General features: G+C 38.9%; 4 protein-coding genes across 14 annotated transcripts; 3 read left to right on the top strand and 1 right to left on the bottom strand.

Moving 5' to 3' along the window:
- The first annotated feature begins 8,051 nt into the window (after nt 1-8,051).
- ORC2 (origin recognition complex subunit 2) lies at nt 8,052-53,532 on the top strand. Its single transcript, XM_041737502.1, has 18 exons — nt 8,052-8,435; nt 11,830-11,910; nt 13,246-13,349; nt 13,803-13,946; nt 22,859-22,948; nt 28,099-28,188; nt 28,829-28,860; nt 31,614-31,665; nt 34,533-34,726; nt 35,561-35,659; nt 39,174-39,283; nt 41,301-41,433; nt 42,242-42,338; nt 45,804-45,950; nt 46,546-46,717; nt 50,028-50,089; nt 50,902-51,020; nt 53,289-53,532. The coding sequence occupies exons 3-18, from the start codon at nt 13,253-13,255 to the stop codon at nt 53,373-53,375; spliced, it is 1,725 nt and encodes a 574-aa protein (XP_041593436.1). The 5' UTR covers nt 8,052-8,435; nt 11,830-11,910; nt 13,246-13,252; the 3' UTR covers nt 53,376-53,532.
- Nucleotides 51,046-95,049, bottom strand: NIF3L1 (NGG1 interacting factor 3 like 1). 11 transcript variants are annotated; one of them, XR_005985056.1, is made up of 8 exons: nt 77,517-77,734; nt 75,522-75,982; nt 74,520-74,682; nt 72,885-73,011; nt 70,763-70,901; nt 60,623-60,706; nt 55,488-55,624; nt 51,046-51,172 (listed from the first exon to the last, which is right to left on the bottom strand). XR_005985056.1 is itself a non-coding variant. In XM_041737508.1 (8 exons), exons 3-8 carry the CDS (start codon nt 75,955-75,957, stop codon nt 58,504-58,506), a joined length of 1,134 nt encoding a protein of 377 aa, XP_041593442.1. In that variant the 5' UTR covers nt 75,958-75,982; nt 83,509-83,578; nt 94,810-95,049; the 3' UTR covers nt 56,444-58,503. The 11 variants fall into 11 exon arrangements, 10 of the variants coding, with proteins under 10 accessions (XP_041593448.1, XP_041593442.1, XP_041593447.1 ...); XM_041737508.1 differs by lacking the exons at nt 51,046-51,172; nt 55,488-55,624; nt 77,517-77,734 and adding exons at nt 56,444-58,688; nt 83,509-83,578; nt 94,810-95,049; XM_041737514.1 differs by lacking the exon at nt 51,046-51,172 and having other exon boundaries at nt 54,608-55,624.
- Nucleotides 77,900-91,881, top strand: PPIL3 (peptidylprolyl isomerase like 3). Its single transcript, XM_041737515.1, has 7 exons — nt 77,900-78,019; nt 78,752-78,833; nt 80,833-80,907; nt 81,537-81,630; nt 83,262-83,329; nt 87,297-87,415; nt 90,345-91,881. The coding sequence occupies exons 2-7, from the start codon at nt 78,831-78,833 to the stop codon at nt 90,469-90,471; spliced, it is 486 nt and encodes a 161-aa protein (XP_041593449.1). The 5' UTR covers nt 77,900-78,019; nt 78,752-78,830; the 3' UTR covers nt 90,472-91,881.
- A 154-nt stretch (nt 95,050-95,203) lies between the features above and the next one.
- CLK1 (CDC like kinase 1) lies at nt 95,204-106,354 on the top strand. Its single transcript, XM_041737503.1, has 13 exons — nt 95,204-95,335; nt 97,335-97,495; nt 97,811-98,039; nt 99,034-99,124; nt 99,524-99,590; nt 101,908-102,024; nt 102,113-102,279; nt 103,283-103,377; nt 103,473-103,602; nt 104,934-105,016; nt 105,430-105,509; nt 105,781-105,871; nt 105,988-106,354. Exons 2-13 carry the CDS (start codon nt 97,335-97,337, stop codon nt 106,129-106,131), a joined length of 1,455 nt encoding a protein of 484 aa, XP_041593437.1. The 5' UTR covers nt 95,204-95,335; the 3' UTR covers nt 106,132-106,354.
- Nucleotides 106,355-106,620: the final 266 nt, after the last annotated feature.

Raw genomic sequence — 106,620 nt, 5'->3', positions numbered from 1 at the left:
ACAATTTTTCTCATAATAGGCTCTCCTGAGCTACAATTTCTGAAGGGTTTTTATTATAGCATTATAAAGTCTGATCTCTGTCACAATGTACGGGTAAACAGGAGATATCCCACTTTCATATGTTTGCTTCATAAAAGGGTATGGAATGTATAGATAAGCTCTTGGTTTGGTTTGGTTTTGCTTTGTTTTGCTTTTGTTTTGTTTTGTTTTTAAACCAGCTTCCAAACTGCAGCTTGGTATAAATTTCACAAGTATTCAGAGAATCATGCTGGTTAAAATTTTAATAGGGTAGGCATGAAGAAAATACGATTTCTATTGACTGATGTCCTTTCAACGTAGGACTAGTGAAAACTTTTCATTTTTTCAGAGCTGAAGAAAAAAAACGCACATTTAAGATCATATTTATTGGTGCATGTAAGCCATTATCTTAACTGTCTTACTGAATTGGTTAATGCTGTTGATTGTTGAAATGTGAAACATAGTCACTGTTGACCTTGTAAATATCTGCCAGAGATGAAAAACTATTTTAATTTATTGTAAATAAAGATGTATAAAATTATCAATCTGCAATGCAGAAACATATCTAAGATGTTAAATATTGTGTTTCTTGAGAGATGTGTAATTTTCCCCTAGATGTATCTAGTAACATTAAGAATGTAAATTTTCTTTTGTACAGTATAAAAATACAGCTTTATTTGGCTTTTGACCGGATTCCCTGAGTTAATTTTATATCTTACCTAAATTTGATACCTTAAAATGGTCCTTCATTGTATTTTTTTTCCCAAAGCATGCCATTTTATTTATGTCTGAGATTTTTGTTTATAGGACACCCTATTAAGGCAGTTTATAGAACTAATTAAGGCAATCTATGAAACAGCTATAATTAATTATAGAACTAATTACGGCAATATATAAAATAACATGAAGGCAGAAAAGTGAAGTTAATACATAAAATGTGTGCCATCCATTTCTGTATGTTATTGTTGAGATACAAATTTATCTCTGAATTTTATTTTATTTTTAAAAGATTTTATTTATTTATTCATGGAAGACACAGAGAAAGAGAGAGACACAAGCAGAGGGAGAAGCAGGCTCCGTGCAGAGAGCCTGATGTGGGACTCTATCCCAGGTCTCCAGGATCAGGCCCTGGGGCTGAAGGTGGCGCTAAACCGCTGAGCCACCCAGGCTGCCGGATCTCTGAACTTTAAAGCAGCCAAATGTAATGAGATTACAAGACTTTCAGAATCCTTAATATAAAACAAATCAGTTTCTCAGATGAAGCACAACTGTTTCTAGAACTGAGATGTTAGAACTGATTTTCTCTCCTAAGGTCCTTATAAAGAGGAGTCAACATCATGACAGTCATTTACACTGTCTTCAGCATTGTATGAAAGTGCCTGTTGCCCATACTCTTAACATGGTTTTCTAGTCAGTCAACTTTTTGGTCTTTCCCACATTGTGTTTTTTTTTTTTTAATTTTTTTTTAAATTTTTATTTATTTATGATAGTCACACAGAGAGAGAGAGAGAGAGAGGCAGAGATACAGGCAGAGGGAGAAGCAGGCTCCATGCACCAGGAGCCTGACGTGGGATTCGATCCCGGGTCTCCAGGATCCTGCCCTGAGCCAAAGGCAGGCGCCAAACCGCTGCGCCACCCAGGGATCCCTCCACATTGTGTTTTAAAAAGATCCACTTTAGCCTTCTCTTGGAACATAGGTTGAAAGAAGAGCTCAGCCCCAGGCCCTCTTTTACTTTCTTTACATCTACTTTCTAGAAAAATCTCAGGCCTTCTTTTTTTTTTCCCCCCCTCATAGCTATTATTTCTTACTTAGGGACCAAGACTTTATTCTCCCTTTTATTTCAGATCCAAACATATAAAACATTTTTAAAGTATCCTGTTTATTATGCCTTAATCCAAAATTGTTGATAAAGATGAACAGTTCCAGAAGAGAATGGCGTAAGGCAACTCACAAAGCCTGACTTAATTTGTTTTTGCCTTGATTCAGGATCTGTGCCAGATAGGGAAGATTGGATTCACTAGTTTGACAGTTTCCATTTTTTTTCCTTTTATTAAAAACATATTTGCCCATTTTGAAAACCTTAGAAAATACATGGGACACCTCGGTGGCTCAGCGGCTAAGTGTCTGCCTTTGGCTCAGGGTGTGATCTTGGAGTCTTGGGATCATGTCCCACATTCATGGAGCCTGCTTCTGTTTCTGCCTATGTCTCTGCCACTGTCTCTGTGTCTCTCATGAATAAGTAAATAAAATCTTTAAAAAAAGAAAAAAGGCACAAAAGGAAAAGCCACTTTAAGGTACTGTAATGAAATAGTGATAGTAGAGACCCTGTCCTGCTAACACATAATACGTCTATGGTCCAGATCACAATTTATGGTCCAGAGATTCTTCCCACATGAATTAATAACCTTGGATTTTAGGACATCCCAAGCACCATTCTAACCATTTTTAAGGAAAATACGAAAAAATCCATACAATAGTATACGAAAAGTACTATCACTCTCCTTTTATAAGAAAAGAAAGGTTCAGGGCACCTGGGTGGCACAGTTAATCGAGGCCCACATTGCACTCTGCTTGACCGGGAGCCTGCTTCTCCTCTCTCTGCGTGCCGCTCCCCATGCTTGTGCTCCCTCTCTCACTCTGTCAAATAAATAAAATCTTAAAAAAAAAAGTTTCATCTGTCTAAGGTCATAGAGCTAATAGGTAGTACAGCTGGAATTGAACCAGACACACTCAGGCTCATGGACTTGTGCACCTAACCATCGTAAAATGCTGCTTCATACAGATGCTGCTTTATACAGTTGATTATTCTCAACTACTAGTATACTTGTCCTATCCCCACAAGGCCAAGGCCCTTGTAGGAGATGGGAAGGACGGGGAGATTCGATCTCAGTAGAACTAAATTACTAAAAGTAAACGAAACCCATGGAAGATTCAAGCCCTAATAACCCAGGAATGCACAGTTAGAAATTTACTTATATCCTATGTATGGTTCCAATTGTATACTACCCTTAATTGTATACCATTCTCAAGAGGAGAAAAATAGATTTTCTGTGGTTTGTATGAGGAACCTTTATTATGCTTTGAACCAGCTCCTCTGGTCTCTTTAAGGATGGGCCTTAGCCCCATCCTTCCCCTGCAAAAACAAATGTCGCCAAATTGCTTGGGAGGAAATCAGAATTTTGTTGGACTTACTTATAATTACTTTATGATTTAGTTTTTTTAAAGATTTTATTTATTCATGAGAGACACAGAGAGAGACAGAGACATAGGCAGAGGGAGAAGCAGGCTCCTCACAGGGAGCCTGATGTGGGACTCCATCCCCAAACTGGGATCACGCCCTGAGCCAAAGGAAGATGCTCAACTGCTGAGCATCCCAGATTTAATATTGTTTTGAACAACAAAGGAGAGGGTACAAATATAGTCTTTTGTGTTTGGGTTTCTAAAGGTCTAAATCTGGCCCTGGATCCTAATCCAAATAGGATGGATATAGTCTGTATTAACAGCCCTAGTTTTCTTGAAGATGTTACATCAAAAGGGGTGGGACTCCCTTCTAAAACTCACTTGAAGGACCAATCCACTTTTGGCACTTTAACAATGTTTAATACACATTAGGAATGAAAAAAAATTTTTTTAAATTTTTTTTGCAGCTCCCCCCCTGCCCCCAGGCCGGCCAGCCCCAGGAATGAAACATTTTTTTATGGCCAGGTCATACTGACCAATGCAAAGTTAAATTCTGAATCATTGTATAATTTAACTAAAAAACTCAAAAATACTTTTTTATTCTCTTCAACATTCAGTAGGAAATATCCCCATTTCCTCAAAAATAATCAGAATTTTAAGAAATCTAGATATTTACTAACAACTTATAAGTAATGGCTTTATGTACACTAGAAAACTTTCTGTATTGAAGATTATATTCTAAAGCTTATTTCCCAGAGTGTGATTTATTATTATGTGTATATTTTTTAGGGATTAATATGCCAAATCTGTCATTACTAGTTTGTGCCTTATGAGGGCTTCATCATCCCTGGTGTGAGAAAATCCTTGAGATAAAGTAGGATTTCATCACTGTATTCTCTTATTCCTAAATGTTGAGATAGAAGTAATCACTTTATCCTGAACAGGATTGAAATCAAATTGGTATCTTAGAAACTCTGAGTAGAAATCATTTGCTGAAGCATCTGTGACTGCCATTTTAGACCTGCCATACCCTTAGCAGGTATGTGTTTAATGCATAGTATGTAGGTAATTTCACATTTGATAAAAAAAATTTCATTGTCCCTAGCTCAGTGGTTCTTAACCCTTGCCACACATTAACATCATCTGGGAAATTTTTTCTTAAATTCTGATGGCTGGACCACATTTTCAGACTCTGGGATTGGGATCTAGCATTAGTAGTTTTAACACCTCCCTAGGTAATTGTCATATGCAGTCAGCACTGAAAACTCTTCCTAATCCTATAATAGTCTTTGGCTTTCATAGCTAAGCTTTTCTTCTTCCACCTAGAACCACTGACTCAATTTCTTTTCCCTAGAGAAATACATAAAACAATAAATGCCAAAATGAGAAAGAGATTAGTCCAGTGTGTGTGTATATATAACTTGTTCTTGTCAGTGCTACACTCTGCCTTTTGTATCCCCTTACTTCACTGAACACTATAGGCATCAATACAACTTCACTGGCCTCAACCTTAAACCCCCAACACTTTGAGGTCCTTCTACTTTTTGGCCTGCTTGCTTTCTTACTCCTTTCAGTTTCTGTTCCAAAGCTTCATCATTTGATGTACCACTTTATCAGGAGCCTCAACTTTTACTTCATCAAATGGAGGTCATAATGCTAGAAGGTTTTAATTTCCTGTTTTCTCCCATCACTTCAAAGGACAAACTATAACTGTAGCTATCTTCATCTACTTAACTGCCTATCTCAGAAGATGAGGTACCTCACTTAATTTTTCTTTCTTTTCTTTCTTTCTTTCTTTCTTTCTTTCTTTCTTTCTTTCTTTCTTTCTTTCTTCTTTCTTTCTCTTTCTCTTTTCTTTTTCTTTTTTCTTTCATTTGACAGCACAAGCAGGGGGAGCAGGAGGGAGAGGGAGAAGTAGGCTCCCTGATGAGCAAGGAGCCTGATCATGATCTGAGCCAAAGACAGGCACTTAACCAACTGAGCCACCCAGGCACCCCACCTCACTTCATTTCTTATTTTAGTCATCATCGTAAGGCAATTCTTTTATTCTCCCTTTGACTTTATACACTGATGATCCCTAGATCTCTTTCTCTTGATCTCTTGGATGAATTTCAAACTCTTATAGCCACTGTTTGCAAGATAATTTGATCTCTTTTTCAAAGGGATTTCAAAGTCAAGATGCCTCAAGCTAAACTCTTTCCCTCTATCTGTAATTTTTTATAGCACACTGAGGAACTGATACCCAGACAACCATGCCAGAAAGCTGGGACTTACAACTTCTTCCTTACCTCTGTATCCAGTTTCCAAATCCTGCTGACTTGGCCTATATTTTAAATTTCAAATTCCTTTCTTTCCAGTTTTATTACTATAGCTCAAACTCCTGTCTTTATCTTCATATCCAGACTGCTTTGATAGTCTCCTAATTAGACCCCTGCCCCTCTAAAACTTACCTTCATTAGTGATTAATATAAAACACCTACCAGTCCCTGGTTATAATTATTCAATGGTTCCATCATAGAGGATAAATTCTGTCCTTTAGCCTGAGACTTCTCCCATTCCAACAGCTATCATTTTTAGCTTTTACTTAAGGTTTAAATTAACACCAAACTGCTTTGTATTACCACACTCAGTTTGTAATACCATACTCTCTTCCTGAAATCCCTTTTCCACCGTTATTCTCTATCATCTGTAGTTGGCTTTCTGTGTGCTGCCTTTTCTCTGCTTAGTAAGCTGAACTAAGTGGTAGCAGTCCTAGTAGATCTCAGCAAATTCTATCCTTGCACTTAAACCTTATTGTGTTCAATTTACCTTTCTACCCAGCAAGAATCTAATTTCCTTAATGGTAAGGGACATATCTGGGCACTATATTCCTGATACAAGTAGGTGCTCAAAGTTATCTGAATAAACTGAACTATCCAAAGAAAAAGACAGAGAAATGGGACACCCAGCTCCTTCCCTCTATTTTCCACAAACATAAAAAACACCACTCAAACCAAGGCCTCTGAGTCCATAGATTTTGTGTAGATCTGAAGAGATGAGAGTTTACATCATAGAAACATACTAGTTAAAAATTCAGTAGGCCTGGATCTTCAGATTTTTAAGAAATTTTCAAGCACTTTATTGTTAACTGTTGACTATGTTCTTTCCTCTTCTTTCTTTTTTTAAAAGATTTTTATTTATTCATGAGAGACACAGAGAAAGAGGCAGAGACAAAGGCGGAGGGAGAAGCAGGCTCCCTTGGGTAGCCGCATGTGGGACTTGATCCCAGGACCCGGGGATCACACCTTGAGCTGAAGGCAGACACTCAACCACTGAACCACCCAGACATCCGTTCTTTCCTCTTCTTTGCTCATTCTTCCCCAGATTCTGTTTTTATTTCCAATGTAGAGAAAATTATCTTTATCCTTTGTTTTCTTAAATTCTGCTAACCAAAATGGAATATTGAGGGATCCAGGCTACCCTCATTTCTTTCTTTTTTTTTTTTTTTTTTTTTTTTTTTTAATTTTTATTTATTTATGATAGGCACACAGTGAGAGAGAGAGAGAGAGGCAGAGACACAGGCAGAGGGAGAAGCAGGCTCCATGCACCGGGAGCCTGATGTGGGATTCGATCCCGGGTCTCCAGGATCGCGCCCTGGGCCAAAGGCAGGCGCTAAACCACTGCGCCACCCAGGGATCCCCCCTCATTTCTTTCTCAAGTGGATTTCCTTTCTTTTTTTTAGAAAAAAAAATTTTTTTTTTCTTTTAAAGATTCTATCCGTTTATTCATGAGAGACACACACACACAGAGGCAGAGGAGAAGCAGGCTCCAGGCAGGGAGCCCAACGTTGAACTCGATCCCAGGTCTCCAGCACCACGCCCTGGGCAGAATGTGGCACCAAACCGATGAGCCACCCGGGCTGCCCTCCAGGGGATTTCCTAAACAGCCTCCAAAATGGTGGTTTCACCTCTTCCTTCCTTACGCTCCCACTTTTACCTCCTTTATTCGGTACAACTCTGACTAGTGCACTAAGGGCCAAACTAGTCCTCAAAACAACAGACTCCACTTTGGCACTTGCTTGTTGGCTCTTTATGCACCTGCCGTATTGATTTGGGCTTTCTACCTGGAAAATTTTACCCTTCCCCTTTGCCTGGCTTAAATCTACTCAACTCTCAGTTTAAACATTTCTTCCTCCAAGGAAATTGCTCCGAACTCCCGTCCTTTAGATAGATACTTGTGCCACGTGCTCAGTGAACGCTGAATTTCTCATGTGTAACATTTTTCCTAGTCTTGCCAGGTCAGTATCTTCCCCTGTAACATCTACCGTGACGGCAGAGATGGTGTTTCCCACTGAATGGTGCATCATTATCTGGTACGCAGGGGGTTCTGTAGTCTTGTTTGGAACAAATGAATCCAAATGAAATAGTATTGTTAGTGGATAATACCGTACCCTAGTAGGTTCCATCCCTTTCTTCTTCATCAGCTCTTTGTGCATCTACTCGTTCCATGTTCCCAGTCTCTCCATCCGCTTCGCAGTCTGGTCCCATCTCCCTATTCAGCGCCCGCGCTCCAATTATCTGGTCTTCCTTCTTCCCTGTTCCAAACCCTTGAGATGTACGGAATCCTAACCTTTCACCCCAAATGAAATACATTTTAGAGAACAAAACACAAACGCAGATTCATTCCCATTATCTTTTTCCTCAAAAGAAAGTGCCTCGAGAGACTTATGAAGACTTTTCAAGATGGACTCAAAACACACCTGCCACATCTCGGCCAATTTCCCCAGGTGTAACCAACACTTCCTTCCCCCTCCCCCGGAAACGGAAGGAGGACAGGAAAGGCCCGGCGCTCAGGGTCTAGAGACGCGTTTTCCTCAGGTTCCTTGGTGGGCGGGGCCGGTAGGCCGAAGCCGATTGGCGGGCAGAGATGTCGCTCTAGGATGACTTCGCTTCCTATTGGCTTCCCCGGACTCCGCCCCCTGAGCAGGGCGGGAGATTCGGTGTGCGGCAGGCAGGCCTCCCATCCCCCCGCCCGCGGCCGGACTCCCCCCACCGCCCCCCCGGACTCTGCGAGCCTGCGGCCGCCTCTGACTGCTTCCCGGGGATTTGGTCCTGTCTGCCGGGGACCGGGCCGCCTTCCCCGCGGCGCCCAGGAGCGGGGTGCGGGGAGCGGGGAGCGGCGCCCGGCGGAGACCCCTTTGCGCGGTGGGACGACGCGCCAGCCCGCTTCCCTCTCCCGCTTCGCTGGGGTTTGTGAGGTGAGTCCGGGGGCGCCCAGCCCCGGTGGCCGAGCTGCGGGCCGCGTCTCGGAGAGGGCTTCCCCTCGGCGCCGCCGGCTGGGTCGCGGCCGCCGGCCCCCGCGGGCCCTGGGACCCCCGGCTGGCGGAGCGCGGCGACCGGCGGGCGGCGCGAGGCCCCGGCCGGAGTCCGTAAGGGTTCTCGCTGGGGCGAGAGGCTCCTCGGGGAACGCCGTTGGTCAGCCTCCCCCTCCAGCCAGTGATGGGCCTTCTGGGCGAGCGACGCGTCACCAACGCCTGTTTCTCGGCGTGAGGAGCCTCGTGCTTGTGAAGAGAAAACTGGAAATCGGTAACCGGCGTGTGGAGTGACCTGAGAGGAGCGGCACGGGGAGGGCTGAGGAAGAGACTCCCCAGGAGCTAGCACGGGAGCGAGAATCATGATGCCATCCCGCTAAGCCAGCAGTCACCCTGGGACAGTGGTTGTGCCGCGTGGATGAACCGGGCTCCTCCGGTGGCGCTTTTCAAGTGGAGAGGCTGTGGATGCGTGACTTCTCGCCTTACAACTGAAATCCCGATAAAAACCATTATACTTCCCCTAGTTAAGTTGCGATCCGAAGAAAAACCGCGTGGCCCCTACCCCCCTGGGTGTTGGCGCTGCCCGTGAAATAGGTGTCCCTCATCCATCATTCACTGAGCACCTTGACTGTCACATGAGACGTAGAGATGTGAGGTCTGCGTGCTCAAGGTGAAGGTTGAGGAAGCTGATGATAGGAAACATGTAATTACCATTCTCAGATGCCAAGCACAGGATCTCACTGAATCATCACAGTTTTGTCCAGAGTCACACAGGAGTGTGGAATTCAGATTAGAACCCAGGTTTATCTGTTATTAAAATTGGTGCTTAACTTTTTTTTAAAAAAGGATTGTTTTTTTTTTTTTTTTTTTTAAGATTTATTTATTCATGAGAGACACACAGAGGCAGAGAGAGAGGCAGAGACACAGGCAGAGGGGGAAGCAGGCTCCATGCTGGGAGCCTGATGTGGGACTTGATCCCACAGACTGCAGGATCACTCCCTGGGCGGAAGGCAGGCGCTAAACCACTGAGCCATCCAGGGATCCCCAAGTATTATGTTTTTTAAAATTGTAGCAAATCCTTTATTTGCTCTCAAAGGAGGAGGGTATGTTGCTGTTAATACTCTTGGTGCTGCTGTATTACCTGCCTTGCTGACTCCTTGAATCCACTTAAAAGTAAGCACCCAGAAACAGTGCCTTGAAGAGTAAATGGTCACTTAAAAAAAGGTATATTTTTATTGTGTAGTTGTCAAGTAGTGTTTTTCTTGTGTCTGTTTTGTTTTCCGGAAATTGTTGGAGAAGAAGGAAGGAAAGGTTTCTTTCAGCTTTGTAGAAGTGTCTTCAGTTTGGTGATTCTGTACTGTGTAATAAGATGCCTTCAAATCTGGAAAAAGAAATTAGATATAAGTGCATTCGGCTACAAACAAGATTTAGTTAGGGTGCCAATGTCCAGGCAGTTCTTACGTAAAATACCATAGGAAAATTGCAAAGGGCAATATTCAGTTGTCTGGAATTTCTGTTTTTAAATTTTCTTGAAAAATCTCTTCCTGAAGGACCACCGAACTTCTGCTAAAGAGAATCATGTAACTGAACGTTACTCCTTTTTCGCTTTGATGGCCCAGAGAGAGAATTCTTTGTATGATGTATTTTGTTTTCTTTATATTTTCCTAGGTCCAGACTTCCTATTAGTATTATAGTTTGTTATTTGTTTTATTGCATTTGCTTATTGTCACTACTTCAAATCCTTTGTAGAACATAGCTGCTTGTATTTTAAAGTGATAGATTAGGGCAGCCTTCAGCCCAGGGCCTGATCCTGGGGCCCCGGGATCGAGTCTTATGTCGGGCTCCCTGCATGGAGCCTGCTTCTCCTTCTGCCTGTGTCTCTGCCTCTCTCTCTCTCTCTCTCTCAAATAAATAAATAAATAAATAAATAAATAAATAAATAAAATCTTAAAAAAAAAATAGACTGAATCTGGCCATGCTCTTAAAAGTATGCTTGTTAGAACAAGGCATGTTTAGCTTAATGAACTGGAAATGTAGAGAAACTGTAGAAGTCTTTGGATGTTTGAACTTACCAGGTGGGAAAATGATTAGATATATTAGGAATACGGGTGCCTGGTGGCTCAGTCAATTAAGTATCTGTCTTTGGTTCAGGTCACGATCCCAGGGTCCTGGGACCAAGCCCTACATCATCTTCTCCCTCTTCTTGCTATTCCCCCTACTTGTGCTTGCTCTGTCAAATAAATACATAATTAAAAAAAAAAAATAGATATAAACAGTATCCAGAAGTCCGAACAAGGGTTTAAGATAATGGATTTGGGGGCACCTGGGTGGCTCAGTAGGTTCAGGATGTGATCTTAGGATCATGGGATCCAGCCTCCATTCCAGGTTTGCGCTCAGCAGGAAGTCTGCTGGATAATATCTCTCCCTCCCCCTCTCCCTCCTTCCTCCTCTTTCTCCCTCCTCCTCTGTCTCCCTCTCCCTTCACCCCTCCCCTGCCTCCCTCCCTCTCCCTCTCCTGACACCTCCTGTCTTTTTCTGCCTCTTCCCTCAATTCTTTATCTCTTGCTCTCTAAAATAAATAAGTAAATTAAAAAAAATTACAAATTTGTATTTAATGGCAAGAAAAGTGTGTGACAGAGTGATTAGGGTCTTTAGAATCAGTCAGACTTCGGTTTTAGCCCTAACACACTTTCTAGTTGTATAAATTTGCATGAGTAATTTAATAGTTAACCTCAATTTACTCCTATATGTATTGGGGGAAATATATATATTTTACCTGCCTCAAAGAATATGAGGACTTAATGATTTGCTATGCATAAAAGTACCCAATAGAGTGCCTGACAAGCAGCCCCTCGGAAAAGCTTTTATTTATACAGATATAAAGAAATCATGTTTCTTTATTATATAAAAATACCACGTAGATACATTAATTTTTTTCTCTACTACATTTGAATTCCCCATAATAGAAAGCAGTATCATGACTAGAAAGATGGCCCAAAGGAGTATATATTCTGCTAGCAATGGTCTTATAAATTATAGATGAAATATTATATTTATACACAAAGCATAAGCCGAAGAGGATTGTTATGAAGGTTAAATGAAAATATGTATAGAATATTCAAAACTGTGTTTAGCATATAGTAAATACTCCCATGGCCTCCTCTCTCCAGCCACTTGCTTCTGCGATTGAATCTTCTCAGTCTCTAGTACTCCTGGCCAAAATACTGATGGGTGTTTTGCCCTTTACTATGCCATCATAGTAACTTTGCAAGAACTGCATTTATTGATTTATCTTGTTTATTAAAACTCAGGAACTTGTTTGGTTGTTTTCATTTCCTAGAAGCCGACCTTGACCAAGTTCTTTTTCCAATTGAAGGTGACTCTGAATTTTCCAGCTGCAGAATGTGTAGGGCCTTTAAAGGTAAATGAAAATTAAGACAAGTCATTTAAATGTGCTAGTTTCAGGGGCACCTGCCTGGCTTATTCCGAAGAGCGTAGGACTCTTAATTTCAGGGTTTTTCCTAACTCTGGGAAACAAACTAGAGGTGGTGGAAGGGGAGGTGGGCGGGGGGTGGGGGTGGGGGTGACTGGGTGATGGGCTCTGAGGGGAGCACCTGATGGGATGAGCACTCGGTGTTATTCTATATGTTGGCAAATTGAACACCAATAAAAAAAAAATTCAGGGTCTTGAGTTTGAGCCCTATGTTGGGTGTAGAGATTATTTAAATAAAACTTAAAAAAAAATGTCATTAAAAAAAATCAGTGGGGGTTGCCTGGCTGGCTCAATTGGTAGAACATACCGCTCTTGATCTCAGGGTCATGAGTTCGACCTCACGTTGGTTATAGAGATTATAAATAAATAAGCTTTTTATTTTTTTTAAAGTGTGCTGGTTACGAAGGAAAACTTGACATTTAGTAAGTTATCTGCATGTGAATAACTGACTTATGAGTGACATAGCCTGCAGTTCCCATTATTAGTAGAAAAAACAAAAATAGGATTTATAGTAGAAGAGAGAAAAAATTCATTTTTTTGAGTAAACTGATTAGCTGGGAGCCAGTTGGAATCATCATTATTTAGTTTCAGGCCATTAGTATTTTAAGTTCCAAAACAAAATTTTTCAAACTAGGCAGAGTTGATCAAGTTTTTGCTTGCCAGATTCTGAAATCTGTTCAGTGAAGAACTGACTATAAAGTACTGTTTAGTTACCAGGATACGCAGAAAGCCATATTCATAACTGTAAAGTTGTTGGTATGCATACAATAATAGTAAAGGGAGGTGCTTGAGGATTATTTGATCCAGGTTTGGTATACCAATGAAATGCATAGACTTCCCCCACTAGAAGTAAACTATTTGTTTTTAGTGAATAGATACTACGAAACCATTATTCTTTGCTTGTCTGCTCCTTCTCTAAATTCATGTATTAACCACTCCTTTCTGGTAATGTTATCATTCTGTAGATTGGTTAGGGCTTTCTTTACAGGAAGAATTGTTTTCCTATTATTATATTTTAGTTGCGTTGATTGAATTTTGCTTTTTCCAACTCTCAGACACCTCCTGTCTTTTCCATTTTTCAGATAAAGAGTTGATTTACCTATGTTCAGAAACATAATACTAATATAATAATGCATAATATGTGTTTTATACTTAAGACTTATTAAAATGTCATACAAATGCATGTATTTGTTATGTGAATGTTTATTTGGCTGTTGATATCAATTTTTCATCACTTTTGAGTGCTTTATTGTTTTTGTTTAGATTGGCAATGATGAGTAAACTGGAATTAAAGGAAGACAGGATGCTGGAGGTTCAGTTTGTGGGAGATGATGATGTCCTTAATCACATTCTTGATAGAGAAGCAGGTACTGATTATATAATTGTAGAGATGTTTATGTGATGGTTACAGATTACTTCACTTTTAAAATATTTTAAACTATTTTGAAAATATAGCACAAAATATTTCATCTACTAAGACTAAATAAAAACTACTTTTTTAAGTTTATTCCAGTCAAATTTTTGAAAATTAAAAATAATAAAGCCTTATTTGATATGAAATGCTTAATAATAGGGGTAAGTGATAACTACCCATTGTAATTAAAATGTGTCGCCCCCCAAAATAATAAACTTTCAAGATTTTGCTTCAAACTATATAAAGTGTGGTGAAAAGTGGTGCATGTTTTCATCAAAAACACTGAATTTTTCCCCAGATTTTAAATAATGACAATTTAAGTAGTACAGTTTATTTACTTATTTAACTGTAATGTTTAGAAAGAATTTATGCCTGTCACATTGTAATTCTTTGGATGTTCTTACAGGAGCTAAATTAAAAAAGGAGAGAACTCAGCTTTTGGTCAACACAAAAAAAATAATAAAGAAGCCAGAATATGATTTGGAAGAAGATGACCAAGAAGTCTTAAAAGATCAGAACTATGTAGAAGTTTTAGGACGAGATATTCAAGGTATTTTGGTGGTTGGAGTTGGGGAAACTACACTTAAATTTCTGCTAGTAGCTGAAATTGCTTTGCAGGATACATAACCATAGTCTGGTAGGTTAGGCAGTGGCGAGCTATATTATTATTTTTTAATTGTAAACTACATGTAATATAAACTTTACCATCTTTAACACATTAAGTGTATACTTCACAGTTGTATATATTCATGATTCTGTGCTACTATCCCCACCATCCATCTCCAGAGCTGTTTTCATCAGGCATACTACATTATTATGTTCCTCATCAGAAAAGCATTTGCTTCAGGGTTTTATGTACAATTGGAAAGGTTGGAAAGGTTGGAAGCACTGAGTTTCCAATACAGTTTTTTTCTTTAGTTTTATTTTTTTCCCACAAGCAACCAGTCCTACACTCAATTATTTTTAGATTCTACAAACCAATCTAAAGTTATGTTTAAGATATTTATATGTTTAATTTGAAATAATTTCATAAAGCAAGTCACTTTGTTATGACTGTAATCTTTACAAAATTAGTTAGAAAGGGGAACTTGGGTGGTTCAGTCGGATAGGCATCTGACTCTTGATTTCAGCGTGGGTCATTTTCCCAGGTTCCTGGGATTGGGTACCATACTGGGCATGGAGTCTACTTGCAGTTCTCTCGCTCCCTCTCCTTCTGCCCTTCTCCCCGCTGCTTTACATACACACACATACACACACACACTCTCTCGCTCTCTCTCTCTTTAAAAAAGAAAAAAAAGAATAAGAAGGAAAATTCCAAGAAGTAATGTTGTTTCAACATTCGCATGCTGGTGTTGTGGTTTTTTTACACCTAAGCCAGATTCCTGCCAGATTATATTTATTTAAAATTGAAGTTGGAAAAATAAATAAATAAATAAAATAAAATAAAATTTAAGTTGACTTAAAAAAATAAGGGACGCCTGGGTGGCTCAGCGGTTGAGTGTCTGCCTTTGTCTCAGGGCGTGATCCTGGAGTTCCTGGATTGAATCTCACATCGGGCTCTCTCCAGGGAGCCTGCTTCTCCCTCTGCCTATGTCTCTACCTCTCTCTCTGTGTCTCTCATGAATAAATAAATAAAACCCTTAAAAAAATAATAAAATAAAGACCAGGGGCACCTGGGTGGTTCAGTCAGTTGAGCATCTGCCTTCAGCTTAGGTCATGATCCCAGGGATATGGGATCAAGCTGTATCAGGCTCCCTGCTCAGCGGGGAGTCTACTTCTCCCTCTCCCTCTGCTTTTCCCCTCTCCCTTCTCCATAGGGCTTGATCCCAAGACCCTGAGATAATCACCTGAATCAAAGTCAGATACTTAACTGACTGACTCATCCAGGCACTCCAGAACTTTGCATTCTTGACTCCTATTACGGTAGACCTAAGATTGAAAACAACATATTTGTCTTTAAATTGTTTTTTTTTTTTTTTAATTTTTTTAAATTTATTTATGATAGAGAGAGAGAGAGAGAGAGGCAGAGACACAGGCAGAGGGAGAAGCAGGCTCCATGCACCGGGAGCCCGATGTGGGATTCGATCCTGGGTCTCCAGGATCGTGCCCTGGGCCAAAGGCAAGCGCCAAACCACTGTGCCACCCAGGGATCCCTAAATTGTTTTTTTTTTAAGACTTTTTGTTTTTCAAAGATTTTATTTATTTCTGAGAGACACAGAGAGGGAGAAGCAGGCTCCACGCAGGGAGCCCGATGTGGGACTCAATCCTAGGACTCTAGGATCACTCCCAGAGCAGAAGGCAGACGCCCAACCACTGAGCCACCCAGGCATTCCAAGACTTACTTTTTATTTGAGAGAGAGAGCATGAGCAGGAGGGGCAGAGAGAGAGAGGAAGAGAGAATCTCAGGCAGACTCCCTGCTGAGCTCGGAGACCAACTCAGGTGTCTATCCCACAATCCAGAACCAGGACCAAGTTGGTGGGTCAACTAACTGTGCCACCCAGGCACCCCTAAATTTTTTTTTAAAGATATTTATTTATTTGAGAGAGTATAAAGAGAGAGCACAAGTAGGGTATGTGGAGAGGGAGAAGCAGGCCCCCCACAAAGCAGGGAGCTTTCTGTGGGGCTCGATCCCAGGACTCTGGGGTCACAACTTGAGCTGAAGGCAGATGCTCAACCAACTGAGCCACCCAGGTGGCCCTAAAATTTTTTTTCTTTTTAAGATTTTATTTATTTACTTGAGAGAGACGGCAAAAGGAAGGATGAGTTGGGGGAGTAGGGTACCAGGGATTGGGAAGAGGGACAGAAGCAGGCTCTCTACTGATCAGGGAGCTTGATGCAGGGGTTAGTCCCGGGACCTGAAGATCATGACCTGAGTCAAAGGCAGACACCTAATTAACTGAGCCACCAAGGCTCCCCAAAATTATTTTTTTCCCCCAAAAATACATATCTGTGAGGCACATGGCTGGCACATTCAGTAGAGCATGTGACTCTTTGATCTTGGGGTTGTAAGGTCAAGATCCACGTTAGATGTAGAAATTACTTTAAAAATTTAATTAATTTTTTTTAAAGATTTTATTTATTTTTCATGAGAGACGTACCGAAAGAGGCAGAGATACAGGCTGAGAGAGAAGCAGGCTCTCTTTAGGGAGCCTGATGCAGGACTCAATCCTAGGACCCCGGGATCACAACCTAAGCCAAAGGTGGACACAACCACTGAGCCACACAGGTGCCCCTAATTAAATCTTTTTAAAAAAAAGGGTAATACATATTTGTAATAAAAACTCAGTGCTTCCAAGCTTTGTCACATAGTAGCATTCACAGCAAATTATATTTGGAAGCATGCTGGAATAAATGGAGGAGAATGCTCCAGACCAGGACAGATGCCCTAGGGCTACTGACCTGTGTTCCTGCCCCTTCTGGAAGCCTTGTCTGGCGTCCTCAAAAGCCTGAGAGGATTATTACTCAGCACACCTGTAACCTATGTCTTTAATTTTGCACACTTACTGGGAAACTTTGCCTTAGAGCAGCGTTCTACAACCTGTTTTTTACTCTCATCCCCTAAAGAGCCTTTTTTTAGACAGTTTCTCCTAATTGCCCCCACTCACAAAATTTTAATACCACACGTATGTATCTGTTTACGTATCTGTTGCCCTTGTGAAGACCACAGACCAGTTTATAATATCTAGGATGTTTTCACATTCTCCCTCCTCCCACACCAAGAGCTAATTTTTAACCCATTAAGAGCAATATATTCCTGTTAAGAATGCATGCTTTAGAGAACATGGAACTGTTAACAGTTGGGTGTTAAGCACACACATAAGCTTGTGTTGACAGTCTCTAAGTCGAGGAAATAGAGCTGTTCATTTGGCTACGGGTATGTACAACAAATGAGGTTAAAACTTGCAGTTGAGTCTCACAGACATGACTCTTTCTGTTTTGATTTGTTTTTTCCTGTTTGCCAAAATGTGGATAGGGATAAAGAATGCTGTTCCAGTTAAGATATAAGGAGTTTTTTCTCCGTGTTTTCTTCAGAGAGAAAATGTGACATTTATTATAGTCTTTTTTAGATATGAACAATAAGTTCTGCCCGATCTTTTATTATAACAAAAAGCATATATGCATTATTTTTAAGACACAGAGGACATTTGGTAAAGAATCTTTAGGAATAATTAGAAAGCAGCCTTTCAACAAGGACCTCTTAATACTTTATTGATTAATCCCTTTACTTACTATCAAAGTGTAAGCTTCTGCTTATAATCAACACACATCTTGACATAACTGGCATAATTCTCATAGTCTATTAATCCATCTAATCTGGAGAACAATTATTGCATGGAAATGCTAGGTGATCTCAGCCTTAAATAGAAGATTTTTCCCAAAGATCTCCCAAAGCAAGTAGATAGGTGTCCTCAAGAGCAATTTGTCTTATTGATACTTCTCTTGAGCAATTGGTGTGTTTTTTTAGTCTTATAAACAGTATAATTCTATACTTGATTCTTTATAAGTTGAATGCTGGAAAATTATGTGACAAATATGTGGTCTATTTATAGTTTATTTAAAGATTTTATTTATTTGAGAGAGAGCGCATGCACACAAGTGGGGGAAGGGAGAGGGAGAAGCAGACTCCCCATAAGTGCAGAGCCTGGTTTGGTGCTTCATCCCAGGACTCTGAGATCATGACCTGAGCCCATCAGCCACTTAACTTACTGAGCTACCCAGGGCCCCATTCATAGTATATTTAATGTTGCCTTATTCACAGTTCCATTTTTGAACTTAAGGATTATGTCAGGTTTTTAATTGTGGTTAAATAAAATCTCTTTTTAAAAATTATGAGAGGAGTGCCTTGGTGGCTCAGTCAGTTAAGTGTTTGACTCCTAGTTTTGATTTAGGTCACGATCTCAGGGTTGTAGGAATGAGCCTTGCTTTGGGCTCAGTGTAGAGTTTGTGGGATTCTCTCTCTTCCTCCCCCATTCTGTCGATTTCTCTCTCTAAAATAAATCTTTAAAAAATAATGTGATAAACAATAAATAAAAATTGTAGTAAAATAAATGTTACATAAAATTTCCCATCTTAAAGTGTATAGTTCAGTGTTAAGTACGTTCACATTGGGATCCCTGGGTGGTGCAGCGGTTTAGTGCCTGCCTTTGGCCCAGGGCACGATCCTGGAGACCCGAGATCGAATCCCATGTCGGGCTCCCAGTGCATGGAGCCTGCTTCTCCCTCTGCCTGTGTCTCTGCCTCTCTCTCTCTCTCTCTGTGTGACTATCATAAATAAATAAAAATTAAAAAAAAAAAAAGTACGTTCACATTGTTTTGCAGTCAATCTCCAGAACTCTTCATTTTACAAAACTGAAATTCTACTCATTAAAAAACTCCCTAGCCCTTCTCCCCACAGCCCAACAAACACCATTCTATTTTCTCTCTGAATTTGACTATTCCAGGTACCTCATATATGTGTGACTGGCTTATTTTACTTAGTGTAATGTCCTCAAGGACACGTGCCTCATACATGTTTTGGCACGTGTCAGAATTTTCTTCCTTTTTGAGGCTAGATATTAGTGCATTGTATGTATATACCACGTTTTGTTTATCCATTCATCTGTCAATGAGCATTTGGGTGGCTTCAACCTTTTGGCTACTGTGAATAATACTGCTGTGGACATGGGTGTATAAGTATCTTTTTGAGACTGATTTGAATTCTTTTGGGTATATTCCCAGAAATGGAATTGCTGGATCATATGTGATTCTATTTTTAATTTTTTGAAGAACTGCCATGTTTTCCACAGCAGCTACACCAAATTACATTGCCATCAACAGTGCACAAGCATTCCAGTTTCTCTGCATGCTCACCAACACTTTTTTTTTTTTAATAGCCATCCTAATGGTTGTGAAATGGTAGTGCTATTTCTGTAATATTGCATTCAGATTTATAAATAACATAGTTGGCCTCTATTAGACTTGGATTGTTTCTAAATTTTTATTGTAACCAATGTAGTAGTGATTATCCTTGGACATAAATCTTTGTTTAGAAATCTTATTTCTTCAAAAGAGACTTCTAGTAGCAGAATTACTGGTAAAAGTCTCCTAACTTTATAAAGCATACATATTGCCAAATTGTTTCTAGAAAGATTATATCAACTAGTATTAAGATCTCTCATTGGCATTAAACAGTTTTTTCTTACATTTATTTAGACTTTATTCCCATTTTAATTTCTTCCGTAGTTTGTATAGTCATAGTTTTTTGGTTTAGTGCTTTTCAAGTAATTTAAAACCTATTCAAAAGTCTTTTTTTTTCTATTTAAAAGTTTTATATGTATTATAGTAAAACCTTCTTAGCCTTTGTGATTAGAACCATTGTTAGTCAATCAAAATGTCAGAACCAGAAAATCACAAAAAAACTACTATGCTCTAAATATTTTGAGTTATTATATATAAGCATGCATTATGCTTATTTTTTTATTATGCTTATTATTATATATGTATACGCATTTCACTTAGTAATAGGCATTTAAGGTTCCTCCACTTATATATATATATAAGCATGCACACACACCAGAGTCTTTTCTTTCATTAGAAGTTGCCTAGAGGTCAGTTGGTTGAAGAACAGCATCACCTTTTGATTTTGATGTTGGACATTGTTAGCATATCCATAATGCATCACCTGGGATTTCAGGTATCATTTCTCTCCATTAGATTGCACGTTTAAACACACTTTAAATGGAGTCTTGGTATAGTTACTGTTTTTTCAAATTTTTTCTTGAAATCTTTTATGGTTTCTCATCTATACCTAATATGAAACCATTCGTTTTAGTTAATAACTTTTATCAGATACTTCTAAACCATTTAATTTAGTTTACATAGAAACCACTCAGTATCTTTAAATATTTTGTCTCTGTGCCAGACATTTAAGTTCTATAAATAGAGGTTTGCCATAAACAGATTCATGCATACATGAAAATCAGATATATGAGAGAGGTAGCATTGAATATTGCTCAACTAAGGTTCAGTAAACAGCATTGGGACAGTTGGGTATCCTTATGAAGAAGAGAAATTGGATCTCTACCTCTGGTCATAAACAAATTAATTACCTTAATTTAAGACTTACATATGAGCAAATGTAAATGCTTTTACAAGAAAATATGAGAATATGGTTTTGACTTAATTATAGAAGAATTTCTTTAATCAAAAGATTGACATATTTAACTAATTATAATTAACGCTTCTCAAGAAGACAAACCACAGATCAGAAGAAAATATTTGCAAAAGACATTTTTTAAAGAAATGTTACTCAAAATACACAAAGACCTCTTAAAACTCACCAGTGAGAAAATGAATAACCTGATTTAAAAAAGAACAGAGGAACTGGACATCTCACCAAAGAAGATATACAGATGGCAAGTAAGCACATCAAAATCTACTAGCAATATATGTCATTAGGAAATTGCAGATTAAACAATAAGATATTATTTAACACCTATTAGAATGGCCAAAATGCAAAACATTGACAGCACCAAATGCTGGCAAATCTGTGGAACAACAGGAATTCTCATTTACTGCTGAGATTGCAAAATGAATGGTATAGCTCTTTGACAGTTTTGCAGTTTCTTAGAAACTAAACATATTCCTACCATATGGTATAGCAATAGTCCTGATGGTACTCACAGGTGTTGAAAATTTATGTCCACTCAAAAACCTGCACAAAGATGTTTATAGAAGCTTTGTTTATAATTTCCATGGCTTAGCAGCAACCAAAAAGTTCATGAAGAATAAGTTAATTGATATATCCATACAATGGAATTATTCAGCACTTTTTTAAAAAAGCTATCAAGACATGAAAAGATGTGGAGGAACCTTAAATGCATATTACTAAGTGAAAGAAGCCAATCTGAAAAGGCTACTGGCTATGATTCCAACTATATGGCATTCTAGGAAAGGCAAAACTTTGGAGACAGTGAAGAGAGAAGTGGTTGCCAGGCATCGGGATGGGAGGTATGAATAAGTAGAGTATATAGGAAATCTCTGTATCCTCTATTCAAGTTAGCTCTGAACCTAAAACTGCTTTTAAAACAAAGTCTTTGAAAAACAATTCAGTACTTCTCTTCCTCAAATGTCATCATAAAAATGAGAGAAGACAAGTCACAGAATGGAGAAGATATTTCTTCCTTGGAAATAAAAAACATGTAAAAAGATGTTCAGCCTCATTAGTGGTTAGGGAAAGGGAAATTAAAACAACTCTCCCGGGATCCCTGGGTGGCTCAACGGTTTGGCGCCTGCCTTTGGCCCAGGGCGTGATCCTGGAGACCCGGGATCGAATCCCACATCAGGCTCCCGGTGCATGGAGCCTGCTTCTTCCTCAGCCTGTGTCTCTGCCTCTCTCTCTCTGTGACTATCATAAATAAATTAAAAAAAAAAAAAAAAAAAAAAACTCTCCCCATAAGATTCATTTTACACCCACTTGATTAGCAAAGATTAAGGAGTTTTGATAATTCCAGGTATTAGTGCATATATAATGGGGACTCTTAAACAGTAAGGATAGTGAACACTGATTCAGGGAAAGTCTGGTACTGTTTTGTAATAACAGTAATAAACCCATTACATATTAACATATATTACATATGTTTAGATGAAAACTATTTCCAAAGAGAAATTAGTGAAGAAGTCATTGTTTCACATTTTTACAAATCTCTTTCATGTCTGACTTAGTAGAAGATGAATTTTCATATCTGCTTCACATATTCCATTAATCCACAGGGCGGTGCTGTCATCACACATCATGTAGTCTCTGGAATAGCTCACTATCCACTCTTGATTGAGAAAAAGTCAATGTCTAAGTGTTATTATTAAATAGTTTTGGCTTTAGCCACACTTTGAGAATTGCTGTGCCAGAGAGTAGGCTACTAGCCATGGGTATCTAGTATGTTGTAGGTAGCAGTTGTTATTTAAAGGGATGATTTTGGGATCCCTGGGTGGCGCAGCGGTTTGGCGCCTGCCTTTGGCCCAGGGCGCGATCCTGGAGACCCGGGATCGAATCCCACGTCGGGCTCCCGGTGCATGGAGCCTGCTTCTCCCTCTGCCTGTGTCTCTGCCTCTCTCTCTATCTCTCTGTGACTATCATAAATAAATAAAAATTAAAAAAAAAAATAAAGGGATGATTTTAAAGAAGGGAAATGAAATCATCTTGATCGAGAATGAGAGCTTCCACTATGTAACAACTATTTAAATCTCAGCCTCAAATAGCTCAATTGTACTTTGCATGTTTGCTTCAAGAAGAAAACATAATAGAGTTCCTTCTGTTTTCCCTCCTCAGGGGCAACACTATCATGTATATTCCTCTAGTCTGAAGAGGCTTTGGGGGGGGCGGGGCTTTGTATGTGTGTTTTAAGTTTTTAGTTAAGATTTTATCTTTTTTTCTGTTGATTTTGCTTATTTTTCTAAAATAAGCATTGGATTTTCTCTTTCAGAATCCTTGAAAAATGGCTCTGCTGCAGATGGTGGGAATAAAGTTTATTCTTTTCAGAATAGAAAACACTCTGAAAAGATGGCTAAATTAGGTATGTTGCTTTTTCTAAGGTGTATTTAACCACATGCCCCACAATTATGTTATTACATTCCTGAAAAGAATGAGGAGATGTCATTTTATCATGTTTTCAAGCATACATAAAGTCAGTGTTTCATCCTCAGATGTGTCTTCTATTCCCAGCTAGGTTTTAAGCCTCTCATAAGAATCCTGTCTTTGTCTTCTTCTCACGTGTAGCCTAGGTTCTGAACAAATTTTTAAGTATATGGGTTACTTAAGTCACAGATACTCTGAATTTATTGAATAAGAATTTTATACTATATATAGAATAATGTTTGTGTTATAGAAAACTATATAAAATTGTTACTAATGGACTCTTGTAACATTTTCTTACTCAATTTACCACTTACACTAATTATACATGAATTACTAATTTTTAGAAAACTAAACTAAAATGAATTACATGTAGCATTAAGATTAAACCGTCAATCCAATTAAAATTAAAATTCAGATTGCACTTTATTTGGGTCCTGTGGGGTGTGAAGGGTCAGATTTAAAAGCTTTGAGGAAGGGAAATAATATGTAAAAGCAGTTTGAAAATTAAGGAAGTCTAAGTATATAAGGTTCGGGAACACCAAGATGTTAAGAGCAAGGGAATAATAATTAGCTACCTGGTAAAATGTAACAGTTGTTTAATAGGGTTTTAGTCTATAATTATGGAATACCAACATATATTTCTGAAGTGGTATATTTTTATGCAGTCATTCTGGTTAACCAGGTAAGCATTCAAGATCAAGTGAAAAACTTCGGTGTTGAAATTGATGAGGAACATAGAAGAGTAATTATAAGACCTAAGTTATAGAACATAATAATATTTAATCATTTGCAAAGTTCAGTTTTTCTGAAAGGTATAGTATGAAATTTATTAATTTTGAAATTAATATGGTACGTATAATAATTTACATTAACTGATCTGTTTCTTAGTGTTTATAATCTCCTTGAAAGCTTTTGTTCTGTAAAAATGACTGCATTCTGTGTAGGATCTCTGAGAAACCAGAGAAGAAATGCTAAAACGATTATTAGGGAAAGTAGGACAAAGAACATTGGAGAAAGAGAACTCATAGTGAAGAGATGAGCCCCAGAGGAGTAATCAAGTAGAAATTCTCCAAGTAGATAATCAACATGCATATAAAAACCGTGATGTATGTCTTATATTGTATGGGCTGCAAGAAACTTAAGTATTGTTAGGTTGTGCATTTGTCTGGAAGCAGGAGACCTAGGTTCTTGTCTCACAGAGTTGAAAAATAAATCTTGGAGACAAAAGAGAGTGAGTGGGATCCCTGGGTGGTGCGGCGGTTTAGCACCTGCCTTTGGCCCAGGGCGCGATCCTGGAGACCCGGGATCGAATCCCACGTCAGGCTCCCAGTGCATGGAGCCTGCTTCTCCCTCTGCCTATATCTCTGCCTCTCTCTCTCTCTGTATGACTATCATAAATAAAAAAACAAAAACAAAAACAAACAAAAAAAAAACAAAAAAAACCAACCAAACAAAAGAGAGTGAGTATAGTGATAGAGTTTTATTAAGCAAAAATGCAGACAAAGCTCTTAGGAGTGAGATAGGTCCCAACAGGGTTGCCACTGAGGGCTTTTAGGGTTGGTCTTTGATTGAAGGCTAACCAGGGAACTTAAAACTTATTCTCTACTGACAGCATCTTTATGTAAGCAATAATACTTAGTGATAACTTAGTAATACTAGTGATAACACCTTTATTGGCTTACTTCTTTGTATTTCCTGTTGACCATAGGTGACTGTCATAAAAAAGATACCCCCCCACCCCCCGAACACCTAGAGCAGAGTGGTCTGATGTGTTCACTTATCTCTGGTTTGCTTACACCTCTGCATTTTTTGGGATTTCTGTGAGCCTGATCACATAGCCACCTATCTATCCCTCCTACCCAGCCCTGCCTGTCCCTTACTCATTATCATCATAAATGAAAGAAATATACAGTCATGAAAAGATGGTTTTCTGGATAATTTGAGACTGATCATATTTTCTAAAATCTATGTTTAGTTAGGACTTCTGTTTAGTTGTGATGCTTTTTAAAGAGTTTCTTTGACTTACTAAGTATTGTTGCTAATTGTGTTTGCATCTAATTGTATCAATGAAGTAGAAGGCCTTAGTATATTTTTTAAAGGTCTTATTTGAGAGAGAGCACCAGTACCTGCACACATGAGTGTCGGAGGGGCGGAGGGAGAAGCAGACTCCTCACTGAGCACAGAGCCTAATATAGGGCTTGATCCTGGGTGGCTGAGATCATGACCTGAGCCAAAGTCAGACACTTAATGAACTGATCCATCCCAGCACCACAGCCTTCGTGTTTTTAAAATAACTCTAATATGCCATAAATCATATATTACTGTGTATAAATGATTAGATATAATTGGGCTGACAAAGACATAGGACTAGAAATACACTCGGAGTTAGATTGGGAGGCTTTTAAAAATACGTGTCTGAGATGAACAAATGAATGCAAACAAAAGAACAAAGGTAGCAGTACCAAATAGAGGACAGTAAGGAGTTCAACGAACTTGTAGAAAGGGATGACTTTAGGGAAATTAAAAATAGATGGGTTGATAGGATAAAAAATATCCTAATGAGAAGGCAAACAAGATTTTAAAATTTTATTTTAAAATTTCTGATATAGGGATCCCTGGGTGGCGCAGCAGATTGGCGCCTGCCTTTGGCCCAGGGCGCGATCCTGGAGACCCGGGATCGAATCCCACGTCGGGCTCCCGGTGCATGGAGCCTGCTTCTCCCTCTGCCTGTGTCTCTGCCTCTCTCTCTCTCTCTCTCTGTGACTATCATAAATAAAAAGAAAAAAAAAAAAAAGATTTAAAAAAAAAAATAAAATTTCTGATATATTGCAGACCAATGTGTAAAATATAATACAAATGAAAAGCCACAGAATATATGCCTCAATTTTTTATTAGTAGATTCAACAGCCATACATGGATAATGTCTCATGTTCTTTTTCCCCTTTAATTCTTCCTTTTCCTTTCTTTTTCCTTTTGAGGTTTGTAGTTTATTTAAAAACAGAATTTTTCCATGTTTCAACATATAGACAAAATGATCCCAGGTAAATTACTTTGTGTTTACATGACTTTTTGTTGATGTGAAGTTTTTTTCCTGTCCTTTGGATCAGTAGCCTTTAATCCAAAGGTACTATATTCTTCTGGTATAAAGAGAAATGGAAGGCCTGATCTTCATGAATACTTAGAATGTTGCAGAGGAGACAGCAGAGAAGAAATGGAATAACTACCAACAGTAGCTGGGGGCCAGAATAATGTCATAGAACAACCCAAATGGAGGAATAATTTCAAAGAAAGATGAAAAAAAAAAAAAAAAAAAACTCCCAGTGAATGATACAGAAGACCAAGGAGGTTAGTTAAGAAAAAAGAGGGCAGTACTTTCATGGAAGCTGTCAGGAGTATTTTAGATCGATTTCAAGTTTGGAAGATAAAACTGTGAAACGGGTTAGGAAGAGTCTGAGTCAGTAAACTGGCTTTAACTAACACAAATTCAGCTATACTTTCTCCTTTACAAAAGATGGGGGGTGAGGTGCCTGGGTGGCTCAGATGGTTGGGCTTCTCCCTTCAGTTCAGGTCTTGATCTCTAGGTCCTGGGGTTAAACCCTGCCCCGGGCTCCAGTTCAGCAAGGAGTCTGCGTCTCCCTCTGCCTCTCTCCCTGCTTGTGTTCTGTCTGTCTCTCTCTCTAATGAATAAATAAACTCTTTTAAAAGGGGAGGGGACGGGCAGCCCTGGGTGGCTCAGCGGTTTAGCGCCGCCTACAGCCCAGGGCCTGATCCTGGAGACCCTGGATCAAATCCCATGTCAGGCTCCCTGCATGGAGCCTGCTTCTCCCTCTGCCTGTGTCTCTGCCTCTCTCTCCTCTCTGTATTCTCATGAATAAATAAATAAAATCTTTTAAAGTGGGGGGGACATAATTTGAATAGCATATAACTTTTTTCTCCATGAACAGTGTGCCTTTGTGTGTTAACTTAGGAAATGCAAATCTATTCCTTAGTTAGGCGCCATTCCACAGGCTTCTCACACTGTTGAGAAAGTATCTTTAAAGGTAAAGATTATAGTTTTCATTTAAAATTGCCCCCTTGTGTTTAGAAGCCAACTATTTAATCTGATGTTTAGTTGAAGAAACAGCCCTCTGTTCAGTGCTATATATTACATATTGTTCACACATATTACAGAGTTTTAGACACAAAATATACCACAGGTGATGGGAGATTTAAGAGTTTTTAAAGCATAATTTTAAATATACATAGCTTCCATTTGATTTTAGACCCTGTTTTCTGGCCATTCTTTCTTACCCCTAGTAAAGATATGCCTCAAGTATACTTATGATAAAGAAATGCAAAGAGTGTAAAATTGTGATGGATAGGAGAGGGAGAGAGAATGACAATTATAGAAACCAGTAAGGTGGGGGATCCCTGGGTGGCTCAACGGTTTGGCACCTGCCTTCGGTCCAGGGTGTGATCCTGGAGTCCTGGGATCAAGTCCCACGTTGGGCTCCCTGCATGGAGCCTGCTTCTTCCTCTGCCTGTGTCTTTGCCTCTCTCTCTCAGTCCGTGTCTCTCATGAATAAATAAATAGAATATTAAAAAAGAAAGAAACCAGTAAGGTCAAAACTGTTTATTTGTATTTTCTTGAAACACCTGTAGATAGTGAAAGAAGACTTAAGATGATTGGAATACAGCAAATAAAGATAAAAGAGGCAGTAGTACTCTTAATATGGGTAGATTTATTATCTTCCTGGTAACAGAGTAGGCAGGTTTCTTGTTTTTCGCTCCCCTAAGAATTTATGTAATTGAGGGGCACCTGGGTGGCTCAGTTGGTTAAGCGATGAGTCTTTATCTCGGCTCAGGTCTCATGGGTTGTGGGATTGAGCCCTATTTTGGGCTCTGTGTTCAGTTCGGTCTGCTTGAAGATTCTTTCCCTCTACCCTTTACCGCCCCCCACTAGCGTGTGCTCTCTCTCTAAAATAAGTCAATGAATCTTTATTTAAAAAAAAAAAAAAAAAGAATTTAAGTGAAATAAAGCTATTTCCCCCCTTTATGTGCTGTCATCCATTAAAGATTGTTTTTTATACTACTTTTGTCTGTTTACAGCTTCAGAACTAGCAAAAACACCAAGAAAAAATGTTTCGTTGAGTTTGAAGAATGATCCTGAAATTATGAACATTCCTCAGTGTAGCAAGGGTAAGATTTTACCTCAGTTCTTTGAATAGAGTTCTCATAGTTGCTTCAAGTTATGCTTCTTTTCCTTGTCTAAATGCATTAGTATATAATTCTTTTCTGTTGTGAAAATTCATTCAACAAAACGCAGTTCATACCCAGTTTGTGCCTTAGTATACCCATATTTAGCTATTGATAAAAGGGAGAAATGTGGGCAGCACCGGTGGCTCAGCAGTTTAGCGCTGCCTTTAGCCCAGGGTGGATCCTAGAGACCTGAGATCGAGTCCCACGTCAGGCTCCCTGCATGGAGCCTGCTTCTCCCTCTGCCTGTGTCTCTGCCTCTCTGCCTCTCTCTCTCTGTGTCTCTCATAAATAAATAAATAAAATCTTTAAGAAAAAAGGGGGTGGGGGGAGAAATGTCTGTGCTGATTGAAGTTGTGCAAATCGACAGGGCCAACTAGAAACACTTAAACTGCTATTATCATTTGCTTAAGTTAGCCAAATGTTCGTGGAGGATTTGCTTTGCTACACTCTATTTGAAATAAGGCTTTGGGAGTTTGGAAGTCACAGTTTGTAGAGAATTGTGGAGCAGTTAAATGAAACTATACCATGATGAAAACTGAAGTACTTCTGGTAAGTAATGCCTCTTTATTTTATTCTTTAGGGCATTCTGCTTCAGACAACGTTCAGTTGAAGGTAAGCTATTCACTGAAAACAAGCAAAAACCTTAGTGCTACAAAGATATGATGAAAAATAGTCACTTCATCTCTTATATAGTGCTTTATAATTTACAGGTATTTGCCAATTAGACACCTTACATTAGATGAAGAATCTGAGGTTTAGAGAGGTGAAGTGACTTAAGTTCATCTCACTGGGAAGGACAAAAGGTGAAAAATGAAGCCAGGTCTTCTACACCCAACTGCTAAGCCCTCCCTCCCTCACTTCCTCCCTCCCCCACTTCTTTCCTTCCTTCCTTCCTTCCTTGAGAGATACAGAGAGAGGCAGAGACATAGAGGAAGAAGCAGGCTTCCTGCGGGAGTCTGATGTGGAATTAGATCCCAGTACCCTGGAATCACAACCTGAGCCAAAGGCAACACTGAACCACTGAGCCACCCAGACGCCCCTGCTATGCCAGATAGTTCTGTCAGAACTATCCTGGATATTTTCACCTCAGTAGTGCTGGCCTGGAAATTTTATGGGTTTTGTTTTGTTTTGCTTTTATATATAATATTTTATTGTTTCTTGAGAGAAATCCATTAATATATAGCCTTTCATAATTTACATTTGAAAACAGTTGGTTTTGGTAAGTTTCTTCTAGGGTAGCTGAGGAGAATTGACCATTTTTATCCTCTCCTTTGTGTTTTTGTGATTTTGTTTTCTCATTTATGCTTTGTCAAATGGCCCTATCTGGATATGAGCAAACCCAGAGGGGCATGGATGAATCCAGGACAATGAGTATGTGAGTGATGAGTGTGTCCAGGCCTGGTGGCATAAACTTAGACTTGCCTGGAATTGTTCATGGACTAAGTTTGGGGAACCCCTTATAAGAAAGTGAGTATAGACATTCAGGGCCATGGTTATGGCCTGTGTACAGATGTCCTATTTAGGCAAGTCTAGATGTGAGATTAGACATGTTAGATAGAGCCTCTTTTGTCTTTAATAATGTGTTTTTCCTGTATTATATCTTATATACTGTATCACTATGAAAGAATAAAACTCATTCCATAATCAAGTCAAGAATATAGATATATTAATGTACATTGTTTTTCAAGATGTGAATTATAACACATAAGTGGATTTTGTCAGTTCCCCCAAGAAACCATCAGAAAACCTACCACAATAAGAGGCAATATCAAAGTGGCAGTTTTAGTACACTGTCTTAGAAGGGAGAGTTCAGGAGAGGATATGTATAGGGCTTGGGGATCTGGACTCAAAAGGCTTAAATTAAGGCAGATGGAAAACTGATATATATGAGACAAAATTCATTACATGATACTTGAGGATTGGTGGACATAGTAAAAAGAGGGTCTTGAACAGAGTCCTGATGAATGAATTATTGTTTGCCCTGCTGAGTAATCTATTATTCTGATGGGAGAAAAGGTTGCCCAAATGAGCGAATTGTCTAGATAAGTTAGTTTGCAAAAATTTCTGTACCAAACCCTGAAGTTAATTATTTGTTTATAGCCTTACCTTTTTGAGCAAGAATTTTCTTAAATGGTTATTTTGATACAATTGTTCTTATACCTGATAATTAAGCTATATGAACACAGGCTGTTTTGATTTTCAGTCTTGAGATGAGTTTAGTAGGATATGATCTGCAGTTGTTTTTTTTAAAGATTTATTTACTCATGAGAGACACGGAGAGAGAGGCAGAGACATAGGCAGAGGGAGAAGCAGGCTCCTTGCAGGGAGCCCGATGTGGGACTCGATCCTGTGATCACACCCTGAGGTGAAGGCAGACACTCAACTGCCAAACCACCCAGGTGTCCTGATGATCTGCAGTTTTAAAAATCAGATAGAATAAAATTGAAAATGTCTGTTTCATATTATTTCATTATAATTTGTTTCAATTATATTTGTTTCAATTATATACTACATGCATATGTCGATCAAGATGTACATAATATAAAAACTTTTTAAGGATCTGGATCAAAAAAGTTTATATACTTTATAAACCTATTGGGCTCAGTTCATTTATTATAGTACTATTCTTAATATCCCAAATCAAAATGTATTAACATTTGAAACTAGCACCAACAACCTATCACAACAAATTTAAAATTTTTCATCATAATTTCACACTGCCAAAATCACAAAGGGTACTTTATCTTTTTATCAGTACTATTAAAAATAACATTGGGCATTTTAATGTGCTAGAAATGTATTGGTGTTAGATTATTATATTCTGTGAGGAAAAGAAAAAGATTTTATGCTTCTGTAAAGTGTTTAAAAATTTTAAAATAATGGAATAAAATTATGTAGATCTCATTCTCTCATCTTCACATAGGGTAATACATCAACGCCAGTAAATTTCAAGCACATTAAAGGGCCCACTGCCATATGCATAGGAGTGCCCATATCTTCCCTTACTCATTATCAATGGATATTATCAATTTTTAAAAAAGAAATATTCTAATCTGATGGGTGAAAGTCATCAGAATGTGAAAGGCACATTCATATACTTATGCTTTTTCTTTACATAATAAAAAATACTTTATAGATGTGTGGAATACTACTTCTAGAATCACTTTGGGAATGCTTTGAAATTTGTTGTATTGTTTTTGTTGCTTTCCACTATTTTTTCCTAAGGGCCATTGTCTTCTGATTCAAAATTAATCTAATGAAAACAAAATATTTTTCTTTCCTAGCCTCTTCACTCATCCATCATTAATTTCCATGTCATCGTTATTATTTAATTATTGAAACTGTATTGCTTTATTTTTAAACAGAACAATGATAAAAGTGCAACAGCACCTAGTGGTCTAAAGAAAAGATTAATAGGTATGTATTTCTTTTTAAACTGAATCTTTATAAAAAGCACCTAAACCACAGGCAGTAATGGTTAAGTGTGTAGGTTCTAGTCTTAGACTGTTTTTTTTTTTTTTTAAGATTTTATTTATTTATTCATGAGAGACACAGAGAGAGAGGCACAGGCAGAGGGAGAAGCAGGCTCCATGCAGGGAACCTGCCGTGGGACTCCATCCCAGGTCTCCAGGATCACACCCCAGGCTGAAGGCCACGCTAAACCACTGAGCCACCAGGGCTGCCCCTAGACTGCTTTTTTTTTTTACTCTTTGGCTTGCCACTTCCAGAGACTTGTCTGTGGCTCAGGTTTTTCATTTGCAAAATAGGGATAATAATGGTACTAGCCCTGGAATTGTTCTGAGACTAATGGAAATAAAAGATGTCAAAGTGCTTAGTGTAGTGCTTGACCTTGATATATTTCACAGGTGTTAGCTGTTATCTTTTATTATTTTTTTTTAAGATGTGTTCATTTTAGACAGAGTGTGCATTGGGGGGGGGGGGGGGGCGGTAGGAGAGGAAAAGAGGAAACGGACTTTGCTAAGCAGGGCTCGATCTCATGACCCTGAGGTCAAGACCTGAGCCAAAATCCAGAGTAAGTCAGCCGCCCAACCCACTGAGCCATTTAAGGTGCCCAAACCTTTTTTTTTTTTTTTTTTTTTTTTAAGTGAGCTCTAGGCCCAACATGTGGCTTAAACTCATGACCCTGAGATCAAGGAGTTGCATGCTCCACTGACTGAGCCAGACAGGTGGCCCCCTATTATTATCTTTTATTATTATCACTACTTCTTTTCATGAAAGAAAGGATAGCACTTTATCTTTTACATTATAGTAAGTGGGGGGATCCCTGGGTGGCGCAGCGGTTTAGCGCCTGCCTTTGGCCCAGGGTGCGATCCTGGAGACCTGGGATCAAATCCCACGTCGGGCTCCCGGTGCATGGAGCCTGCTTCTCCATCTGCCTATGTCTCTGCCTCTCTCTCTCTCTCTCTCTCTGTGACTATCATAAATAAATAAAAATTAAAAAAAAAATACATTATAGTAAGTGGGTACTGAAGTTAGTTAAAATGTCTGTCTAATAAAATAACATGCCTTTTAGGTTTTTCTTTCTGAGACAGTTTTGTAAGTGGTTCTGTTGATTTACTTAAAAATTTTATAATGAAACCATTTTAAATATTCACAGTTATACTGAATGATACCAAGCCAAGTAAATAGACATGGTCCATCCTGCCTTCTGGGAAATTAAAAATAGTTCTAGATTTTCAAATATATAACTCTAGAGCAAATGACTTGTTTACTTTTTATATTTCAGAAAGATGTCAACTCCTTTCTTGAGGTTGACCCTTGACAGTACTATAGCCAACATTGTTAAATCTATATGCAGTAGCCTTTTCTTTTCAAGGCATAGATTTCAGAGAGCATTTAATAATTACATTTTTAATGAACATAAAAATGTAATACTAAATGATTAGATATCTGAAGCAATAAAAGATGATATATGCAGTTTTATTATTTTGCATCACGTACAGTTATCCTGTTTTCCCTCCTTACCCCAAAGACTTATCCTTTTGTGAGAGAAGATGTAAACTTCCTTGTCCTTCTCAGTTACCACCATACAAGTAGGAAATATCCATGTAAATGAGGTAGAAGCATTTTCTGGTTCCTCCTGCATCTACCATGGGCAGCAGTCAGTGCAAATATGAATCTGCTAAGGTATATGTGCCCACAAAATCAGGCCCCTTTTTTTCTTCCTTTAGATCTACATTTATTATATGCTGACCCTAGATATCCTGAAATATATCTGTTGTTCAAAATTAATAACTGATTCATTAAAGTTATTTCACTCATATTGGAAGTTAACTTTTTATAATAGTTTTATACTTACTGTGTTGGGTGTAAAATTAGTTTTATCCTTTATGAGTATAAAACTAGCTTTAATATTTCTGGGGAGTAGTGGAGGTTGCTATGGTTTTTTTTTTTTTTTTTTTTTTTTTTTAAGTAAAAAATCAGCTATGGGATGGAATGTGCCTGTGTATTAGTAGTACTTACAATAGTAGCTACCATTTATTGAGTCAGTTATGAGGGTATTTTCTGTGCAGGCAGCAACAGAAAATTCTACAACAGTGGCTTAAGCTGTAGACATTTAGTTATCTCACATAATGAAAAGTCTAGGGATGCACAGTTCCATGGTTGAGGTGACTCAACAGGTCACCTATCTTCTTGGCTCTGCTACCAGCATTTTTCATCTTTAGGTTTGATGCTTCATATTGCAAAATGGCTTCTTTGCCTTTAAGCTCTTGGTATAAATAAGGGCCTTTCCTTCCGTAAGTGCAAGAAATCTTTCCCAGAAGCTTCTAGCAAATTTCCCCTCAAGTTTCATTGGTCAGAGGGTTACATAGCCAATCCTAGTTGCAAAAGAGGCTTGGAAACCAAGTATCAGGCAAACAAAAGAAAAGATAATTACTGTGATTATTTATCCCTTAGGTTGAGACACATTGCCACACTTTACAAAATTGGAGTACTGTTAGCAAGGAAGAGGGCAAGAAATGATACTAAGTATGATTGGCAGTTTCTGCCATGGTCCTCGGGTGTCAGGCATTGTCAGTTGCTTTATATACTTTCAGTGTGGTCTTCACAATGGTTCATTAAATTAGGCACTGTGATCCTCATGTGATAAATGAAGAAATTGATGCTCAGAAAACTTTAACTAGCTCTGGGGAAATCATCAGCAAGTAATGACAAAACCAGGAGTGAAAGGCTCTTATTTCAAAGTCTACTTTCTTTCCATTACCCTTCAGTGCCTCTCCTGTCAAACTGTCAGATTTTTCCCTATTGCTTTTCCCCCACAGTTCCGAGGTCTCATTCTGACAGTGAAAGTGAATATTCTACTTCCAACTCAGAAGATGATGATGGGGTTGCACAAGAAAATGAAGAGGACACTAATAAAGTCATATTGAGCCAAAAGATTCCATCACAGAATAGAGCTGTTTCAGCTCCTGTTTGCAAAGAAACACCTTCTAAGAAAATGAAAAGAGATAAAACAGTAAGTGGAGGCTTTAGCCTTAAAGAAAAATTGTATAATATCTTAAAGCTAAGCTACCCTAAGAGAAGAGATTCAAGTAGGGGAATCAACAATTTTTTTTCTTCTGTGTTTTCTCAGTCTTTCACATAAATGCCCATTTGTGTCTATATAGTTTCATTTTTGTAACATTGTTGATATATTCAAGTCAGTATAAGTAGTAAGTGAAGCGGCTGTGAATCCACATGGAGTTGTTTGGAAGAACCTTGTAAGACTATGGCCTGAGGAAAAGCTAATTATCTGGTGTTCTGTGTGTAAAGATTCAGAGTAGTCGAGGAACCCTACTGCTTGTAAGATTTTGCATCCCTTACTACCATGGAGAGTAGTCCTGCCTCAAGTCCGCAGAACAAGTAGTGAGCCATTTTACCGGACTAGTAGGCAAGTCTTTTACTTTGCTGTTGATGTCTTCCTCATTTTCAGCTTTTCTACTGTACTAATATTAAAGGATTTGTTAGAACTGTGTGAGGCAACATGAAGGTCCTGATAGGTAAAACTCCTTTTTTTTTTTTGAAGTCTAAATGGAACTTAGTTCCATTACTTAGTTGGAACTGAGTAATCGTTTTTGTAAACAGACTACTTCAGTCGAGTCATTTCTTTGATTTTCATGGTCTTAAGAGTTCCTTAGTTTTACTGCTAGAATTAAATATCCTTGGTGCTTAATCTGTATTGTTGCTTCAAAAGGAAAATACTGCCAAATAAGGAATTTCACATATCCTATTTTATGCTAATGTTACTGTCTAGTTTGATATAAAACAAATATTTGAAACTTAGAATTGGTTTTGCTCTGTTCACTTTCAGAGTGATTTGGTAGAAGAATATTTTGAAGCTCATAGCAGTTCAAAAGTTTTAACCTCTGACAGAACACTGCAGAAACTAAAGCGAGCTAAACTGGATCAGGTATGTTGCAAGGAATGTTACTTCTACTTTTTTTTTTACTGTGAGCTAGAAAACATACTTCATAAACAGATTTGAGTGAGTTTACACAAATAGAATTATTGTCCTGATAAAATAAAACACAAATTGATGTGACATAATAACTATTAAATATTTTATAAAATGGTAAGTGGTTCACTTGAATTGTTTGACATACTATAATTACATTTTTTTCTCTAATTACTTTATCATTTCTTCAGGATAATCATCAGGGCCATAGTTTCTTTGATATCCATGTAGCATTAATATCTGTTATTCTTTAACCCACATCTTCATTGAACTGTACCTTGGTCATAAAATGGACTGTGACCTTTTAGTTAGAAACCTTGCAAAGAGCAGAGGAAATCTTCTTGATATTATGGGAAACTGCTCAAGTGCCATAAGATAAGAAGGGTACTATATACTGTGGTTCTCGTATCTCATTTTATAAAAAGTACCTGTTATACTCAGGGTTTTGACTGATACCACCCTAAGCGGGAAGACAGACCTATTTGAGAAAATCTTCGAGTAGAAAGTGATATGATGGGATCCCTTGGTGGCTCAGCGGTTTAGTGCCGCCTTCAGCCCAGGGCATGATCCTGGAGACCTGGGATCGAGTCCCACACTGGGCTTCCTGCGTGGAGTCTGCTTCTCCCTCTGCCTGTGTCTCTGCTCTCTCTCTCTCTCTCTCTCTCTCTCTCTCTCTCTCTGTCTCTCATGAATAAATAAATAAAATCTTTAAAAATAAAAAAAGAAAGTGGAATGATCATCTGAGTCAGGAAAAAATTATTGGCTCGGAGAATATTGAGACTTACTCCTTGCAAACTAGAATTTTTGTAATTTTCCAAGGTACACGGGCTTTTTGCAGATACAGAAAAGAGGAGAGAATATAGGGTAAGCTGCTATGACCTGGAAGACATGATGCTATGTGGTTTTTGTTTTTGTCACTTGGCTTTTTGGTATTGAGACTCAGAGCAGAGATTGGCTGAAAACATGTCAAGAAGCCAAGTTATTCCAGGAAGGAGATGGCACTAACATCTGCTTAGTGCATATATTTCTATATAAGCAACATGGGAGAAAGGTAAATGGATCTAGGGTCAAAGCAGGACTCATAGGACTGAGATGCAGAAAGACCTCTAAAATGAAAGGAACACTTGTTACCAATAATGACAGAAGGGAAGGTCGTTCACTGATTTTGGACATAGCTAACCAGCACAATCTCAGTAGCACATGTCATTCAGCATTTATTTCTTGTGTCTACAGGTCAGTCGGGGGTTGGCTGATCAAAGATTTGCTCCGTATGTCTCCCTTCCTTTTGGACCAGCAGGCATGTTCTTATTGCAATGGCAGAGATGTAAAAAGTGGAAAAACATAAGACCTCTTACAGCCTGGGCTCAGAATTGGCCCAGTATCACTTCTACCTCATTCTAGTGGTCACAGCAAATCATGTGGCCAAAAACAAAGTCAAAGATCAGGGAACTAGACTCCACCTTTCTAGGAGGAGGCAAAGTCACAGGGCAGAGGATATGGATATGTCGAGTATTGAGGCTGATAGCACGATTCTCTGCAGACACGAAAGTTTAACATTAAAGTTTATAGATAACATCCCAGATCGAGTTCACACTCAAGTGGGAGTATGCTCTGATAATCTGAGATTAGATCTGAGTATAAATGATTACTGGAAATGATATTCATCTGCTTTTCCAGGTTCTAAACTTCAGAAGGAATAAGGGAAATGTGTACGTGTCCTGTTTCTCTTTAAGTGTGTGGATAAATGAAACCTATACAAGCCAGAATGCCTGGGATGTTGACTACAACTCTACCCTTTAGTATTAAAAAAAATATTTTTCTTAAGGGCCAGAATCATGGAAACATGGTAGCGCCAGGGCAAAATGCATATACAGCTTTTTTGCTAGAGTTTTCATTTCAAAAAGTGAGCTATGTTTGATTCACCAGCATGAATTTCCAAATTTTGGGTACAGGTACAATGTACCCTCATTAGTTTATTTACATTATTGTTTAAAAAATGTTGTCATGAGACGCCTGGGTGGCTCAACAGTTGAGCATCTGCCTTTGGCCCAGGGTGTGATCCTGGAGTCCCGGGATTGGGTCCCACACTGGGCTCCTTGCATGGAGCCTGCTTCTCCCTCTGCCTATGTCTCTGCCTCTCTTTCTCTGTGTCTCTCATGAATAAATAAAATCTTAAAAAAACAAACAAAAAAACACAAAACTTTGCCATACTGGGGCTCCTGGCTGGCTCAGTAGAGCATGTCACTCCTTGATCTTGGAGTTGTGAGTCTAAGCCCCATGTTAGGTGTAGAGATTACTTAAAAATAAAATTTTATTTTTATTTTAAGTATTTTCCATGCTCTTTCCACAACCCTAAGATCAAGACCTGAGCTGAGATCAAGAGTTAGATACTTACCCAACTGCACCACCCAGGCGCCCCTTAAAAATAATATCTTAAAGAAAAAAATCAAAAAACTTTGTTGCACTTATCAAAGATGGATTTGTCAGAAGTAGATTTTGGGGGCACCTAGCTGGCTCAGTTGGTAAGCATGTGACTCTTGATCTTAGGGTCATTAGTCCCATGCTAGGGGCGGAGAGCACTTAGTAAGCAAAAGTTTTTTTTAAAAAAATCAAAAGTTAATGGGTCATCTGGGTGGCCCAGTCAGTAGAATGTCCCAACTCTTGATCTCAGTTCTTGATCTCAGGGTTGTGAGTTCAAGCCCTATGTTGGCCGTGGAGCCTATTTAAAAAAAAAAAAAAAAAAAGGTAGCTTTTGGAAAAGGAGCAGTGATTCAAGTTTATTTTACTAGTGACTATGGTAAATTATAAAGAACCTTTAATATTTTCTGAGAATTCATATTTCACAGTTACCATCAGCTTTCACATTTCTTCAAATTCAATAGGTTTTTAAAAGTCTGTCTGGATTTGTTGTTAAAGCTGGGAGGGAGGTTTAATCTCTTTATGGTAATGATCTTTTTAGAAATTAAAGCCTTATTGAAATTTATAATCACAGAAATGGTTCTAGACAAAACCTGGGAAATTCTTTACTATTACATATTTGTACTAAAAATGATGTTTAAAAATTTTTAAGAAAACAAGGGTGCCAGGGTAACTTGGTGGGCTTCCAGCTCTTGGTTTTGGCTGGGGTTGTGATTTCAGGGTTGTGGGATCGAGCCCTGTGTCGGGCTCCACACTAGGCATGGAGCCTGCTTAGAATTTTCTCTCCCTTTTTCCCTGCACTCATGCACATGTACTCACTCGCTCTCTTATCACACTCTCAAAAAAAAAATTTTTTTAAGAAAACAAATATTTAAATCATACTTGAAATATTATGTGTATTCAGTTGATGCACTCATTACCAAACCTGATTAAAGTAATATTTCCACTAGTTTGCCTCTTCTAACCTCTACCTCTAATGAAATTTTTAGTTTGGATTGATTTTGATGTATGTGGTTTGAGAATGATTTTCTTTCTTTTTTTTTTTTAAAAGCAAACTTTGCGTAACTTGTTGAGCAAAGTTTCTCCTTCCTTTTCTGCTGAACTTAAACAACTAAGTCAACAATATGAACAATTATTTCATAAATGGATGTTGCAGTTACGGTACGTACTATTATTGCATACGGTTGTGAAATAACAACATGGATATGCCTGTGTTAAAATCAAAGCAATTTAATTTTCTTTTTGCAACCAACCAGATATATTTTTCATATATAAAAATTCGAAAAAAAAATCCTAATTATATGACTTGCATGTAGAAATGTCATACTGTAAGATTCATCTCAGAAATTTTAGTTTTCAAGAAATGTGTCTATATTTATCAGATGTGAAAGCCATTGGTAAAATAAATAGCCCATCTTAGAATTCCAAGTTATTACTTATTAAAGTATTTGGAAATCTGATTTGTCAAGATTGACAAGATATATCAATTATATTTGAGTCCAGTTTTCCGCAGCAAAGTTCCTAAAAAGAATATATATATTTATTTTAATCTCATTCTATTTTCATGTACTACAGATCTTCAAAATTTTGTGATGTCTGTCTGATAAACATTATTTTACCGTTTTAAAATTATTTCTTAGATTATATTTTCAATTTTACTGTTTTTCAGATAACTCAGATTAAAATTTAAATTCACATTAAAATAACTAAAAGAATAACTTTTTATTTTTACTATAATTACTTTTATACTTTTATTAAAAAGGATCTTAGTGCTTAAAAGCTATACTATCGTAAAAGTGTACTCAGTTAGTCACTGATAAATAAGAAGGCAGGTCTGCCAAGCAGTAAAAACAAATTGACACAATTTTCCCCATTGATGCTGGTTTTGCTTTGCCAATAATACATCAAAGGGGTTATGCTTATCTTCCCTGCTAGGAGCTCAGCTTCTCAATAACTATTTATAGATAGATCTGTTCATTATAAATTGGCAAAATAGCTCTTCACTCTGATCCTATCCTCTATAGTCCAGTTCTCCATCTGTCAACCCTGATAATTTGTTGGGCTTTGCTTCCCAGCCTAGACTTTAGTCAGCTACTTCAATAGAAATTGCCAACTCTCTGAATTCCCTTTTTTTCTGCTGCTGCCACCTTGCAGCAGAATGTGCTACGTGGGGGTTATTGCTTTTCTTTGATTTCTAGGCTCCCCTGAGCATCACGTAAATACTATTTCTGATTGACCTCTATAAACAATCATGGAATCGAGCTTTAGCTTTAGCCTTAGTGCTTTGGTGTTCTGGATCTTCTTAATCGCTTGGCTTTGGTTGCTTTTTGCATGTGAGTAACACCCATTGTATCTCTGGCCCACCCCAGATATCACTCCTCAGCAGCAGATACAGATATCTCAGTGTATATTTGAGGTTTCCATGTGGATGTCCTGTAAATAATTCAATATACATAAAATTTAACTCCTCTTAAACCCATCATTCCCACCTGCCCCCTGCAACCTGGCACAATGGATGTCCCATTTGTGTTGTTGCCTATGCCAAAAAAATGAGGTATTCTGAAATACTCCCTTTCCATCACCTTCCACATCTAACCACTCTCCAAATTGATCGGACATGTAAAGCTCTTGACAACTTGTTTTTCTACACAACACCTAATTCAGGGCCGTAGTCGTTGGTACTTCTCTCTCCTGTCTGTTCCCTCTGTTTAGCCAGGATAATCTTCCTGAAAATATCATGCTACTTTCCTACTTAAAACCTTTCAATTAACACCTGAGTAGTTAGTTTTAAATGGTCATTGTCCTTGAAATAAAATCTAATCAATGTCTTGGTTGCCTTAACAAAACCTTTGTGACCTGGCCTCTGCTTGCTTACCTTTCCTATTTAATCTCAAATCTGCCTGAGCCTGTGGAATCGCTAGTGCCTTGTCCCCGCTGTTCTCCTTTCCCTCCAGCCAGCCATCACTTGAAAGGTAATAAAGAGCTGGAGAGAAAGCTACTGAAGTCTGGTGTACAGATAATAAAATTGTGCTTCTACAGTGTATGAGCTGGAAATCAATGTAATTACTTAGTCATCCTAGTCCTTTCCATATTCTTTATCAACTTAAAGAAACTAGTTGATTATAATAAATTAGGAGGTGCCGAACTTTAATTTCATGAATGCTATCTTTCCTAACAGCCTGGGGTTCAACATTGTGCTTTATGGTTTGGGTTCTAAGAGAGATTTACTAGAAAGGTTTCGAACCACTGTGCTGCAAGATTCCATACATGTTGTCATCAATGGCTTCTTTCCTGGAATAAGTGTGAAATCAGTAAGTTTCAAAAATGTTAAAAGAAGCAACATTATATCTCCCCCCAATCCATACCCCATAATGAGGATGCTACTTCTCATTCTGGAACATTCAGGTTTTTTTAGCCTTTACACTAGTAGGATTACATATTACTTAAGATCGTGTTTGAACTCAGGGTTCTATCTCTGAGTCCTCATCTGAATTTCCTACTTTGTAACTGATAAATATATTAAATCTTAGAGAAATGTTAGTTTTGTTTACTATACCAAATACCAACAGTACTTCTCTGAAGGACAGGATTATGGAAGATTTTACTTTTATTATGCTCAGTGACACTTTGGTACTCTAAAAGTAGTAAGTTAATAGTTTGTAGTTTTAGAATACATTTATTATAGATCATTTTCAGTGCAAATACTCATGTTTCATCATTTGAAAACTAAACCTTTTGGTGCTGGCTATTAACCAATGCAGTATTCCTTTTTTTAAAGTGTCTTTAATGTTTGTATCCTATTTTCATTGGTAGATCTATAGTTTTCTAATGTTTTCCATAATCGGGGAGGTATATTTTTGCTACCCTCCTATCTATACATCTTTGCCGTTCTTCCATGTTTCATTTTAGATATAACTTATGCCAAAAAAATGAATTAGGTATACTTAAGTACCAGTAGAATTTTTTTTTTACCAGTAGAATTTTTTAAGTGGTTTTTCAGACTTGATGGGAAATCTAAATGCATTTTTAACTTATAAAAAAGGACTGATTGTAGTTGTATTTATCCTATATGACAGAATAAGTAGTAATTGATATATCTCTTGCACTTTTATGATACAGATCCTGAATTCTATAACAGAAGAAGTCCTCAATCATATGGGTACTTTCCGCAGTGTACTGGACCAGCTAGACTGGATAGTAAACAAATTTAAAGAAGGTAACATGAAATAGATGCTCTAGTTTTAGGGCGAAGCTAAGCATACACTTCTACTTATTCATATACAGATCAACGGTCCCCTTAAAATGGATTGACTTACCATTTTTTTTGACTTTATGATGGTGTAAAAGCAGTATTCATCCATTCACTAGAAACCATATTTCGAATTTTGATCTTCTCCTGGGCTAGTGATATGTGGTATATACTCTTCTCATGATGCTGGGCAGCAACAGTGAGTCAGCCACATGACCATGAAAGTAAATAACCGATAAATTTAAAACCATTCTGTTTTTCATTTTCAGTATTTTATTCAGTAAATGACATGGGATATTCAACACTTTATTATAAAATAGGCTTTGTGTTTTTGCTCTACTGTAGGCTAATGTAAGCTTCCTGTGTGTGTTTAGGTGGGCTAGGCTAAGCTATGATATTTGGTAGGTTGAGTGTATTGAATACATTTTCAAATTATATTTTCAAGGTAGAATGGCTTTATTGGGACATATCCCCATCTGAAACCAATGAAGATCTGTATTATTGTATACAAAAATCTGGATTATATCAGTAATAACACTTCTTTCAATGCTGATTTAGATTTCTCTGAAATAATTTGTCCTTTCTTTTAATAATTTTTATTTATTTATGATAGTCACACAGAGAGAGAGAGAGAGAGAGGCAGAGACATAGGCAGAGGGAGAAGCAGGCTCCATGCACCGGGAGCCCGACGTGGGATTCGATCCCGGGTCTCCAGGATCGTGCCCTGGGCCAAAGGCAAGCGCTAAACCTCTGCACCACCCAGGGATCCCTGTCCTTTCTTTTATCATGAAGTTTTTCTGTGAACTTGACTTATACCTAACAGGAATGATTTGCTCATACGCCTTGAATTTGTATAACCAAAAAAGCCTTTATTTCAGAATAGTTATCAGGTTTTACTTGGCCCATATGAAATGCCCCCAGTTGATAGGTGCATCTTTGGTATTGTTATAGTTGCATATTTTTATAACACATTTTATCTCTTTATTTGAAATAAATATCACTACATTTGAATAGTTTCATACATTAAAATCTGTGGAATGGAAAAAACCATTTTTTATTTTTGTGTGAATGTTTTGGCTATGTGAGCATTTCAAGAAATTAAAAATAAAATTATTTAGAATCAAACAATTGCCACTTAGTCACTAAAGAATTAAAAGGAGTGGGGTGCCTGGGTGGCTGTCAGTTAAATGTCCAACTCTTGGTATCAGCTCAGGTCTCCATCTCGGGTGGTGAGTTCAAGCTCTACACTGGGTTCTACACTGTGCATGGAACCTACTTTGAAAAAAAAAAAAAAAAAAAAAGGATGGGATCCCTGGGTGGCTCAGCGGTTGAGCACCTGGCTTCAGTCCAGGGCGTGATCATGGAGTCCCAGGATTGAGTCCCACATGTATGTCTCATGAATAAATAAATAAAACCTTCAAAAAAGATAAATAAAAGGTATAACTTAATTTGATCTGATGGAGAATTTTAATATTGTTTATATGCTCATGAGAGAATGCATGCCGAAGTCATTTTGTATGTATATATACATATATAATGCCTATTTTACATATTATTTATATAAAATATAGTTGTAATTATATAAATTGTAATTACATAAGTTATATAAAAGTATTTACAGGGGGGATCCCTGGGTGGCGCAGTGGTTTGGCGCTTGCCTTTGGCCCAGGGCGCGATCCTGGAGACCTGGGATCGAATCCCACATCAGGCTCCCGGTGCATGGAGCCTGCTTCTCCCTCTGCCTATGTCTCTGCCTCTCTCTCTCTCTCTCTGTGACTATCATAAATAAATACAAATTAAAAAAAAAAAATTAAAAAAAAAAGTATTTACATATGGGTATATAATTTGAATGTATATAATTACATCATTCATAATTAAATATATATTATGCATGTGATATAAATGTCAGTATATTAACATTTAAGTATAATTTAATTAATAGAAATATATGGGGACGCCTGGGTGGCTCAGCAGCAGAGTGTCTGCATTTGGCTCAGGGCCTGATCCCAGATTCTCAGGATCGAGTCCCACATCAGGCTCCTTGCATGGAGCCTGCTTCTCCTCCCTCTACCTATGTCTCTGCCTTTCTCCCTGTGTCTCTCATGAATAAATAAATTTTTTAAAAATCTTTAAAAAAAAAGTACAGGCATTAAAAAAAAAAAGAAATATATGTTTATATGCAATTTAAATACTGTTGATTATGGTGGCTTCTAGAATTTTAAGGAACCTTAGACTTTCAGAATGTTACCAGAATCTTTGTTATATTGTCTCTCTTGTCCCAGAGAGAGAGAAATTTACTCTAAAAAGCTCATCCTCCATTATAAATGCTGAATGTTCTGTTTCTTACAAACTCCTGAGAAACTTATCAATGACTTTTATTTATTTATTTATTTTTTAATTTTTATTTATTTATGATAGTCACAGAGAGAGAGAGAGAGAGAGAGAGAGGCAGAGACACAGGCAGAGGGAGAAGCAGGCTCCATGCACCAGGAGCCCGATGTGGGATTCGATCCCGGGTCTCCAGGATCGCGCCCTGGGCCAAAGGCAGGCGCCAAACCGCTTCGCCACCCAGGGATCCCTATCAATGACTTTTAAACATGTATAGGACTTCTTCCATTATAAGAAAAGGCTTACCTGATTCTACTGCCCTTCCACACTATTTTTCTTTCTTATTTCAATGATTTCAGAGTTTTTGAAGACATATTCTGCTTTCTACTTTTTACCTATTGGCTTAATTTCTTACTTCTGTGCTACCTTAACTATATGCTTGAAGATCACCTGTAATTTTCTTACTAAACCACAGTTGACCTTGGCCCATCCTTTTTCTGTATTTTTGCAGTATTTTAATGGTTTTGACAGCCCCATCCATAAATTCCTCCTTCATTGACTTTTATATATATTTTTTTACCTCTCTGACTTTCCTGATGTCTTGAGCAATATCCTAAATCCCCCTCCCCCCCGCCACTTTTTTTGTTTCCTTTGGCTTTTGTGTTAATCAGGGCATTCTATCTCTTAATGCCTAGTGAGACCTTTATATGTGTGTGTATGTGTGTGTGTGTGTGTGTGTCTCCTTGTCCCCTCTCCACTCCCACCTTACAATGCACATGCACGGATTTACCTCCAACCCAAAATGCATCTTGCCTTATTTCCTGTGCTGTATTGAAACTGCTTTATGATCCGATTCAGGTGCTAACCATTCCAGTTAAGTCTCTAATACCCAATCCCTACTGATTTTCAATGAATTTCCTTAAGACTTTAATAATATGTTGCCTCTTTTGAGACTGATATCTTCTTAAATAAATTACATATCTCTATGCAATATTTACTTTGTCTTATGCTACTTTGATACATCTTTTAATACACAAGCATTGTGTGTGGTAAGAACTTCACAAATACGCTTTGTAAATAATAATTGAATTGTCTTTCCTTTAGATTCTTCTTTAGAACTCTTCCTTCTCATCCACAACTTGGATAGCCAGATGTTGAGAGGAGACAAAAGCCAGCAAATTATTGGACAGTTGTCGTCTTTACGTAACATATACCTTATAGCATCTATCGATCACCTCAATGCTCCTCTCAGTATGTATTACCATTTTTCTTTCTTGGGATACTAGTCTTAAAAAATTTCTAAATATTGTAAATCACAACATTTTTATTGTTTTTCAGTACACTTTTTTTGTTTGCATACTTAAAAGACACAGCTTGCTAAAAATAAAAGTGTCCTCAATCTGATTCAGAATATAATTCTTGGAAATAAAAATTAAGATTCTATAGGTGGTGTTTTACACCTAAAGTTTCATGAAGAAGAGACCCAACTCTTATTTTGGTCTCTTTCTACTCTTTGTGGTATTGCAACATTTATTTTAATGCATTTAATTAAATTCAGAGATTTTGTGATAATCCTTATAGAACAAACTGTTAAATTATTAAATTGTTTTAAAAGAATGCTTTGGTAGCACTAATATATTTTAAATTATATTTAATACACAAAGCTTCATATGTTGATTGATAATGAAATTAGATTATGAGGTACTGATTTGGATGGGAAAATGTCAAAAATGAAAAATTTCAGGATTCATTTTTTAATACTTTCTGATTCTTTCCTAGAATAGAATCTAGTAACATGACATTATGATAATTAGTAACTCCTGTTTTCTTTAATCATATGTTACAGTGTGGGATCATGCAAAGCAGAGCCTTTATAACTGGCTCTGGTATGAAACTACTACATATAGTCCTTATACTGAAGAAACCTCCTATGAGAATTCACTTCTGGTTAAACAATCTGGATCATTACCACTTAGTTCCCTAATTCATGTCTTACGAAGCCTTACCCCTAATGCAAGGTAAGAATGAAAACTATAGTTTCTTTTTTTTAAAAAGCTCTACATTTTATGATACGCGTGAATAGCTTTTAATTTTTTTTTTAATTTTTTTTTTTTATTTTTATTTATGATAGTCACAGAGAGAGAGAGAGAGAGAGGCAGAGACACAGGCGGAGGGAGAAGCAGGCTCCATGCACCGGGAGCCTGATGTGGGATTCGATCCCGGGTCTCCAGGATCGCGCCCTGGGCCAAAGGCAGGCGCCAAACCGCTGCGCCACCCAGGGATCCCATGAATAGCTTTTAATGGCAATTTTAACGTCTCTAGTTTGCAGGATTAAGACAAATGGTTAAGAAAAAAAAAATGTTGGCAGTATTAAGGCAGACTCCTTAACAGTAGTGTTAGCATTTTTTTCTTTTTGTATTTCCAAATAAGAGCATCTCAAGATAGTGGTCACTGGAAGAAAAAGAATTTTCATGGATTTTACTTAAATCTGATGGTAATTTTTAACTTTATTGAACACAGTGGTGCAAACATGGGGGCCTTTACATGAAATAATTCCTTTGATCCTCACTACCATTCTAAGGTAGATAGCAACGGGCACAGAGATTTTGATCCAAATCTGCCTGGCTCCGAAGTTCTTGCTCTTAAACATTTCTGTGTAATACCTCCAGTGAAGCCCCTTCAGCAGCCTCCCTATGAGGCGTATCTGAAATAATAAAAGCGAAGAGAAGCTGGATACAGCATAAAATGGCAAAATATAAAGGGCATGATAATTAACCTGTTGAAAAAGGCTTTGAGTAGCAGATCCCCCCTCCTCCTGCAAAGCATAGAGTTCTAGAACAATTTTTAACAAGATGAAATATTTAAAAATAACAAGCCCTGTTGAGAATAAGTAAAGTTTGAAAAAAGATGAAAATACTATGTTCTTGGATGAGTGGACTGAGCATGTATTAGACCTATAAATTAATTCAAACATCAATGATTGTGTTTTAAATCTGACACAAAATGTAAAGTTTCTTAAAGAAGCAGATGTGACTAGCAAAATCTTTTTCTCCCAAGAGCAGTGGCACTTGTCAAGATGGTACAATACTTTTCACTCTTTAATTCATCGCCTTTTGTTCCAAACACACACCATAACAGATAAAATATAAAATGACCAAAAAACATAGATACAGCCTGGCTGAAAAATATGAACATCTCAATGAAACCATCATAAAGCAGTGAGAGAGCTGAAGGCAAAGCCCAGCTACGTTCTGGATCTAGCTAGTAGCATTGGCAGCTGAGTTTCACTTATGTAGGGTAACAGTGGTATGACAACACCACTTATTGTCCAGACCTCTAGATACTTTTGTTCAGGACAAATGCCAAACCAGACAGGATGGTAGATTAAAAAAAAAAAAAAAAAAAAAAAAAAAAAAACACGTAAAACAATACCATGTATATTATATAGTGCTCAAATTCATACGGCAGTATGGCTAACATTTTAAAGTGTGCATGGAAGTGAAAATAACCTGTTCAGGATGGCACTCACCCTATAAAAGAAGGGTGGATACTAGCTGGGGGGTGGGGTATGCAGGAACTTTTCAAATCTTTTTTTTTCTTCTGGCAATTTCTTTTGCATTGTTTGCTTTTTTCCTTCAAGATTTTGTTTATTTTAGAGCAAGGGAGAGCAAGAGAGCAGGGGAAGGGGCAAAGGCAGTGGGGTAGAGTCCCAAGCAGACTTTGTGCAGAGCCCGACACAGGGCTGATCTCACGACCCTAAGACCATAACCTGAGCCGAAACCGAGAGTTGGATGCTCGACCGACTGAGCCACCCAAGCCACCCTACATGTATTTGCTTTTTAAAAAACTTTGGGTTGGGTGGGGGGGGGGTGTCTTTTTCCTTTCTGTGTGTGTATGTCATTTATCTGACAATTCTCTGTCCTCCCCACTGGCCTTCCCCGTTCCCCCCATTTGTACGGTACAAGCAATAAAGACACTCATTGGAAAAAAAAAACAAAACAAAACTTTGGGTTATGAAGTAATTAGATTCACAAGAAGCTACACAGAAATGTACGGGGAAATCCTGAGCATCCCTTTCCCAACTACCTCCCATCACAGTGCAGTATTAAAACCAAGAAACAGACATCGGCACCATCCATAGAGCTTATTCATATTTACCTTTGATACGTGTAGCTACTTGCGTGTTTATAGCCCTGAGCAGTTTAGTCACATGCAGAGCCTTACAGAACTATTACCACCACAGTCAAGATATTCATCTGTGTCCTCACCAGAAGACTTCCTCATGCTAGCCTCATGCTAGTAATTTAATGAATTTTGTTACTCTGTAAAGCTGCACTGTACACCTGAAGGTTATCATTGCATTAATACTGAAATGTGCATTGGGTAGCTAATCTAAACTTCTATGTATCTGCAACAGAAAAAGTCTCACAAAGTCTCATTCAGTCTTACTATGCTTACTCTTAATGGACTAGCACAAGCTGCTGCATATAAAGTTAGGAATCCATGCAATAGAAGTACTCTCAACACTGCTCTAATGCAAGTAATTTTTAGTTCGGGGTACCCTCAACGTCTGTGCACTAGCCTTCGCTGCCTTTTTTTTTTATATATATATATACTATGAAATTTTTTTTTCATTCTGCAAACTCCAGTATCATTTAGTCTTTACCTGGTGTGAATATGATCAAAACCTTTGACCAACATTTAGCTGTGGAGTCACTAGCAAGGTCTACTTATAATGTGGCCACTCAGTCAGTCTAAATATGCTTATACTAATTATTTTCTAGGTAATCTTGAAAATGTAAAGGTTTAAAGTTTCTGCCATACCCAGGGAGTCCTGGAAATCTTAGTGTGTGTGCTTCCAGCCCCATAATTCCACTTTGTACACTTCTCCTGGAGAAATTGATATGAAAGAATCATGTATAATTTAATGTGGAGATTTTAATCATTAAAATGGCAAGTAATGTAAACGTCCAAAATGAGTAGGGCAATGGTAAGTTTGTGGTACATGATAGGACAGGCAAGCAGCCAGTAAAAATTTAGGAAGATTTTAATGACCTGTGAAAACCAAAGTGAAAAGATGAGATGTAAAATGATGTGTACTATATATAAATGCATGAATTCATGTGTCTTGACCTTGCTTCATTCCACAAAGACTTGAGAAGGCAGCACACAGGAATGTGATTTGCACATCAAATGTTAGTGACTATTATTTTAGGTTTATGGGATTAATATTTTCCTCTTTACACTGTATTATATAGTCCAGATTTACTGTTCTCATTTGATGTTAACGTTCTGGATTTGAATTCCTGTTTTGTTTTTTTCCCTTAGGGGGATTTTCAGGCTACTAATAAAGTATCAGCTGGAAAACCTGGATAACCCTTCTTACATTGGTATCCACTATTTATAATATTGTGTGTCTTTTGTTTCACCCCATAAATTCCTTTATGTTTCACAGGAGCAAATAAATGGTTTGCCCTGGGATCAGTTTGTCTGCCACGTGGCATATTTTCAAGAAGTCCCACAGATACACTGCTTGAACAGGCTGTTTGCCAAGGCACATTCAAAGACACGTCTGGCCTATTTTTAAATTTCCTATGGTAACTCTGGACATGTGTCTGCCAACTACATACATTTCACATGCTGGACATCTTATCAGATTTTCTTCCCCTGGGGTAAAAATAATGTGTTAATTTGGACAAATATTTTAATAGTTCAGCTCTTATGACTTACTAGTTCATTTTTTTTTTCCTTAAGATTTTTATTTATTTATTTGGCAGAGAGCACAAGCAGGGAGAAGTGGCAGGCAGAGAGAGAGAGGGAGAAGCAGCCTCCCCGCTGAGCAAGGAGCCCAATGCTGGGCTCGCTCCCAGGACCCTGGGATCATGGCCTGAGCTGAAGGCAGACACTTAACTGAGCCACCCAGGTGCCCCTAGTTCCTTCTTTAAAGGTCAACTTTATTCATAGTGTTTAAAGCTACCCACAAGATTTATGTTCTACTTGGTCATAGTTGACTACTTTTTAACCAGTCAGTTCTCTTTAATTTAAAATATAAGCCACAGTGTATAATACTCACCTTTATCAATACTTACTGCTTTGACATACGATGGCAACAGCACTTTGTGTTCCCTGGTATGGGTATCCATATATGGGGTCAGCTCTTAAATGATGACTTATGTTTCGTATCTCCTTCTGAATTCTCTAGGACTTTCTTTTCAAGACTTTTACCAACAGTGTCGAGAGGCATTCCTGGTCAATAGTGATCTGACACTTCGGGCCCAGTTAACTGAATTTAGGGACCACAAACTTATAAGAACAAAGAAGGTGAGACTTTTGCTATTACAGCATTATATACTAAGAATACTTTATCTCCTGTTTACTTAAGGACAAGTATGCCTCTGACTCAACCTCAGTGATAAAATGCAAGTTCCATGATGGGTCACAAGGATCCATTTAGGCAGTATGCCATCTGAGTTCTGTGGAAAGAGATAAAGTACAAGTACTCAGTTTCAGAGCAGAAAACGTAGGAGTTCTAGCCCAGAGTAATAGGCCATTAGAAATAGAAGTCAAATAATTCTATTCCCTTCTCCCTCTCTCCCTTCTACCACATTCAGTAATTGGATGTATATGGAGCATTAAGTATTGGGACACGGTATTAAGCAAAAACCTAATTCCTTTCTGATAGAGCTTAGTCTAATGGAGAAGATAGACATTTGTCAAATCACACATGTAAAGCGTTAACTGTAATAAGTCCTATGATCAGAAAGGTACATGGTTCTAAAAGACGTCAGATTCATATATTATGCTAATTATGGTTATCAGATCACTGAGCTGAGATCTAGAGGGAAACTAGGAGATAACTGGTCAGAGAGAATAAACCAAGGCCAGCATGGCTTAGGATGAGGTTTATAAGACAATGACCTAAGGGCTAGCCCACACACTACTTTTAGGCCAAGGATTTTAATCTTCATTTGAAAATAAAGGGAAGTCATTAAAAAAATTGTCCTCTGAATGTGGAGAGTGGGATGGGGATTGTTAAATGTCAGCACACAGAGACACCAGCTAGGAAGGTGTGTTAGTAGTCTGGGTGAGCTGATGGTAGGGAACTTGACTAGGAACTTGGAGAAAAGTGGTTGGAGTTCAGATACACTTGGGAGGTGAAACTGACAAGAACTGGTGATAGGTTGGGCATGAGTGCCAAGGAAAAGTGAGCAAGAATGATTTCTGGTGTCTGGCTTGCATAGCCAGAGAGGTGGTGAGATCACTGAATGAGAAACATTTTTGAGGAAGACAGATCATGAGTTTGTGATTGTAATATGTTTGGTCTTAACTATGTTTGAGGCTCTTTTGAGATTTCCAAATGGAGATGTCAACTAGGCAATTGGGTTTCCTGGGACAAGAAACCAGAGGAAAGATCTGGGCTAGAGACAGAAGATTAATCCCTGTGTATTAAGGTAGCAACAAACCAGGCATTGGTGGGACTATCTAGAAAGGGGACATACAGTGAGAAGGCCAGGAACTAAGCCTAGAAGTGTGACATTTAATGGCCAAGTAGAAGATAAACGTGTAGAGGCGGGAGAAATAGCCAGGAAGAAAACTAGAATATGATGTTATAGAAGCCAAGAGAATCATGTTTGTCTGTTTTTAAGATTTTATTTATTTATTCATGAGAGGCAGAGGGAAAATCAGGGACTCTAGGATCACGCCCTGGGCCGAAGGCAGGCACTAAACAGCTAAGCCACCCAGGGATCCCCCCGAGAATCATGTTTTTAGGAAGAATAGTCAGCAGTGTTGGGTTCTGCTGAGTGGCCAAAAAGATGAAAACTGAAAATTTGTATTGGATATATATGAATAAGGAATTCCTGGTATTCCCAGGAAAAGCTCTTTTAATGACATGATAAGGGTGGTAGAAGCTAGGTTGGACTGGGTTGAGTAAAAGATGAGGAAATGGAGACCACCAATTATTGACAGTTGATAGTAATGAGAGCCTAGCAAGAGTTTATTTTTTTTATTTTTATTTTTTAAGATTTTACTTATTTATGAGAGACACGGGGCAGGGGCAGAGTTACAGGCAGAGGGAGAAGCAGGCTCCATGCAGGGAGCCCGATGTGTGGGACTCAATCCCGGGTCTCCAGGATCACGCCCTGGGGTGATGGCGGCGCTAAACCACTGAGCCACCGGGCGGCCTACAAGTTATTTAAAAAGGGCAGCACCTGGCTGCCGCATTTAGTAGAGCGTGCCATTCTTGATCTCGGGGTCATGAATTCCAGTCCATACTGGGTATAGAGATTGCTTTTAAAAAAATGGGTGTGATGGGGTAGAGATACCTGGATAAAAGAACAGAAAAATCAACAGTGTAAGATGCTAGAAGGAACAGGAGGGTAAAGAGATCTATTCACCCTCTTTTCCACTATGAAGTGGTTTAACTATAAACTCAGTGTATTTAAATAGATATGTCTTTGTGCCTTTTGCCTTAATCTTTACATTTCTGTATTTCTATATTAAATCTATTGTTTTTGCCTGACCTACAACAGGATTCACATACATTGCTTTACAAATGACTAACATCCAGGTTATTGTCACTTCTTGTAGGGAACTGATGGAGTGGAATATTTATTAATTCCTGTGGACAATGGAACACTGAGTGATTTCCTGGAAAGGGAAGAAGAAGAGTCTTGAAGTTACCGCTTTCTCTTGAATCTTTTGTGGAAGGGTGTACCCCAGCTGCCACTCCTCTAGTCTAAAGTGTTTACATCTAACATTAGACTCTTTTCCAGTGTACAAGACTTAAAGTTGGGAGGGGGGAATGTTATCAATTAGAACCTTGATTAGCCTGGCTGGTGTATCATCTCTAGTACTATGCATTGGTCCTCGAGTTGGAGAAAACGTGCCTTTCATTCATTACCTCTCTGGAGACTTCGTGCTGGAATGAACCGCGTGCTCAGGGACTATTTGGAGCTGGATGTTTTTGAACTATTTTATACTAGAGAGGATATTATTCCTAATTTTTTGAGGGCCTTTTAAACACTCCCAGAGCTGTTTGCAGATATGTTTGTGCCAGAGTGTGGAAGTACAAAAACACTGGCATCACATAAACCTATTACTTTATTTGCTGTTGTCTGAGCTGATGAGGGCAGATCATCTTACTGTTTTTGGTGGGCTTAACAAAAGGGATGCGTATGAGTAGGTGATCTAGCTTTCTCCTTTTGGATTTAGACAATATCCTGGTAGGGTGGGGAGGAGAGGGCATGACCCTGTTCAGTGGAGATAGAGGGAGAGGGTGCATACCCACCTTAGAAAGCATGAACAATAATCATGATCCCTGGAACAGCTAACATCTGTGCCATCACCTTCATGACACAAGCCAGGCTACAGAAACACAGTCCTGAGTTACATTTTAGTTGTTGTTTTGAAGACAACAGAAAATAAAATTTTAATTCTTGTATTGACAGTTTTTCTTCAATAATGTGCGAATAGCATATTAATGGCTGATTTTAATCTTGATTTCTCTAGATTAAGTAGACCCAAAACTCACTGTAAGACATTTCAGGTTTTTTTTTTGTTAAAGTAACAGTTTCAAGCCCTCTACATTTTTTTTAAAGCCCTCTACATATTTACCAAGATTTTTTCCTGAAGAAAGAGAAAAAGGCTAACCTTGGGTACTGGTCAGCTTATAGTCTTCACATACTCTCTAAAATACTTCATACTTGGAAATGAAATTCATTAAAATATCACCAAAATAAGTGAGAGCTGCGGATGCAGTAAACTTTTATCTTGTAAACCCCTTTCATGAAACTTTCCCAAAAGGCTCCGAATTTAAGTCATTTCTCTTTGTGGCATATGATTAATTTGGTTAAGTCCATGTATGAGGGTTTGTTTAGTCTTACATATAATCAAAATATTTAAACTAGTACATAAATTTGATTCTAAAATTGTTACCAAAGGATATTCAATGAAAAGTGAGTTTCCTTCCCCTTCACCGATCCAGTCCCTTACACAACCAGTGATAGTTTATTCCTCCAGAGGTATTCTATGCACATGGAAGGGTGTGTCTATATCTCCTTTTAAAAAAACAAATGGTAGCATATGATACGTGCTCGTTCGCACCTTGCTTTTTTTGCTTCATATATCTAGTTTATAACTTATAACAAAGTATATAAAATCTTTAAATGACCTAATATGCAAATTTTGCATTCACCCTTAAATATCTACTGGTTTATTTTTATAATTTTTGTGTCCATACTATTTGCAAGCAGTATGTATCAACAGTCTTATTAATAAATAAAAAGCCAATTTGGATAGAATCACTTTTTTATAGTACTGGTTTTTTACTAAAAATATTTTTAAGTACTTCAAAAATTTTCTAAGTGCGTCTTACAAATCTGAATATCTTAGCAGAATTATCCTACACTTTAACTTGTTTCAGTATCAATGTTCCTTACACTCTATCAGTTAAGAAGTTGACTGCTAAGGCTCCAACTTACATCACTTGCTTCTGACAAGGGTCAACAGACCTCAAAACCTTGATTTTTCTGGCTGCTCTTAATAAAATGGCCAAATGAACAGGTCCAAAAACGGCATAGGGGATGCAGAACAGGCATTCTTACACTCTACAAGAGTTGATTAAACACCACTGAATTCCTGATGCAGAGTGCTAAATCTGTTCCTGTGATACTCTAGAAACTGATTTTCTTAGCATGTTTGTCATTTTAATAAATGAGCATTTCATATAAAAGATCAGTGAATTTAGGGAATAGATTTTGCTTATCTCTTTTTTTAAAAAAAACTTACTTTAGAAGTCTATTTCTTCTAATTCAAACGTGGAGCCGTAGCACTGTATTTTCCTACATTCTAGGAAGCGAGGAGACTCTTGCAGCTTAGTCCTGAGCCATCAGAGGGCCTGCATTATCAGAGTGTGGCTCCTAAAACTGATGGATAAAAATGGGTTACGCAAAGGACTTTATTCTCAGGCTTCCTGTAATTACTTCTCCCTTAGGAGGGTCTCCTATCTTTTGGTATTTCAAACTGCTGTTAAAACATTTTAATTCATGTTTATTGAACACTACGTAGAAGGCTCTATGCTAGATAGAGGAGTTGTAAGGAATATGAAGGAAGAAATATTATGGGGTTTTAATAGCTTTATTAAGTTACAGTATTCTTAATTTGCCGAAAATAAATTTGAAATAACTGATGCTATGGAAAATGTTATATTTTAAACTGAGTTTAATAGAAAGCTAATTACCATGTTTTCATAACCATTTTGGCATCTACCACACTTCGGCCTTGAGCCCTCCCATATTTAGGTCACCACCCTTATTTTGTTACCTAACATCCTGCAACAGCAGCATTCTCTCTCTGGAACTGAAGTGCTTGGGCCCCATTCAAGTATCTGAATCAGCATTTTAAGAATCTGCATTTTAAAACTCCATCTCCATACATTATTCTGCACATTAAAATTTGAAAAGCAGTGGGGCAGCCTGGGTGGCTCAGTGGTTTAGCACCGCCTTCAGCCCAGGGTGTGATCCTGGAGACGGAGGATCACATCGGGCTCCCTGCAAAGAGCCTGCTCCTCCCTCTGCCTGTGTCTCTGTGTCTCATGAATGAATAAATAAAATCTTAAAAAAAAAAAAAAAAAAAAGAAAAGCAATGATATATACAATTAACACCTTAAAGTTAACAGTTCAGAAAATCTGACAAGTGAAAATAATTCATCTTTGGTGATACTTAAAAACAAAACTACAGAGGGACATATTTGAGGATATTTTATTTAGAAACTTTTTTTACAGTCAGAGACCCAGGCAAAGGGAGAAGCAGGCTTCCCACAGAGAGCCCGATGTGGGATTTATCTGGGAATCCGGGAACATACCCTGAGCCCAAGGCAGATGCCCAACCACTGAGCCACCAGGCATCCCAAAACTAAAAATTGTAGTAACAATGGCATTCTTTAAAAAAAAAAAAAAATGGCAATAGAATGTCTAATCATCAAAATCTTTGATCCATTAGATCCTTTCTGAAACTCAGCAAAAGGCACTAATCTACAACCTTCAGCGTGAATAAATGTTCTAGGTGAGATCACGTCTTACCTTCAGTGCCATAAAGAAAAAAAAAAGGTTTAAGAATCCCTGTCCGCAAGCTATTTCCGAAGCATCATCTCTGACCATACCCTTCCTGCCTCCTGCTCTCTGCCCTGACAGTAGTAAGTGAATCGTGGGCTTTTTCAATGCATTGTGCTGCTTCTCCAGTGTTTGTTCAAGCTGTGCCTGATTGCATCCTACCCTTCCCCCAGGAAACCTCCTCTGTAGGCCCCCTGCGGATCTTCAGCATATATGTAATTACAATAGCCTCTCAGGCATCATCTCCAAGCCGTCTGCTCTCCCATTCCCTAGACCTTGACCTCGACCATCCCTCATCAAAGCTTTCTCCTTGGCTTCTGACCCTTTGCCTCCTCTAACCTTGGAATCAGGGTCATTTCTAAGGCTCAGTCCTATTGGTTATTTCTGTAGTGAATCAATATTACAGGTGAACCGCCGAGAATAATGTGTAAATTAGGATCCCAAGTCTTCCAGAAGATGATTGGTAGGAAAAGAATCCCACAAAAGAAATGCAGGTTGTGGAAGGGGAGGTGGGCGAGGTGGGGATGGGGTAACTGGGTGACAGCACTGAGGAGGGCACTTGATGGGATGAGCACTGGTATTACATGTTGGCAAATCGAACGTCAATAAAAACAAATGAAAAAAAAAAGAAATGTAAAATTCTTTCCTTTCTCATCTTAGTATTTTAAAAGATTTGCTTTTGTCATTCCAAAGGAAAAAGCTCTCTGCTGAGAAACTGGAAATATGCATAGAAGGATTCAAAAGAAAAGCCTCCCATACCATCCGAGAAAATCCTAGTTAAAATGGATTTCTTTTCCTTCAGAATTTCTTACATACCTCCTGTATCAGGTTTATTATCAATGTTCATTAAAAAGGAGTTAAGAACAGACTCTGGAACCAGACTACCTGAGTTTGTGTCCAAACTCCCATCATTTCCTAGCTATGTGGCCTTGGGCAGACTCCATAACCTGTTTGTTTACTCATCTGTAGAATGGAAATAATAATACCTGTATTCTTGTTTCTAAAGATTAAAAGTGTTTATAACATACCTGAGAGTGCCCAGCACAAAATTAGTATCGTATGGTAACTGGGAATATTTTGGAAGCTAACCATCTTTTTATAATACTAATAAAATTCCAGGTGAGTTACCTAAAAAGCACTAAAACAGTCATGAATAATGACCATGTATATTAAGAAAAAAACAAACAAAAAAATAAAACCTCATCCTGATTCTGAAATTCAGCTGAGAGATTAGTGATCTGGGAATGGGAACAGAGACAGACCATATAACCCTCTGCAGGTTACTATCTACAAATAAGTATTCCAATCTCAAGTTTTTTAAAGTACATTTTAAACTAGCCAAGGGCAGAGAGATCTAGAATGACACATCCCATCTATAATTAAGCAAAGGAGTTGCTCAAGCAACTTACCAGAATGCTAAGTAAACAGATTTTAGTGGATCTTTCCTGGAGTTTATAATGAATATATGCTTTACATTTATAATCTTAATTATCTTATAATGAATACATATTCTTGAATGGTAGTTATGGTTTTCACCATATGAGCTACAGAACATTTGGTGAACAGATTTACAAACCAGAAATAATATACATTTTAAGACATTCTTCCAGGAGGAGTCTAACTCTGATTTGTGTTATGCATTCAAGTTGGAGCCAACTGGTTTGTAGAATGTCATCCTGTCCTTTCTGTATGCTTTATACCACATGAAGAGGGTCCCTGTCTGTTTCTGACAGGATAATATTAATCTTATTCTCCAAGTGAGCACCCAGCATATCTCGAAGATCAGAAAGAAAGCCTCGTTCAGTGTTGCTATGTTCACAGAGGATGACATTTATTCCTTGGGATGCAGCATCCAGAACATCATGATGGGACATCTCACCTGCCAACAGAGGAAGGAGCAAATACTTAAATATTAAACACGGAGTCTGTAGAATGCTGAACCATAACTGCATAAATACCAAGTTCTCATTGTGTAAAAAGCAGAACTTTACACATAAATCTAGAAAGTTATATTCACGCTTCATTACATGTTCTCCAATTAGAAAGAGACAGACCATCCCACTGAGAATTCCCAATTCTCCTTGGCAGACTCAAGTCAAGTATCTAAACCCACATATACAACAGTATCTAATACTGCCAGAACTAGACCTATAAGAACACCCGTTCAAAATGTTTCCATTGGGGCGCCTGAGTGATGGTGATTCTTAATCACAGCTCAGCTCTTGATCTCAGGGTCATGAATTTGAGCCCTGCACTGGGCTCCATGCCTCGCATGGAGCCTACTTCAAAACAAACAAAAACCCCAAAATGCTTCCATTATAAAATTAAAAACTAAGTGAACTGGGGCTTTCAGAAATCTCTCCTATAAAAAAACAAACAAACAAAAAACTCCTATAAATATTAAAAGGTATAGAAAATCCTGGGTGTACTTCCCAAAGACTCCTTTTGGCTTTATGAACACCAAAATTTTCAGTATCAGCTCTAGTCTAATTCATAAGGATGAAATAAATTTAAGGTTATTTCTAAATTAAAGACAAGGTAAAAAATAAAAATAAAAACATGGCATTTATTTTCCTTTGACTTGGGCAAAATTTCTAGAAATTCTGAAGTACAAGAGGATCTCCCGTCTTTTGGAAAAAGATTTTAGGAAAACTCAAGTGTTTTGCATTTTTTAAAAAACCCCACTTGTGAATCTGATGACTTCTAATTTACCAGCAAAAATATACTGTACAATTTGGCTTATTCATATCAAGCATAATATTGAAATCTGTTTGGAGCTCTAATAAAAAAAATAAGGAAAAAAAGTTTTTTCCCCTGAAAAATTTTCAATCCCTTACATTTTTCCCATCTCCCCAGTACATGTCATTTCATATATGGGACAGTTTTTATTCAAGCATTTTTTAAAGTTGTGTGTGTGTGTGTATTTTAAGATTTTACTTATTTATTTTAGAGAGCACTTGGGTGGAGGGGCAGAGGGAGAGAATCTCAAGCAGACTTCCTGCTGAGCACAGAATCTGACCCTGGAACCCTGAGATCATGACCTGAGCTGAAACCAAGAGTTGGGATGCTTAACTAGTAGAGCCTCCCAGGAACCCCTAAAATATCTTAATCTATAACAGCAAAATATTTTAATCTATAATAGAAGGAAAGACCCTAATGGGCTCTGTTAGAAGCCATGCTTCAGGAAAGACAAGTCTGGTGGTGAACGATTCCACATGCTCATGGGGGAACCTGCAAAGACTCTACAATACTAGCTGAAGGCAGGGGCACCCGGGTAGCTCAGTCAGTTAAGTGTCTGCTTTCTGCTCCAGTCATGGTCTTGGGGTCCTGGGATCCAGCCCTGCATTGGGCTCCAAGCTAGGTGGAGAGCCTGCTTCTCCCTCTGCCTCTGCTGCTCCCCACCCCCACTTGTGCACTCTCTCTGTTGAATAAATCTTTTTTTTTTAAGATTTTTAAAAATTTATTCATGAGAGAGAGAGAGAGAGGCAGAGACACAGGCAGAGGGAGAAGCAGGCTCCATGCAGGGAGTCTGACGTGGGACTCGATCCTGGGTCTCCAGGATCAGGTCCTAGGCCAAAGGCGGCGCTAAACCGCTGAGCCACCCGGGCTGTCCGATTTTTCCCCCTCTACAAAGATTATGGTCTGTCTCAAATTTCATTGTAGTTCCTGTTTCGTTCAGTACTAACTACCGTTGTTAGATCCATTTATATAGTAAGTGCTATCCTAAATTCTATTTTTTATCTTGTAAAAAATAAACCAAGGTTGAGAAAACATACACACAAAAAAGAAAGGGAGACCCAAAGGCTGTCCTACCTGTGAGGTAAAGGTCGGCCTCTGCCCCTTGTAGCACCGTACTCCCAGAACCAGCACACAGGGCCACAACTTTGACTGGAGACTCTTCAAGATAAAACAAACAAGAGACCAATACTTTACAATTCCCTTTCATTTTAATATTACAATTTGTATCAAAAATACTTCATGTAATGCAGGTATCACTCCTGGTCTCATCAACAGTATATGAACTTTGCTTACTAAATTTTAAAAAATAACAAAACATGTCTTCATATAAACAAACTTCATATAAACAAGCAAATTATTCTTTGGTATTGCATAAGTAGTCCAGCACAGGGCTGTTATTTCTTCAGATGTATGTGGCTGCACAGCCCACACAAGGTACCACCAAAGAGTGCTAACAGTGCAGCTCTAGGCTTCCTCCCTGCTGCTCGGTAAAGTGACCTCTCCTGGGTTTCCAGGCAACATTGAGAGGTGGGCCAGGTACTATCTCTATTCTCAGGTGAGAAATAAAAAGAGCTAGTTAAAAGTATGTTACAAATTAATATAACACATATTTTTAAATATCATATTCAATTTAAAAGAACATCTGGGGGACACCTGGGTGGCTCCGTAGAGTGCCTCCCTTCAGCCCAGGGCGTGATCCTGGAGTCCCAGGATTGAGTCCTGTGACGGGCTCCCTGCATGGAGCCTGCTTCTCCCTCTGCCTGTGTCTCTGCCCCTCTCTGTGTTCTCATGAATAAATAAATAAAATCTTAAGAAAGAAAAGAAAGTAAGAAAGGAAAGAAAGAAAGGAAAGAAAAGAAAAGAAAGGAAAGAAAGAAAGACATGAATAAATAAATAGGGGACACCCAAGTGAGTATCTGCCTTTGGCTTGGGGTGTGATCCTGGAGTCCTGGGATCAAGTCCCACATCAGGCTTCCCGCATGGGGCCTGCTTCTCCATCTTCCTGTGTCTCTGCCTCTCTCAATCTGTGTGACTCTCTTGAATAAATACTAAATCTTAAAAAAAAAAAAAAAAAAAAAAAAAAAAAAGACCATCTGAAGAGTTGAAGAATAAAATAATAGAAACTCTGAAGCCCAAATCCAACAATTATTTAGCCCTTAAGGCTTCTAGAATGGGCACTTCATTAGTGACTACTCTGTTTGAAATATTTTAAAGATTTATTTGAGAGTGTGTGCATGTGTGAGCAGGATTAGGAGAAGAGGAAAGAGAGAGAATCCTCAAGCAGACTCTATACCAAGCACAGACCCTGACACAGGGCTTGATCCCAGGCCCCTGAGATCACGACCTGAGCTAAAATCAAGTCAGACTCTTAACCGACTGAGCCATCCAGGCACACCTGGGGGTATTTTAAAAGAGGCTGAGGGCACCCTCTGCACGGAGAGCCCTGGGACCCCCTGGCCTATACCCACCTTCAGCTATAGCTGTCCTGCCAGGGTGCTTTAGGGACCTCCCTAGCCCATGCCCCACCTCCATTCCAGCTGCCCCACTGAGGCACCCACTGCACAGAACACCCTGAGACACTTGGCTTACACTCACTTTAGCTTCAGTTGTCCTGCCACGGCATTCTCTGAGAGCTTTGGGACCATCCCAGTCAATACCCACTTTAGCTACTGCCATCCCACTAGGACAGCTCTAGTGCAGAGTGCCCTGAGACTCCTAGTCCATGCCAGACACTGCTGCTGCCAGCCAAAATCACACACAGTCTACTATACAGGAAGGCCCATACACAAGACCATTCCTTCAAGTTTAGGAGCAGTACCTGTTCTGCCTGATTCATAGAAATGAACATAGAAAGTCAAGCAAAACGAGGAGCCTGAGACATATATTCCAAATGAAAGAACAAGATGAAGCCTCAGAAAAGAACTAAATGCAACAGAAATAAACAATATTGCCAGGTAAAGAGTTTAAAATAATGGTCATACAGACGGTTACCGGACTAGAGAGAAGAGTAAAACAATTCAGTGAGAACTTCAACAAAGAGACACAAAATATAAAAAATATAAAAGACAGAACTCTCTATGAGAGTTGAAGAATATAACTTAAATGAAAAAAAGGTAGAGGAAATCAACAGATTAGTGCATGCAGAAGAACAGGTCAGCAATCTGAAAAACAGGGTAATGGAACACACTCAACCTGAAGAGCAAAAGAAAAAAAAAAATATTTTTAAAGATATTATTGATTTAGGGCAGCCCTGGTGGCGCAGCGGTTTAGCGCCGCCTGCAGCCCAGGACGTGATCCTGGAGGCCCTGGATCAAGTCCCACATCAGGCTCTCTGTATGATGCCTGCTTCTCCCTCTGCCTGTGTCTCTGCCTCTCTCTCTGTCTCTATGAATAAAACAGAATATTGATTTATTCATGAGAGATGCAGAGAGAAGTGGGCTCCATGCAGGAAACCTGATGCGTGACTCAATCCCAGGACTCCAGGATCACACCCTGAGCTGAAGGAAGACGCTCAACTGCTGAGCCACCAAGGTATCCCAGAAAAACATTTTTTAATGAGGACACGTGAAGGGATCTCTTCAACATCAAGCTAACAAACATTAGCATTATGTAGGTCCCAGAAGAAGAGAAAGAGAGAGGCAGAAAACTTATCTGAAAAAATAATAGCTGAAAACTTCCCTGACCTAGAGAAGGAAACAGACATCAAAGTTCAGAAAGCACAGAGAGTTCCAAAAAGATTAACCCAAGGAGGTCCATTCCATGACACATAATAATTGAAATGTCAAAGACTAAAAGAGAATTTTAAAAGAAGCAAGTGAAAAGCAAAAGCTATATATAAGGAAAACCCTATCATGCTATCAGCTGATTTTCAGGAGAAATCTTACAGGCCAAAAAGGAATGTTCATGATATATTTAAAGTGCTAAATGGAAAAAAGCCTACCATCAATAATAATCTTCCTGGCAAGATATTCATTCAGATTTGAAGGAGATATAAAATGAGTTTCCCAGACAAGCAAAAGTTTTTTTTTTTTTTTAATTTTTTTTTAAATTTTTTTTTATTTATTTATGATAGTCACAGAGAGAGAGAGAGAGAGGCAGAGACACAGGCGGAGGAAGAAGCAGGCTCCATGCACCGGGAGCCCGATGTGGGATTCGATCCCGGGTCTCCAGGATCGCGCCCTGGGCCAAAGGCAGGCGCCAAACCGCTGCGCCACCCAGGGATCCCCGACAAGCAAAAGTTAAAGGAGTTCATCACCACTAAACCAGACTTACAAAAAATATTAACTTCCTTAAGTGGAAAAGAAAAATCCGTAATTAGAAGAAAGTTACAAATAAAAAGATATAAAATAACATATACAAAAAATATGAAGGAGGGAGTAAAAAAGAAGTCCTTTTATTTTTTATTTATTTATTTTTTTAAATTAAGAAGTCCTTTTAAAATGTGGTCCAACTGGGGCACCTGGGTGTGTCAGTCAGCTGGGCAGCCAATTTTTTTTTTTTTAAGATTTATTTATTTATTCATGAGAGACACAGAGGCAGAGGCACAGGCAGAGGGAGAAGCAGGCTCTCCACAGAGAGCCCAATGTGGGACTTGATCCCAGATTCAGGGATGACGCCCTGAGCCAAAGGCAGATGCTCAACCACTGAGCCACCCAGGCATCCCCTGGCAGCCAATACTTGATTTTGGCTTGGGTCGTGATCTTGGGGTCCTCGGATCAAGCCCCACATGAGGCTCTGTGCTCAGTGGGGAGTCTGCTTTTATGATTCTCTGTCTCCCTCTGCCCCTCCCCTCATTTGCTTGCTTTCTGAAAATGAACAAATGAATCTTTTTTAAAAAAGTGTTCCAATTTAAGTGACCATCAAATTATTATAGATGACTGGGTGCCTGGGTGGCTTAGTCAGTTAAGCATCTGCCTTTGGCCCCAGTCATGATCCTAGGGTCCTGGGATTAAGCCTAGTATCAGGCTTCCTGCTGGGTAGGGAGCTTGCTTCTCCCTCTCCCTCTGCCTGCTGCTCCCCCTGCTTCTGTCAAATAAATAAATTTCATTTTAAAAACTTTTAAAAAAATTATAAATGGCTATATGCTTAAGATTCCATAAATAAACTTCCTGGTAATCACAAAACCTGTAACAGATACACAAAAAGAGAAAGAAAACCAAACCTTTAGTATAACACTAAAGGAAATCATCAATTGTAAGAAAAGGGAGCAAGAGAAGAAGAAAGGAAGAGAGAAGAACTACATAAACAACCAGGATGAACAAAATAACAGCAAATACATAACTACCAGTAATTACTTTAAATGTAAATGGTCTAAATCAAAAAACTTAGGGTGGTGGAACAGATAAAACACAAGACCCAACTATAGGCTGCCTTTAGACTCACTTCAGACCTAAAAACACATACAAACTGAAGGAGAAATAATAGAAAAAGATATTCCATGCAAATGGAAGCAAAAGATAAAAGAAAAAAAAAAAGCTGAAGCAGCAACACTTAGACAACACTTAGACAAAATACACTTTAAAACACTTTAAAACAAAGACTAACAAGAGACTAACAAGAAGTGCATTACATAACGATTAAAAAATCAATGCAAAAAGAGGATATAACAATTATAAATATCTACATCCAACATTGGAGCACCTAAATACATAGAGCAAATATTGACATAAAAGGAAAATCTGACAGTAATACCATTATAGTAGGGAACTTTAACACCCATTTACATCAATGGATAAAATCATCCAGGTGGAAAATCCATAATGAAACAGTGTCTTTGAACAACACATTAGTCCAGATGGACTTAACAGATACACATAGAACATTCTATCCAAAAAAAGTCCAGAATACACCTTTCCAATGGAAGGTGTACGGAAGATTCTCCAGGATAAAGCACATGAGAACATAAAACAAATCTTAATAAATTTAAGACTGAAATAAATAAATAAATAAATTAATTAATTAATTAATTAATTTAAGACTGAAATCGTATCATGGGTCTTTTCTGACCACACAACATGAAACTAGCAAGCAATCACAAGAAAAAAAAATTGGAAGAAACCACAAACACATGAAAGCTAAACAACCAATGGTTAACAAAGAAATCAAAGAAGAAATAAAAAGATACATATAGACAAATAAAAATGAAAACACAACAGTCCAAAATCTGAGACACAACAGAAGCAGTTCTAAAAAAAATTTAGTGATGAAGGCCTGCCTCAAGAAACAAGAAATACCTGAAGTAAACAATCTAACCTTACACTCGAACTAGAAAAAGGACAAAACCCAAGGTTAAGGTCAGCTGAAGGAAGGAAATAAAAGATAAGAGCAGAAATAAGTGAAAGAGATTAAAAAAAAAAAAAAAAGGAAAAGATCAATGAAACCAAGAGCCATTTCTTTGAAAAGATAAAATTGATAAACCTTTGGCCAGACTTATCAAGAACAAGGAGGACCCAAATTTAAAAAATCAGAAATGAAAGAGAAGTACAACTGTCACATCAGAAATACAAAGGATGAGAGAGTACTTTGAAAAATTACATGCCAACAAATTGAACAATCCAGAAGAAATGAATAAACTCCTGGAAATACACAATCTTCCAAAATTAAATCAGGAATAAATAGGAAATCTGAACAGACTGATTCCTAGTAAAGAAACTGAATTGGTAATCAAAAAACTCCCAAAAAATACAAGTCTAGATGAACTTACAGATGAATTCTAACAAAAACTTAAAGAGAGTTAGTATCTATTCTCCTCAAACTAGTCCAAAAAATAAAAGAGGAAGGAAAGCTTCTAAATACATTCTACAAGGCCAGCAATACCCTGATTCCAAAACCAGACACTCCAAAACTACAGGCCAATATTCTTGGTGAACATGGATGCAAAAATCCTCAACAAAATATTAGCCAACCACATTCAACAATACATTCACCATGATTAGGCAGCATTTATTCCAGGGATGCAAGGATGCTTTAATAGTCATAAAATCAATGTAATTTACCCCATTAACAAAGCAAAGGATAAAAATAATATGATCATCTTAAGAGACGCAGAAAAGGCACTGGACAAAATTCAACATCTGCTCAACAAAGCAGGTTTACAAGAAACATTCCTCAACATAATAAAGGCTATAATATGAAAAACCCATGGCTAACATCATATTCAATGATGAGAAACTGAGAGCTTCTCCTGTAAGATCAGGAGTAAGAATACCCACTCTTCCACCAGAAGTCCTAGTCATAGAAATTAAACAAAAAACAAAACATATCCAAACTGATAAGAAGGAAATAAAACTCTATTTGTAGATGACATAATGGTATACATAGAAAACCTGAAGGCTCCACCAAAAAATGATTAAAAGTAATAAATGAATTTAATAATGTTGCAAAATACAAAGTTAATATACAGAAATATGTTACATTTCTATACACTAACAATGAAGTAGCAAAACTATACACTAATAATGAAGTAGCAAAAAGGGAAATTAAGGAAACAAGTCCATTTACAATTGCACCAAAAAGAATAAAATTGGAATAAACTTAACCAAGGAGGTCAAAGTTCTCTATTCTGAAAACTATAACACACTGATAGAAAACATTGAATATAACACAAATGGAAAGAGATTCATAGATTTGAAGAATACTGTTAAAATGTCCATACTTACTGAAAGCAATCTACAGATTCAATGCAATCCCTAACAAAATACCAATATCATTTTTCACAAAACTAGAACAAATACTCAAAATTGTATGGAATCATAAAAGACCTTGAATAGATACCGCAATCTTGAAAAAGAACAACAAAGCTGGAGGCACCACACTTTCTGATTTCAAGATATACCAAAGGTTTAATAATCAAAACAGTACGGTACTGGTACAAAAACAGATACATAGATCAATGGAACAGAATAGAAGCCAGAAATAAACCCACATTTATATTTGGTCAATTAATCTTTGATAACGGAGACAAGAATATCCAATGGGAAAAAGTCTGTTCAACAAGTGATGCTGGGAAAACTGGACAGCTACACATAAAAGAATGAAACTGGACCACTTTCTTACACCATACACAAAAACAAACTCGAGACGATTTAAAAACCTAAGTGTGAGGGCAGCTGGGGTGGCTCAGCGGTTTAGCGCCACCTTCAGCCCAGGGCGTGATCCTGGGAGACCCAGGATCGAGTCCCACTTTAGGCTCCCTGCATTGAGCCTGCTTCTCCCTCTGCTTCTCTCTCTTTTTCTCTCTCTCTCTCTGGTGTTTCTCATGAATAAATAAATAAAATCTTAAAAAAAAAAAAAAAACTAAAACAAAAACCTAAATGTGAGACCTGAAACCATAAAACTCCTAGAAGAAATCATAAGCAGTAATTTCCCTGACATTAGCCTTAGCAATATTTTTCTAGATAGGTCTTCTCAGGCAAGGTAAACAAAAACAAAAATAAACTATTGGGACCACATCAAAATAAAAAAACTTTTGCACAGCAAAGAAAACCATCAACAAAATGAAAAAGGCAATCTACTGAATGGAAAAAGACATTTGCAATGATGAATCAATCCAATAACAGGTTAACATCCAAAATATATAAAAGAACTTACACAACTAGACTCTAAGAAAAAAAAAAAAACCCTCAAATAATCCGATTTAAAGATGGGCAGAAGACCTGAACTAACATTTTTCCAAAGACATAAAGATGGCCAACAGATATGTGAAGAGATGCTCAATATCACTCATCATCAGGGAAATGCAAATCAAAACCACAATAAAGTATCATTCACACCTATCAGAAAGGCTGAAGTAAAAAAGACTAGAAATAACAAGTGTTGCTGAGGAGGGGAGAAAAAGGAACCCTCATCCATTGTTGATAGGAATACAAACTGGTACAGCCACTGTGGAAAACAGTATGGAGATTCCTCAAAAAATTAAAAATAGGAATAACACATGACCTAATAATTCCACTACTAGATATTTATGCAAGGAAAGTAAAAACACTAACATGAAAAGACATATGTACTCCTATGTCTACTGCAGCATTATTTACAACAGCCAAGCTAAGGAAGCAACCTAAATGCTCATCAATAAATGAATGGACAAAGATGCAGTAAACAGACATAATGGAACATTTACTCTGCCACAAAAAAGCAGATCTTGCCATGGATGGACGAAGAGGGTTTTATGCTAAGTGAAATAAAAGTCAGAGAGAGAAAGACAAATACCATATGAGGAATTATATATGGAATCTAATAAAACAAAAAGCAGGAGACCCATAAATACAGAGAACAGACGGTTGCCAGAGCGGAGTCGGAGAATGGGCAAAATAGGTGAAGGGGAGTTAGGAGACACTTCCAGAATGAATAAGTCATGAGGACAAAAGGTACAGCATAGGGAGTATGGTTCATGGTATTTTAAGAGCATCGTATGGTGACAGATTGGTGGCCACACTTAGTGAGAATTTGCTGAATCATTATGTTGTACACCTGAAACTAATGAAACATTATATGTCAACTACACTTTAATTTAAAAAAATAATAAAACAGAAACGCCTGGGTGACACAGTTAAGCATCCGACTCTGAGTTTCAACTCAGATCTTGATCTTAGGGTCATGATCTCAGGGTCATGAGATCAAGCCTAACTCCCAGCTCCCTGTGGTACAGTCTGTTTAGGATTGTCTCTCTCTCCCTCTACCCGTCTCCACCCCTCTACACATGCCCATGCACTCTAAAATAAATAAATAAATCTTTAAAAATAATTAATCAAATAAAAATTTTAAGTCTGAAAGAAAATAATCAAAAAAGCAGTTTTGGAGTTGGATCATAAGTCAAATCTCTACCATCCATTTTCTTTGGAAACTAACTCCCATGAGTTGTTGTGGACTAAGTTACCTATATTTCTGAATGTCAATTTTTTCACCTGTAATATAATGGGAATAATAATCCTACCACACAGCTAACATGTACTATACTTAATGTGTGCCAGTCAATGTGCCCTGTCACATGGATTATACTACCTTGATGAGTCAGGTTTTATTATTACTGCAGTTTTTACAGATGAGACTACCATGACACAGGGGTGTTAAATAACTTGTCAAAGTCATGCAGCGAATAGGACAGATAAATTTGAACCCAAGTCATTCAGAATCTACACTCATAACAACTATGCTCCACTCACTGCCTCTGCAGTAGGAATTCACATACTTAGGACAGTCAGTATGTTGCTAGGCCCAACAAATGTTCTGTTCCTTTTTTTTTTTTTTTAAGATATTCATGATTCATGAGAGACACAGAGACACACACACACACAAAGAAAGAGAGAGAGAGAGAGAGAGAGAGGCAGAGACATAGGCAAAGGGAGAAGCAGGCTCCATGCAGGCAGCCCAACGTGGGACTTGATCCCGGGTCTCCAGGATCACGCCCCAAACTGAAGGTAGGCACTAAACCACTGAGCCACCCGGGCTGCCCTATTCTGTTCCTTTCTTCTGTTCCCCAAGATACTGGGAAAAGCCAAAAGATAAGACACTGGCTACAAGACTCAAACTGTAGTGGATCACTATTTATCACCTCACTATAAAATATCACCAGTATTGTAAAATATAATATTTGCATTATAATTAGAGCAATAATAATTAACAGCTCTTTTCGTGGCCCATGGTAGGACTACATTTCATGCCCTGACTTGTACTGGCAGTGTGATTAATTCTGAACAAGAGTTGAACAGAAAACATTCCAGGCTAGAATGTTTAACTGATGTGTTTAAGACCCTCTGAGGGGCAGCCCTGGTGGCGCAGCGGTTTAGCGCCGCCTGCAGCCCAGGGCGTGATCCTGGAGACCCTGGATCGAGTCCCACATCAGGCTCTCTGCATGGAGCCTGCTTCTCCCTCTGCCTGTGTCTCTGCCTCTCTCTCTGTGTCTCTATGAATAAATAAATAAAAATCTTAAAAAAAAAAAAAAAAAAGACCCTCCGAAATGCCTCCTCTGCAACACTGATCAGCCTATGGTGAGGAGACTTCTGCTGACTTGAAATGAACACCAAATATGAGAGACATAAATCTTGTTTGAGCCAATGAGATAACCGAGCCCACCCTGATTGATAAAATAAACCATCCATCTTCTGTGAACTAATGTTTCCTGTCACTTATATTAATATAACCAAGAGCTATTTGGCCCAAATACTACATAATACTACATTAGTAGGTACACTGGACAAATAAACAGTACATATTTACCTAAAGTCCTTCCTACCCCAAGAGCAAGGCGAACATGAGATAGTTTAAGGTGCCTTTTGATTCGATCAATCATGGTTGCCAAGGAAACAGATTCATCCAGTGTGCACAACCGTCCCATTCCAGTGTGTAGAAGCAGAGGCTGAAGAGAAACAGAAGTTAGAAAAACTGTCCATTTCAGTCCTAGAAAACAAACAGCAAATGCTGAGGACAATAAAATATGCACTGTGAGCTTACTATACCCAGTACAGGCTAAAGTTTGGTCATGCAAAAATGACAAAAACATTCTCTGATTTCTAGGAGCTCAGTGTTCTGTAAAGGCAAATGTTTAGTTAACTAACCAAAATAAAAGTGCTATTTTATGGGAGCCAAAGCAATGACAAAATAAATGAGCTGGGAGTTCAGGTGGGAGTACTTGGAGGAAGTGGAATCAAAGGCTTTACGGACTTGTGTTTCCCAGACCAGAAAAAAGTTTAAAAAAAAAAAAAAGAGGAGTGATGTCAGGTGCAGTGTGGTAGGAAAGGGATAGGTGAAATGTGTAAAGGCATGAGCTCAGACACTATAGCTGGCGTGCAGAGCAAGGGATGGGGACAGAAGCCATAGCTAGTCACAAAGGGCTTTGTACATTATGCTAAAAATCATGGGCTGTCTCTTGTAGGGGCTCACTAGCGAGACTACTCATGTCCCAGATGATGAAAGATCAGAATTTCAAGTACTATGGTGACAAAGCAAATAAAGAAGAGAAACAGTTCAGACTTGGGGACAAACTAAGCAGGGCTTGGATTTAGGAGAGGCAAAGCAGGTTGCAGAAACTTGGAAAATAAGGTAGATGATGATGCCATCAATGAAGTAGAAAAAATATGTAAAGGGTTGATGTAGGGGCACCTGAGTGGCTCAGTCAGTTAAGTGTCCAACAGTTGATTTTGGCTCAGGTAATAATCTCAGGGTGGAGCCTGCTGCAGATTCTTTCCCTCTCTCTGCCCCTCCTCCCAAACCCGGCTTTCACGGGTGCGCACGTTCTCTCTCAAAAATAAATAAACAAATAAATAAAATATATAGAGGACGAGGTCAATATTTGTTACGTGCTGAAGTACCTGTGGGATCCATTAAGTGGAAATGTCCAGAGAGTCCTTGGAAATATGGGTTTTCAAACTTTTTATCTTAAGAAAGCATTCTGAGCCAGAACATCAAGATACAGGAATCATCTTATGAATTGTAGTCAGGTAAAAGGAGCAAATAAAATGGTCCAGGCAGAGGGTATAAAAGGGACAGAACCTGTAACTGAGTCTCTAACCCTAAAAAGTACTGCTATGTAATACTGGGTATCAACTACACTTCAATAAAAAAACAGAATTTTTTAAATTATTTTTTAAGAGAGTGCACATGTGAGTGGGAGGTGGGTGGGAGAGAGAATTTTAAGCAGGCTCCATGCCCAGCATAGAACCCTACCTCATGACCCTGAGATCATGACCTGAGCCAATATCAAGTCAGAGACTTAATGTACTGAGCCACTCAGGTACCCCCAAAACCAGAACTTAAAAAAAAATACACACACACACACATATACTGCAGTGCTAGGACCTGAATGTGTCTGTCCACACAAATTCATATGCTGAAATCCTAACCCCCAAAGACGATGGTATTAGGAGGCAGAGACCTTGGGGGAGGGTACTTAAGTCATGAGAGGGGAGCTGAAATGACTGGGGTTTGCTTCTAAAATAGGCTCCAAGACAGATCCCAGTCCTTCCCATTATGTGAGGACACACAGAGAAGGCAATGCTGGTCAACCAGAAAGTGAGCCCTCACCAGATACCACTCCAAATCCGTTGATACCATGATCTTAGACTTCACAACCTCCAGAACTGTAAGAAATAAATTTCTGTTGTTCATAAGCTATTCATAAGCTGGGGTATTTTGTCCCAAATTGTTATAGCAGCCTGAATGAACTAAAACATCTACCAACACTTTCCCACTCCTGGCACGTCTTCCTTTCTCAATATATTCTCCAGGGTATTTTACCCCTCAACACCACCTTGTGCTTCTTTATGTAAAAGTCAATGGCCTGTCAATCTAACAATTGATAATGATCTATCAATAAAAATGCACAGTAATATATTTTTATTACCTTCTCCAGTGACAGAATTTCAGTCTTTTGATAGAATTGTCTGCTCTGGGAAAGAAATGCCACCACCTCTATCAAAGCCTCCTGACTACAATTCAGACTAATCCTTGTTTGTTCTTCATCATCAGTCCTATTAAAAAAAAAAAAATCACTTGCTGCTTTAGGATAAATGTAAATGAGATGTAGTTTTTGGTAAAGATTTTGTTTACTTGAGAGAAAAAGAGAGTGAGAGAGTGTGCTCACGGAAAATGGGATGGGTGTGGTGGTGAGAAAATCCCAGACTGACTTTGTGCTGAACTTGGGCCTCACTGCCACAAGGGCTCAATCTCGTAACCCTGAGACCTGAGCTGAATCCAAGACTCGAATGCTTAATCAGATGCTTAACCAACTGAGCCACCCAAGCACCCTGTGAAACATATTTTGAACGATCTATGGTTTACAACCTTCTATAAGAGAGATTAGATTACATGAAATTTAGGATTCAATCCCAAATCAAACTATTTTCTAGAATAATATTTTTCAAATTTCAGCATGCATCAAAATCTCCTTGTAGACTTTTTAAGATTTGAGACACGGAACACAAGTGAGAGGGGCACAGGGAAAGGGAGAGACAATCTCAAGCAGTCTCTGCATTCAGTGGGGAGCCTGACAACAAGGCTCAATCTCATGACTCTGAGATTATGACCTGATCGGAAACCAAGAGTTGGGATACTTAACTCACTGTGCACCCAGGCACCACAAAAATCTCCTTGTAGACTTATTAAAAACACAGATTGTTGAACTCTCCCCTCAGGGTTTCAGAACCAGTAGGTCTATTAGGGATCTGAGAGTTTAACTTTCTAACAGTTCCAGGTGATGCTGATGTTGCTGACCCAGAGACCTCACTTTGAAACCACTGTTATAGGGACGCCTTAATGGCTCAGCAGTTGAGCATCTGCTTTTGGCTCAGGGCATTATCCTAGAGTCCTGGTATCGAGTCACGCATCAGGCTCCCCTCAGGGAGGCTGCTTCTCCCTCTGCCTGTGTCTCTGCCTCTCTCTGTGTGTGTCTCATGAACAAATAAATAAGATATTAAAAAAAAAAAAAAAAGAGAGAGAGAGAGAGAGAGAGAGAGAGTAAACCTATGTAATGTGTTACCAGTAGGGTTTATCTAGGGATGCCTGGGTGGCTCAGTGGTTGAGCATCTGCCTTTGGCTCAGGGCGTGATCCTGGGGTCCTGGGATCAAGTCTCACATCAGGCTCCCTACAGGGAGCCTGTTTCTCTTTCTACCTATGTCTCTGCCTTTCTCTGTGTCTCTCATAAATAAATAAAATCTCAAAACAAAAATTGTTTTAAGGTAGGGTTTATCTATATCCTCTCAAGTAAAAACCACCACCTTTCAACGTTATCAGGAAAATTAGAAATATTGTAAGTAAAAGGTGTAGCATAGTCCCTCCCACATAGAAAACAGTGTTACTTGTCATTTTTATTGTTTTGAAAGGGTCCCATGGAGCACCCACATGCAAATGAGAAGTAGGCTGACTTAGAAACCCACCCTGGGGGAAAACAATTTGTTTCAGACCTAAATCCTGGGGTTATAGAATTTATAAGGAAGATTCATACAAATACACATAAAAAAGGAGGAAAATATATCATACCTAGTAGAAAAAGAAGTGACAGAAACATCTGCAATTCGTTTCACTGCAGAAATAACTTTGTCCAGGTCTTCAGTACCATTAACACTGAATTCTACTCTGTGTGTTCCCGTTGTAGGGTAGTTGGGAGCTCTGGAAGGATGTATGGGCCTGGAGGTGCAAACTCCTGGGGAAAAAATTGTGTGCTTTTTTTAATTAAAAAGAGAAACCATTATGGGCACAACTTTTAAAAAGTGAGTTTTTAAAGACTGATTCTCAGATACTTATATAATATATACACACACACACACACACATCTCTTACCTATACATCCAACAGCCCCCATATTCTAGGGATTTAGCACAGACATACAAAATCAAATTTACTTTCAAAATTATTTTCCAGAACTCTTAAATATCACAAAAACTTCACTCACGAATTCTTAGAGGATGTACAGAATTGTGACTGCTTCCTATACTTCTTCATGTAAATCATCATTCAGGTTGCAAATGCTCATAATCTACTTGACCACATTAATCCAGATATGTCATCACAAAAGCTTCAGCTCCAAATGAGTAAACTAAAATAACTTACTAAAAAATAAAGCTAAAACACTTAAGTTAAAGTCCTCCATTGCACGGAGCACGAGTAAGCAATAAAACTCTGATATCTTAAGAAAAAAAAAAAAAAACCTCTGATATCTATTTTACTGACAATATGAAGTAGATTCTGGAGACGTCTGAGCTTTTGACTCAATTTAACAAGCACTTCTCAAATTTCTGGGTGCTAGGCACGTTGCTCCATGAGTGAGGACTCACAGCAATGACGATTTCCTATGCTTTCCTTATTCATTAAGGATAAAAACTTATCAAATACAACTGCCAGATTTCACATTATTTTTAAACAGGTAAAAATAAAATAATGGTACCCACATACAAAGCAGTTAACATTCTATTCAAGACACTTTAAAATTTCAAAGCATTTGTAGGGAAAATATTAAACATGAAAAAATAAAAGGCTTCTCACCAAGCCCTTTAGCCAACCAGCTGTTGACTCCTTGGGGTGCAGCATCATAGGCTGTGTGAGGAGAGTAAATACCAACTCTGTTTTCCAGAGCCCGGATCACCAGGCGCTCCTTCCAGGTTTTCCAGGTTATGTGCTTTAAGGGTCGAAAAATAGGTGGATGGTAGGAGAGAATGAGGTCCGCCTTTTTTTGCAGCGCCTCCTCCATCACTTCCTCGGTCAAGTCGTTGGTAAGGAAGAGTGTGTTTACAGTGTGTGGTGGGCTTGGTTCCACCAGTAAGCCAACATTGTCCCAACTCTCAGCAAGGGAGAGGGATGCAAAGTCATTCAAGGAGCAAAGGAGCGCCTTTAAATCCATGGAGGAATGGCAAGAATTGTAGATGAGGGAATGAACAAGCCGGACTGTTCTGGGAATGAGGCGTACACGAGATGACAACATACAGAAATCAGGTAACACTGAGTATCTGAAGCCAAAACACAGAAAATGGTACAGGTACATACTTAGGACTGGACCTTTGAGGGAGCAAAGCACAGGAGCAAAAGAGCTGTAGTCACATACCCCTGGGTTCAAATGCAGAGTCGGCCACCTACCAGCACGTGGTATCTCAGTCATTTACCCTCTCTGAGGTTATGTTTTCATTTACAAAACGGGAGACGCTACAGCCTACAGCAGAGGCTACCCACAGGAGCAAATGAATATGTGTAAGTCACCTAACATGAGCTTGGTACATAATACACAAATGTTCATCCCCACTTTCTCCACCCCACACACACCTTGGTTCTTTTCTTCTCATCTTTGCTTTAATCATCCTCCTCCCTTCTCCAGTCCTCTAAATATTACCCTTCCTTCCAAGTCCTAAGTAAAGCTTTTCTTGACAAACATTTCCAGTGTCTAGGCCCTATACAAAACTAAGAGTCAACTCCAGTTAAGAATCCATGTACAGGGGATGCCTGGGTGGCTCAGCGGTTGAGCATCTGCCTTTGGCTCAGGGCGTGATCCTGGAGTCCCAGGATCAAGTCCCACGTCCGGCCCCCCGGCATGGAGCCTGCTTCTCCCTCTGCCTGAGTCTCTGCCACTCTCTCTGTGTCTCTCATAAAGTCTTAAAAAAAAAAAAAAAAAAAAAAAAAAAGAATCCAGGTACAGGGACGCCCGGGTGGCTCAGCGGTTTGGCGCCTGCCTTCGGTCCAGGGTGTGATACTGGAGACCCAGGTTCAAGTCCCTGCATGGAGCCTGCTTCTCTCTCTGCCTCTCTCTCTCTCATGAGTAAATAAATAAAATCTTAAAAAAAAAAAAGGGAATTCACCCACTGTCCTACAAATAAAGAGAAAATTTTAAAAATCCAGGAATATTTCTATTTTTGAAGAAAAGCATTCATAATATGCATAACTGACAAGGTATAGCACAGCCAATCGAAAATCTAATCAAATATTTTTTTTCTTCTTTTTTTCTAATCAAATATTAATGACCTAATTTCAAAAACAATTTTTTCAATAAAAATGCTCAACAAATTCGTTGAAAAAAAATTATGTTTTCAGCAAAAAAAAAAAAAAGTTTACTATGAGATGTGCGCACTTAATTCAGTGTCTGCTCTGAAGTGACGTGGGGCCTCCGAAACCCCCTGGAGCCTGGGGTCGCCTGAGAGCTCGAGGTCCTCATACCACTCTCCCTCTCCGGATTCCAAGCACCGACGCTGCGCTCTGCACTCACCCAGGCTGGCGGGCGGGAAACAGGCCCCGGGGGCCAACACAGTTTTGAGACTCACGGCTAAATTTGAGAGAACCCTTGAAAATACCACCACCCTCCCACTTCACGGATCCGGAAGCAGCGAAGCGGCGTGGCTTGACGCCGCCATGAACAACGGGGGGCGGCTTCGCCGGCGTGGGGGGGGGGGGCGCCCACTCGGCAGCCAGCCCCACTCGCAGGGCCGCGGCTGTGTAACCAGGTAACCGACCCCTGTCGCTTCGCCCTCTCAAGATTGAGAAGAGGGTCCCGCTTACGTTGTGCTCGCGAGGTTTCGCGGGACGGCGGGGAACGAGGCCTAGCGTGGCACGCCCCCGCCCTACAGCCTGCCAGCTGCACCCCGTTGCACTACGCAGGCTACCTCTCACTTCCGTCCCACTTCAGGCCGCTTCCAGGGCAAGGCAGAGGCCAGACGCGGCCGGAAGCTCCCAGTCAGCACTCCTGCCCTCCCCCCCGAGGGCCCTAGGCTCCCCAGCCACACACCACTTTCCGGTCCGCGTCTCCCCCCTCTGCCTCCTTTCCCAGAAACGCCCTCACAACCTCCACAGCGCGCAATGACGGCGGGGAGCCACGCGAGGCCCGCACTCGCCACTTCCGGTCCTGCGCAGGGCCTCCAGGCGTGGTCGGACGGGCTGAGGAGGAGCCGGGCGGAAGTGACCTCAAGCCGCTCGCCGGGGTTGCCCTCCTTAGTTCCGCTTTGCGTTTCGCGTGCTTGTAGGATTATTAAGCGAGCCCCCTCTCCCTGTCAAAAGCGTCCCAGGTGAGGGTAAATTCCACTGCTTTCGTAAGTTCTAGTCACTTTGGTTTGAAATAGGAAGCGGGAGGTAAAAGGCGAGCAGGTGAGGAGCGTTCTAACGGGCCCCGCGCTCGGCCTGCGGTCGCCCGAAGACCCTAATTTCTAAACGTGGGTAAATGCAAGGGCATCGTCTCGGTTGCCACAACAGGTGTGCTAACTGAAGCGGCCCGTCACATCCCTCATTCTCTCATTCACTTATCGAGACCCTTGCTAAGCTCTGTTGTGGTGTTTGGGCTGTTCCATCCAGTGAGCATCCTGGGCGGGAGGGTAGTATTGGAACAGACTTATTTAGAAAAATATATAGCGTATTATTGGTAAGTGCTATGGGAAAAGATAATCGGGCAGGTACTAAAGTGAAGGAGTTTTAAGGAGAGTTATAAGGCCAATAGGAACTGACTTCTGAGCAGAGACTTGGACTCGAGGAAAATAAGCGGCCAGACGTCTGGGTGTAAGGGCTCCAGACAGAGAGAGCACCCAGCGCCTGGACCCCAAGGCGGAAATATACGCGACTTGTTGGAGGACTTGCAGGGAGTGAAGAAGAAGTGAACAGGGGAAGTAGGAGATTGATAGGTTCTCATCATTTCCATCACTAGACTTTTATTACTTGGGGGGTGCTGTTCCAGACTTTTTCTTTTAAATATGGGGTAGTGTGAGTTAAGAGAGGAAAACGAACTTAATTTTCTCTTTTGGGGATAGAGACACGTTTTCTAACTTCTCTTGGTGAGATTGAGAAATTGAACAATAGTACTTCCTGAAACTCACATCAAGAAGGAAAATGGTAAGTTTGATTCAATTCTTGTTGTCTTTCATTATAGATAATTTTTAGAAATTCAGTCAAGGAAAATAAAACTGGTATGATGGCTAAACAAAACCTGAAGCAAAATTACTTTTAAATTCTTCAGTGGAAAAAAAAATTAAAAAAAATAAAAATAAAAAAAATAAATTCTTAAGTGGTCTCACTTCAAATGCACAGAATTTAACTTTTTTAAAGAAAAAGATTTATTACAGCATATAGATGGAAAGGAGTTGCAGAGTATACCCAGGTGTGATCCTTTTGATTGGATCCTTTTGTTCTGGATCTAAGGTAGGCAACTAGAGCTTGAAATAGAAGAAAAGCAATGAGAATACTACCCTGTTTCCTCCCACCCTACCCCAACTCACACACTCTTGCCCTTGTCAGCTTGACCATATTCCGACTGCTAGATTCTGATGTGGGAAACAGAGGCAGAAGACAAATTATTAAATTTCCTTACTACCTACAGCCCATTGACAAGTCCTTGAAACAGGCAGAGTGACGCTCCTCTAGGGACTTAACTGCCTCAATGTCAATACTTTGCTAAGGGCAAGAGGCAGTCTTACCCCAACTCCCATGATGCTGTAAATCTACTTTAACATATAAAAATTCCTTTAGGAATTTCCTTATCTCGGGGCACCCGGGTGGCTCAGACAGTTGAGTGTCTGCCTTCGGCCCAGGTCATGCTCTTAGGGTCCTGGGATTGAGCCCCCACATCAGTCTCCCTGCTCAGCGGGGAACCTGCTTCTTCCTCTAACTTTCCCCCTGCTTGTGCTTTCTCAAATAAATAAAATCTTAAAAAAAAGAAAAGAAAAGAAAAGAAAGAAATTCACTTATCTCCCCCAAGATACCTGTTGGCAATCATCCCCCAAGCATATGGCCCACTGATATATATCTGAAGGATCTTTGCCCAACAATAGCTATCACCCCCCCACCACCAAAGTCCTGGAAACCTTGCTTCCAGAATTCCTTAGAGATTTATGCTCTCCCCACACCCCTTCCAACTTGAGAGTATATAATGGGCCACTCGCCGTGACCCCAGTGCAGCTCTTTCTGCCCATGAGTCCTGTCCCCACGCTTTAATAAAATCACCTTTTTGCACCAAAGGCATTTCAAGAATTCTTTCTTGGCTGTCAGTTTGCAACCCTAACGTCTTTTCCTACATCAGATACTACTGGAAGAGGAGAAATGAAAAAGGAAGCCTCAGAATAACCCCTGACCCCACAATGGGATAACAAAAGGAATATGCAAGTTACTCGAACATCAGAGAAACAAAAAGCAAACAAGGAGTAATATAATTACCTCTGCACATTTAAGATTGTTGTCTTCAGTGAAGAATCGTTTTTAACACTCTCAAATTACATAGGGAAATAAATGGTGGAGACTCTGTTTTGAAAAGTCATTTTCTTACTATTTTTCAATATATATTAATGATGTTGGTGAATTGCCATTTAAATCAGTAATACTAATATAACCATTGTTTTCATTTTTATTGATGACAAATTCACACTTAAAATAAGTATTTCCATCACAGTATATTTACTGTTAAATTTTTTTTTTAAGATTTTATTTATTTATTTATGAGAGACACAAAAAGAGGCAGAGACACAGGCAGAGGGAGAAGCAGGCTCCATGCAGGGAGCCTGACGTGGGACTCGATCCCTGGTCTCCAGGATCACACCCTGGGCTGCAGGCGGCGCTAAACTGCTGCGCCACCGGGGCTGCCCTACTGTTAAATTTTTATGATATGTACCATTTTACATTAACATTTATATTTATTTTCTGGAGTTTTTTTCTACTGTTGAAATAAATTTTGAAGAAGTACACCTTACTCTCAGGTGTGTAGACATACCATCTCTGAAATGGTATTTCTTTCTGTGTTTTATTTAATTCAAGCTGTCATCTTTAATCTAGTTTGAGAATAATATAGCACATAAAGTCACAAAGAAATCTAATTTGTTCTATTTTTTTTTCTCTTTTTTAGTCAGTGACACTGCATACAGATGTAGGTGATATTAAAATCGAAGTATTCTGTGAGAGGACACCCAAAACTTGTGAGGTGAGTACCATTATGTCCATATAAAAAAAGAGTTAATGGGCAGCCCCGGTGGCTTGGTGGTTTGGCCCCGCCTTTAGCCCAGGACATGATCCTGGAGACCCAGGATCGAGTCCCACATCAGGCTCTCTGCATGACGCCTGCTTCTCCCTCTGCCTCTGTCTCTGCCTCTCATGAATAAATAAATAAAATCTTAAAAAAAAATGAGTTAATGCAGTAGGATAACCATTTTGGAATTAAATCATCTAACCTAAAAAAAATAATAAAAGTTTGTATATAAAACCATTGTCAGGAAAAACTAGCCATCATAATTTCTGGCCTAATTTCCACTTACCTTTGATATTAAAGGTGGATCAAGGAAAGAGCAGATAATTTTTCTCTAAACATAGAGGGGGTTGGGGGGTACCTGTGTGGCTCAGTGGTTGAGCACCTACCCTTGGCTCAGGTCATGATCTTGGGGTCCTGGGATAGAGTCCCTGGTCGGGCTCCCGATAGGGAGCCTGCTTCTCCCTCTGCCTAATGTCTCTGCCTGTCTCTGTGTCTCTCATGAATAAATAAAATCTTTAAAAATATATATATATGTATAAGTGTATTTTTGCTATATCATTTCCCAATCATTTCTCTCTTTTCAGAATTTCTTGGCTCTTTGTGCCAGTAATTACTACAATGGCTGTATATTTCATAGAAATATCAAGGGTTTCATGGTTCAAACAGGAGATCCGACAGGTAAGTTAATTCTATTAATATCTAGAGAATTGGGGGGATCCCTGGGTGGTGCAGCGGTTTGGCGCCTGCCTTTGGCCCAGGGCGCGATCCTGGAGACCTGGGATCGAATTCCACGTCAGGCTCCCGGTGCATGGAGCCTGCTTCTCCCTCTGCCTATGTCTCTGTGTCTCTGCCTCTCTCTCTCTCTCTCTGTGTGACTATCATAAATAAATAAAAATTAAAAAAAATATCTAGAGAATTGGGTATATAGTGTGAAAAAGAGGGTAGACAAAGAACAGAAAAATATAATGTAACATTGTATGTCAACTATACTCAAATTAAAAATATTTTTTGGAATACGTATGTGACTCAGTTTAAGCATCTGACTCTTGATTTCAGCCCAGGTCTTGATCTCAAGCTGGTGAGTTCAAGCACCACTGGGCCTAGAACCTACTTAGAAAAAATATATATATGTGAAAATTTAATTTTTAATAAATAAAATTAATTTTTATAAAATAAAGATATAAGCACATAGAGTTTTTATAACCTGGCTACTTTGCCACAACAATAAATTTTTAGGGCAGCCCAGGTGGCTCAGCAGTTTAGCGCCGCCTTCAGCTCAGGGCCTGATCCTGGAGACCCAGGATTGAGTCCCATGTCGGGCTCCCTGCATTGGAGCCTGCTTTTCCCTCTGACTGTGTCTCTGCTTCTCTCTGTGTGTGTCTCTCATGAATAAATAAATTAAATCTTTAAAAAAAAAAAAAAAAAGGGCAGCCCTGGTGGCACAGCAGTTTAACTCCGCCTGCAGCCCAGGGCGTGATCCTGGAGACCCTGGATTGAGTCCCACGTCAGGCTCTCTGTATGATGCCTGCTTCTTTCTCTGCCTCTATCTCTCTGTCTCTATGAATAAATAAATAAAATCTTAAAAAAAAAAAAAAAAGAAAAATTTTAAGTAGAAGTTACTGGCATCTAGTTTTATTTATTTATTTATTATTTATATCTAGCTTTTTTTTTAAATTTTTTTATTTATTTATGATAGTTACAGAGAGAGAGAGAGAGAGAGAGAGAGAGAGGCAGAGACACAGGCAGAGACACAGGCAGAGGGAGAAGCAGGCTCCATGCACCGGGAGCCTGACGTGGGATTCAATCCAGGGTCTCCCGGATCACGCCCTGGGCCAAAGGCAGGCGCCAAACCGCTGCGCCACCCAGGGATCCCTATATCTAGTTTTAAAATAAAATATGAACGGGGTGCCTAGCGGCTTAGTCAGTTGAGTGTTGGACTCTTGGTTTCAGCTTGAGTCATTATCTCAAGGTTGTGAGATTAAGCCCTGCATTGGACCTTAACGTTGAGCAGAGTCTGCATGGGGTTCTTTCTTTGTATTCCTCTCATTTCATGTGTTTGCACTCTCTTTAAAATAAATAAAACAAAATATGAACAATACTGATAGTGAGGGGATTTGTTTTTTTGTAGAGATACTTTATTTTTCTGCTCTATAAAGTGGAATTTTGAGAAGAGAGGACATTTCAAATTTAAAGAGTTATAAAATAGCCCTTATGTTTTAGAAAATGAAACTTTTTCAACATTAGATACTTCTCTTTTTTTTTTTTTTTTTAATTAGATACTTTTTTTATTTGTCTGTCTCATAATATAGGTACCGGAAGAGGAGGTAACAGTATCTGGGGCAAGAAATTTGAGGATGAATATAGTGAATATCTTAAGGTATATCTCGAGCGCTTCAAAATCTATCTTCTCATGCCTTGTTTACACTTGAAAACTTTAAAACATATGTTGTAGTAACACAAGGTAATGTCATTAGTATACAAACATGCTTTTTTTGTAGTTTTAGTACACTTGATAAATGTCAGGGAGAAAATATAAATATAAATGACATTTCTTACCTAAAATATATTCTGGAATCTTGCAATCACATGGATCTTGACATTAAGTGAGCTTTTCTTTGGGTCCAGCCTGAAATGTTTATTAATCAGTGATGTACCAAAAGGGCTTAATGTCTCACTATAAAATTTATGTTGAATGACATGAATCACTAGCCTTTTTTGAGGATAGGCAAGAAAGACCATGAGACCTCCTGATTGCAATACTGCACATGGTAAATATCCAATTTTTATTATTATCTGTTAGATGTTTGAATATTCCTGTGTTAACTTAATTTCTGTGGTAAATCCCAGCTAGGTTAAAGAGAAGTGCATAGCATAGTAAAACTAGAGATTTTTGTTTCCTTTTTTTTTTTTTTCATATTTTTTCTCTATTTTTCAAACTTTCTAAAGAACATTTTTTCAAATTTCCTATTTTTAAAAGATTTTATTTTTTTAAAAAACAAATAAAAATATATATTTTTTAAGATTTTATTTTTAAGTAATCTCTACACCTAAATGGGGCTCAAACTTACAATCTCAGAATCAAGAATTGCCTGCTCCGCCAACTGAGCCAAGCACTCCAAGAACCTTTGTTTTTAAATAAAAAACCAACACATGCCTATTTTAAAAAAATTTTTTATTAAAATTTAAAATTAAATCAGTTCTACTTCCCAGAGATGACATCTGCTGACAATTATCATGTGATCTTTTAAACTTTGTATCTGCAAAGAATGATAACTTTAGAAATTTTTTAAAAAGAGATAAATTCTCAACAAGAACATGTAATGTATTTTTTTTTTCTTTTTTTTAAGAGAGGGAGAGAGAGAGAGGCGAGTGCACAGCAAGGGGAGCTGCGGAGCAAGGAGAAGCAGGCTCCCCGCATGACCTGAGATGAGGGCAGACTCAACTAACTGAGCCACCTGGGTGCCCCTAAAATACGTGATTTAGTACATCGTATTTCAGTCACATTAAGGTATATCCAAGAGGGATACCTGGGTGACTCAGTGGTTGAGCATTTGCCTTTGGTTCAGGTCATCATCCCGGGGTCCTAGGATCAAGCTTTGCATCAGGCTCCCTACAGGGAGCCTCCTTCTGCCTCTGCCTTATATCTGTGTCTTTGTGTCTCTCATGAATAAATAAATAAAATCTTTTAAAAAAAATAAAATATATCCAAGAAAATTCTGAAAATTCATTGCAGTGTTTAAGTCTGGATGATGGGACTAGGAGTAATTTATTTTTTTCTTTTTGTTTTCCTTCATGAGGAAACATTACTTTTGTTATAGGAGTTGGGGCTGAGAGGTGATAAATTGTTTATAAGTCATCCTTTTCCTGAATTACAAACAAAGCAACTTTAAGCATTAATTAATAACTGCTTCAGTAACACTAATTCACCATCCTATACCAGTGATTTTCAACACTGGCTATTATAGACTCACCTGTGGAGTTTTAAAAATAGGAAATATTAAGGCCTTATACCCCTTAATATAGGAAAAAAGAATAAAACTGATTAGGACCTAGATTATATTTTAAGGTTCTCTAGTGATTCCCTTTTTTTTTTTTTTTTTTTTAAGATTTTTTATTTATTTATTCATGAGAATACACAGAGAGGAGAGAGAGAGAGAGGCAGAGACACAGGCAGAGGGAGAAGCAGGCTCCACACACCGGGAGCCCGATGTGGGACTCGATCCCGGGTCTCCAGGATCGGGCCCTGGGCCAAAGGCAGGCGCCAAACCGCTGTGCCACCCAGGGATCCTCTCTAGTGATTCCTAAAGTCTTAAGAACTACCATCTTTATATACCAGAGTTGGGTGTGTATTGAATATTCACATACTCTGACCCAGCAATTCCATTCCCAAATGTTTACCTTATAGAAACTCTTGTACATATGCATTAGGAATCAGTACAGGAGTGTTCCTAGAGTGCTATTTTAATAGCAAAATCTAAAAACAACCAAAATATCCATTGATCATAAAATGGACAAATAGAGTATACTCAGTGGTTGAATATTATCCAGCAATAAAAAAAATCATAACTGGACCCCTGGGTGGCTCAGCGGTTGAGCACCTCCCTTCAGCCCAGGGTGTGATCCCGGAATCCCAGGATCAAGTCCCACATGGGGCTCTCTGCATGGAGCCTGCTTCTCCCTCTGCCTACGTCTCTACCTCTCTGTGTGTCTCCATGAATAAATAAATAAAATCTTTAAAAAAAAAATCACAATTACTGCTACACATTTATGTGTAATAAGTCTTAGAAACATAATGATGGTATAAAAAGCATTTGCCAGAAGACTACAAATAGTATGATACTATTTTAGAGAGCTCAGAAACCGGAAGAGAACAATCTATTGTTTAGGCATGTATAAAGATAGTAGAATGGTGGGGTTTTTTTCTTGGGAGAGGTTGAGGTAAGAGATGACGAGTACATAGGCATATGCAATAGTTTGGTAAGTTGGAATTCTTTTTTTTTTTTTTTTTTAAGATTTTATTTATTCATGAGAGACAGAGCAAGAGGCAGAGACACAGGCAGAGGGAGAAGCAGGCTCCATGCAGGGAGCCTGATGCGGGACTCAATCCCGGGACTCCAGAATCACGTCCTGGGCCAAAGGCAGACGCTAAACTGCTGAGCCACCCAGAGATCCCAAGTAAGTTGGAATTCTTAAATCTTAGAAATAGGTTAATAAGTATTTTATTAAGTTATAAGTTAAATGTAACGTTTGAGTCACCTTTTGAGAAGAAAATAAAGCTTTAGTATCTTGATGTAGCTAGATTTCTATTGCTTTCTCATTAGTGTCTGCTGATGAATAGCTTAAGAGAGAGTAATCACTAGTTATTTATGATATATTTTATATTGCGGCGCCTCCTTATAGCAGTTTTGTCATGTCTTCAATCTTCTCAGTAATGTCCTTATAATTCTTATATACAGTCCCTTGTATAACAAATAGTATCATGAGTATTAGAGCAATAGGAGACCTTCCCTTAGATCACCTGGTCCTGGGTTATGAGCTGCCTGCCCTTGGGTGGAAGATCCACAGATACATTCTCTGTGGCCGTGGTCTAAAAAAATGTTTTAGTACTATTTAGGCAAGAGATATACCATTCCTTTTGCCAGACTCCATCACTCCTACATTCTGTCCAAATAACCCATTTATTATCTGCTGACCCAGGTGAGCATTTGAATTATGGATAAAACCCCTGAACTAGTCCAACCTCCTTCCCTTGTTTTACAGATAAAGCAACTAGCCAGAGGCCAGTGTATGTGTGAAGAGATTATGGGGATTTTGGTTTTGTTCTCTTCCTGATTGTTTCATGCCAGCACACTGTTCCCTAATATGATGTAAAGACTTCTCTTATGCCTTGGTTTTGCTAAAAATGTCTGTGGCTGTACTCCTGAAAAGTACAAATGAAAATGCAATTAACTGGGGCATATGATTTGATATGTACACAATTCACATACAAGTGTTAGAAATACAGATCATACAGAAACTGAACATTTGGATTAGCCTTAATAGAAGCTAATTAAATGTTTTCTTGGTCCCTTAAAAAGTACAGATCTTGTCTCATTCCTATATTTGGAATACTTACATAAAAACACAATTCAGGGCAGCCCGGGTGGCTCAGCAGTTTAGCACCACCTTCAGCCCAGGGCGTGATCCTGGAGACCCCGGATCGAGTCCCACGTCAGACTCCCTGCATGGAGCCTGCTTCTCCCTCTGCCTGTGTCTCTGCCTCTCTCTCTGTGTCTCTCATGAATAAATAAATAAAATTTTTTTAAAAAACCACACAATTAAATATTTTGGCCTGTCTTTCACAGCACAATGTTAGGGGTGTTGTATCAATGGCTAATAATGGCCCAAACACCAATGGATCTCAGTTCTTCATCACCTATGGCAAGCAGCCACATTTGGACATGAAATATACGGTATTTGGAAAGTGAGTATTTTGGTTATAGTTTTCTTTGGAATTTCAATGCAAGGGCTGCATATGAGAGACTATGATAGCATAATATTGAAAGAGCAGTATGAAAGCTAAATACACCTGGTAAGCCCACCACTTACCAGCACTGTGACCTTGGGAACGTATAACCTCTTTGAGCCTTAATTTCTTTATTTCGTAAAATAGGAGCAAATACATTTTTCCCTTTCTTTGGACTGTTATGCAAATTAACAGTAATGTATTTTTTATGAATAACATTTTGCAGAAATGAACAGATCTGAAAAATAGGGGCCTTAACAAGATGGGCTAAGATGGGCTTCTGTCACCAGTATTCTAGGCGCCTCTTTCTCCTCAACCACCTTTCTCTTCCATCCTCATGCTCGCCTCATGGTCATAATATGGGCAGCATAGCTCCAGTCAGAACATGTGTTCCAGGCAGAAAGAAGGAGGAAGGGCAAAAGGGGCTTGCCAGCTGAGTCAGTCCCTTTTTTTTAAGTTTTACTTTATTTATATGCTTTTGTGTGTTTTTTAAGATTTTATTTATTCATGAGAGAGACAGAGAGAGAGAGGCAGAGACACAGGCAGAGGGAAAAGCAGGTTCCATGCAAGGAGCCCGATGAGGGACTCGATCCCTGGACTCCAGGATCATGCCCTGAGCCGAAGGCAGCCGCTCAATCGCTGAGCCACCCAGGCGTCCCTATTTATATGTATTTTTTTCTTTTTTTAAGTAAGCTCCACAAGTCGGCCCCTTAAATAGCTTTCCTAGAAGACCCAAAACTTAACATTGTGGACTTCATTACCTACAAGGGAGGGTAGGAAATGTTTTTCAGAAACACATTGCCAGTCTCAATAAAATCAAGATTCTATGACGAAGAAGAAGCGGGGAGACTGGATTCTAGGTAGTTGTTCAGCAGACTGTGCCAGAATATCCACTATTAGCACCATGCCTGGGAATTGCTTTTATAAATCGGCAAAATGTCAACCTGTCAAATGTTCATTCAACAAACATTTACTGTGCTCAATAAACCAAGGCACAGTTGTAGGGTTTCTTTTAACAGTTTGGATGTCAAGTTAGATAAACTAGAAAACTCAGGGTGCCTGGTTGGCTCAGCTGGTTGGGCGTCTGCCTTTGACCCGGGTTGTGGTCCCATGGACCTGGGATTAAGCCCTGAGTCAGGCTCCCTGCTCAACAAGGAGTCTGTTTCTCCACTGCCCTTCGCTTCACTCATGCTCCCTCTCTCTCTCTCTCTCAAATAAGTAAAATCTTTTTTAAAAATGGATATAAATGGGCCTGTTTAAAATTTTTTTAAAAATCGAAGACTCAACAACTCTTAGTTTTCATTCTATATAAATGTCTAATTTACAGATTAATAATCAATGAAATTAGTGAAATATTACAGCCTCTAGTAGTAATTGCCTGGATGTAGATAATTCAGGTTCCCTTCCTTTTGTTTTCTCCTTTAACCCAGAATCATTAATCATTAACTACCAGGATTTATATCACTAGATTTGTGACAACTAGAGAGTTAAGAACAAAGATTCTTTTTTTTTTTTTTTAAGAACAAAGATTCTTAATTGTAGGTTTCTTAATTCCTTGAAGTTATGTGTTCTGTGTGTATACACACATAATTTTTTGGAAGATGGCATGTAGCTTTCCATTTGTTCTCAAAGGTGCCCATGTCCCAAACACTTAACTTGACTCAATTCTACATGCCCTTTTTGCTTGAGATCTGTTTCCTATGTCCTCTGTTTCTCTGACCCAAAAGGTGAGGAAGCTTTTGAAACTTAAAATTTAAGGACCTTAGTGAGGGGGCACATGGGTGGATCAGTCTGTTAAGCATCTGCCTTTGGCTCAAATCATGATCGCAGGGTCCTAGGATCAAGCCCCATGTCAGGTTCCCTACTTAGCAGGGAGTCTGTTGCTCCCTATGCTTATGCTCTCTTTCTCTCTCTCAAATAAATAAATCAAATCTTAAAAAAATACTTGGTTCTACATTTGGGAGTAAATTCAAAAGGTTGGTAGAAATGCAAAATAAAATGTAAATGTTATCTTTGTAAGTTATGCTGTAAGTCTTGGAAATTGATTAGAGTTGCACTAAGAGATATAACCTAAAGCCACCTGGGGCATCTCAGTGGCTCAGTCCATAGTGTGTGACTCTTGATTTCACTCAGATCATGATCTCAGGGTCCCGGGTTTGACCCCACATCAGATGCCCTGCTCAGCAAGGAGTCTGCTCAAGATCCTCTCTCCCTTTCCTCTTCCCCCCTCCCCATTTGTGTGCTCTTTCTCTCACTTGCTCTCTCCAAAATAAATAAATATATAAATCCACCTTTCCTTAGCAAATATTTTAGACCACTTGCCAGAAGGATAGCTCTCTATATTTTCTTATATTTGTGGTAACGTGGAAATACACTTCCTGGAAATGGGCTTAAGTTCCCATCTTTCCTTCTTTTATTGTTAGTGCTTTTTGTTGTTGCCCAGATGCAAAAAGTAAAAACACCATATTTAAATAAAGTGCAAAATGGCCACCCACTTCAGGATCTTTAGTGTAGGGTATAGGGCAATACTAATTAATAACAGTGTCACCATTACATACTTTCTCTGAGTATTTCCTCTAGTAAAGAAAATCTTATGACTGGTTATATTAGACCCACTTGTAGCTATGCTGTGGGAATACTTTGGTGGTAATATTCCTAGTCACTGCTATTGTCTAAAGGCATAAAAATGAATTTTTGTTTCTGAATTTTGGCTTATATCCATGGTAGAAAATCAAATCAGTATTTTATTGCATATTCAACTAGGGAATGCAAAGAACTATGAGACATGGTTCTTTTTTCTTAATTAAGGAAACTGTAATTGCTATAGGTATTTGGATATTATGTTTCAATCTATGGAAATTTTCAAACATTTATATTTCTCTTTCAGGGTAATAGATGGTCTAGAAACTCTAGATGAATTGGAGAAGTTACCAGTAAATGAGAAGACCTACCGGCCTCTCAATGACGTACACATTAAGGACATAACTATTCATGCCAATCCATTTGCACAATAGCTATAATAGATCTGGAAAAATATTTGGCAGACTATTTAAGGAACACACCTATTGTGGTTTACCCAGTTTTAATTATGTCAAAAGATTACATCATCCTTCTGCTTGTTTATAGCTAAGATCTTATTTAAGTTTAATTTTCTAAAAACTCTTCTAATTTTTGGTTACATACAAGCATTCATTTTTTCTTTTTTTAAGATTTTATTTATTCATGAGAGGCAGAGACACAGACAGAAGGAGAAGCAGGCTCCATGCAGGGAGCTGACGTGGGACTGGATCCCAGGACTCCAGGATCATGCCCTGGGGAGAAGGCGGAGCTAAATCGTTGAGCCACCCCAGCTGCCCACAAACATTCATTTTTAAATGCTGAGCCTCAAATCCTGGCATTTTTTTTTTTAAGATTTTATTTATTCATTCATGAGACAGAGAGAGAGAGGCAGAGACACAGGCAGAGGGAGAAGCAGGCTCCATGCAGGGAGCCCGACGTGAGACTCGATCCCAGGTCTCCAGGATCAGGCCCCGGGCTAAAGGCGGCACTAAACTGCTGAGCCACCCAGGCTGCCCAAATCCTGGCATTTTTGAGCACTATGCATATTCCTGCCATATCTAGTCCACGTCCTAGAGGTAGTCTTTTGCATTAATTATTCACTTTGTGCAGTTAGAGTAAGGACAAGATAGAGATGATCTAGAAAAGGCAACCAGCCAATCCATTTGCTATTTTCTGTGGTCTTTAGATTACAGTAAAGGCTCAGAGAAGTCCTAGAGTACAGTAAGCACTCAATTTCCCAATTCCTTTGTCCATAGAACTTTTTTTAAAACGTATCATATACAGTATTGTAGGACAGAATTCTACAGGTGATCTGTTTGAAAGATGCAACTAATTGGCTAAGAGCACCAGTTGTAGAGTCCTGGATTGTGTTTGAATCACAGCTCTACCTCCTACTAGTAACTTTAGGCAGGTTACCATCTCCCAGATTTTCTCATCCCTAAAGACTCATCCCCTTCATAAGACTATTGTGAGGACTAATGAAACAATGTAAAGCTTCTGGCATCTGGTAAGTGTTCTGTAGTGAGTAAATAGAAGCTGTTCTCTTAACATTTATCTCCACCATAAGGCTCTCACCTAATCAGGCCTCATAATTTATCAGGCTATATCATTGATCTCATCAAAACCGTATTCTTTGATCTGCTTCCATCACCTTGATTAGATTTTGGTATTACTAAAACTAATGCCAAGCATTTCTTGGTTTGTATCATTTCTACAGATAGCTAATCTAACTAATATTTTCTTTCTTAATTATAATTTGGATGTTAGCTTGTAATATTCTTATTACCACCTATACCTTCTACTAAACTGATGTGCCAATTATATTAATGTCTTCACTTTTTAAAAAATAAACTCTATGCCCAACATGGAGATTGAATTCATGACCCTAAGATTAAGAATTGCATGCTCTACCTACCGAGCCAGTCAGGCACCCCTAATGCCCTCACGTTTTGATTCAGCCTTCTAATTTAGTCATTTAGATTTCTAGACCATATTAAAGCCTCTTTTGGGCCAAAATTTGTTTTGACACTTTCTTATACCTGATTTTTTTTTCTCCCAACTGAATGACATTGAATGTTTTTGTCATTACTCTTAGGAGGCTTTTACTGATTGCCAAGATGTTTTTGTACTGACTGGCATTCTGTCAATTTTAATTCTAAACCCTGCTCTTAAAACAAAACAAAACAAAAAAACAAGCCTGCTCTTGTTTTTTTACTTGCTATCAATATGGTGGGTTTTTAGTTTTTAGAGCTCATCCTTATAATGTCTGTTTAGTGATAGCCATAAGGATCTTATAGAAAGACTGGCTGCCCATCTTGGGCCTTTGTGAGGCATCATGAGGATCAAGATCCATAACACTGCTTTCTGTCCACTCACAGAATTGGCTGGTTCACACATCACATTAGCAGTTGAGTCTGTTCCATGTATTAACCGGAGGTAAAACACACTTAGCCAAAGGCAGACATTTAACAACAGAGCCACCCAGATGCCCCCAAAATAAAATCTTTAAAAATAAAACTACAGTAAGGGGTGCCTGGGTGCCTCAGTTGGTTAGGTGTCTACCTTCAGCTTTGATGATGATCTCAGGGTCCCGGGATCCATCCTCCCATGCGGTTCCTTGCTCAGTGGGAAGCTTGCTTCTCCCTCTATCCCTGCTTATGCTCGCTGTGAAATTAAAAAAAAAAAAAAAAAAAAACTTCAAAAATAAGTAAAAATAAAGCTATAATGAAAAAGGGATTAGCTGCAAACATTTTATAAAGCTCCAGATACTAAATTGGTGCAAGAGATATGGCTAGAATAGTATATGGGAGTTCAATCCAAAATCATTAAAGGGAAAAGTTATCCCATAAATTGTGTTAAGATAACCAGTAAATTATATGGAGAAAAATAGCAAAAGAATTTCAACTCACATGGTGATGCAGCAAAATTCCAGATAGATAAATTGCCTTTAAAAAAAAAAAAATCTAGGGCAGCCCGGGGTGGCTCAGCGGTTTAGTGCCACCTTTGGCCCAGGGTCTGATCCTAAAGACCTAGGATGGAGTCCCATGTCTGGCTCCTTGTGTGGAGCCTGCTTCTCCCTCTGCCTCTCATGAATAAAAAAATCAAGTTGTGGGCAGGGTTGTTTACACTAAGGTCTCACTTTGGCTAGTAGATGACCATCTTCTACACAATCTCCTCAGTGAGTGTGTAGTAATCTCTTCAAGAAGAAAAACATCAGTCATATTGGATTGGGGCCCACCCTAGTGACCTCATTTTAACCTTAAGTAGGTCTGTAACGGCCCTATCTACAAATAAGTCACAATATGAGGTAGTAGGAGTCAAGACTAAACACGAATTGCGGGGGGACAGTGCCACCTCAAAACCAACTGTATGCACTAGGAACACAATATTTTAATAGGGCAGCCTTCAGTCCAGGGCCTGATCTGGAGCCCTGGGATCAAGTCCCACGTCAGGCTCCCTACATGGAGCCTGCTTCTCCCTCTGCCTGTGTCTCTCATGAATACATTTTTTTTAAAAAACGGATAAAAATTTTAAAAAAAAAGTTCATAAATGAAATTTTGGGTAAATATCAAATTAGTAATTGCCTAGGTATGAGTAAATTTAAAACCATTTCGAAAACTAATTTTGGTAGTATACACAAGATTTTTTTCAATGTTCATCATCTTTCACCCTTGTAATCTGTGATTTCTAAATTTCTCTCTGCAGTCCTTCACAACTTGTAAAAGCACAATATAGTTGATGCCTTTCTCCCATCTCCTAGATTGTTAGCATTGAGAATGTATGTACAGTGCTTGGCACAATAACCAGCTCACTATGATTAGCTACTATTCTCCAAAGGCAGGGATTCCTTAGGTTTGCTTAACATTGAAAAATGCTAAATAGATCCTGAATTTCACAAGTTAATAGTGATGAATTCCTCCCTCTGAAATATTTATCTTCTATTTGGTGACCCTGGTCCCCATAAAGATTTAAGTATTAATAGTTTTAAAACATCTTCAAATCTTATGAAGGGGCTTAAGAAATGCAAACTACCATAGAATTTTGGAAATACATATTCCTCATCACTTTTTACCCAATAATTGTGCATCTGTGTAGGGCTGGCTACTTATGTTGCTCTCCTGTGCAACAGCTAGTAAAATTATGGTTGGTTGTAAGTTAATTTTATACGTTTTTGGACGCCTAGGTGGTTCAGTGGTTGAGCGTCTGCCTTTGGCTGGGATCACGATCCCAGGCTTCTGGGATCAAGTCCAGCATCAGGCTCCCTGCATGGAGCCTGCTTTTCCCTCTACCAATGTCTCTACCTCTCTTATGAATAAATAAAATCTTTAAAAATGATAATTTTTACATTTTCCACTAAGTTTGGAACGAGTGAGCAAAACACAAAATTGTGGAGGGCACGGGGCTAGAACTGGCAGTGACTAGTCTATCCAAGTATAGTTTGATGATTTTGTTGTTCAGGTTGTTTCCTGACATTTTCTTCAAGCCCTTCCATTTCCCCTCTTAGAGGTCATGTAGAGGACGGACTCTATGCCAAAATGCTTAACTGTGAAAGGTCCCCATTTCCTGTCTCCAAGCTCTTGCCCATTCATTTCTGCAACATTTAACACCACGAGGGTCGCCCGGGGGGCTCGGCGGTTGCGCATCTCCCTTGGGCCACGGGCGAGACCCTGGAGTCCGGAGATCAAGTCCGGTATCGCGTTCCCTGTGTCTCATGAAAAACATCTTATGAAAAAAAAAAAAATCTCTCCAATCTAATTTCAGGGTATGTTGATTCCCAGCTACTAAAGACTTACCTAGTTTTAAATCTCAGAACCTTAGCAAAAGCCGAAATCCAGACGATTAACTCATTTATGACTATATGATGGACGTCGTGGTTTTTTGTTTTTTTTTTAAGGATTGTTGCGTGGTTGCACTCAGGTCACAGATTTAGTAGCACGCTTCCCTCACTCCTTGCCACGTCTACCAAGCACATTCGAGAGTCTTCTCCACGGTTGCCTCAGACCCAGAGCGCCCAACATGGCCGCCGGGGCCGCCGGGAGAGACCTCCCACCTCCCCCTTCGGTCTACGGGCTCCCGCCCCGGCGCCTGCGCACTCGTCGGCCACCGGGCCTCCGGCCGTCCCTGCGCGCAAGCGCCGCCCGCCCCGCCCCGCCCTGCGGCGAGACGCGCTCGCGGCGTCACCAGTGTTTTCGATCGAGTCCCGACGCTGCGGCTGTCACCTCCATTTTGTTGTCGGAGCCCGTCGCAGCCAGTTGAGCTCCTCCCCGTTGTCGCGTTGCAAGCTTTGCCTCTTTCGGCTTGGACTGTCTGGCCGGGACGGTAAGACGCAGGACGAAGCGGGCTAGGTGTCAGGGCCCTCTTTCTGTTCCTGGTGATGCCCTCTCGCTTGTTTGCTGCCTGTAATCTCCGGCACGACGACCCCCCCCCGCCGCCGCCTCCCGGGGTTGCGTGAAGGCAGCCTGCTTGTCTTCCTAGCGCCGCCGAGCCTGTTGCCGCGATTTACTCTTTAAACCGCAACGCCCCGAACGCTGGCGAGGGCCTAGCGCCTGACTGACGGCTGGGCGGGGAGGGCCGGGCCAGGGGCCCGCGGGCGCCATTTTGTCGGCGGCGGCCTTGGCCACTTCGGCGGAGCTGTAAGATGGCGGCGGGGCGGAGGAGGCGAGGCTTCCTGTTGAGGGTGCTGTGTACTTGGGTCCCTGGATGTGCGTGTCGCTCTCCCGGAAGCCGCTGTGTTCGCAGCAAATAGATCACGTTGACCTGACAGGACTCGGTATCACCTAACGTCTAGTCGAGTCTTAAAGGATTCGAGTGAAGGTCGCGAGTGTCCTTGCTCTCGGTGGCGTTAACCAAAATCAGGTTTCGCAGAGCCCGGAGAAGCAGAAATAATAGGGTATATTCGGAGGTGCGTGGGAGACGAGTCAGGTTATGAGACGTCTTGCGCTATAGAATTTTGCGCCCCCTTGCCCCCAACCTCTAGGGAACAGCTGGAGCCTTTTGGTTTATAGCTTATGTGCAAAGACGTGGTGGCGTCCCTTCAGTTAGTACTGTTAAGAACGGTGGTTGAGATGAAAAGATGCTATCTACTGTTTTTTTTTTCTTAAAGGTTTTATTTATTCATGAGAGACACAGAGACAGGTAGAGGGAGAAGCAGGCGGCTGCGGGGAGCTCAATGCAGGACTCGATCACGTGGTTCCAGGATGACGCCCTGGGCCGAAAGGCCGGCGCTAAACCGCTGAGCCACCCAGGGATGTCCTCCCTCGTTCTTTTTTTTTTTTTTAAGATTTTATTTATTTATTCATAAGAGACACGGGGGGGGGGGCAGAGACACAACACAGACAGAGGGAGAAGCAAGCTCCATGCAAGGGAGCCCGACGCGGGATCGAGCCCGGGTCTCCAGGATCACGCCCTGGGCTGTAGGCGGCGCTAAACCGCTGAGCCACCCGGTCTGCCCTGTTTTGTTTTGTTTTGTTTTGTTTTGTTTTTTCAAGTTATTAGGAATTTCTGTTCAAAACATTGAAAGGAAGGTGCTCCCCTCCCCCAAGTTGATCTTGTAAGATTGCTTTCGGAATAAGCTAGGTCTTACTGGGTATAGCGTGTGCTGGATACCTCAAAAGATGGTATGTTGTGGTTTTTAAATGCCACCGTTGACTTCTGTGTATGAAAAAAGGCCTTGGTAGTTTGATCCGTTTATCTTCTTCACGGAGAAATAGTAGTGAGGGTTCTGTCGCTAAGAACATTGACGATTGCATTCGAGTTGGAGTTGAATGAGGCGAGTTAGATACGTGGACGGGTAGTAATTTTGTGCTGCTGACAGAAAAGGGGTAAGATCTTACCAAAGTTGGTAAATTGGATTTTCTGGCTCCCCACCTCTTTTTTTTTTTTCTTTTCCTAGTGCTTTCAATAAATCTTAGAATAAGGTGGATAATGGCAGAATGCCTATTAATAGAGTTTGGACTCCACATTTTGGCACAGTGCACTAATTGGATTTATGAGTTTTTTTTTTTTTTTTTTTTTTTTTTTTTTTTTTTTTTTAGATTGTTTAACAACGACTTTCGAACTTTGATTTTAAAGAACAGTTGAGGGCCACCTTTCTAAGTCAAAGCATGTGACTTTTTCTCGGGGTTGTAAGTTCAGCCCCATGCTGTGTGTGCAGATTACTTAAAAATAAAATCTTTAAAAAAATAAAAATAATAAATTTTTTTTAAAAATTAAGATTGAAAAAGTTATAGCTAGAGTGAATTTGCGAAGAAGAGTTTTACTAAACTCAATGTTGACAAGCGGGATACAACTTACCTGGGAAAACTTGTCTTTTATACAGATGAGACACTCAAAGAGAACTTATTGTCCTGACTGGGATGAAAAAGATTGGGACTGCGGAAAATGGAGAAGCAGCAGCAGTCATAAAAGAAGGAAGAGATCGCATAGCAGTGCCCGGGAGAACAAGCGCTGCAAATATAATCACTCTAAAACATCTGATAGGTAAAGATGGTATTTAAAGTGTCTCCATATAAAAATAGATTTCATTAGAATGTATGTCCCTTATATCAGTAAAAGGGGGAGGGGTTTATTTTCATGACTAAAATTACAGTATCACTTAGCCATGAGTCCCATTCCTGTTTCCAATGATGGCTTGTAATGTTTGTAAAAATTGTGTTTGGGGGGGGGGGAAATTGTGGATTTTTTCTCATGTGAAAGCATAGTTTTATTAAGATTAGTGTTTTGATGAGATTTACTGCGATTTTAAGAATATTTGGTATTAGCATAAAGCATTAAAAAGGTTTTTTTATTTTTTAGCCATTATTTGGAAAGTAGATCCATAAATGAGAAAGATTATCATAGTCGACGCTACATTGATGAATACAGAAATGACTACAGTCAAGGATGTGAACCTGGACATCGCCATAGAGACCATGAAAGCAGATATCAGAACCATAGTAGCAAGTCTTCTGGGAGAAGTGGAAGAAGTAGTTATAAAAGCAAACACAGGAATCACCATAGTACTTCACACCATCGTTCACATGGGGTATGAGCTCTTTTAAAATATTTTTTAAAGTTTATTTCTCACATGGAACAGGAATACTTGATTTGTGTTTGATCATTTGAGAAAGTTCTGTTTAAAAAGAAGTCATCTCAATTTAACTTGGATTCTTTCTGTGTTTGTGCATTGAATAGGAAATTCCTGAAATACAGTGCATATTAAGTTAAGAGTAACAGGTTTTATTACTAGTTGGCAACTAATTGTTATTCCAGTGAGTCAGTAGAAGTAATTAACTTAGTTTATTTTTATGGTAGTTCAAGAAATCTGATTTGTTTTAATAAATTGAAGTTTTATCACAAAAGTAGAATAGGCATTTTATTTTTGTATGGTTGAGGGTTTAGTTAGGCATGCCTTTTTCTAGCAAAGCATGCTCTAATTATTTTTTCACTAAGCAAATCACTGAACAGATACGAACATTATAGTTTATGGGTTAATTTGCAGATCATTTCAGATGACGTTTTAAATGGTATAGTGTTATTCTTGTATGCCAAATCTTTTTTTCTCCCCAAAATTAGGACTTTAATTTTATTTACTGTTTCGATATTTGTTTTCTTAGATTAGCTAGGAAATCTTAATTTGGCCACAGCCTACTTTGACCAAGTAAATATTACATCCTACGATTTTGCAACATTAAATTAGAACACTAGAAACTTAAAATTATATTTCAGTGAATGCTACAACTTAGCATTTTTTTTTTTTTAAGAAAAACAATTGTATTATGTTTTGTTGCCTTGCCACTTTGAGTATCTTATCTGAAAATCTGTTCCTTGCCATGTTTTTCTCCTGTTAACATAAACTATGTGCCCTGTGAATTTCTGGGGACTGAATTTGAAATTGCTCCTGCCAACCGTTTGTGGCCTGGCGTGTATCTGAATGCCTGAATATCTCCCCGCTGAATGAATTTCGTATTCTGCCCTGAATTCACTCGGGTATATTGATTGGCTGGATGATCTTGGTGCCGCCCACTTGACGTTTCCAGAAGAGTCACCGAAGGAAAAGAACCAGGAGTGTAGAGGATGATGAGGAGGGTCACCTGATCTGTCAGAGTGGAGACGTACTAAGTGCAAGATGTATAGAATATTTTTCAACACTTATTAACTTTTCAGATAACATAATCTATATATAAAGATTTCAGGGATTTGGAAATCTTTTTTTCTTTCTCTGTTTTTTTTGTTTGTTTTCCATTTCTTTTGGTGGGCGGGGATTGTGTTTTTTTTCTTTCTTTAGAAATTTAATATTTGTTAAGCAGAAGTTCCAAAAACAGTAAATCAAGTTAATAAAATGAGCTTAAGAATGAAATTAGACCTAAAAATAGTTATAAATGTTTTTTGACAGTGTTGACCAATAAAATGTCTAGTGATAAGGAAATTTGTAGCATCAACTAGAATAATCTGTATTGGTAGCATTTATTATGTTAAGTAAACTGTTTCCACTTCCTGGTATAACTGAGATTTGTTTCTCTTTTTTAGATGAAATTGTTGATACTTTAGGAGAAGGAGCTTTTGGAAAAGTCGTGGAGTGCATTGATCATAAAGCGTAAGTTTCCTAGCTTGTGATTGCATTTGGGGCTGTCAGCAGTAATAGAAAACTTGCTTAGCTTTAGAATATGTTCTGACTATGATAGATACACTATTAATCCTGTCCCTTGGTTTTTTTTTACTTTGATGTAGGAAATTCCTAGTAAAAAGTACCAACCCTTTAGGGATGCCTGTGGCTTACTTGGTTAATCTGCCTTTGGCTTAGGTCATGATCTCAGGGTCCTAGGATGAAGCCCATGTGCTGCTCCTTCTCTTTTCTCAAATGAAAAAAAATATTTTTTTATATTTATTTTTAAAATTTTTATTTACTTATTAATCAGAGAGGCAGAGACACAGGCAGAGGGAGAAGCGGGGTCCATCCAGGGATTCTGATGTGGGACTCCATCCTGGGGCCCCAGGATCACACCCTGGGCTGAAGGCAGCACTAAACTGCTCAGCCACCCAGGCTGCCCCCAAAAATTTTTTTAAAGGGCAATAGTGTATGTAGCCCTTAATTTTGAGTTGAGAGCAGATTTTACTATTTTAGAGCGTATTTTTTTGTTGTCCCACTGGGCACAGTTGTGACTATCTCCTCTCCCCCCCCCCCCCCCACACCCCCCCCCAGATTAGTGATCTAAATCAGAACTCCCCACAATCTTGTTTTTTACGTTAGGAGTATTTGGAACGGTACTTAGCCCAGGCATATTGATGTCATCTACAGAGTAGTTAGCTAGGAATCTGTATTTTTAGAAAATACTGTAGTTCATAACATACAGATGCTATAATTGATAACACAGTCACGGGTGAGAACTCTTTCTAAATTGGCATCACATGTTTAACACTTATGCCCTTTTTTTTTTTTTTTTTTAAATTATTTATTTATTTATTTATGATAGAGAGAGAGAGAGAAAGAGAGGCAGAGACATAGGCAGAGGGAGAAGCAGGCTCCATGCACCGGGAGCCCGATGTGGGATTCGATCCCGGGTCTCCAGGATCGCGCCCTGGGCCAAAGGCAGGCACCAAACCGCTGCGCCACCCAGGGATCCCCCTTTTTTTTTTTTTTTTTTTTTTTTTTAAACTTATGCATGTTATTTTATTTTAAAGATTTTATTTATCCATGAGAGATGCAGAGACACAGGCAGAGGGAGAAGCAGGCTCCATGCATACAGGGAGCCTGACGTGGGACTCAATCCCGGGTCTCCAGAATCACTCCCTGGGCCAGAGGCAGGCACTAAACCACTGAGCCACCCAGGGATCCCCCTACTTAACGCCTTTTAAACTACTGACAGAAATTTCTTGAGATAGTGTAAAAAAAATTTTTTCCTTTGCTTTGTTTCCTGTTGGAATTACTTCTCCTTCTGAAGGGCAGAGCTTTTCTGAGTGAATTAGAAAAGGCTTCCTACTATTAGTAAAGCTCTGAGAAGTAGAGCTCATTACTACGGCCCCTCCCATACCCATCTTTTCTGGTAACTGAGACAAAATGGAAGGTTTTTTGTTTTTTGTTTTTTTTTTTAAGATTTTACATATTTTTTAATGAGAGAGGGGTAGAGGGAGAAGCAGGCTCCCTACTGAGAGCCTGATGTGGGACTCGATCCCAGGATCCCCGGGATCAGGACCTGAGCCAAAGGCAGAGAGGCTCAACCACTGAGCCACCCAGGCATCCCTAAAATGAAAAATTTTGAGTAAATATTTGCTGGTGACAGATAATACAAGAAGAAATTGTTTTTACATGTTTTGAGTCTTATAGTTGGACTACAGATTGAAATAATGATACTTCAATATTCTTGTTAAATTTCGACTATTAATATATAGTTTAATTGAACGACCAAGAAAGAATTCATATGAGTAGTGGTTTGATGAAAAGCAGTTGGGTCATTCAGCATGTATTTGTGTTAACTGATTCTTTCGCATACCTGAGGATCATTCTCACTGCTTAATTGAGTTGCAATTAGAAGAGAGTACTTAGTTTTAGTTAGATAAAATCGAATGCTAGCCAGTAAATGCAAGGAAACAAAATGGTAGTAGTAGTACAGTTTGAAAAGAGTGGTAGAAAAGTGGAAGAAGATGTCTTTTTTTTTTTAAGTTTGTTTATTTTTAAAGATTTATTTATTCATGAGAGATACAGAGAGAAGCAGGCTCCATGCAGGGAACCTGATGTGGGACTCGATCCCAGGACTTCAGGATTACACTGTGGGCCAAAGGCAGGTGCTAAACCGCTGAGCCACCCAGGAATCCCCTATTTTTTTTAATTCAGTTAGCCAATATATAGTACATCAGTCGTTTCAGAGAGAACATAATTCTTAACTTTTTTTTTTTTTTTTAACTTTCTCTAACAGAGGAGGTAGACATGTAGCAGTAAAAATAGTTAAAAATGTGGATAGATACTGTGAAGCTGCTCGCTCAGAAATACAAGTTCTGGAACACTTGAATACAACAGACCCCAGCAGTACATTGTAAGTATCAAAGTAGAACTCAGAAAATGCTCTCAGGTAGACTTAAATTGTGAGAGGCTGTACTCAGTTATTTTTCATGTGTTTATAGCCGCTGTGTCCAGATGTTGGAGTGGTTTGAACATCATGGTCACATTTGCATTGTGTTTGAACTACTAGGACTTAGTACTTACGACTTCATTAAAGAAAATGGTTTTCTGCCATTTCGTCTGGATCATATCAGGAAGATGGCATATCAGATATGCAAATCAGTGAATTGTAAGTATTTGGCATATCTTTAAGAAACTTGAGGTTATTGGGACTAATTTAATGCAGACTAATTTGAATCTTTAAGAAAAAATGGGATCTAACATACAGCTTATGGAAGCCTGACTTAAGAATAGGGATGAGAGGGATCCCTGGGTGGCGCAGCGGTTTGGCGCCTGCCTTTGGCCCAGGGCGCGATCCTGGAGACCTGGGATCGAATCCCACATCAGGCTCCCGGTGCATGGAGCCTGCTTCTCCCTCTGCCTGTGTCTCTGCCTCTCTCTCTTTCTCTCTGTATGACTATCATAAATAAAATTTAAAAAAAAAAAAAAAGAATAGGGATGAGAAAGATGATAAGCTCTTGGTCAGTTTCGCATTTCATTAAGTAGTATATTGTCTGATATAATATATTGTCATGTAGAAAGACAAATTTAGCTGTATTTATTTATAACTATCCTACTTCTTCCAGAACACTTGCTACTATGGTTCTGATAACTGTTTTCATGATCTCTGGTGATGTCTAGATTCATATCTTTCCTTGACTAGTCATTTCTTTATCAATGTAGTATCAAGTAGGATAATCTCGCTTTTATGTATCTGCTTTCTAAGTAATGGCTAAAAATATTTTTAATGCTTTATGCTAATATTAAATATCCTCATATTCTCAGTAAATCTCATTTTTTTCTCAGTAAATTTCATTGATGCTATTCTTAATAAGACTATATACTTTGCCAAGCAGAAGAAATCCACACAATTTTACAAATATTACAAGCCGTCATTGGAAACTGGCAAATCTTTGCTTCCTGAAGAAAAATACTACTATACTTTTTGAGCAGTTAGCTGGCAGTGGACTAACTTTGAGGGTAGTGGGTGGTTTTCTAGCAGGCTACTGAATGTTGACAATTTTGGACATGTAGAAAGGGCATCAGGTTTTTTTGTTGTAGGGCTTTTGAGTTTGAGTTTGGTTGGGTTTTTGATTTTCAGGTTACAGCAACTTTTTCTGTTTCATTCTCAGTTCTGCACAGTAACAAGTTGACTCACACAGACTTAAAGCCTGAAAACATCTTATTTGTGCAGTCTGACTACACAGAGGCTTATAATCCCAAAATGGTAAGTCTTCTCAGTGTATTATCTTCATGGTTTGAAGTTAATATCTTGTGCCTTCTTAATATCATGCCTCCTTAACCCATTGTTTGTGATTTTAGAAACGTGATGAACGTACCTTAATAAATGCAGATATTAAAGTTGTAGACTTTGGAAGTGCAACCTATGATGATGAACATCACAGTACCTTGGTATCTACAAGGCATTATAGGGCGCCTGAAGTTATTTTGGGTAAGTTACTTTCTCTTTTTTTATTACTATTATTTTAATAGAGATTGTGTGCAAATGCCTGCACACATGGGGCGGGGAGCAGACACCACCACCACCCCCAGGTGCTAGGTAACTTGCTTCTGAATTGTGCTTTTGAGAACCTGCATATATCTTTACTGAAGCCAACTTTAAAGTTTATAGCTCTAGTCTTATTCTTTGTGGTTTTTTGTTTGTTTTTAATAATTTTCTCTTTAAGAAATTGTTAACTTAAAAAAAAAGAAATTGTTATCTTGGCAGCCCGGGTGGCTCAGCGGTTTAGCACCTCCTTCAGCCCAGGGCCTGATCCTGGAGACCCAGGATGGAGTCCCACATTGGGCTCCCAGCATAGAGCCTGCTCCTCCCTCTGCCTGTGTCTCTGCCTCCCTCTGCCTCTGTCTTTATTTATAAATAAATAAAATCTTAAAAAAAAAAAATACCGAAAAAAAAATTTTAACTTAAAACACATGAAGGATAGGAGGTGAGTGGGTGGCTTGGTAGGTTAAGCATATGACTTTGGCACAAGTCATGATCTCAGGGTCATGGGGTGGAGCCACTCTTTGGGCTCTCTGCTTGGTGGGGAGTCTGCTTGTCCCTCTGCCTTCCTCTAGCTTTTGTGTGCATGAAGTCTCTCTCTGAGTCTAAAAACACATTGGGGCACCTGGGTGGCTCAGTTGGTTAAGTGTCTGCCTTCAGCTTAGGTCATGATCCCAGAGTCTTGGAATGGGGCCTCACATCAAGCCCCCTGCTCAGCAGGGAGCCTGCTTCTACTTCCTCTTTCCCTGACACCCTCACGCCACCCCTACCCCACCATGGCTCATGCATACTCTCTCAAATCTTTAAAAAAAAAAAAAAAAAGATAAATAAAACACATTGAGGATTTTAAGCTCATACTTATTCCAGATAGCTCTAATACTTTGAGTTAAATGTCTTAATTTTCCTGGAATTGAGTTTGCATATATGTAATGTGATGAGATTTTAGAATATAATTCACACCTATTATATCTCAGACACTTTTCTTGTCAAGTCCTTGGATGGTGTAGGTAACTCTCATTTTACTGGTTAGGAAATTACGACTGGGGGGGGGGATAGTTCCCCAAATCACTAGTCCCAAAAAGAGTGGGCTAGAGTTGGAACTTGACCAGAGGTCTCCAGAGCCCTAATTCATGTTATCCTATTACGATACACTTTAAGTGATTCCTTAGGGTATTTCTAGCTCAGACATTAAATTGTATGCTGGCTTGTTGTGTTTTTTTTGTTGTTGTTTTAATGTCTTTAAGAAATATTGAAGTTTTTTGTTTGCTTTTGCTTTACAGCCCTAGGATGGTCCCAGCCATGTGATGTCTGGAGTATAGGATGCATTCTCATTGAATACTACCTTGGGTTTACAGTATTTCCAGTAAGTGACAGTGCTTTGTTTCAAGGCTTTGCTCAAAAAAGGTGCTTGTTTATGTAAATGAGCCCTTAAAAGCAAAGTATACACACTTAAGCAGCTTTCCCCCCCTTATTATAGACTTACTTGTGAAGTATAAAGAAATAAGTCTGTAACTGATGCTATTGGGTATTATATTTCCTTCATAATTTATCATTTTATTTAAAACATTTTAAAATATAAACAGTAATTCTGTTTATGGGGAGAAATCATTGGTGAGCTTGTTCTGTGGGCCTTAATACTTTGCAGCTGTAACTTGATAAGAGTTTGCCCTTTTTTATGATCACCTTCCTTTTTTGATCTCTATGGACTAGAAATTCAGCTATGTAAATGAAATCAAGGCACACGGTGTGCTTAACAAGTTTTGTTTATTGTTTTAGACACATGATAGTAAGGAGCATTTGGCAATGATGGAAAGGATTCTTGGACCTTTACCAAAACATATGATACAGAAAACCAGGTATGTTTTTATTTAAGAGTAGGTGCCATCCTTTATACCACTTGGTCTTATATTCTGATTGGAACTTCATTGAAACAATGAAGTGTTAGACATTCTTTTTCACTCCAGTTACTTTGTTGGGAAGGCAGTAACTAGGGTAATCTTTTCAAGTCTCTAGTAAAGTGTTCATCTTTGATCTATAAAAGCATAATGATGAAACCAGTCACTTTCCCTAGATGTTTTAAGTTTTCATGGTTGACATAAAAATGACTGGGTATTGACTTACTTTTAGGAAACGTAAATATTTCCATCACGATCGATTAGACTGGGATGAACACAGTTCTGCTGGCAGATACGTTTCACGGCGCTGTAAACCTCTGAAGGTGAGCCTGAGCCATTGCTATATGATTAAAACTTTGAGATTCCCTTCTCTTTATGGTAGAGAAATAAAATTATAATGAAGGATGGTTGAAAGGACTGTTGACTTTTTTCCTTTCAGGAATTTATGCTCTCTCAGGATGCTGAACATGAGCTTCTCTTTGACCTCATTGAGAAAATGTTGGAGTATGATCCAGCTAAAAGGATTACTCTCAAAGAAGCCTTAAAGCATCCTTTCTTTTACCCCCTAAAGAAAGCTACATAGATTTGTAAGTGTATAGTTCTCTTGAAGAGATTTTACAGACTGTATCAGTCTAATTTTAAATAATTTATTTTGTATAGCTTTTGTAAATTTCTTACATTTTTGTATTGCCATGTTTATTTTGCTTGGATAATTTGATTCATTAAATAGCTAAAGTAATGAACATTTTTTCAAGTAATTACTGTATAAAATGATATATTCAAAATAAATTTTTGTGCTTATGAAATTGATAAGACTGTACAGTTTGTTTTTAGCACCGTTTTTCTTCCTGTATATATTTCCTTAAGTCTTTGGAAAGATAGCTTTGTTTCCACTTTAGGGATTGCCAACATCGGGGCTTTTATGCCTTGCTTCTTAAAACCAAATGTAATAAACCCAAATTTCACAGGATACAAAGAACTAGAGATTGGCCCCAATTTTATTTTCTCCCTTTATTCCCACTCAAATTTATCTCTACCTGCCCCCCACCCCCCAGTAGGGTACTGCAAATGG

This window comes from Vulpes lagopus, chromosome 22 (genome assembly GCF_018345385.1).
Source record: "Vulpes lagopus strain Blue_001 chromosome 22, ASM1834538v1, whole genome shotgun sequence".
NCBI classification, from domain to species: domain Eukaryota; kingdom Metazoa; phylum Chordata; class Mammalia; order Carnivora; family Canidae; genus Vulpes; species Vulpes lagopus.
Note: the sequence above shows the minus strand (reverse complement) of the source record. Positions and strands in the feature narration are given on the sequence as shown.

Coding starts and splice junctions, on each gene's coding strand:
- CLK1 (XM_041737503.1), top strand. CDS start 97,335: ATGAGACACTCAAAGAGAACTTATTGTCCTGACTGGGATGAAAAAGAT. Junction 98,040..99,033: donor CACACCATCGTTCACATGGG/GTATGAGCTCTT, acceptor TGACGTTTCCAG/AAGAGTCACCGAAGGAAAAG. Junction 102,280..103,282: donor GATATGCAAATCAGTGAATT/GTAAGTATTTGG, acceptor TTTCATTCTCAG/TTCTGCACAGTAACAAGTTG.
- PPIL3 (XM_041737515.1), top strand. Junction 80,908..81,536: donor GGACACCCAAAACTTGTGAG/GTGAGTACCATT, acceptor CTCTCTTTTCAG/AATTTCTTGGCTCTTTGTGC. Junction 83,330..87,296: donor AATATAGTGAATATCTTAAG/GTATATCTCGAG, acceptor TGTCTTTCACAG/CACAATGTTAGGGGTGTTGT.
- ORC2 (XM_041737502.1), top strand. CDS start 13,253: ATGATGAGTAAACTGGAATTAAAGGAAGACAGGATGCTGGAGGTTCAG. Junction 41,434..42,241: donor CTGGAATAAGTGTGAAATCA/GTAAGTTTCAAA, acceptor TTTATGATACAG/ATCCTGAATTCTATAACAGA. Junction 46,718..50,027: donor AGCCTTACCCCTAATGCAAG/GTAAGAATGAAA, acceptor TTTTTCCCTTAG/GGGGATTTTCAGGCTACTAA.
- NIF3L1 (XM_041737508.1), bottom strand. CDS start 75,957: ATGTTGTCATCTCGTGTACGCCTCATTCCCAGAACAGTCCGGCTTGTT. Junction 74,683..75,521: donor CTGGTTGGCTAAAGGGCTTG/GTGAGAAGCCTT, acceptor TTTTTTCCCCAG/GAGTTTGCACCTCCAGGCCC. Junction 60,707..70,762: donor TGGGGTAGGAAGGACTTTAG/GTAAATATGTAC, acceptor TTTATCTTGAAG/AGTCTCCAGTCAAAGTTGTG.